The sequence below is a fragment of the Pempheris klunzingeri genome, chromosome 1 (assembly GCF_042242105.1).
Source record: "Pempheris klunzingeri isolate RE-2024b chromosome 1, fPemKlu1.hap1, whole genome shotgun sequence".
In the NCBI taxonomy this organism is placed as follows: Eukaryota; Metazoa; Chordata; class Actinopteri; order Acropomatiformes; family Pempheridae; genus Pempheris; species Pempheris klunzingeri.
Window position 1 is genome coordinate 17697935 of NC_092012.1, and position 144179 is coordinate 17842113.

The 144179-nt window shown below is 41.4% G+C and overlaps 1 protein-coding gene across 1 annotated transcript; it reads right to left on the reverse strand.

Annotated features, from left to right (window-relative positions):
* Positions 1-11416: 11416 nt before the first annotated feature.
* On the reverse strand, positions 11417-83125 carry mafa (MAF bZIP transcription factor a). The gene is made up of 3 exons (XM_070834080.1): positions 81699-83125; positions 73279-73344; positions 11417-11541 (listed from the first exon to the last, which is right to left on the reverse strand). Exons 1-2 carry the CDS (start codon positions 82664-82666, stop codon positions 73317-73319), a joined length of 996 nt encoding a protein of 331 aa, XP_070690181.1. The 5' UTR covers positions 82667-83125; the 3' UTR covers positions 11417-11541; positions 73279-73316.
* Between the last annotated feature and the right edge of the window lie 61054 nt (positions 83126-144179).

Here is a 144179-nt window from a genome sequence, read left to right on the forward strand (position 1 = left end):
AACAAATGAACAGAGGTGCACACGCTCTCATTGTTCTGGGTAAAATGTGCCACAGACGTAATCATCTCCCCCTGCACTTCGTGTATTAGATAATGAGAAGATGCTGATAAGTTCCTCAATACAATCTGCTCCCCACTGGCTAATCCACATCATTCAGTATTGTGAGGATCACAATGACGGTTTATTATTGCTCATTCAGAGCTCAACGAAGATTTAAACATTTACAATATAGGAACAAACACTCTGTCTTAGATCACTCATCCATTTAAGAGGATGCCAGTTCTGCTTAGTGGCAGCTGCGTGTTGCTTGGAGGGTGTAGACCATTGTTAGTCTCAAGACTCTACAGTAGACACCTACCTTTGAAAATGGTGTTTTGTGAAAAGAAAATACGCCGAGCATTTCTGATATACAGTAGGCTGTGAAATGGGATGCAGCTGAGTTTAATTATACACTTGAATACATATAGGTTTACAGTGAAACACAGAAAATGAGTTGAGAAACTTGGACATGATGTGGCCGCAATAAATGTTCCCATTTCCCCAGGAACTTTTAAAGAGTGAACATCATCTGTTTAGCTCATCTATCCTTCCTCTGTCAGGCACCTGGGGTATTGGATTCCACTGACACTCAGACCCCTTAATGAGAAGCAGAACGACACCTTCATATTATAGCTTGTGCCCTACCTCTCTACATTTCTATGACTTGCTTTAATAAATTACTGTCCAATAAGAACTTTTATGATCTTGGCATATGTTGCCTTTTATAGGTGAAAATAATTGCGTTCCCAGATCACCCTGCCCATTCTGAACATGAGAATGAGACTAGCGGAGCCTACAAAATGAGATAGTTTCACAGTGTCTGCACAAGTCCTTCTCATTTGAGTCGTTACGCCTCCCCCTCCTTCTTTCTCAGTTTCCTGGTATACCTTCACAAGCACCATCCCCCCCCCCTCTTTGCCACTCTCAACTCCACTCATGCCTACAGAGGCCTGCACTTGCATGCCAACAGGCACTCTTAAACCCACAATACCATCCCCCCAGTCGACTTCACACGCACATGCATACACACACACACACACACACACAGTCTTGTTTTTGAGTTCCCACTGAAGTGTGACAGAAGCCACTTGACAGGTGACACACACACTTGATGTTATCGGGTCAGGGCCAGAGATTCAGCCTCTTGAGTGATGAGAGACTGTCACTCGCATTGTTTATCTGCGCTACAGGGGGGGAGAGAGGGGAATGACAGAGAGAAAGTGAGTGCTTCTTTCTTTCTTTGCCATATATCACTCAAGGGGAAAGGGGGAAGCAAAGAAAAAGGCAAAACCCTGCTTCTCACAGAAGCCTACATGTGGAATATCTGGTGGCTCAAACAAGCTTTGAACACTAAAGAAGAAGAAAGAAAAAATTCTTATGGTGTACATGACGATATGGTTCATTGTATAGGTTTCTGCTGAAATGCCAGAACAAACAGGAACTCACAAGGGCCCAAAATAGAGGTGCTCTTCAATCATTTAGAGAAATGTGCTTGAGTCGGCTCAGAAATTGATGTGGCTTTGTTATCGGCATTGTCAATTGATTATACCTAGGGCGATAATGAAATAACTAATTGAATGTGTCCTCTTGTAAACAATTTGTTGAAACGCACCAAACACAAAAACAGCCATGTCTTGCCTGGATCTGTGCGAGTGTGAGTGACTTTTAATTAATTGAAGACTGAGTCTGATAACCTTCACAAAACTATTAGTCATGCCTTTAGTTGCAGGCATGGAGTACCCTCATTGATAAACACAGCAAATATCGCAAAAATCATTATTGGTATCTGACAGATTATCTGCAGCGTGCTGTTGTATTTGATGGTTGAGCAGCAAACGTGAGAGATGATAACCAACCAAGGTGAAATGAAATTTAAGCTCATTGCTTCATCTTTCACAGCTGGGAGCCACAGGTCAAAGGTCACTGTTTCTGAGACTGTGTGTTCTTTGTATTTCAGCATGGAAATAATGAGTGAGAAGACCAAGCACTTAAATTCCCTTATAGAAGAGAGCTCTACACCTTTATAACTAAACTCTTTCATTCCCTTTAGTTTCTCCTTGGCTCTCTTATTCAATTTATCCTCCTGTCCTCATCTGTACCATATCTTCACGGGAAATATGCACAGGTAAAGAAGATAGTCCACAACATGACAAATGTTTTCTTGTTACAATAATTATTTATTAAATTTAAAATATCTTTAGCACAGGTTAAAAATTAGACACTTCCATCTACCATGAGCGCCTTGGGATTTAACATGGTTCTAACATGGTTGAAAATAAACACTCTTAGGAACCAAAAAGATTCTCCCCACTTCCTCCATCGCTATCGTCATAAAATGTCACATTAGTGTTGCTAGGGCAGAGGCAAATTTGGCATATGGACAATCATCATTTTCACTGGACATAGTATTAGAAAAAAAACTGTCAACGTTTTCAAAATCTCTTTCCCTTGCAAATCATGATTTGGAGAATTTGGAATGAGTCAAAATTGCTTGTTGTACCAGCATAGGATTAATGGTTTTGCATTTATCTGAAACAAATTCATGCCATTTAAAAATAACAGCACACTTTAAAGCTGGTGATTTGTCTTTTTGGTGTGATAACTCATATGGCAGCCCAGTTTCTACTGCTTTTAAGCAATGGTTTTGCCATGGCATTTTATTGGCTGTGTTAGACACTAAGGATATGTAATTAATTATTAAGTTTATGCCTGTGAACGTGCAGTGGCAATGAAAAATCTACAAAGAGTATGGTCAGACAGCCATTCTTCCCCTCATCTTCTTATTCCCCAACCCAGCTATTCCACAAACCAGTGATTTATGGTCCTTTTTGCCTCAGCCCTACCTTATGAAACATAAAAAAAGATAACAAGTAACATGAGCAGAGCACTGTAGTAAATGGCAGGCCAATGCATTAGTTATCAGTAAGAAAACATTAACAGCAAAGACATATATTTTCCAGTTTTGAAGTTGTCTACAAACCATATCCGTGTTCACAATTTATTATGTTTTTCCATGTTTGATTTTTTTCATCATCACATGCCATATGAGAAGTCTGGATTACAAAAGTACCTGAACAAATTGCTTGTATATTAGCATGCATAGCTGTTTGGTATTTACATCCTATTTACAGACTTGAACTAAGAAGAGAAGGATCTACAATACATTTTCTTTCATGTGATTCATTTACATTTCTAGGATGGAGAACAAAAAGCAGCCTCATACGAGTTTGCAGAGTACACAGGACATGCACATAAAATAGAATGTTTGCTTGACTGAACAAAGTGTGTTGTTTTATTCCCTATCACTGAAAAAGGAATAGCTCAATTTTGTAACAGGCTACATCTCTGACCGGTGCTACTGCATTGCATAACACAGATTTATTTTTTTTTTCCCTTTGTCTGTATTGCGCACCAGTCTCTGAGCACAGGGGGCTTAGAAAGGTTAATTTACGATGTTAACCGTGCCGTGAAGGGAAAAGCAAATAGGAAAGAGCATGCACAGCACCAGAGAAGGACATTAAGCTGCAGCTACATCTTTCTCTTTCTCACTCCCTCTATCTGTCCAGTGACAACAGTAGGGCCCCCTGATGTGTACAAAGACACAGGGCTATCACCATCCATCATTGCAGACATAGGCTACTGAAAGGATCCTTCACCAGTGATCTGGCTGTAAGCAGGTGCACACTACTGACACCTCAGTATTTATTTATCCTCATCCTGGTGTTGCTCATAGCCACAGGAAAATGCCCATATCAACGCAACACATGTGAAGAAAATAAAGAAGAGATCCATTGGACAATGTAGTTAATTGCATCAGTGTAACACAAAGGAGAAGACAGCAAAGGAACCTACAGTATACAGTGTAACAAATACAATAAATAATGACAAAATATAGTGCTATATCATACCTTTATGCACATTTTACTTCTCTTATGTTATTGTAGCGTCAGTTTTAGTAAAAAAAATGGAAGACATGGATATATTTAGACTGAGACAATATTTGTAATCCAGAGGCTAGTAAGCTGCTCATGGGGTGTTGCAGTCATTAACAGTATTGCTCAATTAGTGAGAATAACATCAGTGTCACATCCTTAATTCTCCCCTCTACCACACGTCCCGTGTCCACCTCCAGCTCATTTACACTCAACCTCTAATATAGGCAATCAGCAGCACCGTACCCTCGCTGGGGGTCCATAAACACTTGATTTCACAGAACTGCCTTTGATGAAGGAGGGAGGTGACTGCAGGAGCATGTTAATGTGCTTTCCCATAAAGCTTATCTCTGACTGGGGTCATGGAGGCCAAGTGGCAAGGGGCTGATCGCCATAGCAATAAGACCCTAGAAGCCGTTACTGCAGCTTACGACCCCTCTGACAATAACGGAGCAAACCGAGGCCTACATCTGGATAATCAAGCCCCTCATCCAGGCCCATGTGGGAAATAATGTGGACATTTACTACAGTACAATTGAAATGAGGGGCGAGCACAAATTAACCTCTGGTAACAGAGAAGGGGGCTCATTGTGATAGGAAGCATACATTTTTAATTGTCCACCAGCAGCAGTATTTTAAAAGCATGTAAATACAAAATCACAGATGTGACCCACACTACTGGGGACATTGCTACTTTTAAAACAAAGTTTAAACAAAGTCATTCCAGAAAATAAATCAAAATATGTCCCCTCACTTTCAAAGGTAACACATTTCATAAAACATGTTTTTAAGGTATGTGTTGTTTTTGTCTGTTAGTATGTTGAGCTGCATAATTATGTTTTCTTCTGTCTCTGTCAGGTATATGTGATGATACTGTATAATTTAGTGGACTAAAGACGGAAGCTTTGAAGAACACTTTGATAGCATATGGTTATCCCCTGCTGTCTCACACTCTCTGCTCTGTAGGGGGCCCAGAAGGGATGTATGTGTAACTTTCTGGACTCTACAAACTTTTCACTTCTCTAAAACTGAAGGATTACACCCTGTTCACAGCAGGGAGGACAGCATGCATCCTAGCATCTCCCCTTGAGCCATTTTAATCTTCATTCTACATCCTAAAGACAAAGCCTAACGTCCCCCCAAAACACAAGCAGGCTCTGATGGCAAAGTAAGGGTAAATCAAATCAACTTCCCTGCGTACCGGACCCTGACGGAGTGCACACGATCTTTGCATGATCACAGTAAGCTCTGTACGGCTACCAGAAAGTCCATTCTGTTTTTTCCATATACATTAGCTTCATCAATTGTGTTTCAAAGCAGGCAAATTGGAATCTAGTTAAGCTGTTTTTCCTGCCGTTAATTTTCTTTCTTTTCTGGCTCAGGTGCAGGAGACTAAATCAAGCTGTCAGAAACCAGACTGCACAGCTAAACGGTGCAGGCTGAAATGCCACCTGTCCACAGCTTCTGGCGATTTATTGTTTCCCTATTTATTTATTTCTATAGTGGCAACTTGGGTATTTGTAAAAGTCCCTCATGTCTTACCCTTACTGCTTATGACAAACTGAGCTTGTTTGTGTTTTGATACATTCACAAACAACCATTATGTGAATGTTTGGGCTACTTTACCGCAGCTAATCGTTGCTAAAAGGATGTGTTTTCCTCCATTACTTAATCAGATGCCAAAGATTTGGTTTGCAGTAGTTATCAGTGGTATTACACTGAGGCCAGCCCAGAGCATTTACTCCAATTGAGGCATTTTGGTTAATCCGATTCTCTCCATTCCCCCCCAAATCTTCTTGGGAGCCCATCTCATCTCAGCGAGGGGCTTGATGGCTAACTGCTCACCCATCTCACAAGCTTATGTGCAGACCAGAATGAGGTGGGAGTAAGGGCTTTAATCATCCCTGTCATTAGCTTTGTGACATAAGGAGGTCTGCTCTGTCTTTGCTGTTATCTGGCTATTAGAGCAACCCTCATCCGCCGTATCTCTACATCCAAATCCATGTGGCTTTATACCCTACGTTTCTAGCTTTTTCAGTTCTTTTTCAGCCAAAACACCCAAACGAGTCAGTAGCTCTGTGAGTAATGTGAGGATGTACACACACGATGTTAAGCTCATACATGTGAATCATTTTTCCAGAGTCAGCTTGGAGGTCAGGATTAAAGCAGGCAGTGGACACAGGTTGCCTCACTATAATCCTTTCACCTCTGAACCCACTCCCACTACCCCAATGTCTGGCTTGAGGTCACTGTTAATCATGACACCCCACCAGAAACAGAGACACACAGGGACAAAGTGTGTGTGTGTGTGTGTGTGTGTGTGTGTGTGTGTGTGTGTGTGTGTGTGTGTGTGTGTTTGTGCGTGTGTGTTTGTGCGTGTGTGCGTGCGTGCGTGTGTGTGTGTGTGTGTGTGCGTGTGTGTGCGAGAGAGAAAGAGGAGAGCATGGACGCGTGTGCTCCTACAGAGAGTTGTTGAGTGGAAGGAATGTCTGGTTCCACAGGTGCTTTATCTTTTTCAGACAATGCATTCCCTTTTATTTTTACAATATCCTACTATGTAAGGCATGTCATTGCCCTTAGTTTTAATTATTTCAACTTTGATTGTGAGAAGTCATGTCTTTTTGGCTTGGTGGATGGCTCTACGCTCTGTGGTACCCATCAGCCTCGACCACTGCTGTCAGCCAGTATGGCAGCAAATTCAAAACCCTTTGTCTTCGCAGTTGAAAATAAAACATGATGCCAAAGTTGCTGAATTTATTCAAAATGTATCTGAAAGTGAATTAATTTAGGCTGCAGATTGTATTTTCAGTTTTCTCAACACTGCAATGCACGCAACAGAATTTTAAGTTGATTGGTGTCATGCTGAAATGTACTTTGGGAGTTGTACTTAGCTTCTCCTTTAACATTTTGATGTATCCAGGCTTCTACCTATAGACTTTGTATCAAATAACCTGATATGTATTTCCTAACATAGTTGTTAAATTTGTGTACCGATGATTTAAACGGTGTGTTAAAAAGTGTTGTGTCCATCTAAGCCACAGAAGCCCTCTAACTATAAGTCATGTGACATTGTCTGTGGGGAAACAAATGAAAATAACCTCCCCTTGACACCCAGGGGCGCCCAGGCAGCTCCTTCCACTTCGTAACTCTGTTATGCAATGCAAGGTGAAGGCCAAAAGCCCTAAACCACAGTGTAAACCAAACATCCATGAGTCACAGTCTTGACTATCACTGCCATCATCAGACTGGCCACCTTTGTACCTATTGTCTGTCTTACAGGTTGTTTTTCTCCCCAGTGTTCTGCCTCTCTGTTTACTCTGTCACTTGGCCCCAATGTGTATCTGCCTCAGTGGTCCGCAGACGTACAGAGCACACACACACATATCCAGTCAGTGATGACACTAATGGAGTGTTTAGTCAGGAAGACATAGACTCATTAACCAGTTAGAGAATGGGCTAGATGGTAATCAAATAAAGCGAAGATAAGTTAATAAGCTGTATGTGCAACAGAGTAAGCTTCACAGGATTTATGTTGACTGACATAGCACTTGTATGCTGCTAGTCATTGAGACACATGAGCGTGGTACTTCCAACATGGTTAAGTGGAAATAAATAGGCACGGTTGTGTAGATTTATCTCTATCAATTATCCAGCTGTTTTATTTATCACATTGTTCATAGAAATATAAACACGTATATGAATATCTCTAATGTGATTCTCTCTGTCTCAGAGCTTGCTCTTTCCCTGTACTTGTTTATGTACGTTAGTGGCCCAGTATCACAGAGACCCCTCTTTGCTTAATCCAGAAACAAGATTGTGGAGCTGCTTTATCCTGCTCTCACACTGACCACAGAGATGGATGGACTGCTCCGCTGAATGAGATTATATCTATCCACAAGACGAGGGAAATGGGAGGAGGGCAGAGGGAATGAAGATAGAAAAAGACAGGGGTAAGGTAAAGAAAGCTAGGAGAGGTGGGCGAATGGTGGACGGAGCAAGAGGGCTGATTAAGTGGGGCCCATATGAGCGAGATAGAGGAGAGAAAGGCAGCGGTCGGGGCCCAATAGGGGGTAAATCTGAATCAGTAGCACTCTATATCCTTCGTATCCCTGCCCCCCTCCTCTCTCCCACATATCCATCATGTTAATATACCTACAGCGTGGCCCTCTGGGTAATATATCTTTGACCTGTGATTACGCTAACAGCTTATTGTTTGCACACTGAACAATCCCATTATGTTGACGATCTGTTTACATACAGCCTTGCTGTTCAGATTAGCATGGTGTGTGTGTATGTGTGAGAGAGAAAAAGAGCAAGGATGTGCCTCTATGCATTTGTGTGCACTTTCACACATTCTCTATACGAATATGTACATGTGTGCATGTTTATGCACATGTGCTGACCCTGGTCAGGGTCACTGCCAGATAAAAGCACAAATCCTGCCTGACTATCAGGGCGGAACAATATGGTACTTGTATTCAAAAGCATAAAAAAGCAAATCAACCTGTCACACATTGCTCACAGCTGCGCAGAAATGGGGCTTTGTTTGACTTCTAAGAAAGTGGAAAGCCTTGAAGCTCAGGGAACATCAACACTTGCTGCACAGTGTCTTGTTTCCTACCACATATGACGTCTCATGTTTGAGTGACATCTTCATCCTTCCTGTATTTTAAATCTTCTTTAACTAATCACTGCTAAGTCATAAATCCTAATTTCAAGTTAGTTTGTATGTTGACTGTAAACACGCTCATGTGATTCTGTGTGCTTTGACAGTATTTGAATTTAGAAGATTTATTCATATGAATTGGCTGCACAAGTAATCTAGTAATCTAGTAATCTATAGCGCCTGCATTCTGCTAAGATTACTATTTTTCTTGGTATAGGTTATAGGGTGCACTGATGAGATTTTGTTCAGTTTGATTATTTTCAGCGAAAAAGGAAACGCACGTCACACAGAGTTTAAATCGAATTTCTCCCTACTTAACAAGATCTTTTGCGCGTGATGTTGTTAGTGGAGCTGTGTCCACAAAGAGTGCGGCTGGGCAGGCATTGAAGACTCATCGGGACAGAATGGTAACAAGTATTTAACCACAAGGCTGAACATCTGGTTGAGCCGAGGGCAATACTCATTAACACAAAGTTAACCTCAGACAGGACTTGAGGTCATGACGGCCCAGAGAGCTGCATGACGGTGTAACAGTTTGAGGTCAAGGGGTTATTGAACTCTTCAAGGTGGCTGCCGGTCAGAAAAGAATATCCTATATGTAGACAGACCAGGACAATACCTGAACGTAAGCTCAGTACGACAGTACATTTCTGTCAAAATCGCCTTTTTCTTCCCCTTTCTTTTCTCCTGAGCCTTGCTTCCTCTCTCTGCTCTCCTTTGCTCTGCTCTCGGACTTCTCTGGCAGTGCGTAGACTCATTGAGATGTGCAAATCCCTTTGACATAGGATGAATAGACAGTTGCTGGCAGGATGCCCCATGCCATTTTGTGTGCTGCCAGTTAATTGGAGCGCCCCAGTTTGCCATCCCTCTTCTCCTCTCCTACCCACGCTTTCTGTGGCCAGGTTCTATCTGACACCAGAGACAAGGTTATCTGTCCTATCGAAGAGTTTAAAACCTTAAAATCAGCACTGCTGTTTAGTCGAAGAGGACCTTTTCACTATAGGAGCTGGAGCAGTAAAACTATTTCTGTCCTGTTACTATACATTTTCTCAAATCAAAGTAAGGAAATGTAAAGCTGACAAAGAGCTTGCATTGGTTTAAGAGAGTCAATCCAGTGACTAGGTCAACCTGCACAACCTCTTCTATGAATAATGGCCACGTTCCATCTACAAGTCAACATGCAAAGAACAGCATCTGAGACTATACATAGTGGGTATACTGTACATATATACAGCAACATATTTGAGTGGCGCTGTGTATGATTGTGCATCTGTATGCATGCGCTCATATGTAGGAGTGTGTTTGTCTGAAAGTGTTTGCTTTATTTTCCCCGTTGCCCTGTGCGTCCATCAGTAGCATTCAACGCTGGGCAACACTCTCCTCATGAGGCTCTAGGGACATGCGGCAGAGAAGTTGAATGTGGGGACATTGTGGGGGTGGTGGAGGTGGGGGTCATGATTTTCTTGTCAACACACACTGAGAGGTAGAGGATGCACGGTGGTGGAGATGAGGTGTTCAATCCAGTACTTTCCCTGTTGTCCATGCAAAGGTTGTCCGTCTTCACCAGTGCTGGGGAAACCTTTGAGGTTGTCTGTTCATTGGCTGGGCATATTATCCATTTGTCAGTCCATTTGGTTATCTTCATAGTCCATAGAAGACGGAAGTCAGAGTCCTCATGTCGACTTTGCAATCAATGAGGTGTTCTTCTCCCTCGTGTGGAGGCTCAGGATCAGAGCACCGTTTCAAACCATGCAAAGAAAAAAAGTAGCCCTCTCATGCTGACAGCAGCTTTGCTGCAGCAGTTACAACCCACACATGGGGAGGGAGAGGGCAATTATTGCGATGAGAAAGAATAAGTAGGTAGATATTGAGAGAAAATTGTAAACAATAATATAAATAAGATATTAAATAAGAAAATATATATAAGTGCCAAGTTAGACTCGTGGCTTGGGTGAATTGCCTGCTTTTCCTCTTCAGTTTGACCGTTTCATGGTGGAACTGATTGATGATACCAAAGAAATTGCTGCCTGATAATCTTTGTAAGGTGGTCATATAATAAAATTACCTATAGCTAATGCCTCTATGCATCTATTCAAATACATAGGAAAAGTATCCAGATACCTGGGACTATGTCTTTAACTATCACAAAACCAAAACAAATGTTATAACTTTTAAAAAGGTTGTTGAAATATCCACTTTGAGATTTGTGATCTACTAGGGGAGTGGTAAATATACACTATAGTCTGTTCCATGCTGTTGTCTTCATTCATCTCTATTTACATGTACTAGCGTGGATATTGGAGAGGAAGTCTAGGCTGTTATGTAAAGAGAATAAGAAGAATAGGAAGTACAATTTTTACAGTCCAAATAACTCCAAAGAGTAGGGAAATGATATTGGAAATTATAATTACATGGTCTCTGAGGAGGTAAGAAGAATGCTGACTTTATATGGAAAATATTGAACCATGATCTATCCACAGTCATGGAGATGTATGAAGTTGGTGAGAGCGACTTGGTATGTTTCCTATATTAGGAATAAGAGTAGGGTTTATTATGATCTATTTACAGAAGCATGCATCAATGATCTTCCCACCAAAGAGAAAATAGTCCTTCCAATGTATTTATCTGGAGTTGTCAACCATCTCATGAGGATGAGTCTGTCTGTTTGTTTTTTTTTCTTCTTTTTATCGTGTTTCTTAGAAAAAAGCTGGAGGTAAAATATCAGGGAGGGAAACAGGAGTAGTAAGAGGCTTTCAAGAATTTCACTGTAAGGATTTTGAGGGATTTCAGCGGGTCTTGTGTTTTGTTCTTCAGTGAAGTCATTTTTGAACGTTGTGCTTTGTAGGTGTCTTCGTTCGATTGGTCAGCCACTCTGATGTCATCACTGCTCAGTCGTTGGGTTATCTGTTAACAGAAAGAGAAAAACGGAGGGCAGAGGAAGAGGAGGGGTTGGAATAGAAGAAAAAAAAAGACAAAGAAGTTGTTAAAGTGTGACTCAGATCATAATTCTCTCACACAGTTTAGTGTAGTGCATTCACACGCATGCATGAAGTGCACCATGAGACAGAGAGTGAGGTCCACATTGTGAGCTACATAGGAACCTTGTCTGAGCTCTGTCCGCCCATACAGGGTTTATGGTGACACACACAGTGAGTCACAGTCACTGTATTTGGGGGTTGGGGTGGGCTCTGCTGTCACTGGTGCCAGTGTAAAACAAAGGCAGAGTGACCACCCTGTGAGTGTACATAGCAAGTCCACTTGGCTGAGATTCAGAGTGACAGTGGCGTCGGCATGGGGGGTGACTCTTTAATCAGCTTCAATTAAGGCCAAGATGAGATGAGCAATTTCAATGTGGATGAGTCTACTCCATGTCTACTTCCCTCTACATTAATGTGCTCATGCTTGAAATACAGTTCTTTGCTGTGTTTTTGTGTCTTTAAATGCACAAAGTTTAGTGCGACCCCTCAGCAGCTTGTGCACTATGTAAGGATGATTCATGTAGCCAGAAAGAACGCTTTGTGGGTGGGCCATTAGACACCCAAACTATAGTGGAATTCAGCTACTTCTGTATCTACCAGAGATCCAATTACATGACCCTACTGTAAAGGTGCCGAGCCTGCACCCATTATTTAAATCACCATAAACAAAGCAAGTATTGACAATGCATTGCACACCGTTACAGCTCCAATCACGGATGTAAAATTATCTTAGTCGTACACACCCAATTTGTCCAGAGATGGTGTTATTTATTAGTCAAGCTGCTTAATTTTTTTATTTACCTAACAGGGTTTTAGTGTTCCCAGAGACATGGAATAGAGCCAGAGAGAACTTCTAGTGATAAACAATACAGTCAAGACTATAATTTTGTTCCAACTCTTATAACAATATTATGAACATTTATTTCCAGTATCACAGGATAAAATACGGTGGCCCCCTTCCCTGTTTGCCTTCCACCGCTTTCAGCACAAATCACTGCAAGCTATATGTCTCTGTTTTGTCTACGTTTTATGCAGCAGTGAGCTACGTTCTACGAGCTAATATCCTCACAACTGAGATCACAGCCACCCCCCAGGGCATGCTACATCCACTCTTAGAAAACAGCAACAGTCAAGACTCAAGCCCTTCAAAACTGAATGTGCTCCCAGGGTGTGTGATAACAGTGTATGTGATGGGAATGCAGGGCCATTTGGACCTCCAAAGCCAGGTGTTAGCACTTCAGCTCACTGCCTCATCAATAATTGACAGAGGCAAACCAATCAGAACAATTTGCTCCCCACAGCGAAGTGCTAGAGCAGCCTAACACCGGTGAATCATTAATGAGGCAATTAGCTGAAATGGTTAGACGGTTAGCCCTCACTGGCAGCGCTCCTGTGACGCTACTGCGACGGATCTCCTTATACAGGGGCTGCACATGATGGAGTGATGTACAGGCCAACACAAGCTGGGGGAGGGAGAGAGTGGAACCACACGACAGGACTTGGAGACGGAGCTGAGCTTCCTCAAGGTTGTGTCAGTGATGCCAGCTCTCCATCTGTTGACCACTGCTCAGAGGGCCAATAATGGGAACAGACCCAGTTGGCCATTACCATGGGAGATTGACCTTTATTGGTTGTTGTTACCATTGCACAGACCAACAGAAGCTGTCTCCCGGGTGATTCAAGTGTGGGAGAGCCTTTATGGACATGGATAAAATCGACCTCAGTGACATCACTCAAACATGGGGGAAGCAACAACAACAATAACAGCAAAGATGGAGTTTGCCTTTGAAGAGCAGAGATCCTGGATTGTTGTTTGAGAGGAAAATCAAAGCCCCAAGGGAGCTGCTCACAAAGCCTCATCGATTGACCATATTGGAACCATTTCATAGTTTATCGATGCTCCTCTGCCTGCTCTCTCAGCCCTGGGTCCAGTACAGGCTCAATTAAACCAGCAACCTTGATGTCAGGAACTAAGCGTGCAAACACTACACGCTGCACGGATTATTCCCAAACACACTCTCCTACACACTGCACACTCCGATCTAAATGAAAATAAATTTTACACACTGTCCATTTTGTTCAGGCCAGATGACATTTAAATCATGTTGTTACGCATTTACAGCTTTCCCCTGCAAAAAAAAAGACTATTTCCCTTCAAATTTCTCAGCTTCCCAATCATCCTAATGCATTCTCAGTTTCAATATATCTTTGTGATGGAAGGATTTGGAATGAGAGTGAAAAAGCAACAGCAATAGAAAGGGAGGGAGCAGGACTGGAGGAGAGGAGGGGGGGAGCGATGCATACTAAACTCTTAAGGTTCATCGCTGTAAAACAACCCTACAATCGTGTCTGCAGACGTCCATGAGTCTGCAAGTTTTCACTCTAACTGTAACGTCAAAGACTTTAAAGTTAGATTTCAATAACAATACTTACAACACAACACACACACTATGATATTCCTTATATTATGCTTTCACTGATAATATACAATAGACCAGGGTACATTGTACCAGCCAAAATAGTCCTTGCTTATTTGTTTGTTGGTTTTTTTGTTTATTCCACCCTATCACAGGAGCTATTTCACCTTTTGAACAAGTTTGTTGTCATTTTTATACATGTAATTTTTGTACATTTGAACATACTAAAGGTGGTTTGAACAAGTGTAAATTGAAGTATGTGATTGGGGCAAAGAGGTGATGAAGACAACTTCTGTTGTCCTGTCTGTGACATGATTGCCTGCTACGAAGAGATCACCAAAAACTCCTTTGGCCTTCTGCGGTGTATGGTTACCTATCCACACATGAGAGGGTTCACTGTGGAACATTTATTACAGGTTAAATGTCAAGCCCAGGTGTGCAGAACAGAAAGAAAAAAAAAAAAAAACTTTTTCCAGTCACCTAAAGCTAATAACCAGATTCAACAGTAAGTAATTGTATGATTGTTCATTAATCCACTGTTGTCAAATTAGTTATGATGGCATATTTTAATACCAGTGGGAGATAAAGCAATTTGCAGAAAGAAGAAAATAGCTCCAGTGATCTGCTCCATTATTTGGCCCCATTTTAACACTCTTGGGCTCGATTTCCTGCAAAGTCTAAAAAAATTCCCTCCAGTGTATTGGTAAGTAACACTTCGCAGTTTGGGAAATAATTTAGTTCAGGCATAGCAAACAGTTCGCAAGAGCTACAGAACATGGATAATGGTTGTTATCTAATTTAATTTGATAATCATACATTTAGATGTGTTTTATACCAAATGGGAGAATTCAAGTTCTCACCTCAACCAGAGAAAAAACTGCAGTCATTCCATCCTTCTGGCAACTTTTTCCATTAAATCTTTGAATCTCTAGTCTTTTTTCATTACAAGTCGTACTAGAACTGTAATATTTCTAGCTTCCTCCAAAGTCTGTGCTTTCACCACCATTTTTCTCAAACCAAATGTGCGATGATTCCTCGGATTCTAATTGATAAAATGGATTGGTTTAATAGCTTGTCAAAAAACAACATAATTGTGTGAGTTTTGCTCTTTTCCAGCAACAGTGAAATGGGCACAAGATGAATGAAATGATACTCTTTTGAAGAAAACCCTTTACTATTGTTGAAAATGAAAATTTTTGAAATTCTATGAATTGCTTTTTTGTGTGTGTGTGCTCGGATAAGTATTTCAATTGGACAAAAAAGAATACAAGTAATTGATTAGCTGGGTCAACCTGTGTTGCTGATATTGACACTTGTGCAGATATTGTAGACAGATAGCCTCTGTTTAATGATTGCCATTCACTTTTATAGCCCTCCCAGGATGCCATCCTCAATAAATATTTGCAAACAGGAAATTTGCAGTATGACTTGAGAGAGTCATAACCCTGGCACCTATGTGTTTTGAGATTAACATGTAATTAAAATAGTAAATCAATATTTAATAAGCAGTAGTACAAAGCAAATAAGAAACATAATCAGGTCATATAATGAGTCACTAGACAGAGGAGGGTCTTTTAAAGTATCATTCTGAAAGATTTATATGTACAGGCAACCTAAATATCTACAAAATTACTTTAAATAATCCGTTAGACATACTGTAAATCACATGGCGCACACACACACACACACGCGCACACACACACACACACACACACACACACACACACGCACACACACACACACACACAAATAAACAAACTACACTCACATAAGCACATTCACAATTGCAGGTACAGAAACCTCACCTCACCCTGGGACCCCCTTCCTTTCCAAACCACACTTTTTAAATGTGGAGTCTACACTTCTTCATTTACTCACCACAGCTTTTCCCACAGTTATCATTTTAAGACTTTCATGTTTACAGTATAGCTACAGTACGAGTGCCGAGAGAAAACACCTGAAAGCACCCCCAGCCTCTCACATTACTGAGCACAAAGCACAAAGAGTGACGCCAGGCCCCACTGTCCATACTTTCCAGCATCTACTGGAGTATGAAAAAGAGAAGATGTTAAAAGCTTAATGGACTGCTCCTCTTATTGTTTAAAAATTGCTCAACATATAAATGGCTGAAGAAAACATTGGTTGGCCTCAATTATGCATTGAAAATAAAGTTATGAGCTAGTGGCTGAATTATTGATGCTGGCACCGGGAACAAGAGCGTGTTGGCAATGTGTCACTGCTTTTTTGCTGATGCTTCATCTTGTATTGATAATTTTTCATCTAAAAAGCCCATGAAGTCTTGATCTGTGAAAGATGGAAAAACACACCATGAGTATTGGAAATCTAATGCAATATTACTGGAAGAGGAAAACAGATAACATAACATCGAGTAACGTCATGGAAAAATAAAAATAATAAAAGGAAAAATGTAGCTTTGGGACAGGACTGTTGTTTTAACAATGTTATATTTCCTCCATTCACAGAATTGAGACATTTTCTTACTACCTTATTCCATAAAATTGGCATTAACATAAGAACCCATAGAAGTGTTCCATTAATGCCGCTATTTCTCAGTGTCCGTATGTCCGTATGCTGTTAGTGTTTATGCAAAATAGGTCATAAAATCAACTAAGGCTCTCAGTCTTGGGACTTTCCCTTATGGCTGACACACTTCCTGAAATGCAAATGCGTGTGGTTCATCTGCCGATAGCCTTTCTCTGTTCTATCTGTCTGACTAACTATGTGTCAGTTAACTAGCTCACACACACACTCACACACACACACAGTGCACACGTGCACAACCACTAGCATGTAGAGGGCAAGACAAAAAGAAAACTTGCTTGTTGTAATATTAATAATATTTTTGTGACAGTGACCAACAACGTAAAAAAGAGAGAAAAAGACAGAAACCAAGTAAAAAAAAAAAAGATTTGTTGTGTATGAACTGCCTTCCTTTTTTTCTGCAAAGTGAACAAAACACTCCAGCAAGGTTAGTTGAGCAGATGATTTGATTTGTGGAGAAGTCTAGATGACCTCCCACTGATCCTCTCATAAACAAAAGACTGTCGGTGTTGAAGTTTAGTATCTGATGCCAATTAAACGGACGGCTTATTTATCCACATGGATGCATGTTTTTCCATTTTATATCGCCATTTCCACTGTTTTCTTTCTTTTTCTGCAGTTTTTGTTTATTCTCTGTCTAGATCACCACTATCACACATAGATGTACAGTATTCACATATTATGTTATTATATTATGTTATTATGTTGTCCTATTAATTTTCTCTGTGACTGAGAGGTGAAAAATGTCCCTGTTTTGGAGTCAAGTGTGACTCTGCGACACTACAGGGAGCAGTTGTAATAGTTCAACTGACTCACCATCCTTTAAGGTCACTATCCCTCTATTCACCACAGAGTGAAGCGCATTGTGGCAGAAATTCTAATCAAACACACCCATACTCTAAGCACGCACGACCCCAAATAATCAGTAATTGTCAGAGATAATAACTACTTGGACTTCAGTGGTCTACCTATGTGAGTGCTAAGGAAAGTCCCCATTCGTGTTGGTAGTGAGTCAAGGACTACTCAGCTCTTATCTCTGTGGATTTTTTGAGAGTTATTCTGGAGAGCTCTTTCCAGTTCAAAGTACTGTTAAAGAGACCATGGTGGAGACACCGATTACCCAATCAGATCCTGTGTTTATAGACCAAGCCACAATGAGAGCGCCACTGCGCTCATTTAGTGTTTCGCAATCTGCGGCCGTTTAGCAGTCTGTGCACAGCCAAACACACTGCACTGTGAATGTCTTTCAGCAATTGTTGAAGAGCTTGAATGACTGAAATGTTTTTCTATCTTTTTCCTCTTTTGGTAGTTTTGCAAACTGAGCCGCCACTTCATCTCTGCTGAGATTTTTTTATGTAGTACCATAAAAACTTGTTTAATTAAATTTCACACATATACATACTTCAAACAACTTGTGTAAAAAAAGCTGTGTCTCAGATAAAAATGCTTTCATCACTTTTCTTTCCCTCCGCTTAGTTCCTTTAAAAATATATTATTATGGAGATGAATATGCTGTCAAAACCCTGAAGTTGCTTCTAAAGGACACGAAATCTAACTTTTTTGCAAATTAGAGTATGCTTACATTTTCTCATTGTTTTATTGTATATTGTTCTGAATGCTGCCAAAATGGGGATTCATTTTTCATTGTTTTCTAGTTGAAGTTTTTGAGCAGATGCTCTTGATTTAATAGAAATGTATCACTCTATACCATTTTCATTATAAATGGAAATTGTTTTTAATTAGTTAATTAATTGTTATGTATAAAGTAATACAAATCTAAATGTAAATGCCTTTTCTCAACGCACTTTCTTTTAAATAAAAAAGTGAACAGCGGTTTCTTTCTCTCTATATATATATATATATATATTCTTGATCGATCAAAAGAAAATACATAAGTGAAACTGAGCTTAAAAATGAGTGCCTGTGATGTTTCTCACGACACATTATGACTGGCCCCGGCCTGCGGCCAAGTTAAGGCCACTCACAGTCAAACGCTGAGAATATCTCCTCGCATGATTCACTGAGCTGCACTCACAGTTAATGTGGTGCTACAGGGAAGAGGATGTTGCAGTGCATGTTTGAGTCAAACAACCACAGGTAACGGCTACGTGTCAGTTTTACATGCCCATACCTCTCCTGCCTACTCATGTGTGCCTTTGGATGTGCAGCACAGCCTTAAAAACCAGCATGTGGATATATTTTCTGCTCTCTGTCAGTTTCATGCTGCCGTGACTCAACTTCTGTCATGCTTTGGTCTTTCATCTCCGTAACGGTGACTGCTGAGATGCTATTACTTTTATTTCCGATAAATGACTGATTTTATGTTTAACTGGCAGTCAGAGGCCACTGTTAACCTTTCCACACCTCTGCAACGGTGTGTTTTTCACCTCATTTGTGAGGTGTGAGTTGTGTATGATGGTAGAGAGCCGCCCACTCTCTTCCCATCCAGGCTCCCATATTGTTGGCCTGTGGAGGAGCGGCTGAGGAGATCAATACCCATCACACTTCTAAAATAAATACATTTATCACGCTGATACACCACACCGCTACAGCATGTTACAGCTGACTGAGGGCAGATATGGAGGCTCACCTACTTGCTGTAGAAGCTGCCGTCAAACAATTTCAGCGGTGTTGAGCAAGATGACAAAGTTATAGCTCTCTCCACTCAAAAAGAACAATGCTATAGACTGTGTGCTTCGTCTTTTGCTGTGGCTTGAGCAAAGCTCTCTGGGTTTTAATATCTCAACTGAGGAAAATGTTCCTTCTGTCCTCCCTCTGCTGCAGATAAAGAACAGGCGTTTGAGTAATTATGGTGCATTATCGCCAAGGAACGTTTCATTGCTACATTTTAAGCTGTGTAGTGAGCGGTGACAAACGAACGACCATTTTAATTTCTGTCAGGAGGAAAAACACATGGCTGGAGCCAATGAAGTCAGCTCTCATTCTGCCACTGACTGAGACCATCTGGAGCAAATAAAGTTTTTCCCTTTGAATCAACAGCTGTTGAAAATTACACGCGAAAACTCCCTCTCCATATATCGGTCCTTTTTTTTGTTTTTGCACTCCTTTTAAAACCAACCATGTTTGTTTTATGGTTTTAGTTCAGTGCCAGATTTGATCAGTGCTCACAGAACAAAACAAAGAAAGCATGACTTTCTAAATGCACCTGTTTTGCCTCATTTTACCTCTCTGTGCATGTCTCTCACACTGTAGCTTTCTCCTTCCACCCCTGCCCTCTCTCTGTGGTGGTGATCGAAGGGTTGACTATGTCAGTCAATCTGTCAGTGGATGACAGTTTTACAACACATGCACTACACTGATGGGTATCATCACTCATGTAACGATTGCCCTCTACACTGAAATCAAAAGACAAGACAGAGCGAGAGGGGTGGAGAGGGTTGAAGGAACGGAAGTAAAAGCAGTTGAGTTAAAAAAAACAACAAAAACAGTCGTGTGTCTAACAGAGACGTACAACGGGAGGAAAACAGAGTCGATTTTATATCAGTTTCATCTATGAATCTTCTTTCAAGATTTTCATATGGTTTTGAACTGAGAGGTAGATTTTCCCCTCTGTGCTGCAGAGATGGAATCACTTTGTTTTCCACTGGCCAGACAAGAGTTTGTTCCACTCTGCTGGCTGGTACGATTTTTAACACTTTTTGTCCTGCATAATTATCAAGTCACTTTTGACAATGATTTTTTTTTTCTTTTCTTAACTTAACGATATCATGTGTTATAAGCAGTATTGTAAATGTTAAAATATTAACTGTAACAAACAGTTTCTGTCCACATATACACATCTTAGCAGTTATTTTCATTGGCGTTTTCTCCACAGCAGACAGTGACGGGAAACACAGAGAAAAGGTTCCTGACGGACCTGACGGAACATGTCCTAGACAGCTGGGTCAGCAGGAAGCCACAAGTATGCACATTTGAGCCTGGAGTTTTACTTACATTTCAGCCAATTTGAGGATATAAATGACCTGATGGTTTGAGGAAAATCTAGTTAGAGCTGCCAAAAACTGAACAAGTTTTTTTTTTTTTATTACCTTTTATTTCATCGAGTAAAAAAAAAAAAAAAAAAATCAACATTTAGACTGCACCATGAGGAGATACACTGAAGTGATACACTGCAGTTTGCTAGTTCGCTCATGTAGCAGTAGTATTTTTTAGCAGTAGTAGAAGTCTTATAGGCTACAAAAAATGCAGCATAGCTTGCTCCCCTGAGGAAAATGTAAGAAATGAGAGCGACTAAGAGGCAACAAAGTGTTCTTTGAGTAAAACACTTTTAAATTAACGTTTTGATCAGTGAATGTTTTAATTAAAACAGTTCAATTTTGAAACACAGCTACTTAAAGACTAAATGAGTTGAGATCTGCTTTCAACATTAGTTTGACAATTGACAGTGGTGTAGATTAATTAAAAGAAGGTATCAATAGAAATACTGCACAAGCAGTAGTCTCTCCGCAGACCCAGGGGAGGAGCGTCCTAAGCGTTCCCCTGAAAGCGGGAGGCAAAAGCTGCCCAGAGGAGACAGGCAAACGAGCCAATCTGTTTGTCTGTTTACGGGGGAACAGCAGCAGAAGCATCCTGCCACCCCGTGCTGTCATATGGGAGCCAGGCTCCCACAAAAACGTGCTTAATGACTCGATTTATTCACCCCGTCACTATATCTTCATCCCCTCTTCTCTGCTTTCTCTAATGGCCTTGCCCATATGCACTTTCAAGTTATGGACACAAGGCTAACAGCTTACCTAGTGTCTGTGCAGTGTGGAGGGGCATGCATGAGGATGGTGACATTTAAGGCAGAACTCTGGCCGCTCAAAAGAGTGCCGTGTCCCACTACAAACTTGGAGCAGGGGTGTCCGGTAGTTCCCAGTGATGCGGTCATGAAGGGGTCGCTTGTGTTTTGCGTCGCCGTGTGATGCGTGTCAGTGACATCTGGGCCAACATCGCCAGAGCATCGATCAGACTGTAGCTCTGGAAGGTCTCTCAAAAGCTTTATTCTTAAATCTATGCTGACAGGCGATGACATGATGGAGACGGGGCAGCTGAATTGATTGTGTCCTCTCTCTCCTTTCACTCTCCCGCGCACACTCCCACTTCCCTCGGCATATCTCTTCTCCCTCGCCCCTTTGTCCCATCACTCTCTGCTTTCTATCTCTTCTTCCCCCCTCCGCCTCCTTTTTTTTTTTTTCTTTTCTCCCTCCTTCTCTACTCATCGCCTGGATGTGTCGAGCACAAGATGTCAGATTATTTCCCAGCAGACACTGCGCTGTGTGACAGAGGACTGGAGCTGTATATCACTGGTTGACACTTCTTCTGCCTCCCCCCTCTCTCCTCAAACAACATCAAATATCGCCAGGCCTTTTTGATCACTTAAAAGGCTTGTATTAGGAGAGGAGCCGGTGCTTAAACAAAAGCAAACAAAGTGTTTCATCTGTCATGTTTGTCAGTGGGCCATATGTGCGGCGTAACAGCTTTTCTATCAGAGAGGTGGCAAACCACATGATATCACACATTATGTTACTCTGAAAACAACTCGGCTCAGACACCATGAGATGTCAAAAGAGGCAACATGGCCGCTCTATAGTAACTTATATTTTATGTTTCTGTGTTAATCTCTACCTGTTTTATTTATACGTTATACGTAAGCAGACAAATCTTTTGAAAACCTAAATTTAAACTTAACTCGTAATGAGAAAACATAAACTCCCTTCAGCTTTCTGATGGTTTATGTTCACTAAAACTGGGCCTCAGTCCATTTCTTGTAATTCTAATTGAATGCACTGAGAGCTTTGGCACGGGTGGGGTCGGCCCAGCATTCAGGCCAACCGCTCAGCATATTGTTTCTATGGCACCTGTCCCCCCAGATTAATAACTCCAGGGTCTGCACTGGCAAAGCATGCATGGATACCAGAAATTACAATACTAATTCAGGACTAGGGATTTATACACCAGCCTCTCCCAGGATTTATGGCAAAGTGAGTGAGAGAGCAGGAGAGAGAGAGAGAGACTAATAATGCTAGGAAAAGTGATTAGTTCAATGGGAGAAATTGTGCGTTTGTAGTCCTGCGATTATTATTGTGTTTCTCATCACATAATGAGTTTGAACAATGCAGTTAATGGTATTATTGGCGGGCCACCAGAAACGGGGTGTATATAAGCTTGATAGCACTTTTTCATCAATAAATCACTCCAGTGCACATGGCAATATTTAAATCTATGTTATTAAAATTGTTGGAACAACACTATCAGATTTATGTTTTGTTATTTTATTATGGATTGATTATCATCATCACAGGCATATCTGATTTGCATGGAGGCAGCTGGAGCGTGGTAGGTTTAATCCATTTTGATTGCTCTGCAGAGGAATGCCACTGCTTTGCTTCAATGGACAGCTCCTTACAGTGTACCTCTGATGATTGGCTGGGGGAGGAAACAAACCAAAGGGTTTTTCTTTCTTTCTTTTGTTCCCCCATATTTGTTGTTGTATCCTAAATATCTTACCTATAAGAATTTTAAATATCTTCATGCTCCTCTCAAAAGAAAATAAATTACACCTGAAAAAACACATTACTGAAAACAGTACATCTGCCCTTATTACCACCTCTTTTACTATACTCTAGGTCATTTATCTCAGTAAGACTTGAGACATAAGGAGTCTTTATAATCATTATTAGTTTGATGAAAGCATTATGAATCATTTAAAAAAAAAAATCCAAAAGCCAATATTATTCAGTGGAAGAAGACAAATGAAAAGGAGCTGCAGAGAAGGCGCACTAGATTGTCCAAGTAATTTCAGTTGCATTACAACGGAGACAGAGGGAAGAAAATGTGTTAAAGCAGAGAAACACAACAACAAAACAGAAGGAACAGGAGTGTGACCACTATATAGACGCACATTCTGCTCTCTGTTCACAAAGTAGTCTGCTCTGAGTCTAATTATAATCAGTTTGTTTATTCTCGTTCATGATGAATGTATACGTTTAGATAGTCTGGACAATGAGGGAAGAGATCAGCCTCGCAGAGAGGCATTCAAGTACGTCCGCTCACCGATAGGGAGCGGAATTACCGATTCTCAGAACTGTGACAGCCTTGAAATTACAATTGAGTTTCACTCTTTCCCGCTTTCACACCTGCCTCCTTCTCTCTTCCATGTTCTCTCTCCCTCCCCAACGCTCTTTTTCTCATTCTCTCTCTTTCTGACGGCTCAATAACAGGTGCCATGCTAAGAGAGCTGTTACAGCCGTCCCTGAGTGGTTGTGTCAGCAGCAATGTTAAGGTTGAGCTTTCCAACCTGCTCACCATGCAGGAAAAGGGAAAGAGAGAAGGAGGAAAAAAAAGTCTCTCTGGTCCCCAAATGATGCCCGCTGGGAGCCATCGTGCGCTAAATTTCGCCGGGTGGTTCTCCCCTGTTTTCTGTCTTGTGGCCCCCGGACTCCGATTTACAGACAGAGCCATATTGGGCCTTTCTGCATGGTGGGGCCTGAGCAGCTGTGTTCAGCAGAAAAAAATGACAACAACAAAATAAAGAAATAAATAAACAAATCAACAAACGCATAAGAAAAGCTTATTTCTTTGCAAATGCTCGAATAAGGACTTTTTGTGTGCCATCTGCAGAAAATGAACCGTGTAGTCGGACCTTGATTGCAGTTTGGCCTGACTATTCAAAAAAGCCCTAACTGTTGTGGAAAATCCACTAAAATGTTGGAAATCCTCCCATCCGCATCAAAATAAATTCATAAAGTTTTTGTGTACCTTCTTTGACTTGAAGAGCCAATTTAACTGCATGCGCCTCAGCTGATAGATATTCCCTGCCTTTAACACAAACAAGGCGATCTGTCGTTATGATTGCTCATCTTTAACTCGTCTTTAAGCACACTCCTTAAGATTTGAGAGGTTCTTGGCGAAATCTATGCAAATTAAGCAGCTTTGTGAAAAGACGCATCACTGTGCATGAAGCCTGAAGCGGGCAATAATCACAGACGGATTGTGTGCAAACAAGAGATGCTAAGCACCTCAAACCTCTGCAAGCGACAGAAACACGCAGAGAGAAACACACCACGGGGTGAAAGAGATAAGTCAGTCAGGTGATTGCTTAATTTTTTTCGCTGATGAGCAACAAAGCAACATTTCACATTATGTTTGCCTTTAAAAGTTTCTGATTCTGTGCTGATTCTGATTGATTTCTCTTGAAGAAATGTTGTGCATACTTAGCAGAATGACAAAAATGTAGATACACTGCTATAAACACTGTGACTGGGGACAAAAGAAGGAGAGAAAGTCAAATGGCCAAGTTCAAGCTTTTGCTGTTACCTGTCATGAGTACACCAACATATGGACTCAGCATCTCAGCATAATTCATAAACCTTTTTTTTTTGTCTGGCTGTTCGAGGGGAGGAGGGGTAGAGATATGTTAGCATATAGGTAATCTAAATTTAGCTTCCATACCATCATGGGGCGTTTCATTTTACGCACACAAAAAAAATGATAAATTTCAAAGGTGACCTGATGGGTTTCATTACAGCTGATTGATCGGCTTATGTGAGGGTGTCACGAAATGGACAGAGGAGACATAGTACACCTTCAGGATCCCACATAGGACATATAGGCCATCTAACCATGGCACTTATACACAGTAAGCCAGCGATGTGTGGTAAATCTGAATGCATGTCTGCAGGTTTCTTGCTGCTTGCTCATCTGAAATATTAGATATGAAACATCGACACTTTGCAGTTAGAATCCACTACAGATGCTCTTGTTTTGCTACTTGCAATTCAAGCAATAGTTAAGAAAGATCCCCGAGAATGTAACTCAATTTAAAGCAATCTGAAAAAATTGACTGTCGGTGGCAAAGCAATGGCTCACAAGGAGAAACACACGGTACACACATACTAAAACATTTACGCTAAAAGTATTAAGACATCATACGGTCACTCAACTGCTGATGGGCTTCACTGTCATGCCCACAGACAGCTCATTGAAATTATTTTAACCAAACCACGACACACTGGCTTCATTTCTAAATGTTATGTACAGTGTCTAACTTAATAAAAGTGACATGCACTTATATAGATAGAAATTGATATGCTGAAGTTTTTATATAATTCTAAAATGTTATTTGTATAGTGTCAGACAGCAAAGTAATCTGAGGTTCTTTAGAGAGGATGCATCACTTCTAACTAACATTCCAGTTTATGAAAGAAATGAACTCAGAGAGAAACATTTCCTCTTTAACAATTAGGAATGGCAGTGAGAGATCCAGAGCAGTTATTTTTACGGATGTCTCTGCATATTTTGTGAGTGTTTGGGAACAAAGCAAGGATCTGTGAATCTCTCCTATGAACTAGTAAATAACCCCTGCAATTCATCATAAGCACGAGAAGGAAATGTCAAGGGCACAGGAGTCCCTTTTTTTGTCGAGGTCACACACAAAACATAAACAGTAACACGCATGCAAAAACATACACGCACACACATTTGCATGCTGCATTGTGACCACACTGCGCTACATAGAAGTTGAGGCATTGACAAATCACTGAGACCTGAAAGTGGGGCCGAGGTGGGACTAATTGAAATGAACTTTAGAAAAGGGGGGACACCTAATTAAACATGAACTTTCTATCCTGTGTTTGTGTTGACATCATGGGGCCTAAATTTAAGCTCATCTTTGTTTGGCCAAACCTGGCGATGCAGGCAAAAGAATACTGCATAAGAACACGGAGAAGGAATAAGGTCATTGCTTTTCCTCAGTGAAAACATATTTTTCCTTGTCTCAAGTCACTTGCGACACTTTTCTGGAGTGTGTGAGGGGCCCATTCATTATCTGCCGCTTTTCCTTAGAGAGACCGTGGCGCATCTGGCATTTTTCATTGTGCGTGTTTTTGTGTTTATCTGTGCCAGTTTGAGACGGCCATCGTAAGCGGTGCACTTATTGACATACATAGAGCATGTGCTTATGTACCTGTGTACGTGTGAGTGAGGGTGGGTGGGGGATAGATGGGTGTGTGCATACGTGCATTTGTTTGTTGCTGTTTATTGCCTGTTCTATTTTCTGTATTACTTAGTCGGGGACATGGCCCAGTGCAGGAGCTGTGAAGTTTCCCAGTAACAGGCTAATTCCTCAGTGGCTGTTTAGAGTGTCTCCAGCAGTGCTAAGTGTTCTCCTCTCTGTGCCTGATCAGAAAACAGGACCACTTTAGTCAGTTTGTTTAAGGTCCCCCGAGAAGGCTCTCATATCCTCCCTCTACTCACCTCTCCCTTTTCCCTGCTCTATCTTGCGCTAATACACACAAACATACTTTCATTTTCACTCTCCCTAGCTCGCATGGCGTGTTACATAGGTAGAACTTCTCATGTGTAGATGACTCAATTGATCATTTGTTTTTATTTTAGTTTTGAAAACTTTTATTTCTAAAATCCTTTTTTATATTATGTTTTGTTTTCATCTCAAATAAATTCAAGGGTAGTGATGAAGATGGGTGAATTATTTCTCTGTTTGGAATTCTTGACACCGTTACAGAAGCTTGTTTTCCTTCTAAACTAAGCATGGAGTTTAGAGCTATACAGATGGTGCTGCATCAACAGAGAAATATTCAGATGTGTGTAGTGTGCATCGTCAAAAAGCAACTATTTGGCACTACATTTGATGCAAAGCTTTGAGTAAGCACTGTGTGTTTGTGAATATGAGAAATCTTGGTATGAGCTTTGGTTTTAAACAGATGTTTGTTTGCAGCTAAAATTTATGCCGAGAATAAATGTTTATTTGAGGCAAACAATATAACAATACATAAAACATTGCATAAACTTTTTTAGTCAGTAAATGATACTCAATGCGGGTTTCTTGTCCATGAATTGACAATCAAAACCAGTAACTGTGTACAAACCCTTGTTTGGGTGTCACATGTGTGTGAATCAGATTCATCGATGCCCCAGGATTACTGATGAAAAATAGTTCACATGAGGGCATCATGAAAATCATCAAGGTAGTAAAGGTACCGTGTAAGAGTTAAAAGCGAGGTTTCACGAATGACGTGTCTTTATACTTCACGTCTCCACTTAGATTTAATTAGATACCACATGCATATGATACCTTCAACCTATTTCACCCTCTTTCTATAGAGAGGTGATATAGTGTCCCCATTACAGCTCCCCCTGCACAGCTCCCTTACACGCATTCACACACTTGCTTAAATGTGCACAAACCTTCTCACTCATACAATAATTGCATGTGATTTAGACACACTGCAGTAATACTAGAACTTTACATTATTTCATTAGTTTATGATACTTGCAATACATGCTGAATATTTATCAAAATACATTTTAATGATTGGCAAGTAAGGTACTATGTTATTAGCCTGCAGTATTTCAATGCAAATTCTGCATTCTTTTAGTAGAATTGAGAATAGGATACATTTGCAAGGGAAATTCTTTGCATAGAGAATTTATTCCACAACATGAAGACATATTCTTACTGTTTTCTATGGCCAGGCCTGCTCTGCTATCCTTGTGTAAAGGTGAAGTTTCCTCACAAAAGCTGACAAGTGTGAAATTACGATAGGAAGTGCTTCATACCCTGCCATTTACCTTCATTCATTACCACGCCGTTTACACACACACACACACATACCTACACCCTCCCTACAGTCCACAGCTGACTGGCTGATATTGCAGTCATTTTCTTAACCAGGAGTCAAGGAAAATACCACACATGGCAGTTTTGCCTTCAGAATCTCTCAAACTTTGGTGGAGTCCTCAAAGGCATTGGCTTGGCTTTGGAGTTGTATTGAATAAAGAGGTACAAAGGTATTGAAAAGGAGTTTGGAAGTAGAGATAGACCTACATGGATTATAGCTCATCTATACCACTAGTCTCCAGCCCAGGAACTAGATCCATATGACGTTCAAAGGAGTGCTGGACCGCAGAGATTTTCTACCAAGAGGTGAGGCAGGTCACAGGGCAAGACATTGTCCTCCGAGGAAACTCTCTAGCATTCTCTGTCTTTCAATTTAAATGATTTCATTTCAAAAAGCACAAAATTAGGTGTACACTTAATGTGTAGTATTATTACAGATTATATTATGAAACAGACCTGAAAAATAAACCAGGCATTGTATACAGTGTAATTACTGCTAAAATATATCATTACAAGTTATACATACATTGTCATTTTGCTCACCAAATATAGAGGCAAGTTTCTTAGAATCATGAAATAAAAAAAAACTGTCGTCCCGTGTCTTTCTCGTCCCTAGTTAGTGTGTGTTGTCTGAAGGTTATCCAGCTGACTCTGTGGCCAGAGGAACTGAGGAGATGCTGGGCGGTCATAAGTCTTTGTCTTTGAAGACTGCACGCTGTGTCCGTATCGCTGTTGCAGCGTAATTGATACAGGCTCACGCTGTTGAGCTTAACAGAGCCCCATCATGGCCTTACACTCAGATCTCTCACAGCTGTAGGGCTCAGTGTCTGAGCTCTCACAGAATCACACAAGCATGTGCAGGCACACACACTCACACACACATAACACCCAGCTGGCTTCTGGCGAGATCACAGCTAAAGAGATCCAGAGCGGCGCTGGTTAGACTAACACTAATGGAGATGAGCTGCCTGGTTAGCTGAATGGAAAATTGAGCAGAGTTGATGCTTATTTCATCCCAGCAGCAGTCCGTTCCCCGGGGACTACACAGTCAACTTACGCTGATTTTAAATCTCTCTGAAATGTAGAAAAAATATATATTGTGGTGTTTGTGAGGGAGCTGGTTCGGCCCTCTACAGAGAATACTTCATAATCTGAAGTGTTATAGTGTATCAAACTGCATGTGATGTATGATTTTCTTCAAAGTAGCACGCACGAAGGATACATTTGTAAGTGCATACTGTGTTCAATCAGTGTTCTACCACTGACAAGGAGCTCTTCTCACTTGGCTCCTTAGTAGCAAAAGCATTAAATCATGTCACCAGCACGTCCGGTGAAATCTGGGCCACACCTGAGTACATATGTCCTGCCCGGCAGCACTGTAGCGTAGTAAAAACTACCAAGGATCGCTGGCAAGCAGGAGGAGGTCCTCTGCTTTTATCCCTTCGCCTGACATTCTGTGACATTTAAGAAGTCGTTAAAGGTGTGAGCATGTGGAGTGGGAGAGCGTAGCTCCTCAGGCAGAGAGAGACCCTCTGAGCTGTCACCAAATAAAACCTTGTTGGATGAACTGATTATGCTGTCAGAAAAATCATCGCATTACATTACACTCTCCTCGAAAGTATTTACTGTGTTGACAAATCATGTGCTGTGGCGTGCGCTGTAAAGACGCCTGTGGCAGTGCGGCGTTATAATTCCGCCCTGTGCCTATGTAGATAGGAGGATTCACTGCAATTATCAGATAGAGCACAGTCTCCATCTCTGGCCTGGACTGCTCTGTTCTGTGTTTCATTGTGGTCGGTCTTGGCTGTGACACAAACACACAGGGTCCACAGAAGATAAGAGTCTCCTCTTTTATGAGCCTCTTCCTCTCCACCAACAAACAGCCATTAAAGTGCGGCCAGATCTGGCTCCTGCTGGTGCTGCTGACAGCTAATGTCCTGCTATTTGTCCATCTCTGGCATCCGTCTCCATAAAGGCCTTGCTGTAAAAAGCCCTGCTGACCTACATCGTTAGGGGACGACCCTCTCTTTACAGCAGTAAATGTTTGTTTAGGGGCAGTCCCGTGTTCTGAAGTAGCGATTAGCCTTTGGTAGAGAGAGGAGCCCTCAGGTTCAAAGCCCTTCCTCCACTGACGGGCTGTCAGCTCCAATACTAACAGAAAACACAGACGGAGAAATGCAGAGGCAGAGACAGGACAGTGATTACAAAGCCTCCCTCAGCTCTCTGCTCTGAGCCCTGTACTGCTTCTCTAGAGGAAAAAAAACACCACCCTCCTCAACCCAATGAACTGACAACTAGATGTGTACAGGCGCTGTAGTGGGGAAGTGGAAAGAATTCCTCTACTAGAAAAGGTAGGTTAACATAGTTTACCCAGGCAGTACACCACAATACACACCCCCACATAGTTTACCCAGGCAGTACACCATAATACACACCCCCTTAGCAGGTCCTGTGCTCGTGCTGTTGAATATTCATAATAATCTCTACTGAAAAGTAATTACAGCCCACAATTGCGACATATTTTCTCCCACCAACATCCCAATTTTTGTGTCCCTATGTGAAGAGCATTACCAATTAATAACATTGTAGTTAGTGCAGATGTTAATTATGTGAGTGTTACATCCTCCCCTGATAATTATCAGTATAACAATATAGCAAACCTCTTCCTCCACCATACTGCATCCTTTTAAAGCACCCCAAGAGATCTAACATGGCACAACTGTTGGTTTTGGGTTGAGTGAAACACACTTCTGACTAGCCAGAAGTGAAACTGGGTTGAAACGTTAGGCTCGTTCATGTTGAGGCATGTGTATACAGCCACCCACCACCTTACAAAAACACCTACTACAAAATTCTTTTTCTTTCAATCACACTATTTGATATTTGTCACGGTGCTCATTTCAAGAAATGTCAGGATCTCAGGCTCATAAATCAGTCATCTAAGCCCTTTTTACAACTTGTATCCAGGGACCTCTCCTCTCCCATAATGCACAAAAGCCCCATGCCTGTTCCATGTAAATCTGTCTATGTGGTGAGAGTGAAAGTCAGCCAGGTCACAGTTAGACCTCTGCCCATCAATCTGAGACACACGCTCTCCACCCAGGGAGGTCCTGACATTCACACAATACACGCAAAGGTAATGGAGTCCCAAAGACGCCTGAGGGGACATAAGTCACAGAGAAAAGAGATGGTGACAGAGTGACAAAAGCTTGCTACAGTTGGGTGCCTCCAGCCTCAGGTACAGGCCCAGAGAGGTAGCTCCAGTCCCAAATCCTTTGTGGTAACCAGCTCAGGTCTGTCCTCAGCCACATCCCTCATTGCATGGGCAGCGCAGGAGGGCTTTATGATGGATGTTTAAAAGTTGACGGCTAGAGGTTTGTTGGTTTAAATAGGGAGCACATCTGTAATATCCTATGTGGCCTCTCAACAGCTACAGCATACATCTAAAATCTCTCTCTCTCTGTCTCTCCCCTGTCTCCAGTATGACAGCCACAGGCCTACATGCTGCTCTGCGAGATCAGTCTTAGCTGCTTTTCCCCACAAGACAGAAGCGTTAGACAGAAACCCACGGAGGACTTCAGCTGCACATAAACCTTCACTACCTGTGCCTGTAAATGAACATGTACAGATTTAATAGCATCTTTCGACATCATAAGCAGATGCGCACTACCCTACGCTGTGTAAGCACAACATGTAGACATAGTGGCAACACCACTAAGCCCTTATTGGCTCGCAGAAGACTGTGTACATTCACATTATGCATCAACAAAGCAGTGCAGTGATGTCTTTTACAATAAATACAGTAAAGAACACTAAAAAATGGATAATTCCACATTGAGAGCTACCTTGGCTTTATAGCCACTTTTGATGAATTATTCAGGTAACACTTTAAATTATTTACATAAAGGTTATAGTGTAATGTTATGCAAAAAACTAGCTTGCCTGTTAGTGTAGCACTGTCTTGAAGTTATGGGGTGATTTTCTAACCCTCCATGATAACATATGCTGTACTACATGCCTTAGCTGTTGTTATGATATGGTTTTCATTACTGTAACTATGAGCACCTGGGAACACCATGGCCTGTAATAGAGCAAGATGCACAATTTTCAGGAACATTTTTTACTCACCCCTACCAGTCTGACCCGAACCCGTCTGGGCTAAAGCCAAAACTAAACACACAGACATCTGGTCCCTGTAATCCTCTTACAACTGCCCCCCATACATAGTCCTCAATGGCGAGTCTGTGGTGTATGTGACATTGTGACATGGCAATTAACTTATGTCCATTGATTATCCAAAAGCAGCTTACCGTAGCAAGGGTCAAGGAAGAGACTTAGACTCTAAGCATTGAACAAGACAAGAGAAGAAAGGTCAAGGGGCTGTCACACCCATCTGACCATGAGTGTGTGAGCATGTGCTGTATGTACAGAACGGAAAAAGACCTAATTATTTATTTAGATTTCAGAATTCAGGTGTCAGGTGATGAAGGCCGTAATTGTTTCAGCGACAGAATATACATGAACATTTGTACTAATTCTGAACAATATAATAAGGCTTGTTTCTAACTGCTCAAACATGATAGTAGTCAGATACGAAGCAATGATTATACTCTTTCATTATCGTTCTGACTGATGAAAGCACTTTAATAAGTTCTCTGAAACAACAGTCTACATCATCTTCACGATGTATTTACCGTCTGTCCATTAGACCCATGTCTAGCTGGATATTGCAAAAGTGAGCAAGAGAGTGATAAGGGTCTTAAGGATTATTTCTTTTGGCATTTCATCCACTCCTACTCTTCTGTACAGACATTCAGGCTTCTGCACTTTACTTATAAGCCCATCAATGTTTGTATCTGACTGAGCCAGCTGACACATATGAATGACGTTGAAATATAGTAACTAAATTAATGTGTTAAATGCTCAGTAAATGTTCTATATTGTTTTACATCTGTATTTTTTTTATTGCTGTGTGTGGTTTGACAAATAGTGTTACTGGGCTATGGGACACTATGCCAGAAAGTTGCATAGCTCATCACTGTGTCTGAGGTTTTGGCAAGTGATTTGTAGCATGCAGTTGGCGGAGTCAAGGCAATTGTTTTATATTGGGTTCAGTGATTATGTTACCTATAACAGTGCTGTGCTACATATAAGAGTTCCAAGTGTGAACACAATGACACTGACCCCAATAATGCATGTATATCCCCCTAGTATCTACAAAGAAAAAGCACAGTTGTTTCCACTCAGGAGAAGAAAAGAAAGGCGAGTTTGAGAAGTTTGAGAGCAACAGGAAAGCTCGAGTGAGGGCTCTGAGATAACAAAGAGGAAACTGCAGTGTCCCTGCCACGGTACACGACCCCGCCGTCATCACTCACAGGAACATCCTCCATCATCCACGTTTGCATCTCAGCGTTCTTAATTTATTGCATGTTTCACATGTTAAGTGTGTGAACCTCCAGGGTGCAATTTTAGCAGCAGCAAACTATCAACAAATCTTTGTCTCTCCCCTGGCAGAGCGCTTAGTAGAAGCAATAAAAGCTTTTTGAGAGAAACAGACTGGAACAATGGTGGGGACTATACTCTAAACGGCCTCCTGTTGCGCTGCAGCTCAAGATTGAGCGCCGCTTCAGAAGAGCAGAGAGAGAGAGAGAGAGGGAGAGAGGGAGAAAGGCGTCTCATATCTTGGGCAAAGAGAGCTAAGAAAGGGATACACAGAGTGAATGAAAGTGAGAGAGACACTTAAAACAAACAGTTTATTGACTCTGCCGGGGAGAGCCCCCGTGTGAAGTGAGAGCAGTGCAAAGATGCATGCGTGTTTACAGAGGCATGTCTTTAGTCTTCTACACAAGCCTTTCCCAGTCCTCTCAGCCACTTAGCACCCTGCCCGAGGGAACACAAGTGGCTGTTGTTGCTACGTCTCTGGGGTAAAAATACTAAAGAGCCAGACACTTTGAGAATAAAGAACAGAAGTGTGTTTAAGATGCATCTGTATCCTTAAATGATAAAGGACAATACATACAGCTCCATTAATGAAGCAGTGTTCAGTACAGTCATTTAACATATTCATAGAGGTTAAGACTTGCTGAGACTATGTTCTCCGATGAAAAGATGAGAGGCAGATACAGATCTTCCTTAGAAGATATGCAAACACTGTTTCCAATGAACAAGCAACTTTCTGCTTTTTGCTTTTTCAGTCAGGCAATTTTGAAACCTCAAAAGTAGCTCAGGATTCACATGGGACCTCAGAGATCACACATCTTGGATGCAGATTTGTATCCCTGTCTGCTAAAGATAATGTTCATATTCAACTAATTTTACACAGAGTTCTTGTTGGATTTTCAATTCATCATTATCATCAATACGTACCCTATAACAAATTGTTTACTGTAAGCGTTTTCAGCTTTCAGCTATTTTTTTTATCATGTTTTTAATTTGCACATAAAAATGTACAGGAATTGCCAGAAGTTAAATATCGATAAAATCAAAATGCAACAAAGTAAACAGAATAAATTATGACTTACATGAAGCCTTTGACCTGAATATCAGTCAAACGTAAATGCCATACAGTATTTCTGTTACATTTTCCACTTTTTTGTATAATGGTGTGAGGGTTGACTGGCACTCTTTTACTTACTTACTCTGGCATGGCTTATTAGTTCCCAAATGGAGAATTAACATTCGCAAAACAGCAGTGGACAGAATCACACATTTTCCTTCGCCACTTTTGTGGACATTGGATTAAAATTTGTGCTACATTTAGAAGTACAACTAATTTATTTTATTTGTTATCCCTCCATTACTTGCTCACAGCAATGATTAACACTTTATTTATGAGAAGGCACTTGGTTGAGGTTGCGGAAAGATTGTGGTGACTCGATACTGACTTAAGGGACAAAATTGGCAGCATGTTACATTTTTAAGAAAAACTGCTATGTTTCCTCATCCCTGACAAGGTGTTTTAGTGGCCTAACCCTAATAACATGTAGCAAGCAGGATGTGAATCCCAGTTTCCTGTGCTTTGTATGCCCAATCACTATCCCCAACCTCCTCTTTATAGTTTATGTGCAGTATAAGGATGTCAGACATCCAGAAATAGGAAAGCAATGTCAGTGGACCAAATCCAAACTGAAATTATGATTTCTCCAAAATGCATTTGGTAAAGCAAATTAGTAGAACAAAAAGTACAAGTCTGTTTTGTGGGGGAGACAAGTTTGAGAGTTGACATGTATAGTGTAAAAATATGTCACTAAGCTCTGACTGCAGTCTAGACCCATGTAGCTATACAGTACCCCACCTAATTATAGGTAGCAACAGTTAATAACTGATGGAATGATATATTCTAACCCCCATCTCTCATCCCAAAGTGGAGTGTCACCATATAGGCACCCATAGCTAGGAAGCAGAGTCCTTGTCACGGCCTCACCCAGCATAATTCGGGTGTTCCTTATTAGCGCAGTACCCAAGATAGGACCGTGAAGGCTGGATAGGTGAGAACTCCCTCAGGGGAAATAGGAAGGATAGATGACACTTGGGCCTTGACTCAGACCTATTTGGGTTTAGTAGCACTTTGTCACTGTCTTGACTTGCAGACATAAAAATGGAGCTGCCACGAGGGCTCTGTGCCACACATCTGGTTAAGGAGAAAAGAGCATGCATACACAGACTCAAAAAAAGAAGAAAAGAAAATATCAATGTAACTTTAATCACATCCAGGCCTATAAATGTAACTCTGAGCTGTGGTAATGGTAATCAGAAACAGAGTGGTCCCGTCAGGAGCCAATCTGCTCTCTGTTTTTCATTAAAATGCTGGCCACTACTTCTCACATCTCTGTGTGCATTTAAATAGTTAATGGACTGCCCATCCGCTTGGCTACTGTAAGTCGGGGGGCTGGAGGAGGCAGAGTGGAGCTCTTCAAAAGTTTCTCTTTCAGATCAGAAAGAGTGACTTTACAATCTTGCAATATTCATGATGTGTTTAGGAACTCTATACCCTTTCCTGGCTTTGAAGTTAAAGCAATACCAGATTTCATCCGTTTCTGAAAAACCCGTAGTCTGTTTGACAGGTCAGTAATTGGGCTCCAACATAAATGCATACAGTACATATTTTTTATTTCATTACTTGTTGTTTTTCTTAACACGTTCGGTGAAAGAGACCTTCACGCGCTAATGCCAGTCTTTCTTCGCTAAGTTCATGAGTTGTGAAAAATCCGCTTCTTGGTACACTCATCATGCCAATTTGACATAGACATTTTCAATGCGCTGACCAAGTCCTTTTTTCACTTTCCTTTATCTAAGCCAGCTGAAAATATGTCTCGCCATACGTTTACTGACTGCTTTGAGAGGAAATACTGTTCATGGGTTCAGGTGAAGTGCTCAGTCACTGTTCTGCAGAGATAAAGTGTGCAAGGAAGGAGATCAGTAAAGGAGGGAAGGGTAACTCTATACAGATTCAGGATACCAGGTAGGAAGTCTGAATTCTTGCAGTGAACCCATACAGAGACTTTGTATGGGCAGCAGGACCTCTTTGAAGGAAACTATAAAATATTAAGGGGAAGTGGATACCTCACTTGGCTTAATGCAGACACGAGTCAGGCCACACATAGGCTCATAAGATAAATCCTCATTTTCTGTCTTTTTATCTCTTTCTCGCTCACTCCTCCCCTCTATCTCTCTCTCTTTGGGTGTCTCGCTCAGTCTGTGTGGTAAGAAAAGGGTCATGGAGCTTTGAGCTACACAGACTTCGAGCATGTCTGTCTGCTGTTGGCAGTCTTCCCACAGGCAGAGAGTCAAGTTCCTCAGCCACTCCACCCTACAAACACCAGCTCCACCTCTAGTTAGTTCTCTTCATCTTATTCTTAATGTCATAGTAACCAAATTAAACTCTGTTCTGGTTACTTAAAGGTTAACACTGGTTTTTTTACACGTTTTAGGTTCCAAATGACAGGTAGACACAATAACTTAGTACAGTAGATCGTCTCCACCGGTAGCTGACAACAGGCGGCAAATGGGCTGTAATGGCTACAATATAATCCTACAGGGCAATTGCGCCTGATCAAAGTACGTTCATTAAAAGTGTTTGTTTTTCCACGGACAGGCTCCAACTGTTATTCAAAGTGTCCAATAACATTATGGAAAAGATCTCTACAGAGATGGTCCTGTAAGATTCCGTTTGTTTAGCCAGAAACACCCATTGTATTGCGTTATTCAAACCCACCAGACTCTGTTCACAAATACAGTAATTTTACCTCACAGAATGCAAAAGTGGCTGGTCGACTGCTGCCTTGGCCAGTTAGTTTGTTTGTGTCATGGTGTGTTACATAAATACTGTGTTGGATACAAACTTTTATTGCTTTAAAACACCAAAGCAACACAATAACACAAACAATATAACTGACCAGACAGTCGTAGACCAGCAGCTATCGTGTAAAATGACTATTTTTGTCAATGGAGTGTGGCAGTTTTGAAATGAGTGCTTTAACAGCTATTTCTGGTTAACAGGTCTATCTCTGTAGGGATCCTTTCTGTAATGTTGTCAGACCCTTTGAATACCATTCTTAGCCTGTCAGTGGCAAAAACAAGCACTTATAGTAGACATACTTTGATCTCGCGCAGTTTCCCCAAAGGACTACATTACAGCCATTGGAGCACGTCCGTTCTCGGCTGCCAAGAGAGGAGATCTACTGGACCAATTCTAAAGGCTTTTGTACCTACCAGTCATTCCCAACCTAGAAAATGCAAAATAGGGCCTAGGTGTAAAAATAATGAAGTTACTCTTAAGTACAGTTTGTCTGATTAAAAAGTTATTTCCATCTTTCAGAAGCCACAAATCGAGTTTTGTTACAGATTTGTAACATTCTCTTCTCTCTTTTTAGAAGAAATGCAAAGAAAATAATTCAATTATTAAAAATTCTAAAGATATTGCTAATGCTGCACAATTAAGTAATAATACTGCTTCGAGCTGAAACAATCAGTTGATTAATCTATTAGATCAATTAGATCATTAATCTAACAATTTTGGTCGGACAAAACAAGCAATATGAAGACATTGGACTGTGGGCTCTGGGAAACTGTGATGGGCTTTCTTCAGTGTTTTGTAACATATTATAGATTAACAATTAATTGAGAAAATAATAAAAATCATCTTTAGTTGCCGCCCTAATACCATATATGACAACCAGAGATATTAGAGATGGTTTATCGTCATCTTCGAAACAATCATATTTATTGAAAACACAACAAACTAATTCACAAACGATGACAGTAGAATATAGTTCAGCGTAGGCTACAACTTGATTCTGGGGCCCTGGGTAAAATATAATTTGCATACAGGATTGTTATAGATTGCGTGCCAGTTTCAAAACAGAGATGACTTCCTCAACACACTGAGCAGAGAGAAAGATAGACTGAGAGAGAGAGAGAGAAAGAGAGAGAGAGAATACTTTACAGAATACATCCATCACATTGGTGCCACTGAGCTCTAGCTGCTTTTAACCCTACAGCTATCTACCCCTCTGTCTCCATCCATCCATCTCCCCTCCTCCTCTCTCTTGTAGGACTGCTCAAAGTTACTGATACACAGTATGCCAAGCCAGATGGTCAGCCACACGGTCGAAGCATGTACCACTCGGTTTCAACACCCCTCTAACAAACCCTCCTCCCAATTCCAGATGGCATGCCATGCCTGGTTCTAGTGCCACAGGGGGACTGCGACGGTATCAGTGTGACTCAAGTCCCTTGGGGCATGGTCCATGGCCACGTGTGTTTGGGTGTGTGTGTGTGTGTGTGTATGTGAGAGTGTGCACTTGTCCCTTAAGTGCTCTTGTTTGGTTGTGTGTTTTAGAGATTCCCAACAATCAAATGCCTCTGTCTCGTGGGCTGCTGATTTCTCCCCTTTGGCCAAATTTGGCTGCTGTGGTTCAATATGGAGTTCCTTGACTAATAATCCTCCCCGCTGTGCCTCACTCTTTAAGTGAGTGATTTCAAAGGGGAAAATAAGTCCTGTAAAAACTTATACATAGAGTTCCAAACACATCATATGTGGCACATATTTTAAATGACATTTCCATTACTGTAGCTTCCCCCACACTAGCCTGTCTGGAGTGGAGTGGCCACTTTTGCAAATAGCATAGTGACTGAAATTTGTTTCATTATTAATGCCATAGAACTGCTGTAAACTTAAAGGATATGTGGTATTTTCAAACATAGACCCTATTTTTTTTTTTTTTTTTTTTTACATATTTTGGATTTAAAATTACTGGTAAGTACATAAACTTTTAGAATTGGTCCAACAAGCCACAGTGGCTATAATGTAATCCTTTGGGGCAATTGCATCTGATCAAAGTACGTCCACTAAAAGGCTTGCTTTTCCCAGTGACAGGCTCAGCTTGTTATTTGAAGAGTCTGACAACATTATGCAAAGGATCCCTACAGAGATAGACCTGTAAAAACCTTTTAATTTAACCAGAATAAGCTGGTGAATCATGCTATCCAAACCCATCAAACTCCATCGGCACCAAACACAGCACAGAAGCAGCTGATCTACTGCTGCCCTGTTCATGTTAATGTATGTTAGACTAATATTGTGTTGGATTCGACCCACCCCTTTAAAGCACCACACTTACACAATAGCACAATACCATTTAGAGTGACTGTTTTGGTCAGTGGAGTCTGGTGGCTTTGAACTGAGTGATATAATGTTTGTGGTTCAGCAGGTCTATCTCTGTAGGGATTCTTTCAATAATGTTGTCAGACACTTAAAATAACAGTCTGAGCCTGTCACAAATAAGCCCTTTTAGCAGACGTACTTTGATCTGGTGCAATTGCCCCAAAGGATAACATTACAGCCATTGGAGCTCATTCGCTGCTGGTCCTTGGCTGCTGGCAGATGTGATCAATTCCAATGGACCAATTCCAAAAGTTTTTGTACCTACCAGTCATGTCGAACCCAAAATATGTAATATATGTGATTTGAGCACTGTGCTCAAATCAGCTGTCTGTGCTTAGCCATCAGTGGCTTATTGGGACATCAGTTGACCAGTGTCATCTAGTCTTATTTATAAGGTTGACCTTTATAACTCAGCTATAACATAGTACCCACTGTTACGCTGCTGATTTCTTCATGCCGACACCACTTTCTTATGTGTTGAAGCTTTTCTGGTACTGTTGATTTTGCAACAATCAAAGGTCCATAATTAAGGTGACATGAATTCTCTGTACTATTATGCAGTTGTACAATAGGCTTGTGTATTACTTCTCCCAGTAGAACATTATTGTCATATCATAATTTTTGTTATTGATATTTATGTGGAAAATATGTCAAAACAATCATATCTGTTTAAAAGACAACTCATTTACAAAAGGTGACAGTAGAATCTAGTTCAGCATGGACTATTGTTTGATGCTGGTGCCCTGGGAAAAATATAATTTACTGGGGCATAATAGATTTTTGTCCCATGTCAACCCAGTGTTTAATTTGGCTCTGTGTGCAGAACACACATGGTGCGGAAACATATGATCTTTAGCATCACATGAAAAGGAAACACACACCACAGGAGCTGCACTGTAGTAATTGTATTTATTGTTAAAATAACAGGAATGACTCCCTTTTGCTCTGTGTAGCTTTACCCTGCAAATGACAAGGGCCTTAGAAAAGCAGTGAAAGGAGAAACCAGAGGAGGAACTTTTCACTCTGATGTGGGGAATATTTCTACTGATCACCCTTCTAAATTAAAAAGCAGTTATGAATAATCCTCACTGGAGACTCTACTTAAATTAATGCCTCAATTAGATTGGGAACATTAAAGGTAGTAATGATTCCACTCCTCTGTATTGTAATTTAAGGCCTGCTTGCTCTTCCCTGGGAAAGCAGCTCTTTGCAGTGAATGTGTTAGAGTAGATTAATGAGGGGAGGATATGGAGGTGACTAGCAGTGAAAGCCAGGCCACTCTGCATCCTCTCTTCTCTCACACCCTTAATGGCGTGGAAAGGGGAGGTTTATCAATCATGCGGTCTTTGTCAATCAGAGATTGCAGGATACCTTTGCCAAAAGTTTTGTAGATAACTCTTCTATGTAACTTAACATAAACTGCCCAAAACACCAAGTGGATCTGATTACATTGTGTAATAAAAAATGTTTTAAGCTGCCATCTGGGAAAGGGCACAAGTGAGTCAGGACCATCACCTCTCTGTGCTGCTGTGAGTCAGTCCATGGCTCCACCTGAGAGCTGGGGTGGGGTTGTAACGATCGCTGAGTGTAAGTGATCCATCCCTAATCGATCCAGACTGTCAGCATGGACTAGACATTCACCTCTGCCTGTTATCTCTATCTGTAAGGAAGCCTGCCTCAGTCACGGCAGCGACCACAGCCTAACCTAGCTGGTCAGCTCCAGTCACAACCTACTATAGCGGAAATGACTCACCTATGTCTTCCAGTCAGGCTGTCGTGGGCTCGGATCTGGGTCTAAAGTCAGCTTTAACTTGGGTGAAATTAACAGCAGAGAGATGTTGGCTGGCTTATATCGCATTAATAGGTTAAATCTATGGTGACCTTATTTTTGGTGAGGCAGCGTGATAATTGGAAGTCCTGCACAACATTGGGGATTACCATGTTTATCCTCCCATAATCCCCATAAACATTAAGACACAACAAGCTACATGCTGATTAGCTTCAGGCTGGAGCAATCAATCAGTGAGAGATAAATAGCCCCCTGGCTATCTATCCACATGAAAGACAGGTAAGTAAACAGCTAATATCTCGCTGCTCTCGACTTTCTGTGGCCTTACCAGCTCTACAGGCACCATCAGAAATCACTAAACCAGTTAACGTCTACAACAGAGCCAAATCACACTTACGACAATAACACTGCATTTTTCTGTGAAATTTTGGATGGAGTTTAACTGCAAATTAAAGTGGATTTTTTATGCAAGTAATTCAAATAAATAGCCAATTCTTTCCCTAACTCCTGGTTGACAATCAAAAGTGTAAACATTTATCACATGCCCCAGGCCTGTGGGTAGGATGGCAGACAGGAGGCCATTTTGCCATGCTGCATATTTGCCTTTTCAGACGGGGAATGGGCAGAACCCCTCAAGCAGAACATATTCAGGGGTGCGTTTTGAGGACTTCATGTTTGCAAATGACTTGCAGGTACACACATAAAACCCCCTACCTGCTCTCGATAAAGAGACTTGTTGAAACCCAGACAAGCGCGGCTGCTCAGCGACTCTAACCAGATGCAGGATGGAGGAGACAGGTTGTGTGGGGAGATGGAAGAAGGAAAGGGGGGGTGGGTGGGGGCAGGCATACGCTCTTTCCTTGTCCGTGCGACGCCATGATAAGGAGACACTAGAGCTTGTTTACATGCGGCAATGGGAAAACAAATTGAAAATTCCTGCCGGGACGCAGATGCATATCAAAACAGGATTATTTTAGAAATAATCGCCCATGCCACAAACTGTCACCAGCTAATCTCCACTTTGTTAGAATTCAAATTACTTTCCCATGTTTACATTGCCATTACTGCAAGGGCAGGGACTAGGGACTCTATGGGGGCCTATTTGCACAAGAGTAGCAATAAAAAAAAAACAGATAAAATAAACTTTCCATAAATATTCCAGACCAGAGAGAATGCTCAGGTCCTGTTGGTGCAATAGGAATATTGAATAGGAGAAGCTTTTGGAATAATGGAGACTGAAAGGCCCAGCTATAAAGCAGAGGCAGCAGACAGATTTAAATTGTGATGGTCCGTCAGACTGGGGAGGAGATAGACTGGCAAAGGGAAGAGCCAATCAGATGTGGAAAAGAAACTGCTGGAATAGCCTCTGCTGACCTCCACCTGGCCAGGCCATGTCAGCCTCAGCGGGACTGAGCCAAGCAAATCTGGATTTGGCTAAGAAGAATAGAAGTGCATTAAGTTTGAACTCTGTCGGAGGCAGAGGCGTCTCTTGTCTCTGGATCATGTTGCTAGTGTTTATCACTTCTAGCTGTGCTGGCACTGAGGGCAGACACACTATCCCTTATCCAGGGCTGTCAGTCAGCGGGCCGAGCCGTCTCACACATAGCAGCCCAGAGCATCAGCCTGCTTCAGCACTGGAGGGAGCCATGGAAAAACACACAAGGCTTATTGCCCCATATCCAACCGATCAATGGGGCTTGTCCTTAAGTGAGAACGGAAGTGCAAACCTGTGCAAAGCAGTTCTCATGTATCAGAAACCTTGCCAAGTCATTAGGATGTTAATTCTGAAAATGCAGGGAAAAAAAAACAACCAAATGTACACTTCTCAAAGTTAATTGAATTTAAAGAAGTCTAACTTTGCATTGTGAATGTCATAAATCTGATTTCAAGAGAGCAAGAGAGTAAGCTTCTGTGCATGTAGAGACAAGTAGTCCCTCCTTAGCAGAATTAAAGATACAGTCAGTCTGCATGTTTCTCTAAAACTCCTTTCTCGCGGTCAGAGTCTCCGCGCTAGCCTATTTGTTGCTTTGCCTTGCTGTCATAGAGGTTGGCCTTATGGTTCCCAGAAGGATAGGGGATGTGTCTTGTGGTGAAAACCACACTGTGTGACAGACACAGAGGAGACATGAGGAAGGCAGTTCTCATCCATGTTCGCTGCAGCAGTGGTCACATCAAAGACGATTAACTTGTTTTCCTTTTGTTCTCCGACATTCTTATTCCAAAATTCTCTACAAATTCGCAAACAAATTAATTCCCGAATTCCGCACTCATGATGTACTTCGAAAAGAAAAATATTGTCATTTTTGAGGCCTAAATATTGCGATGGGTGACCAAGTACACATTGATGGCGTTAACCCAGAGTGTTCCGTTCACAATGTGGGCCCGTTCCTGTGAAGCATGCAGTCTGAGAGGAGACGCTGTGGTGGTGACTCGAATCTACGGCTCTGCTGTGACTTTGCTCTTGTGTTCCCAGCCCTTGCCTGAGGCGGCAAACGGCTTTGCTCACTTAGGGAGAGAGGAGAAGGGGTGCAGTGTGGGATGGGAGGGGAGAGCAGACAGAGGTAGGTTAGATTAGGTTTGACAGGGTAATGCTTTGAAAAGGGGCCTGTTAGATGATTTATTCTCAAACACCTCTCCATAATGGGCTGGTGCGTGTTTCTGTTAAGGCTGATGGAGACGGCGCTACGCTCACTTTTTTAGACACTCAGTGGTCTGCCGTTCTGTCTGTCCCTCCTTTATATATTCAGTCTCTTCATCTTTTTTTCATATCTCGACTACTCTCCTTTATTCACTCCCACAGAGGTGCATACATGCAAGTTATCGCCACTCCTCTTCTTCCGCTTTCCTTTTTTTTTTTCAACATTACTCACTCATCAAAGATTCCCAACAGATATTTTGTCAGTGCATTCGGCTTTGGATCTGTAACAGCAGAAGAGACACGCAACATCATAGCTCCGGAGACAGAGCGTTGCTGGATCTCACGTCTTCTGTCCTCAGACTCAGCGTGACTCTTAGCGCCTACTAGCTGTGTGTGACTGCTGCTGTAACTAAGCCAAAAGAGGCCTGTCTTTTTAAATTTTTTACTTGTCGACTCACCCTTTCAGCTGCTGGGCTGCAGCGCTCCGTGTGGGAGTGTAGCGGTTTAGAGTACACCAGAAATGGAGGAGGATGGAAGGCACAGTCAAATAGAAAACATCTCTGAAAGGGTGAATGAAAGATGACGTTTACAGCCCAGATAACCTCCTGAAGCGATCGAAACCTTAAGCTGTTCGTTTAATCTAAATGGGAGGAGGACTACAATACAAAGCATGCAAACACATACTGCACAACATAAATTATAGATAACTCAGTGAAACCAACATCAGCTGTCTTCTAATATCACTGCTTTGCGTTCTGTTTTTAGTTTTACTTAAGTATGCAAGCGAAAGTATTACTAGTAAGTACTGAAAGTATTTACAAAGTGACTGCATTACAGTGCATGTTATTGCTCTGTAAATTTTCACTCTTTTTACCTGCTTTTGTAACCTTCTCTCAGGCCATAAGTTCAGAGCATGACTTCCTGTGACTGGGGCAAACCAGGCTGATAGCAGTGGTTTCAGTTAAGTAGGGTCAAAGTTGACATAGGAACATTAGAGCAGCCAGTAAGAGAGAGCTGGCATTGGTTGGACAAACCAAACAGGAAGCAGTGTTTCACTCTGTGAGGCTGACAGAGATATGGGTCTAGAGAGAACTACGATTGGGTTATGGTAAGATATGGATGCCTGCTCTAAGCCATGGCAGGAAGGAACAGAAATAGATACCATTCTTTCCGCAATGCTGGGAAGGTGCAGCTCGTATCGGACAATCACGTTACTTAGGAAAACAAACATAACTGTAAGACAAGAAATTAGACATTCTAGACTCGCAGTGAGTAAGTAATCCTACTACTTCTTTAAATAAAAAGTGGATATAAATACACTTCTGTTGAAGGTGATCACAGATTTCCTTTTCTCTGCAACCTGTGATCAAGATCAAGTCCACCACCAGAAAAATTCAGTCAATATTGAGCATCTGCTGTAATCTGAGGATTAGAGAAACAGAGCAGAGAAAATCCCGTGGTCATACATTATTAAAGTGGTAAAGTGGTGATTATTCTGTTTTTTTTTTCCATGTGATTTTAAGTTTTATTTTGCAGCCACTTGGCTTGGACTTCACTTTATCAATTGTTTTCTTCCCACTTCTGCTTTTATTTACACACACTTGTGCGTCCCCTAATCTCAGACAGACATTCTTATTAATGTTGACTTAACTGCACTGTGTGCTAAAACGAACAGGATGTTTTATTTCCATTTGTGGTTTGCTCTCTTGCGTGTGTCCTGATAGCGTTGGTGTAAGTGCTACTACGCTCCATCCTAATTTTCAAGTATCAACGTTTGTTATAGGGCCCGAAAAACAGTACCTCTGAGGCAATTCAATACAATACATTTTTAACAATGTCAGACAATATAACTATAAATAAAACACCCTCCGACAACCCTCACAGATGCACATGACAACAAAGGGAGCACACCTACATAACTGGAAGTGTTAGTGTTTTGTCTCTAACAGCAGAAAGCCTGGGTCACTATGTACTATTGCAATAAATCCAGTTAATTCATTGTCAAGACAGTTTGCTGAAAACCAGCATTCATTATGTAAGCTCGCTCAGCGGAACATGTCAGTGGGCATTTTAGATGTTCGCAGTCTGTTAGTATTTTCGTTTGCGCAGCAGCAGCAGCAGTAGCTGCAATCTCGCATTCTGGTGACTTTTCAGGTGGTGAGAAATGATACGATATCTGTAACAACAGGAACTTCACTCCCTACCTCCCTCTGCCATCTCTTGGCCCCCCGCATATGTATGGTTCGTGCATGCAGGTGCGCACAAGCACGCATACACAAACACAACTGAGCAGTCACACACATCTGTGAACCTCAGTGTGAAACTCAGTCAGCGGTTGCTCTTGTTAAATGTTATCTTGAGAGGAACATTTCAAACCACTTAGCACTGCCCCACGTGGTCATTTGGTTAACACGTCCAGTACAAATGCTTGTTGAGGGGACACTTTGAAGTCTGTAATAATGTAAGTTAAATATCACTGAACAATAAACACAGATTGATTTCTCTTAAACACACTTGAAAATGAAGCTGCACTACTTTCTTCTTGTTTAAACATGCTTAGCAGGGACTCCGAGTAGCGTGGCTGAGACCGAGAAGGGGGTGGGGGTGATCTGAGAGAGCGCAGAGAAAGGAGGATAAAGCGTGTGTCTTGGTTGGCTCACACATTACTAGAAAACAAGGCTGGAGCGGTCACAACCCACATACTGTGTTCCTGAGGGAGGCAGCGTGTGATGGTGATGAAACAACTGATGATTCACACTTTACTGTCAGAGGTTGTAAAGGGAACGCTCTCTCACATGCCTAGAAAAACAGCGTGCGATTGCACCACCGTGGCTGGCATTGACTCATATCTCCTCTGCCGTGTCGCTCGGCCCGTTGCATTTAATCATGAAAACAGGGATACACAGTGTTGTTGTCCCTAAAAGTCTCTTAACACCCATTCCTCTTGTTTTAATCTGCATTTAAACCATGTGACTTTGCATATCTACTGTATGTATAGGTGTGTGTGTGTGTGTGTGTGTGTGTGTCTCTGCACCTGTGAGTGTGCGTCTGTGTATCTCAGTGCCTTCCAGTTGCAGATGGTGGAGTCTCTGTTCTCCATCAGTGGGATCTCAGTAGAAACAGATGCCCATGCAGCCCCGTGTGTGTGTTCCCATTGTGTCTAAACCTGTCTGTGCTCCTCGCGGTGTCTCTGTCTCCTCCTCAACCTGGTCCCATTAACTCCTTACAATGAGGAGGTTGGGACAATGAGGATAACTCTATAAAACGCCGTTAAACTTCCTGCCAAGTGGGCCACCTCCAGTCACAATGAAAGCTTGGAAAACAAGGGCAAACACACACAGTAAAAAATCATTGGCCATCTTAAAACAGTGCTTTGCTTAATGGTGTTCGTTAGCGATGAAATGGGCAGGGTTTACCAACAGTCCATGCAATAAGTCATGATAAGCTATGGAAATTACAGTTTAATTTGATACTAACTTAAATGATTCTGGCACAGTAAAACTACCCATCTGGTACATCATGCAGGGTAAATAATTTCCAAATCATCGTGGCCTTTGCCTTGCTCTATGAGCAGTGTCCTGATGGCCGGAGGATAGCGTGTGTCTTCCATGCCCAGCAGTATCTGTCTAAACATTGATACGGCTCTCCCAGAGCTTCCTCCTGTCATCCAAAGACCTGGCTGCTAAAACAAACACTGAGCCATCCATCTGTCAGCGACATGCCACAGGTATGTGAAAAGCAGGAAATAATCTTTTCTTCCAGTGTGTGCATGCATATGACCACTTGTTTGTATTAGATTGTAGCAGCTTCTCTGTGTGACTGTGTGTGCACAGGTACAGCTTAATGTTTAGGGCAGTATGTGTAACTGCATTTATCAACATTCATGAATTCAAGCTTTAGTTGGTTATAGAAGTAACCTGCTTTCACTCACGCTTCTGTGATTGGGAAGACACTCAGATAAGAATGAACTCCGAACAAACAGGCATCCTGTCCCCTATGCTTTTCTAACCCTAGCCCAGGGAGCAGCTGCAGGCCTGGAAGCCTGTGTCTTTATGGTCCCTGTGGGCTCATAAAGCTGCCAGGCCCAGGATGCAGCGTACTCTCACTCCACCAGCCATGCTGCTGCCAGCTCCTTCCACATCAGTAGAGCCTGCTCATGTCAAGTGAGGAGCTGGATGTTTGATGATTGTCACTTGCATGCCGCTTGGTGTTAAGATAACAAAAGCAGGTAGTTTCTCACCCCTTCACTATGCAGCACCCCTCTGGAAAGCCATTTACTATTTGTCATTTCTGTGACAGAGAGGGAGGGAGGAGTGGAAAGGATGAGGAGGCAGAATAAACAGCACCATAAAAAGTTTTAAAAGTAGGTACACAATAAAAGAGTAATGCCCTTCTTAAGTGTCTTTCAGTTTCTCACATGCAAGCCTTCCAGTAGACATCACTTGCAATGATTCCTACTTCCTGTAAGCCTGTCTTAGCGACCTGACTCTTGATTATTATTATTATTATGATTGTGTTTTAACTTTCTCAAGGAGGAAACAGGAGAAACTTTAGTCTTCTTAGGGAACTATCTCAGTTTGAAGGTGTTGGCCATGCGAAGCACTCAAAAACCCCTTATAAACTCCTCCTCAGATGAAGTGCTGAATGTTGAAGGCCACAAGAGTAGAGCCAAGAGCCCAGAACAGACTCCCATGGACCAGGTTAAGTTACAGCACAACTGGGGACAGGCCTATACACTTTCATCACATACACACACACACACACACACACACACACACACACACACACACACACACACACACACACACACACACACACATGCAGTGATGAATTGCACGCAAGCCTGACAACCGCAAACCAAATACTTGGGTTTGGTTTTAACGAGTGTAGCAGGTTTAAGCTTAAGCTGGAATGCTGTTGACTGACCAACTGAGTAGAAGATCATATTGATAGAGACTTGGGTTGGGTTGCTCTCTAATTAGCAAGCAGGCGGATATGACCCTAAACAGGTATTGTGTGTGTGTCCTGGCTCTTGCCTGGTTATCAAATTTACAGTATATATTCAACATTTTGCATCAGCGGTACTTGTAGACAATCCAAGTAGAGTAAAATTAACCATGTGTGTATTTATATGGGTATCTGTGTGAGTCACTGAGCCACAATCAAAGGCCTGATTTCTACTTCAGTGTTGAGTGTATGGCATAGGTACAGTGTAGACACCTCCACTACGCCATGGCCCTACACCATAGCCCGACATGCTCCCCCCCAAAAATGTAACTACACGATGTTCACCGCAACAATCGTGATAAGTCCGCTCATCCATGTCGCTCGGTGGCCAAAGAGGCACAGAAAATTCATCCCCCTTAAACCTCGATTTGTCAATGGTCGTACACACCATCTCCTCTGACATCCCATCTCTTTTCTGCGTTGCAGTTATTTTAAGTACTTGTTGTTCAACATTTAATAGCTCCAACTCCAACATGAGCCGCTCAGTTTCATTCGCCATTGTTGAAAGTACACAAAGAAACTGAAAGAAACTGAAACCACAAAAGAAACCACTTTTGGTGGTGTAATTGTAGAGTGACACAGACAGAGTACAGAAGTATAAATGCTCACAATGGTGTAGACCATTTGCGTAGTCTACGGCGTAGGCTCTGTGTAGATTCGACGCACAAGTATAAATTACGCTTAAAACTTCCCCTTGGCCATCCTTGCACCTTCTAAAGCAGCACGTGATGACACACCACAGTGAAGGGATTCTGTATCAATGTAAAAAACGTGAAGGAGTCAAGCTTGTGTAAGGAAAGCAGATGCAGAGAGAGAAAGACAGAGTGAAATTCAGGAAAAGCCTGTATTCTGAGCCTGTGCTTGGCAGCCTGTGTGATCAATATAAACAGCACCAAATGGGCTGTTATAAAATTGTCTCGAGTTGTAAATGATCCCCAAAGACAAAACTGGAACATGAAAGAGCTCAAACTTCTATGCAGAAGCACAAACATGCAGCCAAACATACATTTCCAGTATGTTCCACCACTTTCACTCTCAAACATACCCACACAGCTGATTTGTGATTGGCTGAGCAATCAGAAATACTACTGACTATTACTACTGACTTCCGTGTGAAAAGAGAAAGTGAAGTCAACAAAATATGCTTTTCTTAAGCAAATTACTTTTTTCAGGCACACACCCAAGTGAACATGTATTTTTAAGAATGCATGCATGCACGCACACAACACTGCTTAAAGCTGACCCAAGGCAATACTTTCCCTTCAATAATGCAAACAAACATCTTTATTGCTTTGTTTGGTGGATGGCATGATTTATGAGAAAAACTTCGGATCAGCAGTATTTCAGTTGCCGTATACCAGGGGACAGTGAAAGGGCTGACTATAGGGGAGAGGAGATGGAGACACTGCAGCCTGGTACCTGAGACAGACGTCCGGTACACACTGCCCCTTGTGGTTATAAGTAGCGCACTCAATTTTAAAACTCATTAATCACAATGATATTTTACTATTGTTTATTTTATAATGATTCATTCTAAGTTTGCATCATTTTGCTTTTCCCTTTTTCCTCTACCTCCCTGTTTAAACCCATTCATTTATCCCAGGTAAGTCGAGAGAAGGAGATCCAGTGATTATAGGGACTTATTGTATTATAACTCAGCCAAAGATTAAAGCGAGAAATGGGGGTGGAAGGATGAGGGAAGGCTAAAGTGCTGCGCTGGCATTTTACACACACAAAGACTTTTTAATGCATATGCATCCCCCAATTCTTCTTCACAAATGGATGCACCTTGAGCGAATATATTCCAAGATATCTTTCCAACTAACTTTTGAGGTAAAACAAAAAAGGAAAAAAAAAAAAAGAAAAAAAGCCTGAGTTGGATTCCGGCTGACAACAGAGGAGCGTGTGCGTAACCAGTGGATGCACTCACTTCGCCAGAGTGCTCCCGGTGACGGTCGCTAACAGTAGCCGTGATTCGGCGGATATCACACAGACTGGCTAATGAGCATTAGCATTATAGCTAAGAGACGCACAGGTAAAAACACAGAGGAAGGAACCTCCTGAGGATATGTCTAACTTTTTAAATTCCCCTTTTTTCCTCTCCTTTATTTTCCCCCTACGGACCATTAGCCAGTAGATCCCTCCCACCTCCCCACTCCGCCTCCCTCCCTTTTTTCTTTCTTTCAGCATGGTGCAATTAGCGCTCTCATTGAATATTGAAGGTATGAAGAAGAATGGGGCTTTTTAGCCGTTTCTCTTCCGCTAAGACCATAGCTCCGCTGAGGGATGGCTGAAGGCTTCGACTAAATCAGGATGCTGAGCTACAGCAACAGCACTTAGAGCCAAACAATCACTGATCATTTATTTAGTCAGCCTTATTTATTCATCCCCGTTTGCTGTTGCTCAGAGCTGTGATTATTTCACTTACAATTATTCTCATGTGATTCTCTTTCCTGGAAGCAGACAACTGGTCTGAGCACCCCAGACTAATGAGAATCCTTAAGCTTAGTTTTATCAGTTTAGATGATTTTGTGTGTGTGATCTGATTGTGTGTGATCTGATCTGATTGTTATCAGTTACATCAATTGAGGGAAATTTTCTGCAATCACAACCTTTTTAATCGCATTTGTATTTGAACTGTATCATTATGATCTTATTTTCTAAAGTGTGTTGCTCTTGCGTTACAGAGAGCTTTGCAGGATGGATCATATTGCCGCTTTGTGTAATTCAGAACAGAGAGAAAAGCCCCACTGTACTCAGTTGTGTTGCATGGAAGTTTGCCTGAGGGCTGTATGGCAGGTTACTGGCAGAGGGGCCAGTGTAGATCTGCCAGTTGACATTCTCAGGACCCAACACACCAGTCTGCCAGCACAAAACACAAGCATTGTCTATAAACCCTCCATGCCCTGTGGCCACATAATCAGACATGATCCTGATTAACACAAGGCTGCTTCAGCCATGTATAAACATCCACACATGCAAACACGCTGTGTGAACACACAGACACACACGCACACGAAAACACACACTGCTTTCTCCTGGATTTCACACATTCACTTGCACATACACAGACATCAGTTCTCACAAATGTAAGATTACAACTTCTCATTCTCTCACAGTCTAATACCCATACCCAGCTCACATTGCACTCTATAAATACATGTCCAGTCTTAACAGGACTCAGTATCGGGTCTGGTATGCTGCTGAACTCCACCACTTGTTGGTTGTGGGGCAGGTCTCCGAGGGCAAAACTCAGATAAGGATGGATGAAGTAGGGTGGAGGGAAAATACATCTTTCTTGGGTCGTAAGTGGATCGTAGGTGGACTTGTCACTATGAGCAATTTTGCTGGTCCTGTGGATATTTGTGGCATCCACTGAACAAATATAACATATCATAATGAATGTGTTATTAAGTATTTACTCCATGCTGACTTATTTTGATTCTATTTCAAAACCAGTTAATTATATGAAGGTTTTATGTTGTGTAAATTGAGCCAGTGTGTCTTTAAATTTTGAGAAAATTAAGTAAGGAAGGCGTTAAGGTCATGCTCTAATGTTACGAAGTAGCACTGGAACACACACACATGCATGCACACACGCACACACACACACACACACACAGAGTCTGATAAAGGAAGCCGTCTTGTGTCTCCTACCACTTCCTTTTATATAGCTGTACTCTGTGGTGAGAGTCATAATGCATAACATAAATGCACCACACATAGACAGAGATGCAAAAACAGGAATCAAATACACACCCAGAGTCATTTCCAGGAAGTCACGTCTCAGTGTTATGCAGCTGGCCACAGCCAGCAGCAGACACTTATCACTCTCATTTCTTGAGATTTGATGTGTCTCCTTATACTGAGCAGAACTTGCTGCTGACAGCTTCATTCGACCACATTCAAATAACCACAGCAGTAGCAAAGATATAAATCGCAAAAGGAGGGAAAGAAATTGAAAGGAGCCTGTTCGCAGTCAGAGAAGAGACATGCTATAGGCAAGGGCCAGACCACAGGAGGAGACAGGCTCCAGCCTTCCCTTACAGCTCCATCAATGTTTAATGCTGTGGGGCAGAGAAGGGGCCGAGCCTGGGCTGCCACCCTCATAGAGGAGGTCAGCACTGGAGTCGTCAGGCTGGAGGGAGACCACAGCGATCTTACAGGAGTGTGACAGGAAACATTCATCTGTCACACAAAGAGTCTAGTGGGAGAATCTCCATCTCAGCGATCACAATCTTTACTAAAGTGCAGGTTACCATAACTAATTTACCATAAGGAAAATGTGTTTTGGATGTTTATAGTGAATGTATCTGCAAAACATTGACTGTTAACACATTTTCCATACAAAACTGACTCCTGGCAACTATCACATGAGTGATATTTTTATGTTTTTGCTTGATGGATCTGTTTTTAAGCAACTCTAACCACTTAGTTAAAAGGTAGGTCCACATTTTTTCAAGTCTATCCAAATGCAATTATCACATGCTCATATGCATATTGAAAGCTTTACTGGTCACTGTCTTGCTCCTTCATTCCAAACTGGCCACAAAGAAATCTCTCAAGGGACTGTATCATAAGTGATGGAGAGCAAATTTGCAACCAAAAAAATGCATCTTAAGGTTCAGCTGAAGATAATATAAGGTTCCATCAGTCTGAGTGAGACAAATCGTACAAAATCCCGTCTATATACAACCACGTACTTTTTTGCTTGCTGAGCCGCTTTCGCTGCATATACTGTACTGTACATACTGTACGGGCATGTGGGTTTGTTTTTCCAGAGACTTAAAAATATGAATCCATCCTTTAAGGTTAGGAAATGTTTGAAATTGTTAAATATTTAATAAGGCATGTTGACTTGAAGCACGAGATGGGACATGGTAACTTTTTTAATACCACTAAACAACACTTATATTCCCCTAAACATAACTCGTAGTATTATTATAAACTTAACATGGCATGAGACACAGGACACACAGGTCTCATGTGTCAAAGCCGACCCTGATGGGTCCACTGCCTGGACTGAAAAAACAGAGGCAGGGAATGGAATTCTTGCAGCAATTACCTTTTTTCAAAACAGATTTGGCAAAGCAAATTAGTAGCATATAGATGTATTTTGTGGGAGACAGGGTTGAGCAGAGACTCTCATAATGGGTCAAATCAAATGATGATGATTCCCAGTGACTCAAAATCATACGTGACTGCTGTAATGAGTATGAAATTGTGTCCCATCAACCTTAACTGCCATGGAATCGAGCACAGACTTCCAGCATTTGCCCTTTGGCAGGAAGAGGAGAACGCAGAGGATGATAGTTTGTGAGAATGAGTTAACGTCAGGCTCACAAAGTTTGAGCCTGTTTGTGAGAGGACATCCTGCAATGATAAACACACAGTACCAGGCTGTGGCCAGCCAGACACATACTCTGTGATCAGAGCTGGAAAAGGCCTGCTTTCTTCAGGTCCACTCCAACTCAGTGGGATACACTTCATAGTCATCTCCTCTCGCAGTGTGAAAAGCAAACGCGCACACGGAGGACGCATACCTGCACACACTTTAGGGCACAGACACCTACAAGCTGTGATTACCTGGACTAGAGTCTACCTTCCCTGTCATTGGGGCCGTCAGCTGAAGGAGGGTCGGTGTGTGTTTGGGGAGGGGAGGGGCGACATAAACACAGTGACCTTCATCTGCTCTGCCCGTGGAGTGGGCTGTGGCTGTGGGTTGAGACAGATACAAAGGACAGGAGAGGACAATGACAGACAAGATTGCAGGTATAGATGGATGGATAAGCGGCCCAGAAGACACCGGGAAACACACTGAGTAAGAGGCACGTCTCCTAGGAGAGTTGAAAGAGTTAAGTGTTCATCTTGCTGCTTCCCTTGGTTTGTAGAAAAATGATTTCTACATTTTGCTACATTTCTAAAAATAGTTATTTTGCAGTAGTTTGTATTTATGTATTTATCTGAACTGGTAGCGGACAGCGACGCACCCAAATCATCTGTCAACACACAAGCATCCAGCAATGTACATATTAGCTCAGGCGTGTGTCCTGAAGGGATGTCAAACCTGCGGCATCTGTGGTTGGCAGGGAGGGAGGGATGGAGAAAAGGAAAAGGAGAGGGAACATGGGAAGAGGGAGGGAAAGTGCTGACTCTGACAGCGTCTCTGTGTGCCGCTAACACAGGAACCAATTAGCTAGGAGCCAGCTTCCGTTGCCTGCGCTGTTATAGGACCTCCTCTCTGAGTCCCCAGGGCAGACTGCAGCTTCAGGGCTACCGTGGCACATATACTGTATACAGTAGACAAGCTATAGGAGAGGCACAGATACTCAGCAGACATGCTATGGACAGGGATGTGGTGTGGCCTTCCAGACAGAAAGGGACAAACTGGAGAGCAGACGGATGCAGCAGGTCAAAGAGGGCAGCGTGTAGAGTAGCAGATCTGGAGTTACAGCACAAATTAAAACAACGCGGGGGAGCCGGATTAAATTCAACAACACACTGCGACTGACACAGGTCACCCCATTTTTTTATCTTATGTTATTACACATCTGAAAGCACGTCACAACCCCGCATACCACACCGCCTGAAAATCATTTCCTTTCACATATATCACAATTTCCACTCTCTGACATGGTCCTTTAAAATAAACCACTAGCACTTCTTGTCAACTCACACCTCATCCTCCCACAAAATCGAAACAGAAGCATGTGCATCCAAATAGACCCTAATTCTTCCTTAACGCTAATTCATTCTCGCATGCTCACACGTCTAAATACAGCCAAAAATTCCCCCTTTGCATATGTACACACACATACACACTCGTCCATAACCTACACACACCACCTCGCTGTCCTGCTCAAAGAGGGCAACGGGTGACGCAGTCTTTTTATGACAATTATTGATCCTCTGGAGCGCAGTAAAAACTATCCCCAGACAGACAACAAAAATAACTGTAACCATATAACAGCTTCCTGCCAGGGGAACAGATCCCACAGAGCGGCCACGTGACTGGACTATTCCTGGAGCATACTGTAGACCCCTAGCAGGCCCAGGGCACTGACCAGGCATGCACTCACATACAGGGAGAGGAGAGGAGAGGAGAGGAGAGGAGAGGAGAGGAGAGGAGAGGAGAGGAGAGGAGAGGAGAGGAGAGGAGAGGAGAGGAGAAGGTTATATCAAAGCGTATGTTCAGACTTTGTCAGTTCTTCTGGCTGAAAAATGAGCATTTCATGTATTTCTGTTCACTGAGAGGCTTTCAATTTGATTGTTTTTGTGCGGCTCCTCTCCCTCACCATATGGTGCTGCTCACTTTTAATTATGATAATATCAAAGTCTTTGTCTTGCATAGTCCATTTATGTAATAACATTTTCTCAATGCAGTACTCACGAGATACACCCCTTTCATACCCATATGCACACACTCCGCACATTTCCTCCAGTAGAGACGTAACTTATCAAATCTATCCTTTTGGAAAACCTAAATAACTGTGGAGTATTACACTGCCAAAACACAAAAGGCAAGGAAGCTGAATACAAGCCTTATTTCAAGTGTAAAAATGTGCTATTGTATTCATTGCTTTGTGGTTGAATTTGTACCGCCGGAACAATGGACGAGATAAGTCAATATTTTTTCCTCAGAACAATTTGGCTGTCGGTAGGTAGGAATTACTGTTATAAAGCTGTCTTTGATTCTGTCACCCTGTCATTAACAGAGCCAGCTAAAACACAGCTCCCGGACGGACGGTGACTACCTGAGATGAATGAGCCGATGACAGAGGCAGACAGAGAAAGTGGGAGCCCAACAATGGGATGTTAGACTAAATACTGTAGCCTGTAGGCTGTGGCAGCGGTTCCCAACGTTTTTTTTTTGTCTTTGATGCATTTCCCTATCAGATGGGGTCGAGTACTCCTTCATCCCTCCCATATTTGGGATGGCTTCGTGTAGTTGTTTGAAAACACTTCACAGCAGAGAAAACACCGTAGCTGTTGGGTGCCTGTGGCTTCACTTGCGTGCATCCATACAAGACATAGATCCTGGAATCGTCGGAGTTTGCATATTTTCATATTTTCCTAAGGTGTTGCCACAGATTCAGGTTGGTGGGAAACCCATGGTCAGGAATCACTGGAATGAACGAGAAATAGAGGACACTGCCTTTTAAGACTTTTTATAAATCATGTTTGGCAGGCAGAGCTCATGAAGAGAAGAGAAGAAAAGAGAAAAACTCAAACTGTATTAGAAAAAAAAGAGAAAGAAAGACGTGGAAGCAGAAGAGGTCTGGATATGATCTGGTCTCAGATACAGAGCAGTAAGCTGGCTGTCAGACAAACAGCATTCAGTCTTGTCAAACTCTAACACTCCACAGTCCACATTAGGTTCTGGCTCCCAGCCAGCCCAGTGACAGAAACCTCTCATCAATGCCATTCCTCATCTGTCCTCAGAGTCCCATTGTCTGCTGTGTTTAGACCACTTCAGCTCTGCTCTCAGTACAGACTTACATGTAATAAAGCCGTTGACATACTGACGGCATATTTACTTTTTACATACTGTACACAGAGCATTTTCTTCTGAAAGATGCCATTAAATACCATACAACAGCACACAGAGAGAACAAAATGAGGTGCCATAAGTGATCCTGTTCTTTTTTCCTAGTAACTTATCGTCTGTCCGTGTTATCACCTCGTTAGCGGTTGCGGCGGTGCCTCTACTAAATGAGACATACACTGAGCAGTGCTTTGCAGCCCTCCTGCCCCACGAGGGGAGCTTTCGACGGGGGAAGGTCTGTTTGATCTCAACACTTATCTGCTTCATTTCTGTTCTCTTATGTGGTACTCACCAGTCATCACTTTGATTTGTGGTCATGCTCAAGTCAAGTGCATTAACCACGCAACATACAGACATGTACATTTAGCTGCATAAACACACCATCAAACAGAAATGCTCCTGTTGCAAACCTCAGGTGTATGAGGTAATGTAATGAATGTGCTTGCCTGCAGGGTGTTTAGTACCATTTCAGAAAGTGTTTAGACTTTATTCATGTACTGCTGAAGAAAATACCAGCATACTGTTGGCACTGCCTTATGAATTTCAACAGGTCCAGAGCCCAATAATCTTTTCTTTCGCCAACGTGACTCATTTTCTCAGTATTCAAGCTGAAACAAATCTGTAAATTGCTCCTTTTCTTGCATCCAGATGTCCAATCCCATAATTATTCCAAATTAGAGAAAAGTTCTATACTAAAACAGAATGATTCACAACTCTTTTAACTATTCTTGACGAATCAAAAATAATTCACTTTCACCCGAACAGAGAGGCAAAGCTGTAATCTGTGCATCAAAGGCAATGGTTACAGTAAGGGTTGCGCCTTTAATAATGTACCAGACACAGGCTTTTTTGTGTTAACTGTATTCTTTCATGTTCAAATTAGTTTTGTGTTGGAAAATGCACCCATAGCCTTGCACATTACAGACATTACTGACCATGTCACCATTTGTCCAGTTAAGAATCAGCTTTAGGATCTCTGTCTTATGCTGCGTTCACAAAATGTTGGCAGAAAACTCCCTTTATTCCTACTGGGGACAAGTCTCCAAGATGGTTGCCCTCACAGCTTGCCCTGTAGGAACACCATGTAAACAACCTGAAGTAGCTGCTTTTGTTGTCTTATGTGTCTGTGGTAGTGCATTAAGTAGTTAAAGCAGGTAAAAGTGAGCATCGTAGTTCTTCTTAAATTAGCAGATTTTTTTGCATTTTACGTAGATGTCCATTAACTGCCAATGATTTAGCCTTTGCTGCCCTTTTGCCAGTAGTCTTATGTATTTCTTTTGACCGAATGGGAGGTATTTTAGGAATATTTTAGGACTTTTAGGAATTCCTGATTTGTATAAATTGAAATTATAGCTAGGTTACATGAAATGTGTATCAGATCAGCCTGCTTCTAACAGCAGAGTGAACAATTTGGCGTTAATGCGGCATTAGGACTAAGTTTAGGAAAGATAATCTTATTTTTAAATCAAACTTGAGCATTTAAAACAACCTATTCTGCTTCATTGAAGGAGGAAAGATTAATATATATATTTTTTAATTCCGTCTAGCACACTTGCTCAGTATGCTGCCTTCTGAGGAAACCCAGGAAAAGTCATCATAGTGATCAAAAATAAAATCTACCTTCAAGCTAAACCCATCAGACAGTGAAGAAACACTCAAATAAATAGAATCAGACAACGGATAACCATTGTACAATACAAAAGAGGGTCAGTGAAACTGAAAACAGTTTTCCTGCTCTATATCCCATTTCTGTACGCTAACCCTGTGCATCTACATGTGAAATAGATTCGAATGCCATCCAGAGTCCTTCACGCTGCTTGGTAGTGACATCCCTAAATATAAGGAAGGTAAGTATGCATGTAGATTAGGTCGAGCACGGGAGACGCACCCCTAGAAGGAGTTGGCCTGTTTTAGTGGAGTAAAGTATTTTCTGTTGGAGAAAGAGAAGCACTGCAGGGTAGGTTTTTCTGCAGTGTCTGCAATACGAGAGTTAATTTCTGGAGGTGTCTCCTTTCGATGGGGTTTTTTTGTAAAAGACTAGGAGGCAAGAAGAGGAGTTAGGCGGTTTCGGGGACGCTGGGGGCTTCTAGTAGCAGGTTATCTGTTTAAATAAAGCCCTGCAAAGCTGTGTGATCGGGGAAGAAAAACACACATGCAGAATCCCTTTTTTTTTTTTTTTTTTTTTAAAGGTGTCCATGTAGACACACTCTGGTGCACATGCATAAAAAGCAACACATTTCAGACGTTAACATGCAAGCAAGAGCTCACATGCAAGCAAACAGTATGCCTCTTTTTTTTTTTTCTAAAGCTATATGACTTGTTGTTTCCACCCTTTGCTGTGTTCTGTTTGTCTGTTGTGTGTTTTATAGAGTTGAACAAAAATAAAGGACTGAGTTTGTATGAGAATAGAGGGAGGCTGGATTTCTTTTTGTGGTTTTTACATCTGGATTTTTTTGTTTTTTGTTCAGCAAAATTACGGCAATAAGCAAAAGTTTATCATTATAAATGAAAGACAAAATGCTCATTTCACTGGTCCGAAACAAAAGAGCAAAAATCATGAGATCTCCTGCTGCTTCTTTGAATTCTCTGTGTGTATGGGGCCATGAAATAAATGCGTTTGCTTGTCTTTACTCCACTCATATCTACAACTCACTATCTTTATGTCTGCAAGAAACCCAGCAAGAGCAAGAACGAGAGATAGTGAGAGAGAAAGGGAGGAAGAGCCACTGACAGTCGCACAGAGAATGAGTGTGAAAGTACTGTAGATAAAAAGTGGAGATTTCAGATATAGCCGTTAGCAGTTCAGCCATGATGGTGGCTGAACACAGCTGTCAGACCCAGATGGTGAGGTGCTAATAACATTCAGAGTTTTGCAGCGCACCGTTTATTTTCTAATAATAAAACTGTTAGCGCTTGCTAATAGCATAGCCACTGCCTGCCAAGCACACGTTCCGGCTGACACTCACACCACTCTGCTGCCATTTACGTGCCGTACTGCCGAGCCGAATGGGTCTATAGTAGGCCCTAACACAGCAAGACAGACAGACAGACACACACACAGACTGACCAGCAAGCTGTTATGTGCAACCAAGCGGCGCAGAATGACTTAAGGTAATGAACAAGTGGATGTGAGTGTTATAAACGCAAAGATAGAAATATACATGTAGCTGTGAATGTAAACACACACGTATATACACACATTGGGGAAAACTTGTCGGTAGAATGTGATGTCTAGTAAGTAAGTGGTTCTCGGTAATGTGTTTCCAGCATAAGGAGATGCCCTGTGGTTCTGAGAGTACATCACATTTTTGCATATTACTTCCAAGGTGATACATGATATATCAGTTAATTCAAATTGGCAGCGTCCAGATTTCGCAAAATGTCAATGCAACTGCAGAGGCAGCCAGTTTAATTAGTTAAGTTTATCTAAGTTTAAGGCCTGTGACCTATGTTGAAATCCTTTATTAACATTACCTGTGAAAAGTGAGACTGCTCACTTTGAAACCTTTCAAAGCTGCAACTAGGGAACCCTTGAGCAAGTCAGCTAAATCCACTGCAACAGATATTAAATCAGTCACCAACTGTGACCATATGTAATATTTCCTAGACTAAAGAGTATGTTTTGAAGGCTGTTAAAACGTGGGCGTTTTGAAGGTATGGTTTTGCTTTTAAGGTTAGTCATAAAGATTTCTGCAAATGAATAAATATACTGGTAGCTGGTAACTGAATCTGAACCCTTTAATGTAAAAGGGTACCACTAAGAAAATTAATACAATTATTGAACAAATAATACAGGAAAATAATTACAAAAAAAATAAAATCCATGAGCAGGTTGTATGTGGACAGTAGTTCTGGGCAGAACACCCAGGCTCCCGGGGACAGAAACAAAAGGTGAAAGTGCTTACTCATCAGAGTGCGCCCTACAATAGAGAGCTACTGTGGCGTGACACAGTATGTCACTGACCCTAAAAGACCGTTTCCTTTTATAGATACATTTTAGGTTAGATCAATAGTGTGTACCCATACCCAATGTAGAAATACTTCATCTGCCTATTTTATCATGCCATTTTTGAGGGTGACATGCAACAAATGTCCACAGCTGGAATTGAGCCTCTTGTTTACATGCACTGCATCTTAAGCTATGGCTAATGTGTCACTGCTCACTTTTTTCTAACTCCTTATAGAGTAGTTTATTGAAATGAAATGGAGCTGTGTGTGTGTGTATGCATGTGTGTGTGTGTGTGTGTGTGTGTGTGTATGTGCATGTAAAAAACAGACAGAACAAGCTACGTTTGTCAGTATCATACAAGGCTGTCTCACCTCGCAACTTATTTATTAAATATTTCAACAGGAGCCAATTTCCTGTTAAGTGTCATTACAGTGTTTCTGCACACACATACGCCTGCAAAGTGCCACAATTAATTGGATTTCATTTCCGGGAGATAATTTCCGACTGTTAGGCAGGCTGTAAAAGCACATCACCATGCACATAATTACATAGGAAGGCAGGAGCAGCCTGCAGAATTTATCTTCCACCCCAAATATGAGAGGCTGGTGAGTGGGACTCCACTACAGCCTTTGAAGAGGCGTTTATGTCTGTATGCGCATGGTCTCTAAATGAGCTAGCACTGTCATGTCACTGAGATGCAGCTTCATTTAGGTAGAATCTCACTGAGTCAGGGCTTCCGTATCTCTGACTTCCTCAAAATATTTAGTGAATGAATAAATGCCAAAGATGCTGAATTAAATAACATAAGTTAATAACAATAAAAAAAAAAAACAAATACTGAACGGTACAGAAACAATAAACCAGAATGACAAAAAACTAACAAGAATTAACTCCAAATTAACTCTGTATATGGCACCAGGTCTCCAGCTGTCTCGTGTAGCTGAAAGCAGAAACCTGTGTCTTGGGTAATTGAGCTCCCCTCTGCCAGAGTTATCGCTTTGCTTATTATGCAGGGATATGTAACACAGCAAAGCAGCTAGATTCTCGCTACTTGGCTCAGAAGTGAAATCATCCCTGCACTACGTGGTTTGAAATGTGCAATACTAAAGACAAGATGTGGAGGATAGGGGGGGCCCGCCAAGTGACACAGCAGGGGGCTTTTGTTAAAGGTCTTTCCAGTCGGGGTTTGTGGAAAACTGGAATAGAACAGAGGGATGAGAGAATGAGTGTTGACTTAAAAAGGAAATTAAATGATTCGTGGAATTCTATGAGGTGGATGAAGCACTGGTAGGTTGTTAACATGGAAAAATCTGGTCTGTCTGTGTGTTTGCCTGCATGTCTGAGTGTGTGTGCACACATGCACGTGTATGTATGTGTGTGCGACAGAAGGTTCCGGGGCTGCTGTGTGCAGTACCGGCTGGCAGGGTGGCTGTCAGAATGGCCCTGTTTCCTGTGTCAGCTCTAAAATAGGTCCAAACACAGCAGAGATGCACGACACACTCTGGCTATTTACAGCACTCACACAGTGTGTGCGCAGGATGCTGCCAAGTGTAGGGAACCAGACGCACTTTGTGTTGCACTGTATCTGCTCACAGACTGAAAAAAGATGTATTCACTCTGAAAAAAATACAATATGACAGGCAAAGAAAGAAAAAATAGTTCTAAAATGTAAGACACGGATCGTTAATATCCTTTTCTGGACTGTTTTATGCATCATGATAAAACGTGTGTGTGAGCAAGTGTGCGCACGCCCTTGACCCCTCCATATGTAGGTGTTGGGAGAGTATCGTGTACGGTAAGGGCACCGCGCCCTGCTTATGTCACTGCACCCACCTCCTGTTCACTGGAACGTCGCCCTCTGTGTGTCCGTGACAACCAGCAAACCTCCCAAGTGACGCAGACATGCTGCCACCATGCCCCCTCATTCCCGGCATGCCCATTAAAGCTTTTCATGTGCACACACAGGTAAACAGACTCTGTACACAAGTCTTACAGCTCAGAACATAGGAGCAGGTTCTTCCAAAATAATTCTTATCAACTGATCACACCGTATACTGGCTTTTAACCCTTCAGAGTCTCGGACCGCCCGTCGGCGTCAAAGACACAAACACAAAGAAAGGCAAGCTAAACAGTTTTAATGGGAAACACAAAGGTAAAATGAAAAGTAGTAAAAAACAGCCATTTTACCCCAACACACTGAATGTTAGCTAATTTTAGCATATTAGTCTTGGAACAGCACAAGTTCCCTATATGATTTTCTTTTTTTTTTTCTTCTTATCTATGTCTCATTTCTTACACAGACACACACATGCTGATGGTGGCAGTTTGGAGCCATGTGTGAAAAACAGTAGCAGACCACTGGGTCACACTATCCAATGCTCTGTAAACAGGCTACCAGACACACTGTGTCATAACCCAACACACACAAACGAATCCACAACTGTCACTGACCATTTTCTGCCATAATTGTTTATGTAAAGCAGCAGAAAGTCTGTAGTCAGTTGTCACGTCAACCGCTAAAAACAGTGTTAACAGTTTGACCTCAACGGTTCTACTACAGACTACACATGAGGAACTGAGCGATTGTGTCAAGGGAGATGCTCAGTTTATCTGTCTATTTTGAAGCATCACTATAATGTTGGAATGCTTAGCTGCTGCTTCCCCAAAGACCTACCTTGTTAAGGGAGGCACCAATTCACAAACGAGGCTGATTAAAGGGTTGACAGAGGCTCAAGTCAAATAGTCAGGATACACAAGTGACGGTGCCTTGTTGCCGCTCTGTTTTGAGAACGTCCGCCCCCGCTGTTCCCACATACGCACCCGAGACATGACCATGTCCCATCCACGCCGAACACGTTTAAATCTTTGCAAGATGCCTCATCTCACTCCGGCAAGTGAAATTTTAAATGTGTTTGTTGTTGCATACAGGCCGACTACCTGAGTGTTGTCAATCTGCTGCTAGTGATAGCTTAGCAAGTAACCCCCATAAATACAACATAACATTAGTTATAAGTTTCAGTCCCCGTTGAGTTTTGTTTCGCTGCTCGCCTACACTTTCTCTAGTGTCTAGTCGTCTCCCTCTTTCTGTTAGTGTTTTTTTTTTTTTTAATCAAAATTTCCATCACTAGTTTCAATTAGGAAGCCTAATGTTTAACGTTTGGTGGAGGTGAGAAATAGAGAGACAGAGAGACGCCAAAAAACCAAAACATATGTGATGTTATCTTATATGGTACAAAAAGGAGAGAGAGAGAGAGAGAGAGAATGCTTCTCTAAGTATTTGTGCCGGAGCAAGTGGAAGGAACTGAGTAGAGAGGGGGCAGCCATATGGTAGCAGCTATCAGTGTACACTGTGTCAGTTTTGAGTCATGCGGGCCTCTCATGTATTCTGGTTGAGGGAGAGGAAGAGGAGGAGGAGGAGGAGGAGGAGGAGGAGGAGTAGGAGACTTATCTGGAAACTGATAAGACGGCTCAGGCCTTTCTCAAATTATACCGAAATTATTTTAATTGCTAGTGAGAGCAGCTGAGCTTTGAATTTTATCTCCCCGTTTCTCTTTGCCTGCTTCAATTTCTTTGTCTCTCGCTATCCCGCCCCGTGGAGCTCCCCTCCTCTTCCCTCCTGACTCGCCTCACCTCATAGTCTATCAAGTTTTCCTCCAAATATTGTTTTTTTTATACACATGCAACTGTCAGCCTCCATCTGGGGCCTCTGGTAGGCAAGTGTGAGTGCTTATTTCTGTCTACGTTTTGGGTGTATGTGTGTGTGTGTGTGTGTGTGTGTGTGTGTGTGTGTGTGTGTGTGTCTGTGAGCCGGTGTGTGCTTGGAGCGTGTTAATATACGGAGGTCACAGGGTCAGTGTTTAACACCCAGGCACTGTATGACCAAGCTTTGAACCAGAAAAGTGAACCAAGAATTCTCGTCTTAGTTGATTTGTGTGTGCGTATGCATGCATGTGTGTGTGTGTTTGTGTGTGTGTGTGTGTGTGTGTGCATTCCTATGTGTGTGCATGCATGTCTTGTGTGCACTTGTGCTCCATGAACCAGAGAGCTCGGGTCAGATGCCTCCAGTGTTGGGCTTAAAGCTGCTTTGAATGGGCCAGGCTGTGCTCATCTTCTGTCTAATCTTCCTGCTCTGGTGAGTTTAGGGAGGAGGAGAAAAAATCCATAGTCTTTTCATCCTCCTGTGACCACTGTGCCTGTGAGACAACAGCCGTGGGAATGGAGATGGATACAGGCAGCCCTGCCTCTGACCTCCCTCTACTCCAACACAAGGGTGGAGATAAACAGGGCCACAAGGATCGCTAACATCTTTCTTTCTCAGGCACACACAGACACATGCACACACACTCATACCGACACACACATACGCACAACGGCACAGACATCTCATTAAAGCAATAGTAGGTGAATGTTGCAACAGCAGTGTGCCACTGGGAGAGAGTTCTATTAGGGATACTATCAAGAGACAGGAGGAGGAAATGAGAGTCAGTGTGCTTGTCCTGCGTGCATCTAATTCTGCTGTGGCATATGTGTTTGACGTATGTCTAATTTTGACCCGGGGATCCAACCAAGGAGCCAGTATTATTACTTATTGGCTGAATCATTATGATGCAGAGTTAACAAAAAAAAAAAGAAAAAGAATTCCTACCATGAATATCTATTACCTAGCGTGAGTGTGAGTGTATGTCAGAGATTAAAGAGACTTGTTCGCATGCGATTCTGTGTGCATGTCCAGAAAGTGAGAAAGACAACAGAAACAGACGGCAGGCGCTTCATCCTAAATTACTCTTCTCTCCTCTCTGTTTCCTGGGGATTTTGGAGTGATACTCCCCTCTTGCTCCCTCGCTCCCTCAGCTGTCACAACCCGTCACCACAACTATTCCACTTCAGCCGCAGGGATGGAGGAAAAGCTTTGTCCCTCTCCATCACCCTCCTTTCACATCCCTCTCTCTAATGGTAGTTGTGGCATACTGGGTTGTGTATTGAGAACGCATTTACTTGTCTCCCTTTTTTCTCCCACCATGACCTATCGGTTTAAGGACACAGCAGAAAACTAATGATCTTTTAGTTTTTGCTAACAAGAGTCTCATACTTCAGAATGTCAAATTGGAAAGTAAACACAGAACCATTCCTTTGGTCATGGCTAGTGTCCATAGAGATGCATGTGTCTTATTATGGTTTGTCAGGGGTCATTATTGTAATCTAAGCAGACAGAAGTTTATACTGAGAGAAGTGCGCCATAGTATTCTCTTTCTGTTTGTGTCTTTTTTTTTTTCTTTTTTTTTTTAGTATCTATATGCAGCCGCTTCCGATAATGTCATCCTACACTGCTCTCCGCTCCTCGCAACCAGAGACTATCAGCTGTGAACTCATCGCTCTCCTTTAATGGCCAGGTCGCAGAGAGGAAAAAAAAAAAACCTAAGAGCATTGCAAAGCAATGAAGATGTTGTGTATGTTGAATAAAGAGGCTGTGCGAGTGTGTGTGTGAGAGAGAGGAGACGGTTTCCTTAGTTCTCAGAAAGAGTGAGCAAACCAGGACGGATTTCTGTTTTTGTCTCGGCCACAGCATTCTTTCCCAGGGGTCACACACCCTCATGAGCAAACAACAAGACGACAGCGAGGTGACCAACTGAGTTCACAGCTCGGTCTGGCCTGTGTTACAGTAGTGACATGCAGAAGTGTGCCGCTCCTCAGCCTCCACACTTTAAGGCCCACTCACTACATTGTGTCAACAGAAAGCCCTCCTCTGTCAGGTCTCTGAGGCCATGTACTCTCCAAGGGTGACACTACCCAAACTCTGTAATTATAAAACGCAAAGAGCATTCCTCAGCCTGGTTAGCCAGAACTATGAGAGAGAGGGACAAATATTTACTACCCCACCAACCCCTTCCCTTACCCCCCCCGGTTCCTCCTCCTCCTTTAACCCCCACCCCAATAATTTAACAGTAAGAGCAACTCAGCCTTGTAAACACAATAGTTATGTCTGCGCTCACAGAGCCATGAAGCAGACATACAGGCTCCACTACCCCTGCAGCCACTACTAATACAGGCTCCTCTCCTCTCCTCTCTTTCCTCACCTCATCCTTTAAATGTACGTTAACACTCCATAAGGCAAAAGGTTGGATGTCTTGACATTCGACTTTCAGAATATTTTTTTATTTATAGATTTAATGAGGACATGACAGAAACTCAATAGGATATTTACAGCAGTGCACATTTCATGTCAGTGTATGATTTAAATATTTCTTCGTCACTGGATACAGCGACTGGATACAGTGACAAAGGTCTGGAAGTAAAGTAAAGTAAAATAAAAACCAACTAACTTTGTTTTTCTCTTTCTATCATTATGTATTCTCACATGCACCATATTCAGTCTATGGAGGCTGCAGCAGATGCTCTGGGAATCCATTAGAGTTGTCAGACCACAACACTTGGCACAAATAACACTTGAGATTCTGAAATACATTGCAGTAAAAAAATAAAATGAAACACATTACATCTCTCTATGAAATCCTTCTTTCTTGTCCACCTGAACTAAGGACCCAGACTTTTTCAGACTTAAAAGTGCCGGGGCAGTGCTTTAAATTTCACACTACACCCAGCGTGAGGAGCAGGACAGCAGCTGAAATCAATGAATCAGAAGGGTGTCAGGAAAATATCAGCAAACTAAGGAAGTATTGGCCTTAATAAAAATCTGTATGTTTATGACAACGATGCCAAACATTGTTTTAATTGTGTGAGCCAAGGGAAACATAAGCCTTGTCGCTGCAGAGCTCAGCCCACACAATTGAGGACGTGTGTGTGTCTGAGACGTGTATTAATAGGATACTCCACCACACTGTTTGTCTTAACACTTTGTAAACAGAGTGATGATATCTCTGGCTTTAATTTCTGTGTCTGCATGCATTATGACGATCCTGTTTTGATTAAATATACATTTTAATTAAGTACATAATATAGATAACAACAATACTCGGTGCAAGCGTTCCTGTCTGACAGTAAGAAACTGAGAGAATCATATTATCTCAGAGGCTAGTTGATGTTAACGGGCAAGCACAAAGCATTAAGAATGTAAGTAATGTGCACTTAGACATAGAGCCCCGGCCACACTGTGTGGACAGCAAACATTTAACGTGCAGCAATAACTCTGTCCGGCTGCTGTTTCTCATTGGCTGTCTTTCACCCTGCATCTTCTCTATCTCTCCTCCCTATGTCGCTCTCTGTATACATTTCTTAAATGGTGCACTATTGTGAAAGATGAAAGATGAGAGAGGACACTGCAGGTCACTTCAGAGCTATTTACTTTGTGTCTTTCTGTCTCCCTCTGGTCCTCTTTGTCTGAGTGAAGTGAGAAACTGAAAATACTCCAGAAACATTTGATATGATGCAGTGGTTCCGCGCAACTTTTATTCTTGCTTTCAAAAACACTGAAGCATGTTGTGATTCAAGAGAGGAGCTGAACTCTATCAGTATAAATGCAGGCCTGGCCTCCACAGAGGACCCGCATCCTGGGTGAATGACTGCGAGAGCTGCTGTATGGCAGGATGAAGTGTGTTCATTTCCTTATTTATTGACTCACTTGCTTTTCTCTGAGTGTTTGAAATTAATAACAGCCAGCAGAAATCAGACAGAGGGATGAAAATCAGCACTTTCCCTGCAGTGAAGCCATTCATCAAGCTAACGAGGGGGAGAATAGGAGTGGAGGAGGAGGGGAGGGGAAAAGTGACGTTTGGAGAGGGAGCAGAGAGCAGGAGGGAAGCAGGTGCAGCGTGAGGGGGGGGAGGATGGAGGGAGGGGGGGAGGAGGGAAAGTGACGTTGGAAACAGAGGCGAGGGGAAGGAAGCTAAGTTTGTTTGGGAGGAGGAGGAGAGTCATTTGGAGGATAGCAGGGCAGACAGAGGAGGAGGAGCTGTGTGTCACTCTAAAAAGAAGGGTTGAGATAGAAAGAAAGACAAGTTTGACATTGGAGTATAAATAGAGAGGGAGGAGATAAATGCAGACAGTTTATTCTGGACTGAATGACTGAGGGATTGGCACAGAGATCAAGGCAGTGTGGGAAATAATGCTGATGTGTTTATATGTTTTCAAGCCCGTGCCTTTGCTAATTGCAAGTGCATCCTGGGGATTAGTAGACTTTTATAACAGCTACGTCCGAATGGCTGTTCTCTGCACGTGGCATCCCAGTCTCCACAATCTGTCGGCAAACTACCAGCGCTGATAGAGATATTGCCTCACGATGATGAGAATTGAGACAGATACAATGCAGAGCTCTCATTCACTGCCCCCAACAGTATTATTTTACTCCCCTTCCTTTCACTGATGGGTGATGATGGGCCTGCCCTCTCCTCAAAGCCTTCGCCCTTGCGATGGCTTGGTCCCATGCTGCTCCGCCTCCCCAACAGTCCACCAGAGACCCAACAGTATCTCACACCCAGAGTAGGGCTGACTAAGCACTTACCGCTGAGCCTCTCTTCTCAGAGCGAGAGAGGAGCGCCATGCTGAGAACTCTGCCACAGGAAAATAATTAGCAAAGTGGAGCTCTGCCCAAACACACTGGGCTAAATCTAGTACCACTTCACAGACAAATGCAGCCATAAATCTTTTTGTTTTTTTCTTTCTTTCTTTGCTAAGAAAATATCACTCTCACAATTAGCTGTGAAATGTGAGTTTCTTGTTTAAGTTTAATGTTTGTCCTTGCGTTTGAATGTAATTCTTTACAGCACTAATGCAGAATATAAGTGTAGGATAACTCCAGTGCCCAGTGAAGGCTACAAGCTGCTTTGCACTCCTCCCTCAGTCTGAGTCAGTTCAATCTGACAAACTTGTTCTTGGTGTCTTGTGGTGACGCAAACTATGCCCATCTCGCTGTACATGGATATCTGTATTTTTAACTTTAAAGTTGGACCACAGTGTCTTTGGTCACCAAGGCTAAATATAGTCAGCTCCTGAGCAGTCTCCAGTTTCTCACTCCTTTCCGAGGGGCAGGTGGAGCAGAGAGAAGGAGGGGAGGAAGGAGGATAACATCCAGTCTTGAATAAATCATCCCTCGACTTTTGACCCATATGGAGCAGGAGGTTGTTTTTGTACTTCTGCGCTGCCCCCCTTCTCTCTTTGGCCTCTGCACCCCTCCTCTATCTCATTCATTTTCTCCTCCACATGACAGGTCAATCTGGATCGATTTCATCTGCCCTCGACGACTGAGACCAACATCCTGGCACCCAGAAATAGAGCTCTCTGTGATAGAAGAGCCTCCGACCAGCCGTTACTGTTAGCACGTTGCTCTGAAAAGGGTTGAGCGAGAGAGGATGGGGGAACAAAACTATTTAGAAAACATTCATGAGAAGTAATTTACTGCACAGATGAGCTATACTAGTATAAGGAAGCAAAAGACACTTAGGACATGGATCACCGTGGCTAGATGTCGTGTGCGGGTGACACTGTTTCAGCAGGTTTCACCCAAACCACTGTGCCATACACTGGCCACATGGTTGGTGGCCTTGCCTACCTGTTACAGTATGCTCACACATGCATGCACATATTCAGACACACAGACAAACACACACAAGCCAGCTTCCCCAATCTATATTTGCACTCAGCTCTCTTTCTCACAGCCTCTTTCACACACTTACAGTACATATGCACACACCTGGTGTTTTATCTCTGTCAGCATATTCTGGGTCCTTCAACTCCCTGCTGGGCTCTGAACTCCAGTCTCTCTTTGCATGGCGAGCCCACGAGGTGCGCCTTGCTTCATAACACACGCACCAGTCACAGGTGAGATACACTGGCAGTCTGATACCAATGTTAACCTCCCTTGATCGCCTCGCCAACTCGACATCTCACAGTGTAAATACATTTGAGCCTGGAAACATCTTTTTATCTTGCATTAGTGGGGTAGAGGTGCAGTGACACACTGTCCTGGTGGTGTTTAGGCAGTCCTGGCCGGAGTCAGGACACTCTTTCCCCAGGCAAGGACGCCGAGACCTGGCTCTCCGTCTCCATCACTCAGCCTGTCCTCCTGGAGCTACGTGGCCAGACTGCTCATCGCCCTCCCCCCCTCCTAATATGCATGGATTTGCATAAAACAAAGACATGGCTGTGCCTGCAATGTCTGCCATAGTTGAAACCGCTAAGAACAGGATCGACCAGACCACACCGCACACAGCCCCTCTAAGCTCGGCTGGCAGGTTGTCAGAGCGCAACATCAGTATAGCGCAGCGGCACGGCAAGGCAGCTGAGATTTACGAGGCTGACTAAGATAGACACCCTCATGGTTTTCCACTTTCATTCGTTTAACATCCGTTCCTTTGGCATTGTTTATATTCCACACCCCTTAGCAGTGAACAGAGGGCACCTAATTCACGGTGGTGACGTGGGAGGAGAATCAGAGCACTTAAAACACTTCATCTAAAGATGATTTGTCCTTGTCTTCCCTGATGGCTTTTTGTCCTGCTTCCCCTCCTGAAGTTAAGTGGAGCTGGAGAAAGGCCAGCTTCTGATCCCGCGCCCCACTTAGACACAATCAAGTAAATAACACTGGACACATATAAGCGTACACACAGACACACGCACATGCATGTATTCGACTTCAGCAAGGTGGGAAGTCACGAATACGAGCTCAAACCTTCTCTCATCCTTATGTGTCATGACCAAGCACATCATGAGGGTTTGCCATGGAACAATCAGTGAAACCATTACAGGAACAATTGGCTTTGCAATATACATTTGCCCAGGTTCCTCTCTGTCTCTGGGAATTGATTTCAGGACTAGGTGCTTATTCTTCACTCTGCCTCTCTCCTGCTATCCACGACTTTCTGCGTTTTCTCTCTGCCTTTTTCACACAAAATCTGAACATGTAATTTACATTTCAATGAGTGGCTATAATCTGCTGGTTCTGCTGTTGATCTGGGACGACTGCAAACGTCATATCTGTGTTGTGTTGTCTGGGTTTAAATAAGGTGGGAAAATGCATACAGTACTCTGCAAAGTTATGGCGTTGGTGAGATAGTGAGAGATGTGATGGAGAGAGATACTGCCAGCACAAAGAAGGTGTGTGCGCTTTAGCATATGAATAGGAATTTACAAACTATAGTACATTATCTATCCATTATGGAAGCCTTACAAACACCTGCAATATGCTATAAAACACTCAATACGATATGTGGTGACTGTATCCATTCTCTATTTAATATGGGAGGCTAATATTAATGAATAATTAATATAGATTTCATTGTGTAGGAACATAATCTGGAAACAGAAACACCATGATTAGTAATGATGATATATATGATAATTATGTTGGCTATTATTTGTTCATTTGGGATGATTTTTTAAGCACCAGTATTTTGTGGACTTGTTTTACAAATCTGACTCCACTCTGACTGTTATTAGTTGAAATTAGTATAAAAACAAAACAAAAAAAGCTTAGAGTGATCAAGAAAGAAGTGTATTACCTCAGAGAGCCGAGGGCACGGAGGAATGGGGCTTGAAATCACAGATGGAGGAATTTTCTCGATGACCTAAAGGAGCAGATGAGATTCAACAAATCATGTAAGAAGAAATAAATGAATATCAAGGCAAATATACATGCTGTCTCTTTCTCCTGTGTTTCTCCCACTGTGTGTGTCACTCTCCCTGTCAGACACACACACACACACACACGCAGACACGGACAAACAATCACAAAGAAACAAGTAGATCCATTCCGAGCGAGATTCACTCTCACCTTGTCTGTCTGCTGGAACACAGTACATGTATCATAGTAAGCGTTTGATGCGAAGGGAAATGTAAAAATTTGCATGCAAATAGATTCTACAGGCAGAACCCATGCATCAAAACACTGTAACCACAAGAGACAAAACTAAAATATCTTAGCATACACTGTGAAGTCGTATAGAAAAGGCAAAATAGTTTTATGCTGAGGCCTTAACTCCTGCTCATGTCATTAAATTACATAATTAATTGTTCTAAAAGGGAGGGAATTCATCTCTGCCTTCCCTACCACCTCACGACAGTTTCATGAACAAAACACCTCGGAAAACACGCACAAGTAAGCATGTAGCTCCAGTTCAAATGCTCTTATTCATATTCCCTATAAATGCTGCTACACAAGTGAAAACATTAGCCTAGCTCGTAGCTCGCTGTGCACTGATGCCAAGCAGGATCCCTTTAAAACGCAGTGGAAAATGACAGTTGTGGAAATACTTTGCCCATACACTGCAGTGGAGGAAGTTTTAAATCACAGAGTTTTCAAATAAATGCCTCATAACTCTGACCTACAGGTTACAAAGAACCTGCAGGAAAATGGCAATGATGCAGCATCATCATATTAGTGCCTCAGCAGAAAAAAAGTCTAAATCACAAAGTGATAGACAAACTGTAGAGGGACGTTTGATTTTGAAGAAATTTGAAAACAAGGTCAACAGTGCGGAAAAGGCAAGAACTTCTGTTTAAAAAAAAAAGGCCTCCTCAAACCTCTTCTGTCTCTGTCATTTTTTCCGCCACATGACAGGTCAACCTGGATCGATTTCATCTGCCCTCGATGACTGGGACCAACATCCTGGCACCCGCTCTGCACTAGCAAATACCAAAGAGCTGAAAAAAGGGGCCATGTTGGTACACGTCACCTGTTACAAATGGATGGAAACGTCTCATATATGCTGTAAGTCATGCTTTATTTCTTCATGTTGTTGTTGTCGTTCTCTACTACGTCGCTGCACAGTTGAGTACACTGTAGATGCTGAAGAGAGAAACATAATGTTCTCTCTAAAGCCTCACTGAATGTGTTTCTCTGCTGCAGCTCTACGTTTCATAAAAAAAACACATGCTTTAAAAGTTAGAACTGTGGAAAAAATGCCAATAAAACCTAACATTTATGGATTTAAACTGTGATTTTGGTCACATATCTGGGGTTTTTTTATCTGTAGAAATCTGAAAAGCGTGTGCCACAATGAAAGACTATAATCCCTCTCACATTTTTTTTTAACTCTGTCACCTTTTGTGCAATGGGGCTGCTGAGAGATGGTGTTGCATTTATTTAAGTCACAGGCTCTTGGTTTGGGTCCATTTACAGACATATAAAATTACCCCAGCAAGTCCCGACCACCTCATTACCAACATAACCTGCAGCCAGTCTTTCAAGGACAACTCTCTAATGACACCACGCGTATCCGCTTAATGTCTATTTGAAGCACGCTGTGACTTTCTACCACAACGAAAGAAAGAAATGTATAGAAAGAGAAAAGCGCACTCTGATAAAATAAGCATCTTAATTGATCCCTGATGTCAATTCTAAAGGAGTGAGTGCTTCTCTACTGCACCGCTCGTATACACTGTAAAGTGAGAGGAGTTTTTTATTTTCTGTATCTGCTGTGAATCTGAGCAGACCATTCACAGATGTGGCTGCCACCTGGCTGTGCCCAGACACCTGACTACTGATACTGTTAACTCTCTGCACATCCACTTTGGTCTCTGTCTGCGTTGCTGTTTTTCAGAACCAAACTCATAAATGATCAAATAATTAACAAAAATAATGATAAAGTATAATACATACACTCACACATTTAGACTTTTAGAGAGGGGCAACATTGGCCCTGTCATGGGCTTTGGGCTTCATCTTTGACAACTATCAAAAGGATAAAAAAGAGATAGAAAGACAGAAAGAGAGATAGAAAGATAGAAAGAAACTTTACATGATAGATGCACACTGCTTTGATTGTAACACTGTGCAGGACCTGAACTTAAATTTAAAATTTAAATTTTCAGATGTTTGAAATGACATCATGAAATTCACCTTTACTTTTCCAGCATCTTTTTGTGTAGAGGAACAAGCCAGTGGCAAAAATCTTCAAATTATTTGGGATTCTTTGAACTATGAGACAAAGGGTAAATAAATCTTTCACTGTGGATACACAATTGGAATTGCTTACTATTTTTCAGATGTAAACCGAAGACTGACAGTGAAAATGAGGTTAGCAGAGCCAATCTGACTCTGAGTGTATATCTAACAGGAGGAACAATGAATTTTGTCTCACTGGTGGTTATTTGTTGTGTCTTTGGAGCTCAATTCAATCACTGAGTGATGTGGGTGTGAGAGTTAAATGAACTGCTGTCTGGGATCATCTCAGGTGCCTTGAACATTAGGCTACCGGACAATGCTCATCACACTGCTGTGATGATTTAAACCAGTACAAAGGCTGCCTTATTTTTCTCATTACCGTTTCCACTTGACAGGACCTCAGTCGCTTTTTCTGTTTAGCTGAGTGGAATGAAAAAAGAAAAATATTTGGCAGCATGAAACTAATCATGCCAGGCTTCGGCCGCACGCCATGTCTACCTTGCTCTACACGGTTTTGGGTAACACTTGTGCTGCAGACTGCGTGCAAGTACATCAAGACCTTATGTGTATTTAAGCCCACTGTATATGAGTCATCTACTGTGAGCTGAGTCATTTTAACACATTACCTAATAATGTAGTTTTTGCACGTGTGAAAAAAAACACTTGTTACACTTCAGTTGTTTTTGCATTAAAGCGACTAGACTTTGGTTAAATCCTCGGGAACGTACATATGTAACAAAAACAAGTTTGCTGTGACAGTATAACTCTTTATGACGGTGCTAAAATACAGGAAATGGATGAAAAAAAATGGCAGTGAGTAGTCTTGAATTTACTGTGTACTGTACCACGTCGGATGTGCGTGTGCATCTTATTCAGTGGGTTCTGGACAGAGGAAATGAGCATGAGCTCCCCAGGGCAGGGATTACTCTAATGACTTTGAGAGCAGCCTTGTGCGCTGTAACTTTTGACCTCTGCTCATCCTCTTCTCCAAAAGATGACAAGACACACACACTCACTCACACACACATTTGCACATAAAAGCACACATATTATCTACACAGGCATTTATCGACCTTGCACGCAGGCCGGCTTGAGTTAAGAGATGCAGAATCACACACAAACAGCAACACCGCAGATCCTCTCCAGCCCTTCCTGTGGCACCATCTAAAGCCCGGAAGAACACAGACCCCAACCGACTCTTAGTTTTGGGTCTGTCAGCCAGCGCACTGCTACTCAGGTGAGCATCGTGCTGCATCTTCTGCTGTCAGCCCGCATAACACCAATGTTCCATATGAGTGCATCATTGGAAAATCGATAGGCTTATGACTTATGTAACCATTGTGCACTGGTGCCACAGATATAAAAGGAAACTTCTTTTGCAAATCAGATTCATCTTCACACAAATGTTATTTAGCTTGAATACTGAACTACTTGAGTTATATAAAAGCCAGAGTACAGACAAACACAAGGAACATCATGCTGTGAAACAAAAGGCTGGGACGGATCTGTGCAGGGCCATTTATTATTTGTCTGTGTATTTGCATTTGTGCTGGTGTGTGTTTTCATTTCTAGACCCTGTGTGGTGAGTGTGTTTTCGGTTTTAGTGCATGGACATTAGAGGTCTAACTGATCTGTCCCAATAAGGAAACAATGAAAATAAACAAGCTAAAGAGTCTAACAGGGCAGCCTTAAACACAAACCAAATTTTCATTTCTTACATGCCACTTTAAACACATCAAAAAAACCCACCACACAAATGCACGGCCTGTAGAGAAGCAAAGTAAAGGAAAAAAAATGTTTTCTCTTTGAAATGGCAGTCACATGTTCTTTAAAGAGGGGATAGAAAACAATTATCCTCCCTGATTTCATTCAATCCATTGTTGTGGTTAATATGAAATATCAAAATATAGCAGTGCTACTGCTCAGATCAAATAGATGTAATTAGATAAATTGAGGAAGAAGGAGAGCGGCTTGGCTGTAAATTGCATGGTGTGTGCATGCTAAGACCCAACACTGGCACAGCTGCACGGAGCTGCACTCACGATTTATCATCTCTACATCGCAGGAGCCAGTGGCCCACACCACTATTAATCATCAGCAAAATCATTTAATTCAGCCCGAGCCCGACTATTGTCTTAGTCTCTCCCCTCACTCTGAGCAAATCAGCCACCACAGCAGCCGCGAGCACCTCAGAGTGGGCTACAAAACAGAGTGGGATACATGTGCTGGCTTTTTTTTTTGACAAGCTGTGTAACACATCTTTACTGGCACATACTGCAGAAGATGACTTTTTTTTTGTAAATTTAACAAGTAGGAAATTTATAGGTGCAAAAGCTACTTTTCAGTGCACAGAATAGCAGCTGATCTCGCAGTGCTTTGTTAACACAGTGTCAGTTTTTTTATGAAAGGTGTCCCTTGTATATATCTCCATGCACACACAAACTGTAGCTAAGAGCTGACAATTCCAGACCGAAGCTGTCCTCAGAAACCTTAGCGTTTCTTCAGAGTGTACTTTGGCATATTGGTCCTCCTGTTTCAACAAACCAATTGTTCTGGAGCAGTGAAACAAGATGCCCACAAGGCTATTCCTTATCCCAGAACTTAGAGAAGAACTTTTCCTCTTGCGTTTCACAGAAGTGGCCTTTTCAGTGCTGAGAAAAAGCTATGCTCAAAGACGTCAAAATGAGATTTCTAAACACCAACAGAGATGCAAGATTGGGTAGAGCAGCGCGGAGCCTCCTCTGCCCATCGCAGCGGCTGACTTACGTTGGCACCTTCTCCAGCGCCCCCTCACATGCCTGACATGACTGTGCCCTCACTGCACCCCCTCTCTCTGAGAGCATGCCTGCTCCAGGCCAACATCCAAGCCCACTGATAAACAGGATAAAGCGAGGTGAAATTGGGAAAGCCAAAACGATGACAGGCTAATGACAAGTGAGCACACAGCGTCCGAAAAACACACACGCAGCAGGCACACACACACACACACACACACACACACAGACACACACACAGACACACAGATCAGGAAGCAAGAGACAAGGAGCAGGGCAAATGGAGGGTGCAAATATAGAACATGCATAGCCACAAGAAATTCACATAGAGATGTCATCCTTACATACTGACATTCAAGGTAACACACACACACACACACACACACACAAACAGACAGACAGAGACATATTCACATTCTCACCTATGTAAGTTCACAGACATGCATGCACACATCCACACACACACTTACACACACACACACACACACACACACAGGAAGGTACAATCACAGAGAGAGAGAGTCTGACCCACACACACACTAATCACATGTCACATTTTACAATAAGGATGTAATTATCATATATAAATCATATTGGACTTCCATATTCACAAATGAGGATGGAATTAATGAACCAAAATATTTTGAATATTATGCAAAGATAATATGTCACTGCACATGGTAATTTGATCGTAAAGATGATTTAGGGTGGAGTTGACAAAGTGAAACACAAATGGCAACAGTGAGATTTCAGTTTGATTTGAGGTTTCAGAGTCTACGTTTAGGAATTATTCTATATTAAAAAGGATTTTTCACTCACAGGTAATTTGGGGATTTGAAGGAACACATATGAAACGTGAACCAGGCAAAAGCGTGAGATCAAAAGTACATTCAAATGTAGGCCATCGCGTGTCTTAATCTTCGTTTGTGGTCTCATCAACTTGTCGTTAACACCGGACTCCACCTCTTTACAAGCAGCACTCAAGCGTCAAAACGGAAAATGACTTTCCAAATATTTCTTCACGATAAATCTGTAAATAGCTGTTCTAAGAATAATGCTTCTGATCCGTTCAGGGTGGCCCCGTTATTAAATTAGTGTTGGAAGGAAACATTTTTTTTTTTTTTTTTTTAAAAGGGCGACAGCAGCAATTATAAACAGTGTCAAAATGTCGTGCAGTCATCTTCACCATGTTCTGAGTCTAGTTTCACTGTTTCAATCACAAAAGCAAAAAAAAAATATCTCAGGACAAGTCAAAAGAAAAGGGAGAAACGCATTGCAGACAATTACATACATTTATTGCATATCATTTAATTGTATGAAATGAAAAAAACGAGCACATATGAACATCACATATGGTTAGTGAGTGAAATAATTTTGCACAGCAAAATATATATATACTATATATAAGATGAAAGATTAACATATTTTCAAGATTTATTGGCGAATGGTACTCCCTCATTTTGCACATGCAGGGTGTCAATCCCTGACGATCTAACAATGTCCAGACATTATTGATTAGGCTATAATAATTGTTATTGCTTTGCAAATATTGAGTTCGTTTAAGACAAAACAACAGTCTCTCCTGAACTGATGGTAAAATAATAAAATGTTACGATTAGGTCGTAACAGCATGTCGAACTTATCTTCTTGAGATGAGGAGAATACTAACTTTTCCTTGAACTTCCATGTGGTCACAGGCGAGATTTCTTTTCTTTTTTCTTTTTTTTTTTTTTAGTGCATTTCAGTCCAAAATACCTCAGTTCGTTGAAAGACACACATTTCCAAAAAGCATGGCGATTTACTGAGAGAATTCTCTTCTCCAGCAATACTTTTTTCTCTCTCTTTTCTTTTTAAATACAATAGTTAAATGTGTGGCGGAGACCAGTCGAGCTCTCTCACTTCTGTTTGAAGCACATGCTGCAAAAGCGCTGTTTATGCACTGCACAATACTGCTCTTTGTATAAATTGGAGCCGAGCCAATTTCTCCACACCAATGATGAAAATACTTTAGTGCAGCAAACTCCTCATTAATTATCTTAGAAATCTGTATGCTTCAACCTGTGGCATGTTATCTCTTGCAACTTAGATTATAAAACTTTATACTTAAATTACTTTCAAAATTATTCGAATGTTGTCAAATGCATAATGGAAAATCCTTAAATAACAATATAGGCTTTAAGCAACAGACTAAACTTCCAGGGAAGGAACTGGTGATTTCCTTAATAGTGAAGTCTTTTCTTTTCCCCCTCGCACCAGGATCCCCGCCGATCAACTTCCATCAGGAATGCATAGCGCATTCACTGCAGCCTAATGACAGCCGGTGGTGGTGCACTTCAACACAGCTGAAATGCACTTGTATAGATTACAAGGAGGGGGGGGGTGGGGGAGTCCTGTCACTTTTTTGTTGCTGTCCCAAAAAAGTGAGGAGGCCATAAATGAAGTATGAATGCCATGCTGGAGTCATCCGACAAAAAGGACATCTTCAAGCACAGAAAGGAAAAAACCATACATGTCCAGCATGCAGGGCAGTTCAATAACACATCTCTTTTAAAAACAATGAATAGTTTGTAATGAATATAGTCTTTTGTTGCTCAACACAATAACAAGCAAACGCATGAGATGAGGTGGCGTCAAACGGCAGGCTCGCAATCCTCCGAGTTTGGCAGACAAAAAAAAAGATTAAAAAAAAAAAAAAAAGACCAAAAACATACTGTCGATGGATGCAGTTTTGACAGGAATCTGTACACTGAATTCAAAGTAAAATGATGAAAAACGGCAAGTTGATGAACTTCAGAGGAGTATACTCAGTGCTTGCATGCACACTTCGTATACTGCGGCATAAAGTTGGATCAACTTTCAAAAATCATATTTTACTCAAACACCGCAAATCTAATGAACAACGGTGAAAAAGTCTTGACAAACAGGCTATGCAGAATATACTGAATATGATAGCAAAAAGTAGATGAAAGTGTTCTGAATATGCCTCTCCAAAATAAAAAAATAAAAAAAAAAACATGACAAAGCCCTCCGAATCTAGAAACAGCCGCAGAGTTGAGCAAACTCTTGTTTTTCAAAAAAAAAAAAAAATGTATAAAATGAAAAAAAAAAAAAATCAAAAAGTTGACAAATTAGTTCTTGGTCTAGTCGGCTTTTGCGCCAAATGAAAAAAAAAAAAGTGTTTCATAATGAAAACTTTTGTAAGCGGGGGTGAGTAACTCTGATATTCTTTTTTTTTTTTTTTCACGATAATGTCGAGACTCACATGAAAAACTCCGGGGATGAAGGGTTGTTGTCGCTGCTGGATCCATTTTCTCTGAAGCCGTTGCTGATGAGCTTCTCATACTTTTCTTTGTACGCGTCCCTCTCCCGGACCAGCCTGGAGATCTCCTGCTTTAGGTGATCGACCTGCTGTATGAGCTGCGTCTTCTCTCCCTCCAGGACGTGCCGCTGCTGGACCCGCTTGTACCGGCAGGACTGAGCGTAGCCTCTGTTCTTTAGGGTCCTCCTCTTCTGTTTCAATCTGATCACTTCTTCCTTGCTGACCCCCCGTAGCTGCCGGTTGAGCTCCCGCACTGACATGGTGACCAGCTGCTCGTCTGAAAAGCGGTCATCCAAGCGCATGTGTGGGTGAATTGTCCCAGAAGTGCCATTGGACTGGGCGCCGGGTGCCTGGTGGTGGCTGCTGCTGTGGTGGTGATGGTGGTGGTGGTGGTGTTGCCCTCCGTTCTGAGCGGCTGCAGCAGCGATGACCGCCGACACCACCGCCGCGGCGGACCCCATCTCCTCCCCGGCCATGGTGCCTCCTGCTCCGGCTGCGCCAGCAAACTGCTGGCCCCTGGCGTAGCCATCGAATGACTGGAGCTGGTGACTGCTGTTGATCAGCGCCTCGACTGCGTCTTCGGGGCTGAAGCCCAGCGCCTCTGGATTCAACTGCTGTTGATAACTGGACATCCAGTAGAAATCCTCTATGTGTGTCTTCTGCTCGCTCCCCGAGCCTGGACTGGGCGCCGAGAAGCTTGGGGAAGGGGGCACCGAGCTGCACGGCGTGCTCATCGGGGTGGAAGACAAGGATCCCCCGGCGATAAGGCGACTGCACTGGCTGATGTTGCGATCGGGCTCCACCGGCTCCTTTTTCACTTCAAACTTCATCAGATCGAAGTCATTAACATATTCCATGGCCAGGGGACTGGTGGGCAGGTCGGAGTTGCTCATTGCCAGCTCTGATGCCATCCTCTTGCTGCTGACAGTCCTCCAAACGGGGTGAAGCGCAGCTGTCAAACTGGGTTGGTTGGGAAGAACGTGAGCCAGTTTGATTTTTAAACGTTTGTCTTGAAACTGAAAAATGAGCTTTTCAGCGTCGCTTTTTGCAGCCACGGACTTGCAGGCGTGAGAGAGTAGTTTTTCTTTGCAGAGTCTATTGCACAGACACAGCAGTGCCGCGCGCACGAGTAGCGGAGTCCTTTTTCAGCATGTGAAATTCGGCGGTTTTGTATTTCAAACATTTAACACTTTACGGTTTCCTCATGAATACATTGCGCAAGCGGAGAGGGAGAAAAGCCGAAAGTAAGGGAGTGAGTGCAGCCTCGCACGTTACAAGCCGCTGACTGGTGGGGCGATTTTTTAGAGGGATCACACAGCAGATGAGTTTAAGAGCATTGTAGCGGCCCTGACGTCAGGCTGGAAATGGGAAATTGACTCGGACGAAGAGCCAATAGGGTCGCACACTCAGAGAGCTAATTAACATATTAGTAGCCCACAGAAACAAAACTTTTCTCAACTGTCAAAGGCCATCAGCTGACTGTCAGCTGGGACACAGACTCTTAACTCTTTGGCTACTGTGGCCGCACTTATAATCTCTCATTTTTATACGGAGCAACAATTTAAATCCAGTTTTTGATTTCAGTGGAAGGAAGTGGAGCGTGCATGCTTTGAATTCATTAACATGGGGCTCCTGCTGCAGAGCATTTAGAGGAAAGAAAGAAAACAGATAGATAGATAGATAGATAGATAGATAGATAGATAGATAGATAGATAGATAGATAGATAGATTTTTACATATATCCAAAATCTACAAAATGCAGCCTATCACATCTGCTCAGCTTTTATTGACTAGAGAGAATTCATGTATTTGCTTTTGTGAGCTGCTTATTTTTATAATTTAAGATATTTTTGCTGTTTTTAACGCACAATATCAAACTTAATCTGTCCCTCTTAGACAATCCATTTATTACTTATTCGCTTATTACCTTATTTATGGCAATATCTAATATCTGTGTTATAGTAAAACACAAGTAACTACATAAAATGTGTCAAAGGCTGTATGGGCGATGCTGAGAGGTAGTTTCATAGAAAAGTGGCCAAAATCATGAACAGTGGATTGAGGAGATTTGTCATGCCATGTCTGCGCACCATTATAAAACTCAACACTGCCACCTTTTGGACACGCCAATGCATGGGGCTCCCCTTTCAATCACTGCAACAGTCCACACACACTTCAAAGAAAAGAATAAAAGATGTTATTGAGGGGTGAAAAATACGCTTTTTGCACAACACACACACTCATATATATTAAGTGTGTCTTTCATTTCTTTATTTCATTAAGCATAAGACACCGATGCGCCCCGTGGATTTCAAAGGAGTTATGTAAGAAAGACAAACCTGTGTGGAAAAAGTCATGCTAGTGGAGGCTAATGCCAGTGAACCCAGTGTTCCATCCAAAGTGAAATTATGTCCCACAGCCATAAAAAATGACTTTATCTAAGCACTGGCACAGGCGTAGCTATGGTGCCATATAAGCCACTGGTGTACATTGCTCTTTATCTCAGTTCAGAGGTCTCCTACTTTTAATTGACTCATGCACAACGGTCACATTGGGTGATGTGGGCAGTCCTACACTAGTTCCCATATCACTGTGTGTACTGTGCAGCTTTGGGATCATATGAGACTCAACCGTATGATCACACATGTGAAGAACGTGTGTCCAACTGAATATTTTAGCAGGAACATACAGGGATCCTTGTGATGACTTTTTATTTATTTATTTATTTTTTGCTTCATACATTTACAGAACAGATAACTTAGTACGTTGCAGGTGTGAAATCATACTGACACGTACAGGTTTGGCGGACTGACTTGTGAGTGTAACTTATCAGGAAGTTCCTGATATAGAACCACCTACTGCTAATTTATTCAGCTTGATTCCTTTGCATTAACCTGAATTCATCAACAAGGAGGACGTTACTTTAGCATGGGATTTGTACCCTTAAGTTTGAGTTCCACATTGCAGCCGCATTAATGGCAAAATACAATTAACTGATGACACATGGCAATTTAGTCATTCAATAATAATGCAATTTGTTTTGGAAAAGACTGATGTAAGCTATACTGAGGCTCGGTCGCAGTCAGAGTGTTGATTTCTTTTGTGGCCTCTTTTGACATGGTGCTGACAAATAACCATTTCTTTCCTGTGACAAAAGCCTATAATCATACTCTCTCTCTCCCTCCTTCTCTCTCCCTCTCCCTCTCTCTCTCTCTCTCTCTCTCTCTCTCTCTCTCCACCAAGTGTATGATCTCATCATTGTGCCGATGTGTATTTTTAGATTTCTGGGTGCACGCTATTTAATGATAGGCCAAATCAGTCACGTCCCTGCTGCCAAAAGCTGTGGAAGATGATCCTGCCAATCAGCCAGATATTTTCATAGCCATAAGGAGTTCAACACGTGGTTGTCCGGGACTGTAACTATGATAGCGTGTTTTGGTTTTCTCTGTTTTAAATCTAGTGGAAACACACTGTTTTTGTATCTGTCTCTGTTTTGTGTGGCCATGTGATGTTATCACCGCTGTAGTAAGCACACAGACATACTCACAATTGCTGCATGGAAGTATCCTAACCATGGAATTTGTATCAGAATTGTATGTATTAAGTGTGTGTTTGCTGCTGTTACTTCTTGCGTAGAAGAAAGGAAAGCAGACTAGTTGTGAACGACACTAAAATGAGGTCAGCCAAACACACAAGTATCATTGCGAGTTGCTGAATGTTCTAGTAAAGGGCTAAATGGATGCATCTGCTTGAAAGTTAATACAACACTTCGTGTGTGGCTCAAACAAAACTCAAATAGATCCCTATTGTTTCTATTTCCATTCTGTTGCCTTGTCATCTGTTTGGGCTTACCTGTTCATGGGAAGGCACAGCAGTGGCCCGTTCCCTGGGGTACAGCCACAGCAGAGCGAGACTAATACACAAACGAAGGGAGAGCTCATTAGTCATGACAGAAGAAAGTGGCGGACCTAATTTAGCTGCTTTTGTGCCTTTGAAGTTATTGATGATGCAGAGCTGAGAGAGATCTACACGGAGAGGATTGGCCCGCTGTGAGGAGAACTTATGAAACCATGGAAGGAGGAAGTTCATGAGAGGATGTGGAAGAGCAACACAAGCTGATGGACAAAGATGTGAAACATTATAATATAATTTAAAGGGCGAATCCCATTTTGCAGACTTTTTCGTGTAATTGTAAAACCGGAGAATGTTTGAAACCACAGCAGCCACATGAAACAGAACAGCATGGTCGTTTGAGCAACAAATACGGCGTTCTCATCAATAACGCTGATGAGGTTTGGTGGCGTCACTGTTGCAAAGTTCAGAATTACTAAGTCAGAGTCAACGCAAATCCTTTACAACATTATACAGATATTTTCTGTGCTGTCGTGTCAAGTATTGGACTGATTAATATCAACGTATTACTGTTGACTGAATATTTCAGTTTGCAAATCTGAAATCTTAAGAACATCCTCAAGAGTTTTCAAGGAATATCTTATTGTTATTAAAGCCTCTTTCAAATAGGCCATGAACCTACTTATTACTGTATTTCACAATGACATATAATGTGTCATAAAGATTACAGAATGCATTATATACAATCCTTTGCAATGCGATTTTGCATTGATACTACATAATGACTTTGGTTTTGTTTTGGAGTAGTGAAGGCTCAGTCTAAAGTCCCAGATTCTGACCTTTTCCCACCAGCCTCTTGTCAGTTTATTGACACAGTCAGTATACTGGTGGTAGATTAAGTCTTTCTTTTCTCTAATATTCCCCTTTGCACACTTAGAAAGGCTACAAAGGCTCCCTCACTGTGATATTTACAGTTGTTTGAAGGCTTTTCTCTTAACTCTCATGCACAGTTTCCATAACTCTGTAGACTTTGCTTAAAGAAAAAACCCACAGTGCATAGTGTTGAGGCATTTAAATAGCACAGACAGCAGAATTTGTGCATCATTATTATAGAAAACGAAAAAGAAAGCAAACATGGACGGAGTCGGCAAGATGATATTTCCTTTTAATTATAAACACACATGCTGATAACCAGCACTATGTACTGTACGTGAATGTGTTTGTCATATGATGGCAGGATGGTGACTTCCAAATATTTCATTAATCTACATCATCTGAAACATCAGCCTCACCCTCCACTGCCCTTGTCCAGGTGACGTGATTTCACAGGATGCTGTCTCACTCCTCGTGCAGAGTTTGGAGCCCTCACACACTCTTGCACTCAGACACTAATGGTGATGTCACCATTGCTTAGGGTTTATATTGAAACTGAATCCACGTTTAAGTCTGAAATGATTTCCCAATACACACACTATGATAGGCCTATTCTTTGAGCAACAGACCAGGCAAATCAAGATCACTGAAGTTTTAAAAATCAACCTTGTTAGAAATAAACATCCGGGCACAGTCCCTGAAATGTCAGGAAATATAAAATATCAAATTTACAATTTACAATTCCACATCCTGGACAACTTTCATTGTACGGGCTGCTTGCCTATAGTGACATTTAACTTCTTTTAAGTTTGTGGAGATATGCACGACATCTGTCAATAGCCTGCAATAATCTTCTCAGAAAAATATTTGAAATGTAAATAAACTCTACCCTTTAACCTAAACTCAGCAAAAACATGAGCGGTGTCATTTAGATTAGAGTATTAGTGGTGGTATCAGTCAGAACTCTTCTCATGCTGGCGAGTGATAGAGGCGACTGAGTGGAAAGAGCAGAGGTCAGTGAGTTGTTTGCTTTATGTCAGTTGGACCGTGTGTGTGTGTGTGTGTGTGTGTGTGTGTGTGTGTGTGTGTGTGTGTGTGTGTGTGTGTGTGTGTGTGTGTGTGTGTGTGTGTGTGTGTGCAGTGGTTGCTCAGCTCCAGACAGGGCTGGATAAGGCCATCTAATCAGCCTCTTTCCACTCCAACACATTTTTTAAACCGCCCCTAACCTGAGCCTATTACTGTAACCACGTCTGCATTGGTGAATACCTGAAAGCTGATAGCACCTGTAAACACACAGGCAGCGTAGGTGAAAGAATGGAGTCACATAGCTTTAACTTTTACAAAAACACATTGTTGGAGCCCTGCTTTTAACTTTACATTGGAGAAGACAGAAACACTACCCATGCTTTACATCTCTACTAATGTGAAGAGCTGGTACTGCTCTAGGGCAATGCAAGCTCATCAACAGTTTAGTGAGAACAACAAAGCTGGAATATCAATTTTCACCCCACCAACAGAATGTGGGCACAGCCATGTCATAATTACCTTAATCCATTAGTCAGAAGGAGGGTGAGGCTGAGAAGGGTGCGACAGAGGACAGAGCAGACAAAACAAGGTCAGGGGGAGAGCAGATCTGTAGTCTGAGGTGGATTTTGGATGGCCTCTCTGACACTGGTGGAAAGTATTTGGTAGCCTACAGCTAGCGACGGGAGAGCTGCAGCGTATGACCCCGTGCTCGTATCAGTTCTGTGGCTTGATGGCAAGGGACCAGCAGCAGCGCAGCGAATGTGTTACAGTGCTGCGAACAACCGAGTCACACATGTTTTCTAGACTGTCTCAGTGTCACGTGACCAGGGGTGACGTAGAGTTTTGAGGTTTAATCTGTCATATTTATTCCACTTCCCCCGTCCAACTGAATATTTGTCAAGTTAAACAACATGGTTGCTAATTAATACTGTGTGGCCTATACATGTTAACTACTCTGTTCACCACATGTAGAGTAATCGAAGGCAACTGGTCAATATTGCACAAGGGTTGGCAGAGTGGCTTGCATATTAGCCATAATTACATTCACATGAAGATAATGTATTGGTTTACTGTCATGTGTAAAGTTAATGTGTATAGCAATTTGACGGTTTATTAACTGTAGGGTAGCTTTCCAGTGTTATCTCCTTCAGATGTCCTCGATGCTTTCACGCAACTTAGACTTTAATCTCACATTTCTAACTAAATGTGTGTGTGTGTGTGTGTGTGTGTGTGTGCGCGCGCATGTTTGTTGTTGTTCAACAAATATTTACAGTATAATTATAGTTTTCTACTAGACTAAACAAAGTTATACTTTGCATGGTCACAACTGTAATTCTGTGAAGATTTTGTGAGAGCTTTGTTTTTTAAGATTTCATTTCATTGTTGTTTCTGCATCATGGATTTATTGTTTTAGAGGTGAATGGTATAAAGAAAAAAACAAAATATTTAATTCAACAACACAAATCAACATATATGCTACCAAATATGGCCACAAACATTACCATAAAGTTACCAACACCTCTCCCTGACCCTTGCTAAATATGATATACAGTAGAATTTGTATCAGAGATGTTGCATTGGCTTGCATTAGGTTGAATATATATTCATTCATAATATTGTATCCACCATCTTTAAGTTATCCATACAGGGCCAACAGGAATTGCAGCCAAGTACGCATGAGTTGTCGCCTCCTACATGAACCTCTGGCAAGTCTCTAGCCTCCGACCCCCAGCTGCTCCTGTGCCCTTGAGCTACTATAGCCTGCAAGTGACACTAACAAGACTCTTTAGCCACCCGGAATGATGTGTCACGTAAAGCTCTTTGCCCTGTCATCTATTGTTGATCCGATAAAATGTGTAGAGAAAGGAAAAAAAGAAATGTGTGGAAAGTTTGTGAGTGTGTGTGACGAGTGGTAGTGTTGGAAGACACTTACCGTACACAAGCTTAAATATGGGGTTTCCGATTCATTCCTCATCTCTTACTTGGTTCATTACACTGAACTTAATGAGACAATCTCTTCATTGTGTTCAACACAGTGTTTGTCAAATATGCCAATACAGGCCATTGACCTAGTGAAGATGTACAGGAGCAAGGGCTGTCTGGCCTAAACCACACTTTGATCATTTCTAGAAGGGTAACTGTACACAACCTTTCAAATTCTCACTCACCTCTTATACACAGAAAACGTAGAAGCAGATAATTCTATATTTTTCAGAAAAGCAGTAACTTTCTTTTTTTCAGTTTGAAGAGGCATATTTGTGGATGGCTGATTGGATGGATGATGCTGTTGATCCCGGTCTTGTCTTGTGCTCTCCTGATATGAAAGATATTTCCAGTCACGGTACACATGACCCCCAAACAAACGTGTAAATACAAACACACAAGCAGACACAATGACAGAAATCTACTCCCAAATGCATGCACACTTACACAAATGCATGTATGGGGACACATATGCGCATGCTCATAGCCTAATGAGAGATTTTCTGACCTTTCTTCATGTACCCCTGGAGAATATTGATGAATCCCCTTTTAAAAATAACTCCCGCCTTGTAGGGTCATTAAATGATTTACTGTTATTTCACCATCACATAATTATTACATTTATTATGTTGGACTGTACAGGGTTGGACCATTGTAGTAGGAGGTGGACCTTTTAACACAACAGAAGCGATTAAAACTTTATCTTACATGAATACAGTTTACTTATGTTCCACTCAGAAGTTAACATAAAAAAAAACTGTATAAAACCAAACCTGTAGCTTTTACAGTAGATTGCCTGATCAGGAAAGAATATTTTACAGGAGAAGTTTTAGTGTAGGCTCGTGCTAATCATATTTAACTTTCCTGTAATATCCTTCCCAACTTTAAAACTCTTAATTTCAGCCATTTCTTATTGTAGGATTTACAGTGACATTTAAGTCTTTTATTGTCCTACAATCTAAACCTTTATGAGGAAAACCTTTGTCACAATGAAACGTGAGTGTGAGTTTTGTCCCCTCTCAGATCATTCCTATTACCCATGTCAAATTGGACATAATCTAATACAGTGGGCTAAGTAATCATAGGTAATGTCACATTTGGTCTTATGGCAAAAAGACTAACCGCCACATTCAAATTGCAAGGTTATGGAATTACGCTAATCGCCGCCATCACTGACCTGCAAATGTGCGTCACTTGCTTCACTGTGCCACCAATATCATTGCCAGTATTATTAAGGCCTTTGTGTGTTTGAATCCCGCAGTCTGTATCTGGTTCTAATAATGATATCTGTTCAATTGTTCCGCTGCTAAGCTGGTTAAAATGTCATCTGACTGTGATTGTGAGCATGGCCCTTCAAACACTCCCTGTGGGTGAGGCGCTTAATGTTCATTTGAGCCCTACATTGAGTACCCGGCATTAAAAACCCGACTCAAGCCCAAATGAAGATGATTTAAATGAACTCATTTGAGGAACATTTAATTACCATTGGAGCGTAATTGAATGTTTCTCTGAAGTGCTGAGTGATTCCTAATGAAATGAGAAAGACTGGGGAGATACTGACGCTGCTGTGCACAGATGCTGATAGTCAGGCCCATTCTCAGCCTACAGGATAGATAAAAAGATCAGAGAGACATTTACTGGATAAATAAATCCATCACCTCCTAAATTATCCTCAAAAGTAAAAAATACAACAAAGTCTACTTACCCGCCAAAGGTAGATTTTAGGCTATTTTGAAGTTATATTTTAATGATTGATTGTTGGGAGTGTGACCAAAAGTAATTCACATTATAGTGTAAAGTTAATGACTTCTAAAATGTAAGTAGCTGGTGAGGTTAAACAGAGATGTTAGTGTAGAATTAGATGGGTGGGGTGGAGTCACATGTAACAGTGGACTAGGTGAGTAAGGGACGGACAATATTTACAGGGCAGGTGTGCTGCTTGGCCAGTAAAAGCCCCTTCCTCTGGACACATGTTGTTAAGCGGAGGCTACTATTGGCCCTGCCATTATGGCCTGCGTATTTCACAGCCTTTGGAAATTCCCTCATCGCAACATCCTCACACCTGCACCATCCATTACAGGGAATCTCATTCTCCTGCTGCTCTCTAAGTTTTTGTTTTTTTTGTGCATATGTTTCAGAGGAAGAGAGAGAGAGAGAGAGAGACACTGAGTTCCTCCACATGTGTATGCAAGTAAATATGTGTCAGTCTTTACGAGTGGCAGAAACAGCAGCTGCTCTCCCTGTGGCCCTTTCAGTGTCAGGAAGCCCAAAGGCCTCAAGGCAGAAGATGCCAAACAAATCTACCTTTTACTTTCTTGTAGGCTTGAAGCAAACTGTCAAAACATGGATACAGATAGAATATATTTTCTTAAATTCTCACTCAGTGCTCTGTTTCTTCTCCACTTCCCATCTCATCTTCTGTCTCTGTTGAGCTTTTCTGAGAGAGCGTAGCTAGATCATCGTTTGTCAAAGTCTATTCTGTATTTGCAATGGGGCTTCAACATAAAGCAAGCGGAAGCTGGTTGGTTAAATGCTGGTAACGCTATTATAAGGTTAAATCTAGAGTATACAAGTCTGCAGTCTGTATGGTGAGAGCATTTCCTGCAGAACAATGAGTCTCCAAGCTTGTCTGACAGAGACAGAGACAGACACAGAGCGAGATAGGGAGAGAGAGTGAGTGAGAGAGAGACTGACAGAGCGAGATCATCATTGCACAATGTGTGCATTGGCATTTACACTATTTGGCAGCTAAAGTTCAGATTTCTTTAATAGCAACCATAACACATGATGATAATTCTGAGTCAATGTGATTAGTATTTCAGAACATCTTGATTCTTTTACCAGCTCAGAGTTACCCAAACTCACAAAGTAATAAAGCAAGCCTGTCACTGCTATTTAGCTCTGAACTTTCGTGAATGTAGCCACAACTTGCCAACTCACGACTCACATCTGTGAGTTGATTAGCAAGCACAAGCTCTGCAGTGCCTGGCCTCTGCTATACTCGGCATACATTAATGCAAAGGGGATACCACTAAATTGCAAACCATCTACCCAGTAATGTATGTTTGCATGCTTGCCAGCTTCATGAAAAAAAACTGACAAATAAATTGTCAGATTGTGAATTTATCACAAACTTTATCAAATTCCATCAAAAACACGTGGTGTAATTGTGAAGCAAATGGAAAAATCCAGTTGCAGAATTGTGCTCAAATGTTTGTGTCAATGTACAGACTTTTTTTATTTGACCACAGTGGTAAGCAAGAACATAGTGTTAGAATAGGCTAATTTACTATGATTGGAAATGACTGCTCAGCGTAATTCAAACATTAAAAGGGTTACAATTTAACCAGTTAGTTATCCCAGTGGATTGTCCCATCAAAAGTGAATCTAAAACTCTTTTATTCATATTCTCAGTGTAAAGTAGTTCCCCTGGGTGGTGCAGAGTGTTCTGTGGACACACACCTGACAAACATAACTTACATTAATGACTTAAGTGTCCTGAATTGTGGCCTATGCCTCTTACATCTGACGCAGCAAAGATTTTGTTTTTTTCACTGCTGAATTTGTTTTTCCTTCTACTGTAGTAGCACTTTGATATCCTCAGTACTGAAAAAAAAAACAATTCCTGTGCTCAACATAAAGTCTAAAGTCCTCAAGATGAATCAAAATCTTTATTATTGGGTAGAACAATATATTAATGTGTAAGATATATAGTTATATAGGATTGCAATCCACCGTACTTGTAGATAGATAAAATGACCACAGTTTTATGTGATAATACAGAATATTGCTCTGAAAATGTGTGGAACTACATCTCTTAATACAGAAAATGCTAGTGTTTTTGTTTTGTTATAGGAGGATTCCATAGTTGGTGACAGTGTGTTGCATGTCACAGACTTAAACCAAAAGCAGAGTAGTTTTTTTCAAAGATAAACGCCATACATTTGTAAAATGCTGTTTTTTCAGTGTGTAGAAGAGTGAAGAAATACTAGGTACTTGTTTGTGTGTGAAGCGTGGAGAATGTGTATATTACTATCCCAACAGCTTGGACACTTGCCAACCATTGATTCACAGAGCCCTACCTTCGTTTATGCAGAGTAAAGGGTGACAGAGGTTAAATTTGGTGTGTGTGTGACACGCAGTCATAGCAATATTAGTAATGCTTCTGTGTGCGAAGGCTTGATTCATCTTTGCGAATATGAGTTCAATAAGTGACCAAATCAGGGACGTTTTACTCTGATTTACACTGTTGAATGTTCAGCTGTAGTTAAGAAGCAGACAACTCACCAACATCATTCCTGCAATATTCGAAGTGTATCTAAGGCCAGTAGCTCTGTTGTAACTTTAAGTAAGTAAATCACAGAGGCTACATCACAACACACAGGCCTGGCTGTCACATGTACTGTAGGTGTATCAGGCATTGCTTCACTATAAGTATGTCAGATATTCAGCTTATCGTCAGCACACACATGAATCCATACTCTTCCCGTACTCACACACATGCACACACATATAGAAATTGACACTTAGACACAAGTATACTATGCATGTATACTATGAGAATTAGCTTAATTCTCAGCAGAGACATCACATGATTGTTGTACATTCAGACCAGTCAGACCAGTTAGTCAAATGACTCTCTGTGCTGGATGCACTTCCCATGGAGACACAAGGACTAAATTGGCTAATAAAAGCTCATAATCTTAATTGTGGTTCGTGACTCCGGAGTTCTTTCGTTGGAGTGCACATGGACAATGACACCCAGTTGTCGGAGCACATCCTCTAACCAGGCTGACATTCCAAACTGCAATTACAGAACCGGGCCCACCAATCCAGACCAAAACACCTACTCACAAATACAATGGGCAGCACTGTTCGCACACAAGGGCAACCCTCTTTGGACCCGCTTCATTCCTCTATCCCCTCTCCCCCTCTGCTCCTTTTCCAATCTTGTTATTAATCTTAACTCATTCATTAGAAGAACTCTCAGTCATTGCATGTTCTCACATTAATGTAATGGTCATGACAACAGGTCAGGTCCTGGCAGCGTGTCTGCTGACAAGGGAGACTCTATTGAGCCTCTATTGAGACTCTAATACAACTGATGTGAGTTTCAAATTTCTTTGTGTTTTCAAAGTTACTTAATGATAATTTGCTTACAGCTCCATCACATTTGCATAATTGGTTTTGTTTGCTTTTGGTTTTGTAAGTCCTATCACAGATATTAGACGGCGGAGGCCCTATTTGTTATAAGCACTACGTCTGTAGCAATACATGAAATATCAAAGTGTTCAAAATTAAAGTGTATATTTGCCAGCTCATAAGCATTTGGATGCTGTCTACCTTTTCCGACAACTCTCAAACTTATTCCGTTAATTTTCTCAGTTTCTTTAAGACACATGAAAGTAAAAAAGTCAATTCTGTCCAAATGCTTGTATTTCATACACATGGCCGTTATTCACACCACGTAATTATGTGTTAATGGCCTGCGCTGCAATTTTGTGAGCAAAATCTGGTTTGCAATTCAGTGTGAGATGAAATATCCCAGATGTAATGGAAATAGCATTAGTCCCACTGAAGTCTGTAGCAATGTTTTTATAAGTTTTCTTTGAAAACAGTGCATGTTGACCAGACACAGTGCAGCTAGCAGCCGTGTCTTATAGTCACTAATTGTATGGGCAGGATTTATTCGAAATGAATATATAGAACACGTAAAGCTCTGAGAGAATTCAACAACAGCTCTTACAATTGAGTTAAAGACGATGGTGATGAAATAACAAAATGAAATAATGACACTGTTTTCTTCATTATTCATTTGGCCATGTTGAAGCTATTCTGATCAATACCTATCAATGAGTAATATAAGTGCGGAGCCACAAACAAAGTGAAAAATGCAATAAATCAAACACGTTTTCCACTCTTCAAGTTGCGTTGCATCACAAATTGATGGAAGAAGTCATGTTTGCCATAAGTGTGTTTGTTGGTGGCTGCTTTTCAAACCATCTGCAGCAAAGCTAGCTCACTGCTGGGCCGTGCAAGAACCAAGTCTTGTGCAACGCTCCTTCAAAAGAACATTTGTTCACCATCTGTGACTGCTGCTCCCACTCCATGCAGAGTTGAAGCAAAGACGCAGTGCTGCTCACTTCCTCACAATGCAGAATATGTGGCCGCTGGATTTTTTTAACCTTCTCCTTCCCACGAATAATATAAAATGAAAACTGTAAATCAGCTCTATCTATGACAGAGAACCGCCAACCTTCTCTGGGATCATGAAAACATAATCACTGCATAAATAAAACCCCTTTTTTTATCGCTAAGACCCCTGGCCAGTAGAGTGTGTTTTGATGACAGCTATGTGTTTCCTGTTGCGCCCCATTCAGTCTGCAGCTGGCTGTTAAAGGCATTAGTCCAGGCTGGAAATATTGCAAGGGTGCCAGGTAGGCTCACATGTCCACGAACAGATTCCGAGGCTAACCTCAGCTACAGAATGGCAGGAGAACGGATCCATTAGAGACCACTACATTTGATCTAATTTAAGTATTTGTGATTAAATATCCAGTGGACAATATTGATTTTGCATGCTTACCCACAGGTGTTTCAGAAATTGTACACAGGAGGACACAGTAGGTTTTAACTCACTAGATATTATATTATAGATTATCTTCTAAGTTCTACTCCATTTAAACTTTGTCCTTGCAATATATTTCATCATCACTGAAAAAGGGCACAATCAAGGAGAGTAAGGTGTTAGTAAAGATAAGCTGACATTTTACCACTGTGACTTGTCAGAACTCCACTAACGTAGGTCAGAGGACGTGACTGACTCAGACTCATATGACGTCAACAGCAACATCAACACAGAGAGCTAATGCAGGCATGCCTCCTCTCTGTTAGCTCTTCTCTTTCAGCACACACAGATTCACACATGTCCAGTCCACACTGTGTCATTGTCCAGTGTTGTGGGATCTCTCAGCCCATTTTTTCCCTCTCCTCTTTTGTTTGGTTAAGCGGGGGCCAGAGGTTTGGCTTTGTCTATGTAGGCGGAGTTTTGGAAATCTGACGGGTTTAAACTGCCTAGTGACAGTTTGCTGTACACCAACTGAAGGCCGAGCTGGGACTGAACACATAACTCAGACTGTTGGACAGTGTACTGTATGTGCTAGAAGGTGTAAATCTTGCTTCTGCACATGAAGTTGGCTAAAAATTATGATCATCTGTCAGCACCAAACTTTTTGACTACCAAGAGGAAAATGTATGTATCCTGTGGTTTCTCCTGTGGATTGTACAAGAATAGAATTTTTTCATTGCTAAACCTATGTCCAATTACAGTCAGGCATGCTGATAACTGAATTAGCAAAGCAAACAACCAAAGTTCAGTCATACTTCAATGTATTGATTCTTTGATAGTGTGGGTTTAAATACATTGATTATTTTTTGGGAAAAAGTAACATCATCTGTCAACTTGGTTGTGTGAATGTGTGAAAGTCTTACCCCATGACGAACCCTTTTTGTTGCCGCAGACGTGTTGGCACATCTGAATTTCCTCAGTCAAAGACATTTTTCAGTTCTCATTATCCATAATTCCTCTTCATTACTCAGCCTCTAGATGATGAGCTCAATTACCCATGGCTGAAGCTAAATCACCGTGCGTTAATCAGAATTTGCTGAAGGATGAGTTACGGATGCTGAAGGGAAGGTTATTGTACCTATTTCACTGTATGGACTAGAGGTCCTAACAGGTCCAGAAATCTGAACTGATCTGAAACAGATCAGTGTAAAAACTTACCTGCACCCAATGTCCACAAAAAGGTTTTCAACAAATGACCCAATCCAAATAGGCTTAAGGTTAATTTTACTAGATCTAAAATCCAGTTGATCAAGACAAACCCAAATGTAGAAACTCCAACACTGGTAGAGGCATGAAAGAGCAGCTGCAGTGAAAAAGAGTAGAAATACTGTTTCAAAAAAACACAATGACACACAAAAGCAAGACTCGTGGCAATAGAGCAAGACCCGACCCAAACCAATTAGACAGAATATTCTTTGGATGTGGCTCAAAGGTCCCAGGTCATGTCTTGAACAGAAGGTAGTGAGTGACTGAGTGAACCTTTAGTTTGGGCCCCACTCTGCAACCTTTCTTGCCCCTGTATTTAACATTTGAGCTGACAAGATGGACTATATCATATCATACAGTGGTCAAGATTTAGATACATTTGTCTATTAAGTAAGAAATATGTGCAGCTGATCTTCGTATAAAACACTGTAATATCCTGATGTTATGCCCTATTAATTATCCACATTTAGATGCTATGAACTCAGAAACTGATGCACACATAAACACACTGACTACTGACAGACACACACTGTATATACTATGTCGTGTGGAGACATGTGGAGTTTTGCTCAAGGGCAAGGTTGTATTCAAAGGCAGCAAAGTCTGAAATTTGGGCCAAAGGAGCACAGCCAGGAAAGGAAATCCAAGCTGGTTTAATGAGAGGTCAAAGGCCATTCTGGGTCAAGTACCCTGCCTGGGGACTACATGTTAAACACACTCCCCAAGGGAAAAGAGGGACAGCACAGTGTCTGACAAGATCAACAACGTTGGCCTAATTAGAACAAACACAGATGCCGGGGACCAACCATATCTCTGAAGAACAAAAGGAACAAAGAGAATCTCCTTGCGTGTTGTTATTGTTTTGAAATAGAATTGAACTTATTTCCTTGAATTATTCTTTCCAGTTAGTGCAGTAGTCTTCACCACCAACAAGGATTTACCGTCTGGAGTGTAATTTGGAGAGGCTCCTTGAGGAAACAGCCTCCTCAGGGGAAAGACAATTAGTCCTTCAACAAACAGCACGGATCAGTCGCTTTAATTAAACACCCTCCCCCATCATTGCCTCATCCTCCCATTACCTCCCCTCTCTTTCTTCTCTACTTTTTCTCCTCTCTTTTTATGTGAACAAGCCTGGATTTTAATCCTGGGCCAGATGACACCCTAATAATTTGTTGTGTGGCTTGGTGAGCTCCTAACCAGTGGATTAGATGGATATCGGTCGGTGGGGTAGTTTGTGGAGTTAGCGCTAACAGGATTTACCATCTACTGAGTATATCAAAAGCAGAGTCCTGAACGAAGCACTAAGCACTTCACCAAATTAAAAAGTGACCCACAGGTGGGCTCGCTGCACTGTTTGTGCCGATGGGCCATGACGCTAATTGCTTTCTAACTCTGTTACGAGTGCCATCAAATTACACTCGTCAATTGGAGTGAAGAGGGGTGTATGGAAGGTCTGAGAGCTTATCCCACTGATCACTGCTGTGTGCTTTACCTCTGTCATTATTGCATACTGGGCATTGAGTCAGACACAGACAGAGCAAAACTGATCTCTTTCTCTGGATTAAGGTTTCCATTTTTCTATTTTTCATTAAATTCTGCAGGAGCCTTTTAAAAGCATTGTTTATTACAATGTATACAAATTAGCAACAACCCTGTCAAGAAATCTTTCAGCTTTTTCAGATAGATACTGAATAGAGGTCATGGTCTACATTATCCACATTTAATTCTAGCTGATCAGAAGGAGGTGCAAACAGACGACAAAGAAAAAAGCCTCGAAAGTAGGTGAAGTACAGTAGCAGAGAAAACAAAACTGAAATACCACTGAAAACTACTTTACACCCTTTGTGTGGGAATAAGCTCAAGTGTCTGTATATCTGATTGTTGTGTGTGTGTGTGTGTGTGTGTGTGTGTGCGCGCATGTGTGTGTTTTCCTCAATGTGTTGCGGTAAAGGAGTGAGAGGAAGGCAGGATGTGATGCAGCATGTTTGTATATAATATCCTGTGATGTTGGGGAACCCCACTGTTGTCTTTCACTTATACATCATGTTAGAACAGTATTTCCTGTGCTGGTGTAAAACAGTCATTTCTGGGCAGGAAAAAAAAAGTTTAGAGGCCTGTGATTGTACAGCATTACAACGTCACTGTACTGGCAGAGCTTACTCTACAATCCCATGCGTTGCGGGAAAATAAAACGTTGACTGTCCAAATTCAAAAATCACAACATCTAGAGTTTCCCTTCTGTGTATGTCCATCACATTGCTTGAATTATGTTTCTCTGGTACGCTGTGTCTTCTGTATTCTCTGTGGTAGTGCTGATCTGACCTAAAGACTTACAGGGATTTTTTTTTTTTGTAGCTCAGTGAACCCATAACCTAAAAGTTTAGTGAGTGGCATGAGCTGGGTCGACGAACGGGGGTGTGACATCTGTACATGATGCTTTACTGGCAGTGCAAGGCGTACCTTTCCTGGAAGAGCAGCAAAATAATGGGGGAAGAGAACAAAGAGAGAACTGACTCCCTCAGACAACTAGATCAGGCAACACACCTGTAGCAGGAGATGAGTGAGTAGAGTGGCATGGTCAGGGCGGTAATTCCACCAGTACTCTACCCCCTGTAGGCACAAAACGACTCCAACTGCCTCCTGCAAAGAGAGGCAATGAGTAGGAGTTACAAATACAAAGATTTATCATAGATGTGGTGAGAGATTTCACCTGCGGCAAACAATAATGTATTTAAATTAAATCCTTCATATTGATATTTTCAAATTTACCTTGTTGGAGGCCAGGGAACAACCCCCTGTCAGTTTCTCAGTTTCACTCCAACAAGGCGTGTGCACAACAGCTGTTTCTCTCCGCTGCTTTCAAGTGTTGGGATTTTCATTTACTCGACTGCTTCAGGGCACCGCACCTCTAGTGTGGCATACCGCGCGTCTGGTATGGCAGGTCTTAAATAAACAAAAGGCCCCTGTTATACACCATGCAACACTTCGTTCAGACTTGGGAAGTGGAAGACCGAGAGAGAGAGAGGAGGAGGGATGAAATCAATCTGTTGCCTGAATTAGTGGATTATCCAAGCTAACCAGTCATTTGACGCTTTTTTTTTTTTTTATACAAATACATCACCTGAACACTGGGCTAGGAGGTTTATCTATGGTTTTGATGGGTAAACATTCCATAATAATTTTTCAGCTTATTAATAAATTAATAAAAGTGTTCTGAGAGAAAACTAGAAAATCTAGCCTGTGACGGGAGACTTAGGCCAATGACAAAGAGAGAGCTTTCCTGAATGCAGATGCAGATATGCATGCATGACCCGTCAGATGTTGCTGAAAGCATGATTCAACTGAAGAAAGTCCTACAGAAAAAGTTGCTGTTCCAGCGTTGACAGCAGCTGTCTATACTGCAAAACAACCCAAACACGGGAAAATGCACTGATCTAAAAAGAGGGTCTAAAGGAGAGGATTAATATAAGTGCAATGAAACACAAGTCAATATCGGCGAAGCTTTTCAGAGATAGAGAGATTAAGACAGAGATAACTTCATTATCTCTTAATATCTAAATGCTTTCTAAATGTCTAAATGTCAGATTGTGTCCTGGATGTCACGTTTTATGCACACACACATACATACATACATACATACATACATACATACAGTACATACATTCTCATAGAACTGCTGCCTTACAGTATAATGGGATTTTTTTTCAATAGTGTAAGGGATTGCAATTTGAAATTCTGTTAGAACGTCACAGGTACTAATTCCAGTTGTGGAGAGAGTGGTTCATAGGACAGTCAGGCCCAATGCAAATAATGAAGGATATGTTCCTGCATCTTGGCGCAGTGAGAGAGCTGCAAGAAGGCAGCTTGCCTCTACCAAAAGAGGAGGAATACACTTTGATCACACTTTTCAAATATCTTTTTCAACACTACAGGTGCATGCTAACATTAGCTTTTGATCCTGACATAAAAAAAAAAAAACGAGGGAATAAGTAGCTTTCTGAAACACATTATGGGATAATTATTTGAAGAAGTAGATTGAAATACAAGCAGGTACTTAACTCGGCCACTTCAATCCCTCATCCAGCAAACACTACAGCAGTTTACTTTCTGTTTTCATGACAGGCAGAGTAGCTTCTCAAGTCTCTAATTTCACAGGACTTGACAGTTTGCAGAATGAAGGGTTGAGCATTCTAGCATCAGATATAAGTAGATGTGTCATGCTGTTATCCTCTCTTGAAATATAAGACAAGGCAAGCAAGAACGTAGAGGATTCATGCATTGTTTCTGCACATACAGTATTGGAAAATGTGTACATGTGTGTTAGTTTGTGCGTGTGTGTGTCAAAATGCTGCTACACAGATGTTTCGCAGTCTGCACCTCTACGTGCAGAGGCATGTCCTCGTCTGGGATTGCTGCCAGGACAGGAAGTCTTTGTGTTAACCCATTGTGTTCTGGAGGCACTGGGGGAGAGATACATCCAATAACACTTTAACGATGAGGGGTCAGGAGAATAATATTTCCAGTGGGAATGGGAAGGGTTAATTTTACAGTAACTACCGCAGCCACTGAGCTGATGTTCCTTCGCTTTTGGCAGCTGGTGACAAGAACCTGCCCCCACACTAGTATTCAAGAAGCAAGAATTAAAAATACACAGTGGTTGTGATAGTCTGGAGATGGACCTCTGTATAATTTACTAAAAGTAGCACTACAAAAATAGTATAACACTTGTGGAATGGACGAAAACATTGACTATGGTGTACACAAGTGTTCTCACTGACAAAAATGAATGGGACACACATGGAGTTGCCCACTATTGCATATGCTCCAGTTAAAGACTTTGGTTGGCTTTTCTTATCTAGGATCATTACTGCAATTAAGTAAAAAGCTGAAATGCAGTCAGTTTTTTCTGTGGCACCATTGTGGGAAAACCAGCTCGGCTGTCCAGCAGCTCCTGGTCTGTCAAAGGGAAATGAGGCTAGAATGGTATCTTACTGTAAAGTTCTAATGCTCAATGGTTTATCACTCTCAGCCATGCCCTCTTTGCACACTTTGTAATATTTTACCTATGCCTGCTCTCAAGAGGGCATGTCTGTCAGAGTGGAAGTTTCTTAAAATGCTCCATCCACTCTTATCAGTTTCTGTACTCCTCTTCACAACCTCAGCGATGTCCCAGTTTGAATCACCAAATGGTCTAAAAGTCAGTCTCAGAACATTCCCGAGCTCTTTCTGCTTTCACATTGAACACAGTCAGAAACCACTCAGGCCTACAATGTCTCCTTCTTCTGCTTTACGGCCTACAAATGCCACCATGACAAGTACAATTGTGTTCTGGCCACTGTCCCCTTCCAGCCTCCAAGTGAAGGGCAAATTCAACAGTAGTTTCAGAGTTAGAACTGTGATTATTTAGCTTATTTAGCCCTATGTGTGAACTGATCAGTTGCATATTTCCTACCATCCTGTCGGTGGTGGTGAAGGTTTAATAGTCAGATGCCAAATTATGAATGGATAAATGGACAAATGAAAGGATGGACAGATGAATGTCATCTTGCCTGTATAAATGTGTGTGTGTCTATGAGTTGACCCAGGACCTCACTCGTTGGTTTTTGGACATCCATAAGTAATTTTGTGAACATGTTTTGCCTCTGGAGTCTCATTTTTCCCCAGTCCTACAAACCATAGCAGAATTTGTCAATTTTCCTGAAGGAGAGGAAACTGGTACTTATTAACACTACATAATTACTAATAAAAATAAGTTTGAAATACAACAAAACAAAGAGGTTTGAGCCATATAAAAATCAATGCTGTATGGCTCTTTATGCAGCTGTAATTCTTTTGGCAGATGGACAAGTGATTTCATTTGCACCTCCATTGCAAGAAAAACATGGCCAGGGAAATGAAAACATTATATGGAGGCCGTGGATGTGAGTTGGACTTGAGACAAGAGAAAGTTCTGATTTACAAGGATATGCATTAAATTTGCAACCAGCCGTGCTACACACCACTGGGACACATTCATCTCACACCTACACCTGCTGCCAGGCAGAAACAGGAAAACAGCAGAAAAAGAGGGAGGACAGAAATATTGCCCAGAAAAGGTAATTGTGAGAAGACATTTGATTTTCATACAGTTATTCTAAAAATTCATGACTTGGCAGAACATGTTTGCTCATTTGAAATAGCTTAGAATTATCTAGCTGCCTTGTAGAATCCAAACATGGAATATTAACGGTCATAAACACTTCACAGATACAACAGTCAAACCATTAAGCCTGCTCATTTTCAAACCTCCAGACTTCAGACTACAAATTTCCACAAAAAGGTTCACTGGGGTAAAACATAACTCATAGTCAAAACTGAGTAAACACCTTGTCTGTCTTAAAAACCCCTGCTCCGTGTAGCCCCATGTTCTGCCTACCCAGAGAAAAGTGTGTCTAATTGAAAAAGACATGATGTTTGTCCTCACGATTTGGGCTGGGGCCAAATGCTGAGCATCAGGGGGCAGGGCCCCTCCAGGCCATGGAGGCTCTAAGATTACCTCCCTCTGCTAGCTTACATCTTCACTAGCTTTGCAGCCACCCCCCTGCCTCCCCCTTTTTCTCTCTCTCTACATGAGGCCAATTTGTTGTGGCAGGCGTGCGTCTCAAGGTCCAGATCTTGTTACACAAATTTAGGTTTTGCTGGAGGATTTTGGACCAAGTCCAGACCAGATAGACAAGGCAGCGTGTATCTCTGAGGAGCGTGAGGCAGAGAAGACATGATATGGGTTGTTATGTTTGATGAGATTTAATAGGGTGGCCTTGTGTGATGTACAAACAGCATAATCTGTGGGCTATTATGTTACAAATCACTTACTAAGTGCCATCTGAAGAAAATTATTCCACTGTGTTCCACTTTATGGATCAAATGACCAAAAAAAAAAGCTTTTATAATTGTGCACAAAATTACACATATTATGCAAAACCTGAAAATGATCAATCTAAATGAATAGTTATTCATGTTAACATTTCAGCTCTTTTCAATGGTGTTCCTTTGCCACATAGTTCATAGACCACAAAACTAGGGTTGGTTTAGAGAATACTCATCCTTTCCTGAATGAAATCCTGCTGCCATCTCTGACACGGGAAACAGTAGCCATGGGTTTTGTGCTCAAGAGGAAGAGAGGCTTCTGTGGTTTGCACAGCACTGCTTTTATCTCCCCTATTGTTGTTTTAGGGATTTGTTGGTTGATGAGGGTGAGCTGGGGGTGAAGTGTTGAACAGGGATGTCCGGCAGTGATAACCATCTCTAGGCAGTATATTGCAAGTTTAATGGTGGTACTGAGGCCATTACAGATGAGATAACACGTCTTTCATGGTTCAGTAGCAAACACATCATTCATGTAAGCTGCGCTGCCTTCTGATCTGCATTTCCATAACAAAAGAAGTACAGACTGAAAGAAATAAGTTACTTTATGAAGGCCAGCACAAAAAAAATCATGCTGCATCAAGGTAAAGTTTTAGATTGGGTGCATAAACTGTATTAAACAAACCATATTTGACATTTTGGGTTTGACTTTTTACAATACTTATATATATTTTTTTAAAGTTGTCCCATGCTCTTTGCCAAGTTATGTAGAATAGAATAGATATTTTTGAGAAACAAACAATTTTAAACAATATATATAAAGACAAAGTGGATGAAAGTGAATATTTAAGCGATGCAATTTTATCTAGATTATCTATCTATCTGTATTTTGCTAGATCAGTGCAATAACGCAGAGACAAATCTGCTTATATCTTGTACTTTCCATATTGTTATTAGTGAGGAGACTGATCTCAGTGCTTGATGAGTGAGATCTGGACATTGCACTCCCCTCATGTATCTATATGTTACACCATAGGCCTTAGTTTCAACAGGAAGTCCAGCAGCCAGTACTGTCTCCACTTCTCTTTTACAGCACAGTGGGCAGCAAGGCTGAGAACAGAGGGCAGAGAGAGCCCTTTAGAAAGTAAACAGACACAGAATTGAAGAAACAAGGAAGAAGGAGGCATCTGAAGCATGTGGGCATTATGGGAATGTCGGATTGGATGGACAAAGGCTAACTGTGATGGCTGCAAAGTATGGAATTGTCCCTCCTTGTTTGGAAAAGATTACAAGATTATGACCCGAGTCATTTTCCCATGGACCTTAGGTAAAGCATTGTGAGCCCATTTCCCTGACAGACCTTTCAATGTACAGGCAGAGAGTGGGAAGACATGTTGATAAACTGGGCGGCTATTGTGAATGAACTTGCTGTCTGAATAGTAATCAGTTCACAGTCATAGAAACACTTTTTCTTTCACTTCTCAGGCTTCTTCAGGCCCTATCAAACTCTTTCATGTACAGTAAATGCAGCCTTTGGCCTGACAGAACTATTCTGAGATGCAAAGTAAAAGAAGCATGAAAGTCTGCTGAAAACGTGACATATTACTGTCATTAACAGCATTATCATGCTGGACTGTAGTTATAATGCTGTTACGCTGGCTGACAAGCAGTGGATTTAAAGAGAGCTGTATTTCTCTGCCAGACTCTTAAACATCTCATTTTCCATTAACATGAGACCCAGAGCAGCGTGTGTCACAGAAGGACATAAATCTCCTGTTTCCCTTCCCCCTCCCTGGCCCCGCACAGTGTGGGGGAAGAGAATACAATCCAGCCGGAGCAGCTCTCCGCCTAACCCTGCAGTCTGCTGCTGAACAAGAAAGTAACAGTCACTAAAACTTCCAATCAGCTCACAAACACCAGGTCAACTTTTTCCACGCGTCCCCTCCAAATACTTTGCATTTAGTCATAGTTCCAATCACCCATTCGAAATTATGTCCAGTCCCCAAATCTCAGTCCAGCTGTACCCGAGTGCTTCATTCCCAGCCCTAGCAAACCAGTCATTAGCCGCTCATCCCCTTGCGAAAGGGCTTCACAAAGGCAGTGATGGATGACTCCTCTCACTCGTCTCTCCTGTGGCAGAAGGGAGCATGCTGCTCCACCAAAGACCCTGCTGCCTGCTGTCTAATCTGCTCCAGAGATGACATGCAATCAGCTAGGAAAGGGCCCATTTAAAGCCCTATCCTGTGCTCTTAAAGGGGTATTGGAGACTAGAAAATGGTCGTCCAGGGCCTTTTTAATGGGTGTCTAGTTCTATGCTCTCATGGGGACACCAAGCACTCTGAAGGGTAGGAGAAGGAGATACCTGGTGGTTTATTTAAGTTCTGGTCAAAGACCCACTTCCATGTTTCCAATTTTAAACAGGTCTAAAGAGATCCTCTGGGATGAGATAAAGATTGTGGAGTGATAAAGAGGGAGACTGAGATCAGAGAGTGATATCCTGCACCCTACTATTCACCTCTCTTCCTCTCACACACATATACAGACCTTTCAGTTCACTTCTCGCTATCATTTGTGTTTCAAAGCCATCTTAAGGTGAATATTTGAGAAATTTTCTTCATTATTTGACTATGGATTCAGTCCAATTTTGTTCATAAATCCCAAAATCACAATTTGGGCAGCACAGTGGTGCAGTTGCAGCCAGCTGACATCTTTCTGTGTGGAGTTTGCATGTTCTTCCTGTGCTTGTGTGGGTTCTCTCCGGGTTCTCCGGCTTCCTCCCACAGTCCCCCAGACATGCTTGTTGCTGACTCTTAATTGCAATTAGGTGTGAGTGTGAGTGTGAATGGTTGTCTGTCTCTATGTGTTGGCCCTGTGGTTGGCTGGCGGCCAGTCCAGGGTGTGCCCCGCCTCTCGCCAAATGTCAGCTGGGATTGTCTCCAGCCCCCCAAGACCCTTTAGGATAAGAGGTATAGACAATGGATGGATCGATGGATGGAAAATCACAACTGGGGGCTTCATAATCTACACAGTGTATATACACCTATACACCGTTTGACATTAGACCCTTGATTCTCATGAGGGGAAGAAAAAACTAAATCCTTTTAACCATGAAAAGAATGGTAGAAACATCAGGTAGAGCACCCAAGGAGGGATCCCCCTCCCAGGACAGACAGGTGTATGTCGCATTCACAGAACAGACCAACAAAATCACAGTGAATCAGTAAATTTCTGATTTTGGCAGCGTGTTGGTGTTGCTGTGGTGTGTTGAAGGTGGAGCTCCTGCTATGGAGGAGCAGAGTAAAGTCTTCAAACCACTTTATAAGTATACAGTCAGGTTTGCTGTGTACAATCACAGTAGTTGTTGCACCAAAAGTGTTGGTAGTACAGCCAACTTGTATCCGTGAGAGGAGGAGGAACCACTTTCCAATGAGGACTGGGCCCGCCAGTTGCTAATGTTGCCATGGCTAAGCTGTGCTGTTGGCACACTGAAAAAGTGATGTTTTTGTTTGCTTTACACTCACTTACACGAGGCCTAACGCCTCCTAGATAGACAGAAGTAAGTCAGCAGTTTGTCGGCTCGTGCTCGCCTTCCAGCTGCGCCTTTTCCTTTTTAAATTATTCACCAAGTGCACGACTGGGACAAGGACATGTCTGTGTGTACAGTGGTGCCTTTGATGTGAACATTTTCTATCTGTCTTCCCCTGCATTCACACTGACTGCAGTTACTGACACTTTTGTGGGCAGACTGTGACTATTGTTTCCCCACCACTATAGACTCTATCATGAACACATGACAGTGCAACTGTTTGTTACGTACATTGGTGCAATCTGGGACAGCTGTTAAGGTGCCATTTTCAGTTGTAACATATGTTGGGGATATTTTCAAGTGGAGCATATGGTACTTTCATCTGTATTCTTATTTGGTGTTTGTTGTCCTCGCATGCATTGTACACATTCAACTCTGGTGTGGCATTGCAGTAGGGGTAATAGATTATCTGTATCTCACCAGTAAGAGTTAGACTGAGAGAGACTCATTTGATTTGTTGATATTCCTATGTTAGTTAACTTGACCTTGTTTCACTGAGAATAGCTTAAAGCTAATGTTAGCCACAGTGACATTATTATTATTGTTACATTGATACTATAAATCCTAACTGGTTTACTAATCTAACTGGGAGTTGATGATGTTCTCAAGGTAATTCTCCAGACTAGTGGAGAACTGATTCCTACAACTTTCTGTTGGGATGAAGGGAAATGGTTGCACATACGCACAGGTACAGAGGTAACAGGTAACACCCGTGATACTGAAGACACCCGAGGCCCTATCTTTCCTACCCATAGGAGTAGGCCTGAGTTGAATTGTGCGGGAGGCTGGGGCCAGATCTGCCACCTGGAGATAATAGCAGGGTTCCCCTACTACACAGGTACAGCTCTACTTGTGACATATGCCACAAACTATATCATAAATAGATCATACATTGACATTTACAGTGGAAGCACCCAACTTTTTAACTTTTCATTCCTCAGCGTTTCCAGGTAGTGTTATTGCACCACTCTAACAAAGACAACAGATTGGCATCTTCAAATATTCAGCCATTCTTCTGCTTATTGACTCCTTTATCATAGCTAAATAACTTTCCCCACTGCTCATTTAAGAAAAGCCATTGTAAAAAAACATCTTCTTTGCTCATATTATCAAGTAAAACATCCAGTGGTATTAATGCTGCTAATGCTAGCACTAGCAACATGGCCCACACAATAACTAGCCTACCTCCATTTTCCCGTGAGATCGTACCTTGTGGCAGATAGAATCGCATTGTGAAAATGAGGCTTAAAGGAACATTGTTCTATAACCATTACACTGTGTAATGAACATTTAGTTCATAATGATTTCTTAAAACAAAAATTTACTACTTCCGCTTTAAACCGAACACTTCTTAAATTACTAGGAAAAAAATCATTAGTATTCATGCTACTAAGTTGAACACTATTTTGATGGTGTTGGGGTCAATTGTAACACAGCGTCACGGTTGCCCCTAACCGTGTCACCCATGACACAAGTTACCCCACAGGCTAGAAACAATGAAACTAACATTTTAATCAAGATATCAAATGCTAGATGGTTACAAATAATGTACTCAACACAAGACCATGTGCAGAATTCATGGTCCGCCTGTTTATTGGTAAAAGGTAATTTTGCAATAAAATCACATCAGATTTATTCAATGATGCAGAAATTCACTCAGTCCTCCAGATTTCTGGTCACCTTTATGTTAATGCTGTACCCTGTAAAAGAATAGGTACCCAATAGTTAGAACTTCCAGATTCCTGCTGACGAGGTCATACATACCCTGTAATAATAGAATAGGTAGACAGTAGTTAAAAGGTAGAGTAGATATAAATTCAAGTTTAGTATATGTTCTTTGTAAGATCCCGAATTGTTAACCCCATATTCCATAACTTCACATCTTGTTCCCTGGTACACACATATATGTCTTGGTGTAAACTATACTGATACTCTGTACAAAAGATAACATCATAATTCTGGAGGTATTATTACGCTGTACTTTCTGAAGTGACATTTTATACATGCATGCCCAAACATAACCTTTTTAATCAGTTTTACCATTCCTCCTCACTCATTCATTCACATTCATTCTACTACATACCAACTCCTGTGAGGTTTTGTTGGCTCAAGATGATCCATCACTATGAACAAGAAGCTAACAAACACATTTTCCAGCAACTTTTTTGTCAGTTCAGCCATGTGAGCTAATGCTGCTCATGCTAAGAATGGAGTTTAATTTGCCAAAACCACAGGTAGTAGGGTGCTAGATCAGATTTTACTTCAGTTTTAGTTATCAACAATTTCTCAGGCTTTTACCCGTTGGTTAATTTAGTTTAGTTGCATTTTTTTCAGGCCTCTTCTCCATCTGATGCTTTATGTGTCTCCTGCCTTACTGACACACTGACCTACGAATGCAGACACACACACACACACATTATTTGGTCATTAAGCGTATTCTCATTAGTGGTGAATGGGTCTTGATTAGGGGCAAGTTCACACAATCCATCTGATGGCTATCCACAGGGACTGGGGGAGGATAGAGGGAGGCAGGAGAGCACCAGCCAGTCAATTAGATAGCCTTTAGAGTTGGATGGTTCTGCTGAGGGGGTCACATTTGGACACTTCTGCCTCCCATTGCAGATTTCCTCCCTCCCACAGGCACACATATCCTTCACTCTCAGAGCATAAGCACCTACACTTCGACAGTCCTCTGTGGCACATTCTGTACTGTGGCAGAAAACACACAGTGTACAAGGTCAGAGAAGTCAGGCGTCATTAGCTGCCTTTGACACTTGTAATGTTTACTTGGTCAGGTACTACTGGAATATACTGTAATATTACTATAGTCTCTCACAGTGCTAACTCTATACAGTGTATTTTCATAACTCTACTAATTATGTTAGTTGGCCGAAAAAATGAAGATGCTTAAAGGATTAATATGTTTAGATTGACATAGGTTCGCAGTCCCAAAAATGTAACTTTTCTGAAGGAAGAAACTTCATACCTGACTTAGATATTTTTCCTGTATGACTTCAGACTATGGAAAAAACATTTTTTTACAACATGCAGAATAAACACTGTAAATTCTACTGTAAATAGAAACCAGGGTCCAAACTTATATGAGGTGTTTGAAGACAGCGATGTAGCGATGTAGTTGAAAGCACAGCGAAAGTTTGGAAAAACTTGACTCCAGCTTTATCCTGAGGTGACACCAGACTCAAACGGCATTCTCATATGTCTGGACTGGACGTGAGGCTTGGGGCCCAGCCAGTACCCATCACCAGACACTGCTGCTGAGGATGGAGCTAAAGGCTCCACTCTGAACTCACAGACAATCATAAGCAGGCTAGTTTTGGTGTCTGCCAGCTAAGCCTGTCCAGTGAAACCAGAGGCATGGAATGGATGAAGCAAAAACAGAGGGGTTGGTAGAAGAGCAGGTAGGTATAAAGTAGAGCAACAACTGTTACAGTTGTAATAGTGGTTGCATTCAGACTGATATTGCTATGAATGGCAGGTATGCAACTCACCCTCCAGGTATGCCAACAGTTGACCTACCTTAAATAAATAATGAAAAGACAGTAACTCAGTTGGAAAGAGCAGAACATGAGACACGGAAAGCTTCTGGCAGTCAAAATGAAATGAAGACAGACAGAGTGGGTGACTGAATTGAAAAATAGCCGTAGACGCAGCAGAGAAAAAGAAGCCGAGAACGACAGGGCGCTGGCTAGGCCATGTCCCACTGAGAAATCTCCAAACCGCCGCGTCTCCAGAGGAAAATGTTTTCACCATCCTCTAAGTGCCCATTAACTGTCTATTCCCATTCCAGCCGCGCTCTGCACCGTGCTTGGGCACAGTGGGAGCTGTGGCCGGAGCCGCCCACGGTATTCCATGGAGGCCAGGCCAAGCTGAGAGCCGAGGGAAACAGAGAAGTGTAGAAAGCTGTGCAATCTTCCTGGTGCGTGAAGTCATGTAGGTCAGTCCATATGCACACAATGCACAGGCAGAAACTGGGAACTTGGAGATGTAACAAACAGATGGTGTACCCCAACTAATATTCCCCTCTGCTCTTTTGGTTTTAAATTAGGATCTGAATGCATTCATCATCGGTTTGTTGTACATTTCTTTTCTTTCTCTTCTAAAAGAACTGAGGAATAAAAGGTCTGTTGGTTTTAGTGTCGTTAGGGGTGGCAAGGCGAGTTGCCAAAACTATTTACAAGTATTAGTAGCTTATTTACTCCCTGCCATTTCCATCATAGATTTGAACAACTGAGGTTTAGGAGATTGCACCCCAATTAGAGTCTGATAACTAATCGATAGCTGCATATTCTGCGAGCAGGAAGTAAACGATTAGGCCCCTGGGAAAAGCAGTTCAAATTACGCCGTTGTCAATGTTGAGAGTGGTGAGAGAGAAAGACAGAGGAAGAGAGCACAAGGATAGGATGGCGACAGAGATACAAACTAAGGATTATAGAGTGCTGAAGATTGCTACTAGTCTGCTTCTGTAAAAGAAAATGCACCAAGGCCTACTTAATGTTTATTGCCAATTTTCAAATGGTACAATTCAGAGCTTCATGACCCCCAAAACTTCCATCAAAAATAAAGGAAAGACACTTAAGTAGTGGTAGAGTGGAGAGAATGAGTAACGCCTTGTTGCAGAGGGTGATCTGTACCTTCCAGACTGAATTATGTGGTGCGCAGAGTGAATAACTGGTAGAAAGATGCTGTTCCTACAACAGCCAGCACAGCCAGAAGCAGACCACGGACAAGGACACCACAAGTGGAAACAGGAAGAACCACTGTAACCCCCCCCAACCCCATGCCTTTATTTATGTATTTGTTGTACCACGCTAAAACCACAAATATGAAGGAAAAAATGCAAACCGATGCCAGTATAGATCTATTTTTAAGTGCTATCCTTTACCATTAGTGTTGTGCTTTCTTAAATTTATTCATGTCATTATATTTTCAGTGCTCAGAACCATTCTTATTTGGCGCTTTGGAAAATTCTCTTAGGGCTTGATTAACTTGAGCCTATTCACACAAAAAAGGTCCAGATTTATAATTAAACACATTTCTATGGAAATTGAAGAAAATTCTGATATTCAAATGACTCTTAGAGGTAACAAGAAGAAAAACCCCCACATCCATAAACCTTTCCTTTACAGTATTATAAGTCGTAATCCCTTGATTTTATCTCTCTCTTTTGTCTTTTTTCTTTTGCTGTCAAATGTCATCTCCAAGCCAATCGATAGTTTAAGGAATCATTCAAAGCCACTCCTTATCAAAGCATGGTGCTCTGGAGCATGGTCTGGGCTCCCCTCTATATGTGGAAAGATTAGTCCTGTCTCCTTTAGCTCTCAATCAAACTGGTGAGACGGGGCCAGTCCAGTGTCAAACTGAGTGGATCAAAGAGGAACATTTCAAAGGAGAATGTTGAAAAAAATGTGCGAATTAGCATTTGAAAAGACATTTGTTTTGTACAATAATCAGAGTAAGAGGTTATGTTTAATCAACAGTTATACTATGTTGTCAGTTTATCATGTGAAAGGCTTAATATGATGATCATGATAATTTAATTGTAGAGTTCTTTTACAATATATTGTGCTTTTTTTTAAAAAAAAAAAAAAAAACTTTACTTCATTAAGTAACATATTTATAAAATATATTTAAACATACTTTAGCAACTTAAATTGCAATGAGAAAGTAGGAGGAATTTGAAGTTTAACTTTTGGTGGAAGAACTAAGATTAAAAAAAAAAAAAAGAAATCGATTGATTACAGTCTTTACCCTTTGATGTAACCTAATCCAAGTCTTAGTGTGAGGATGTTGGGAATAAAGCATCTGCATATCGAGAAGTTTTGGGCTCTAGGTGCTGCTTTTTGCTATTAGTAATGCATTCCATTAATCTCTGTTGCTGTCAGAGTTAATGAAATAGGGAGATAATTGTATGTGAGATCTTGGACGTACTTGTGTGTATATGCGTGTGCGCGTGCGTGTGTGTGTGTGTCTATGCCCATGCCTGGTGTCTGTGTGTGTGCGTGGCCTTAAACCTCTGGCTCAGTCTCATGGTGGGTTTGTGTGACGCCTATGGAGGAACTCAGTGAAAAGAAGCATTGTGCTGAGGGAGTGTTCTCCTGTTGGGTAAAGCTTGTAAGCCCCTCTCCTCCACATGGGGCCTGCAGTCGAGGCTTTGAGATGTGGTCTGGATGGCACCAGAGACTGCTCCCTCTGAGACAATACCAGTAATTGCCATGCTTGTTGCTCAGAGACATGATGAGGGACATAGAAATATGTGGTGCAAATATGAGGAATAAGAGGAAGATGGACAATGGAGACAGGCAGTGACAGAGACATATAGTCAACATGTATGTGGATAACGGGGATAATGGTCTGTTTAGATCAGTGTTGAACCAGAGAGAGAATACTTTTCCTCTCATACTTACATCACCGGGAAAGGCATTGGGCAGTAAAACATGTTTTTTCTTAAGCCAATGCATTTAAATAGTCAGGGTACCACAAAGGTCGTGCCATGCAAGGTCATGTTTTTTCCTCCAACCTCCTCACAAAGTCACAGGGTCAGAGAGAGGACATCTGTATGTTAGCTACGATGGTGTGGATGCTTTTTATATGTAGCTGAACAACTATATCTGGACACACTGTTATCTGGTCATACATCATCTTGTCACATCAGCAATCTAAATTTTATCTTTGGTGTAATCGCAAGTCCCCTGTAGATAGCGACGGGACTGTCAGGGATGGGTTGCTCTCTGCTAAGGGCAGATACAGTACACATGAATGAGTGTGTATTTGTTTGGACCTGTGTGAAAGTTTATTTCACACTGTAATAGTGCATCGCAGTCTTTGCCACATTTGTGGCTTGTATGATGATAAATTCAGTGCAGGTGTCACCCTGGTTACGGTAGGTGAGGATTGATGGTCTGCAGAGGCTGGCGATCCATCACCATCGCATCGGGATCTCAGGAATCTGTTCCTGATCACACCCCACGGCAGGGGCCATGTGGTAACGACCCCTCTCAGTGCGACACCACAGGAAATCGATACTAGGCACTCAAGGTCAATGTACTGTTGGAAAACTACTTAAGCCCTGACGGATGAAGGGCCCGCCTGCAGATGAGACAAGCCATTGACAGCTCCTCCTCCTCCCGTGCTCAAAAAATACACACACATCCAGACAGATTGCGTGTCCTTTAAGGTCAGAGGTTTCTTTTACTGTCTCCCTCAAGCTATCTCTATTTCTCTTTAATCCAAATTAATATTTTGTAATTTGAGGTACCAAACAATGGTGACCAACCAATTGGAAGCCATCATGTGAAATTCAAAGTGACTTATAGCTGTTGATACGTAACAAAGCCAGTGGTTTAGTATTAGTACTGTAACCAAAGATTATGGAAGATCTTCAATGCAGAATATCTTCTAACAAAATTCAAGTAATTCATTTTCACTATTCTTTAAATGCCTAGTGTATTTAAAGCTGGTAGTGGTTATCAGGGGCAGTTATCTTAACATTTATTATGTTGAAATATGCCAATTTAAGAGGTGTTATTTCTGTCAGTCGGCTAACAACAAACTATACAGCTGCAACAATCCCATCCACACACACACTGAGACTATTTTTCATGGATGCAGCTTAGTTGCTAGCTAACTATTAACAAAGATACACAGTATACACCACTACTTCAATCTTTAAAATAAGAAAGCACTCCAAAAAACATCTCCACAAGTATAATACAACCTTTTCTTTTCATTTTACTTCATGCATTTCTACTTTTAACTTACTTTTAACAAAGTTTGGTGAAACAGGTGAACTGCACCAGATTCATTCAATAAGCCTGGTTACCCATGTATGGTCAGCTTTTGTAGTATTAGTATTTACATATATACATATGTGTTTTGCTGAAATATTATATATAAAGTGAGGGGGGCAGATGGCCCATGTCCTACTCCTTACTCCTCTATTTCTGCTAAACTTGCTTGAACCACACCAACCTTAATTTCAGCCTTAATCGTAATCTCAACTACACACCTGTAAAATTTTGTGACTGCATCTTGCACAGTTGTGATGCTATCGCATTGACAAAATCTGTCCACAGACAATTGCTAAATTACTCAAAACTGCTCTTGTGGTAGTTTCCACTAAAATACATTTCTCCAGAACCACATTTTACCATGATGACACACACATATACACACACACTCAGAAGATGAAAACCATGACAGTCACATGCTGTCACGACTGGTAATGAATAAATTGTAACGGCACCCCTAACTCCAGATTGAGAAAGGTCCAAGATGGTACATTTGAATGACACATACTTTTATCATGGACTCAAAAGCCTTAAAACATCTGTCTTAGTTCTTTGTCCTCATACATTAGCATGTAATGTGCAAAATGTAGATTAAGACTTAAATGTACATTTGAGTAAATATCCATTCCATGAGGAGCTACCCTCTTTTCCCTCCTACACAAACGCTATTCTGCTCTGTAAGGATTGTACAAAGGAATCTGCTATTGCGTCTAAATCTCTTATATCAATATATGCCTGCGTGCATGCATGTGTGAATTTCTCTTAGTCTGCTTATGTGTGTCACAGCTATCAGTTATAGATACCATGAATTTAACAGACTAAAAATTGGGCGAATTACTGGGTTTGTCTCAGCCTTGGCAGCTACCTTGTAGCCACAAACCCAGAAGTGGTGTAACTATCCTTTCTTTTTCCAACCTCCTCTTTAGGTTGCCCTCTTTTGCGTCACATTTGCATTAGATTTCCAGCCACTGGCGTAACACAACTCCATCACTGGGCTATTCTGCACCAGCAGAACCAATGAGAAACCCATGCACTCCTCAGTACAGCTACATATACAGTGGTGTGAAAAAGTATTTGCCCCCTTACAGATTTCTTCTGTTTTTGCTTTTTTGTCACACTTACATGTTTCAGATCATCAAACCAATTTTAATATCAGACATAGATAACCTGAGTAAACACAAAAAGCAATTTTTAAATGATGATTTCATTTATTAAGGGAAAAAATCTATCCAAACCAACCTGGCCCTATGTGAAAAAGTAATTGCCTCCTCCTTGTTAAATCATGAATTAACTGTGATTAACCACATTTTTGAAAGCTGAGTTCAATTTCACTAGGCACACCCAGGCCTGATTACTGCCAGAGCTGTAGAATCACTTAAATAGACAACATTGAAGTAGGCTGAAAGATCTCAAAATGAAACACATCATGCCCCGATCTAAAGCAATTCAAGAACAGACAAGAAACAAAGTTATTGACATCTATCAGTCTGGAAAGGGTTACAAAGCCATTTCTAAGGCTTTGGGACTCCAGCGATCCACAGTGAGAGCCATTATCCCTGAATGGAGAAAACATGGAGCAGTGGTGAACCTTCCCAGGACTACCGGCCTACCAAAATTACTCCAAGAGTGCATCAACGTCTCATGCAGGAGGTCACAAAAGAACCCCAAACAACATCTAAAGCACTGCAGGCCTCACTTGCCTCAGTTAAGGTCAGTGTCCATGATTCAACAATAAGAAAGAGACTGGGCAAAAATGGCCTCCATGGGAGAGTTCCAAGGTGAAAACCACTGCTGACCAAAAGGAACACAAAGGCACATCTCACATTTGGTAGAAAACATGTTGATGATCCCCCACACTTTTGGAAAAATATTCTGTGGACTGACAAGACAAAAGTGGAACTTTTTGGAAGGTGTGCGTCCCGTTATATATGGCGTAAAACTAACACAGCATTTCGGAGAAAGAACATCATACCGACAGTCAAACATGGTGTTGGTAGTGTGATTGTCTGGGGCTGCTTTGCTGCTTCAGGACCTGGACAACTTGCCGTAATTGATGGCACCATGAATTCTGCTCTCTACCAGAAAATCCTGAAGGAGAATGTCCGGCCATCAGTTCGTGACCTTAAGCACATGCGCACTTGGGTTGTGCAGCAGGACAATGATCCGAAGCACACCAGCAAGTCCACCTCTGAATAGCTCAAAAAAAACTAAATGAAGGTTTTGGAGTGACCTAGTCAAAGTCCGGACTTAAATCCAATTGAGATGCTGTGGCATGACCTTAAACAGGCCGTTCATGCTCGAAAACCCTCCAATGTGGCTGAATTAAGACAATTCTGCAAAGAAGAGTGGGCCAAAATTCCCCCACAGCGATGTGAAAGACTCATCGCCAGTTATTGCAAACGCTTGATTGCAGTTGTTGCCGCCAAGGGTGGCACAATCAGTTATTAGGTTTAGGGGGCAATTACTTTTTCACATAGGGCCAGGTTGGTTTGGATAGCTTTTTACCCTTAATAAATGAAATCATCATTTAAAAACTGCTTTTTGTGTTTACTCAGGTCATCTTTGTCTGATATTAAAATTGGTTTGATGATCTGAAACACCTAAGTGTGACAAAAAAGCAAAAACAGAAGAAATCTGTAAGGTGGCAAATACTTTTTCACACCACTGTACATATCCATCTGAATTTCCAACATTTTTACAACCGCTGCTTGTTATATTTCTGTATAATACTCAATATTTGTTTATCATTAACAAGCTACATTAAATTGCCTGGTTTGATTCCTGAAGGGTGTCCTAGTCCCTGCATACACATAGTAGGGTGGCCCTGTGAGTACGGAGGCCAACTTTTACATGAAGAACACTGAATCTAAAAGCACCTGCCCCTCTCAAGTACACTTGAGCACTGCACTCTTTGCTTTCCATTCACTAACTTTGTTTCCTGAGGAGACAACATTCAAAGAACCAGGTCTCACATCAGAATGTGTAATAGCTTCATTGGTCCACAGCGCAAAACATACTAGTTTCACAATGCTGTTGTTGTTTTCTATTGGCCACATGATCCACATCACGTGACGTCATTTCTGGGTGAAAATCTATGTTTTTATTGAAAGACCATCATCAATTAATTACATGAAATAACACATTACACAAGTAATGTCAGCCATTTTGTTTGTGTTCACAGAAAGAAATGTGACAGTCACATTACAGGCGTCTCACAATTTTAGAGCTGCTATTGTGAAATTAGAGTTTAGCTCTGTGGACCATGTAGCTCTTGCACATTTTGACATGACACTGGGTTGACTTAAGCTATTTGATGTGGAGTGATACAAGAATGAAGATTTTCTCAAGTATTTTAGTTACAAAGAAATGAGTATGCTCTTCATTCACTCAGTGCCCGGCATTCACCGAGGCCACAAGGTACTTTCGCTGAGGTTATATCTGTTAAATTGTATGTGAACGTACCAAAGATCTACATCCTGTATAGCAGCAACAACAGGCTTTCATTAGAAGACCTCAAGAAAAAGTCCACGTTCATTGAGAAGCTGCAAACGTTTCTGTGTTCCTCACACAGGAAAGCCACAGAGAAGCATTTCGAGTAAGAGATAGAGGGCCACAGAAACACTGTGGTTTCTGTGCGGCAAAATCAAGTGTTTTTACACATACAATTGCTTGTGATGTATTTTATGAAGATGAAATCCAATATGTTGCTAATAGGAAAATTGTAATGGCAGATCACTATTACACAAAATGTACTGCTGACTTCATGTCTCTCTGATAGGAACTCTTACATGATGGTAGTTCTTTTGGGAAACTACTGCATCAGCATGATGAAGCAGATTTCCTAGCAATTAATTCATTGTCACTGTGAAGGCAGTTATCTACATCACCTTGATTTGTGTTATCATGCAACTTAGTTCTTTTATAAACGTGTGGGGGGAAAATAATGAATAATAACAATAATGAATGTCAAATCTTTTCAGTTTCAATCAATTAGTGAAACTAGTGCTCAAAGAAAACCTGAAATCTCACTGAGGATGTTTCAGATTGCATTGCCTTATCCTTCCAGAGCAAATAAAGGTACACTCTCTAAACACATTATATTTGGGTGGCAAACTAATTCTGCAGGCTACACACAAGAGCATCAACAAATGGTGCAAAGGTGATCACTCTTAATTATTAAGACATTAATCATTAACATTTTCTTGGGCAACAAGATATATTTGGTATACTGTATATACTGTATACATATAGTGGCAATCTTTCATCGTGGATTTATGTTCCACCCTGTGTTATTTTCACAATAGACTGCATGCATGAGGAAGTAAAGGGACAGTTGCACACAAACAGACACACACAGACTCACACAGGAAATGAATCTAGACAGTTGCATTGTGAGCTTCCCAAGAATCCACACACCACACATAGCAAATATTGCCTTCATCTACATAATGGATTATGTGGGTCACCATAGAGGTGGTCTATTTTTCTTACTCCTGCTCATCTGTGTGCCTTATTCTTTTTATACCTACAAATAATTAGTGTATCTAGACAGCACAACACATTTGTGTTAGCTGCACTCTTCCTGCTAACCTATTTAAAGTCTGAAGTCACCCACACCTAGTGAAGCCAACTCTGCATTTAGCAAACAATCAGCACGCACTGCCGTCCAAAACCATATTTCCCTTTCTCTGCCATACTGCACTGAGAAGGCTGTTGCTAATACATTTAGGATGTTTATCTTTCTGCCTGTTGGAAGCATGATTTGCGTGCAGTATGTTGGAGCAAAACCACACAGAATCAAGCCAACAGTAGCGTCACAAGGCTGGAAGGAGAGTGAAGAACTCAAGCGTTAGGCCTGCAGAGCTAGAGGCAGCTACTCTGTGGGGAGCTCAGGTCAGAGGACAATGTAGATAAACACCCAGTGGTGAACTAAAGTGAACAGGCCAAGATCCAGGGTAACAGCAGTGGGTGTGAGATTACATGGGCAAGGGTGCATGGACCACAAGAAGAGAGAGCATGAGGGGAAATAACATGGACTCACCTTTACGTAAAACTAATAGAGTTTCCACTGCTGCAGAGCTCTTGAAGATGAGATCAGCAGAGCTGCAAACAGGATAAGTGAATAAATGACATTACAGTTTTAACTGATAAAGCCACTGCTTTATCTTAATCAACACATTCCAGCTAACATAACACACAGTTGGTTGTTTAATAGCCCCTCAGTGGAACATGTATTAGTCACTAAGACAATGTGGAAGAAATCCTTGAATATTCAACCTTAGCTGTTTAGAAACCATGCTGGTGGGCTCAAAATACTTGTTTATGTATCAATAAGTTGTTTGGAAATTTTCGTTTTTCATTTTTATGTGAATTGGTAAATCTGTCACTGCATACAATTAAAGGCTATCACACAGTTCTTGGTGTAGATTGTGTAAAAGAGATCAGAAGCTTAGGCTGCCATGTTTTATGACCCCTGGAGGGCACTGACAAACCTACATTAGCCCCGGTCTGGGCCTAGGAGTCAGCCGCCTGTTTGAACATGAAAAATTAGCCAGGCCCTCAGACATCAGACACTGATCATTATGTGGTCGCCACTCGGCTTTTCCACCATAGCTGGGCCAAATGGGACGTGGTGCCGGGCCAAAGAGCCAACCTTCAAGGCTGGCTATTCATGGTAGAACCTCCCTCAGGAATGGTAATGGCACACAGGGAACCGTGCAATTAATGGAAGGAAGTGTGGAGGCTAGGGACGTTAGAGAAGACTGAAAGGAGGAAGAAAACTGAGGAAGAGAGGAAGAGGACAGAGACAGACTGGTGGTGCAAAGACAAAAAGATCTACAGGGGATGTGGAACAGAAGGACGAAGGATGGAGCAAGCTGCTGTCTGAACGCCAGCTCAGTGTCTGTGGTGGAGGCCAGCTCAGTGTCTCACTCTGGGATCGGCTGGCATTCAACATGGAGAAGCCATAAATGTGCTAACCAACATTATATTATATTTGAGCAGTTAAAGTACATTTAATGAATGAGTGGAACATTTAATTACAATACAACTTAATTTTTTCCATCCATACAATCCCTAAAAGAATAAGAGTTCTTATATGTACATCTTCATTTATGGTGTGATGATGAAATAAACGTTTTTATGTAAATTATGGACTGGCACGGAAAAAGGCCTCCACAGCAAAAAGGACATGAAGGCATGCAGTTTGTAGTAAATTGAAAGAAATGTGCTTTTCCCATATCAACATTTTCTCACTGCACTTATTCGAGCCAAGGTAGTAAATCATCTTCAGATTAATTCACGAGGTGCTGCTAAGTAACTTGAATAGTGTTGATGGTCTTGTGTTATCAAATGCATGCTATGTACTATATGTCTCTGTGTGTTTGTGTGTGTGTTTTAAATTTCATTTTAACCTACTTTAAAATATTTTTCCTTCACTCTGATAGAATTAGTACTTACATTGAGGTTATCTAGGGGGAGCTGACCTGCTTTTAAAAGAAGAGATAAGGAAACATGCAGTTCTTTCTACAGCTATTTACAATGTAATGTCAGTGTAACTGCAGAGGCTTGTATGAGGCCATTGTTTCCAAGCTGCAATAACAGACAGCCTTGTCATAGTTGTTTTGTGTAAAGCTCATCTTTCACCTCAACCTCACATGGCCTCTGATGATAATGTTCAGACTACCCAGAGCCTCAAGGGTTTCAGTGGGTGTTTCAGAGGAAGGAGACACCGAAAGACAAGAGAGACAGAGGAAGGAAAGAATATTAAGTGAGTAAGAGAACATATAATGGGAAAAACAATAAGGATAGTTACATGGGGAGGAATGGAGACCGAGGGGCGTTGTTTGTGGCCTACTCTTGTTACTGTAACCACAATGCTAAAATTCCTCATCATTGTGGCTTCCCTGTCATGACAGTGGTCAGAGGACATGGAAATGATGCCAGAAAGACCTCCTACTCCACAGTGTCCATGCCAACCTTGGCCCACGCTGTGCACAACAATACAACACACAGGCATCCATAAACATGTACATAGAGACAACCACACACAGACATAAATAGATATTCATAAATGTATAATTAAATCTATCTATCTATCTATCTATCTATCTATCTATCTATCTATCTATCTATCTATCTATCTATCTATCTATCTATCTATCTATCTATCAAAACTAAACATAGACATTGTGTAACTAAACTGTTGCAGTGACCGTTTCTAAGTAGGGAAGTGAGGTAAGGTGAGAAGCAAAATGGTTAGTCATCTTTGCTGGTTTGTAACACATTTTTAACTTTGAGTGCCAAGGTTTTCTGCCTCCCATTCACTTTCCATTCATGCTCAGGGAAAAGTCTCCTCAGTGCTGTTGCGCTGATGTGAGGACAAATTGAGATGGTGTATACATGTGCATGTGCATGTCATGTGTACCTGAACAGATGTACAGTGGGGCAAAAAAGTATTTAGTCAGCCACCAATTGTGCAAGTTCTCCCGCATAAAAAGATGAGAGAGGCCTGTAATTTTCATCATAGGTACACTTCAACTATGAGAGACAGAATGGGGGGAAAGAATCCAGGAAATCACATTGTAGGATTTTTAATGAATTAATTGGTAAATTCCTCTGTAAAATAAGTATTTGGTCACCTACAAACAAGCAAGATTTCTGGCTCTCACAGACCTGTAACTTCTTCTTTAAGAGGCTCCTCTGTCCTCCACTTGTTACCTGTATTAATGGCACCTGTTTGAACTCATTATCAGTATAAAAGACACCTGTCCACAACCTCAAACAGTCACACTCCAAACTCCACTATGGCCAAGACCAAAGAGCTGTCAAAGGACACCAGAAACAAAATTGTAGACCTGCACTAGGCTGGGAAGACTGAATCTGCAATAGGTAAGCAGCTTGGTGTAAAGAAATCAACTGTGGGAGCAATTATTAGAAAATGGAAGACATACAAGACCACTGATAATCTCCCTCGATCTGGGGCTCCAGGCAAGATCTCACCCCGTGGGGTCAAAATGATCACAAGAACGGTGAGCAAAAATCCCAGAACCACATGGGGGAACCTAGTGAATGACCTGCTGAGAGCTGGGACCAAAGTAACAAAGGCTACCATCAGTAACACACTACGCCGCCAGGGACTCAAATCCTGCAGTGCCAGACGTGTCCCCCTGCTTAAGCCAGTACATGTCCAGGCCCGTCTGAAGTTTGCTAGAGAGCATTTGGATGATCCAGAAGAGGATTGGGAGAATGTCATATGGTCAGATGAAACCAAAATAGAACTTTTTGGTAAAAACTCAACTTGTCATGTTTGGAGGAGAAAGAATGCTGAGTTGCATCCAAAGAACACCATACCTACTGTGAAGCATGGGGGTGGAAACATCATGCTTTAGGGCTGTTTTTCTGCAAAGGGACCAGGACGACTGATCCGTGTAAAGGAAAGAATGAATGGGGCCATGTATCATGAGATTTTGAGTGAAAACCTCCTTCCATCAGCAAGGGCATTGAAGATGAAACGTGGCTGGGTCTTTCAGCATGACAATGATCCCAAACACACCGCCCAGGCAACGAAGGAGTGGCTTCGTAAGAAGCATTTCAAGGTCCTGGAGTGGCCTAGCCAGTCTCCAGATCTCAACCCTATAGAAAATCTTTGGAGGGAGTTGAAAGTCCGTGTTGCCCAGCGACAGCCCCAAAACATCACTGCTCTAGAGGAGATCTGCATGGAGGAATGGGCCAAAATACCAGCAACAGTGTGTGAAAACCTTGTGAAGACTTACAGAAAACGTTTGACCTCTGTCATTGCCAACAAAGGGTATATAACAAAGTATTGAGATGAACTTTTGTTATTGACCAAATACGTATTTTCCACCATAATTTGCAAATAAATTCTTTAAAAATCAGACAATGTGATGTTCTGGATTTTTATTTTCTCATTTTGGCTCTCATAGTTGAGGTATACCTATGATGGAAATTACAGGCCTCTCTCATCTTTTTAAGTGGGAGAACTTGCACAAGTGGTGGCTGACTAAATACTTTTTTGCCCCACTGTATAACTTCTACAGCTGGTACAAATGTTGGGAAAGACATACCTACATGTATGCTTGGGTTGAACATTTCTCAACTTGCGATAAAATATATTGTATAATATAGAGTATAATAGCACTAGGTTGATGTGAGTACCTTAATGTACAGACACAGGAAAAACAGCAGAGGTCTGGGTGAATATAGAAAGAAACATTAATAGCCGAAGCTTATGGTAAGATTTGTAATCAGTCTGTCTGAGCCGTTTTACACACACACACACACACTGTTTACTCATAGACATACTCCACACTTGACAACCACAAAGACACTTTAGTAGTCAAATTTACATGAATAAAGAGAAATGAACACTTGCAACTCATGTTGCAGCTTAATTGCACAGTAATATGGAGAAAGAAAGAAAGAGAACAATACTACGATGTTTATTGTAAAAAAGCTCACACCACAAACCTTTAAAACAATAGGTGTATAGAAATCCAGTCATTATTGACGTGATACTTGATAACCATCTGTCTGCTTCACTTGAAGTTCTTGTGATTGCAGTGGTGCAGCAAACGGGGCTCACCCATACTGTAATTTTTGTGGCTTAAGGCCGTGAGAGCTGGCAAAAGACCACAGCACAGAAGCTCCTTCCTTATAGCTGTGCGACCCCACAGCTTCACACACCAGGGTGAGTTTTATATCATTAAATGAAGCCCTTTAAAGCCATCTTTTACAACCCCACGTGACCTCACTTCATGAAGGATCTCCTTTGTTTTTAGGTCTAATCGCAGCCTCTTAAAGTTTTAATGGCAGCCAGTAAAATATCGATAACTAATATCAGCTGGAGGCTGGGCTGGGTTTTTGGCAGGTAGCAGGAGGCCCCCTTCTGGGCTGTGTCCGCCCTAACTGGCACGTGTCCATGAGCTTGAGGGCGTGCAGATGTGTACAGGACCCAAATGTTCTGCCTCGCAAAGAAGAGACAGTGAGTGATGCCATTGTATAACACATGCAAAAAGTATCTTGTGCATGTTAGACTTCTTTTTTTTCTTTGAGAGAGTTTAATGTCGCAGTTTTTTTTTTTTGACTGACAGGTGAGGTAAACAGAAGTAAAGTCCATAGATCAGCAGTCGGCTACCTGCCCTGCAGGGTCAGTTACCTGACAAAGACACCATGCTGATTCTGACATCCCTGAGGAAGTATCTACCTCCACATGGTATACACTGAACTGGCATGACAGGCAAACACAGCATATTCGCTGGCATTTAGCCCAAAGGCACAGGAACACAGGTCACTCCTCAGTTAGAATTACCCTCATTAGGTGTCAAAACTGCAATGAGCTGCAGAATGCAGTCATGAGTGAATTAATAAAACCATTAGCATGTCTGCAAATATGTAAAAACTGCCTAGTCAATATTTGTGTGTCCATTTCTGCACAGTAAAACAAAAACCAGCAAACTTACACACAAGTTAACCATCAAAAGCAATTGGGATGGGAAAGGGGATGGTTGTGACATCAAAATGTGTTAAACCATTTCAAGATGAAGAGACCTTGTATGGTGAAAAGAAAAGATAAAAAGACCATGTTTACTCTCTTTGTAGATTCCAGGGAGATCTCTCATTTATCTCTCTCCTTAAACACAGTGGTTCACCCTGCTGCTAAAAGCCCACCTCAGCAGTTTCTCTCCCTCTCCTTACCCTTTAATATTGATGATTCTCACAGGATAAAATAAGTTAAGTGGAGATATGGTAATCCCTCCTCTGCTTGCTGAACTCGTTTGTTTACTCTGGGGTGACTCCGGTGATGTAGCTATGCCTTGATAGTCGCATATAATTTCACGTTTAGCAAATGCTCCCCTCTTTAATGTGCCCACTATCAAGGTCATGAATAGCTAAATTTTTTCAGTCTCTTGAATTAATTATTCACAGATAAAAAGCAAACGGGAGTTCTCTGTGAAACGTGTTGGCAGCACTTACCTCTTTGTCCAGAATATACTCGCCCACTTTCAAATACTTCATCTTTTGGATTATATTTTACTACTCTTTTTTCCCTCTCTTTACTGAGAATGATTAGAAATATGTATGTCTAGCTTGCGCAGAAAAAACATTGGAGTCTTATATGAGTAAACTGGGGATTCAGAAGGTTTTGGTTATGGCTGTGTGGATGTCAAGATCTGGAAAAAGCTTACATGGCACAGAAGTTTGAAATCCAATATTCTTCTCCAGCCTGCTGTTCAAAGAACACAATATTTTGTGCTCAGTCACTGTCAAACTAAAGAACAAACTAATTCAACATGTTCATGTGAGAGAAGTCTTCACCTGAGCATGAAATAAGTATAGGCCAGATTTATTTCTTGGTAATAAGAGCAATTATTGTGCATGGAATAGCTGGATTCCTACTCAAGGTTATAGCAGTGATAGGCCAGGACACCCCTGTGGATCCACTCTGTCCAAACATTGGAAATGGACTGTGAATTCCCCTAGATTAGGGCCTAGCTTCATTGTATAGTCTGTTTGATAAGGGATTAAACTCAGTAAATCCGTTACTTCATATGGGACCCGTGTTTGAGTTATCCTCTGCATTTTAGAGCTGTTATCCTCCTCATTCTCACTTTTCTCCTATTTTACTGTATATTGTCCTTGGCAGCAAGACATTGTACCACATGCCAGAATTTATATATATATATATATATATATACACATATAGTCCGAAATAGGACTATACTAAAGATTACTATGCTGTCTGTATGCAAAATAACAGAGGCACTGAGACACAAGTTATATCTGCACAAAGACAGTTGAAAAATGTTGAGCCATTAACTATTAACAATGGCATCTCCCAGGCCCTGGTCACAAGACTGTGGCTCTCTGGTTATAAACAGAATGAGTAGTCAACTTAATGATGTTAAGTCATTCTAGATCAAAGTTCAGTATGTCTCAAATCACACAGACTTAAGCCGTGTCATTGTAGCATTCAGACAGATATTCCTCCATAGGACTACCAGTTTTCAAAAATACACTGATATAGCTCTGCAGAACTTGCCCGCAGCACAACTGAAACTGAACTGTTTTCTTTATAAGCTTGTACAGAGAGAACAGCCCTACTTCAGCTCTGGACAGAATCCTTTAAGGCGAGCGTGGTCATTTATCTGATTTTCACCTTAAAAGTGAAATTTTTGCATCAGTGTTAATATTCTCCATGATCAGCTGTGCGCTTGGTTACAGTTTAACAGGTCTGTTATAAACAATAGTGAGGGTGTGTTATGGTGAGTGGAAATAAGGAGGGCTTCATCCTGTCGTATTTTATGATCTTATATCATCAAATTGGTCAATAAACAAATCTGATGAATATCAGATAAATCATTTTTATGTACTAATTGTATGACCCACCTTGAGGTCAAGGAAAGAGACAGATTTGTGCTCTGCATTGGCTCCCATTTCCTCTCTGTGCTGCTGGTACTGAGAGCATGAGGTAAATGATATTGACATTTCGTATTTACAAATGCACACACGCATAAAGTAAAGGCAGTAAAGGCACTCATAGACAAACTCATCCTCACAGCAAGGCCTCTGTTAAGACAGACACCCCAGTAAGAACAATCCATTTCAGCTGCAGCCAGCGTTTGCAATTAAGCTTCATCTTCACTGCTATGTTGTCAAATTCCCATGCACCGCCTTCTCTTTGAATGAATCACCTGTACAGTTTAATTACTGAGTCTCTTTCCCCAAGCCCACCCACCACTATCAGCCTTCCTCTTGCAGGACACATTATCAAACTAGGGCAATTTCCCCCCCAGCAACCCCATCTCTAATGCATGGTTGCTTTAAACAAGACTGATGATGGCCAATAAAAGTGTTAGAGTGAAGCTGTATAAATGCTCTGTGGGTGTTTTGAAATCCTAACAGGAAGCGAGGGTGACTCTGTGACAGCTTGAAGCCGTCACATGTATATTGGGTTCAGCTCTAGATGCTGAATCAGAGGTGGAATCCCCAATGCATGATTTATCAAAATCTGATGTTAATCAACTTTAGAATACCTCAGGTTTCTTACACTTACACATTGATTCTTGTCAGACTTGGTCTCAACTGAGGGCATGCCTTTGCTTACGCTGGGTTCATTCAGAATCCTGTTTTCTCACTGGTATGGTGCCACAACCTATGAAGGAAACAATGATTTTAAAAAAATAAAACATATTACATTTACAAATTATTGAACATTATTACTAATTTCTTCAAGTTAAAATCCAGACTTGTCATGTTGAGAGCTTCCTGGTGTCTATTAACTCACCCACACAACAGCACTGCACAGTGAGTCCTGAAAGTGCTTATGACTCAGCGATTTTAAAAGAATCCACTTGTGTTGATATGACACACGTTTTGCTTGATTTAGTAAAAATTGCATGTCATTGTGTGACTGAATTTTGTAATATTGATACTGAAATATTGAAAATGTACATTGTAACAATCAATTCAAGAAGAAATGCCCTTTCATTTTATAGCAGCTAGAAAATACATATTCATTTAGGTAAATATAAGAATCATACATGTGCATGTAGAGAGTTTGGTTGTAGGTCGACCCTGGCTACTGTAAAGCACGCTTACTGTGTTGTGGGAGCTTGTTGCAAATTGCCTGAATGTTGAACTTACAGTCAGTACTGCAGGATTACAGTGACTGCTACAGCTGCTGGTTGTTATGGCAAGCGTGTCTCACTTTTTCAAATTAACTGCACAAAATGAGGTAAAGGATGGGCTTTCTCCAAAATGCAAATTAGTGTGAGCATACTCCAAAGCCATAAGTATCAATATGTGTATTGTATAGACTAGACAGCTGTGTGCTACAGTGGCAAGGCATTCTTTAACTCCCCACAGTGTAAGTGACAAAGCCATAGATTTCTCAAAGAATCCTGCTGCTTATGTGAGGGATGACAGTTACATGTTGTTGAGAGAGTATGAGGAAGGGATTGCTAATAAGCTTTTCCAGATCAATAAATGAGTGTATGCTGCAAATTAAACTGTAAATCTCCTCAGAGATGGTGAATAATTCTTATGTCAAGCATAAGGTCTAACAAATGTGTTTGTTGCCTCTGGAGATGTACTGAAAGTCATAACCTCACATTTATTAAAATGGGCCAAAGCAGAGGCATTTGTTTTAATGTAACAAAATACAGTACAGCTTTATGTTGAGTATCCTTCACTTTAGGTCTTGGGGCAAACCGGAGCATGATAACAGGGCACGGCGTCTAATAGGTGGAGCATGAAAAACAGATTCCATGGCAAGCAAGAAAGCACGATGCACAAACAGAGTCTGATTAACCGAGCGTTACCCTCTGTGATATGAGTGGCCCTGAGAGTCCTGTATCAACTTACATTCAAAGTTCAGAACATGTTTTAACAAGGAGAGAGCCTTAAAATCACGCTGGAGTGCATACAGAGTCGCTGAAAACAGCTCTGACATTGTAGTTTTACTTGTTATGTAATGACTTAATTGTGGCCTAACTGGAAAGGAGGCTTTTTTTTTTCTTTCCACTGCACTTTTTAGTAATGTACGTTTTAATCTCATTGTGGCACATTAACATGTATAATGAAATAGCCCTGGTGTAATCCATTCTTCACTCTTTCTAGAAATACACATTATTTATTTATTTGGGGAAATTTGGAATGGCAAGCGTTATATTAAAAGAAGATCATGTTCTCAAACCAGTTCCAACCACTGGTACTCAGAGCTGTCCTACTTGGGAGTACCCCTCGGAGCTGTGGTCAAGAGGCCTCAGGAGAACATCTCTGCCCTGTGGCTTCGTACTAACCACGAATGTGAATTTGTCCGGGCAGCAACTGGACAGAACTGTGCCTTTTGGCAATGCTCGACGGTGCTCAGTCTGGAGAATAGAGAGGTTTGCACAATTAGATGAAGCTTACCATGGCTGTACATATGTCATGTGTTGTCCCACTTTCTTTTTGTGGTGCTTGTGATGAAACTTCTTTTGCCTTTCCGCTCTGCGGTGTAGGTCCTGGGTCCAGAGGCCAAATCTCTGGTGGGTAGCCATAAGTCACGTCTGGGTTTAGCACATTGCTGAGGCTGGCTGAGGTTCGCTGTGGAACCACAGCCTAATTCACCCAGCACTGTGAGGAGACGGTCCGTCTACAGCCCAGAGCCATGACCATCCAGTGGCTTTACTGTGGGGCAGCACGCCAGAGATATTATCCCCTTTCCCTTATTACTGTGTCACCCCCTCCCTTCTTTTGGCTCTTGTCTATTTAGTTTTTTTTAGTTTTTCATGTCTGTTGAGTCTTTTGGCTTTCCTTACATGTGTTTTCTACCATTTTCTCTCCAGTTAATATGTTATTTAATGTTGTATTTTTACATGCACTCTAGTATCACTTAGTAGCCTTCAGATCTCCTTGTTATCCAGACAGACTTGCTAAGTTGTGCTTTATCTACTGCTATAATAAACACATGTGACAAGGTTTCACTGCCAAATGACAAGTGAGATAAACGTGTGTGTGAACATTTCACTCAAGTGCTTTACAATACTCGAAAAGATAATCCATTCTCAAGGAGAGAGGAGTGGGTGGGAGAGTTTGGGGTTTAAACAGCACAATAATCTCCCCGTATCTCCTCCTCGACACGGCGCACTCTCTCCCCGCCACTTACTGGAGATGTGTGGATGTGATAACAGAGAGTAAACATACTCGGGCTGCATGTTCCAGCGCAACACACACACACACGCTCCTTTCAAATCGTTCCCTGTTGCCACCGCAGCTACTTTACAAATAATGGCCCCCATGTGTGTTCAGGGCTCCAAGGCTGTGTGAGGCAGGGGGACTGGGCTCTGTGCCCAGTCTGAAACCCTGTCAAGCTCACTGTAAATTTCTCCTCGTTTTCAGCAGCTGTAATTTAAGGGCCAGATGTGCAGGAGACTGAGGAGAGAGTCAGATAAACAGCTTGTTACATATTTCTTTACCATGCGTACTATGGTACTTGGATATGTATTCACCACACTATTTGGTCATAGAAAAGTCTTTCCTGTCCAAATATGAAATTGTTAAACACTGTATCGGGTAGTCTGGTGTACAATATAAGATATATTTACATTACATTTTATCAGTTCATGTCTGAATTAATGTCTTTCTCAAAAACAAAACACATAAATTGTCTGTTTTAACTAGTCATTGTATTTGTAGCCAATATGTGCATATATATTTTCATGTGGCTGTAAATAAACCAAAACATTATTTTTTAATGCATTGCTACACACATCTAAAGCACGCCCTTCTCATTTCAAAGAAAATGAAAAGCGCAAGCTTTCCGTAACTAATACTAACATACCTTATGTCATAAATAGTAGTATAGGAGAGAGGCTCCATTACTGCGTATATGACAGTATGTTCCCCTGCCAGTAATGGTCCAAGTTTCCCAGACTTGAAAAATTCACAGTGGCATCCATAGAGACACTGGCAGTGTAAACAATGGGTTGTACCAGGGAAAATGATGTTAAATCCTGACAATCCACGCTAATTGGAAATATAATGGAGGATGAAGGGACACTGCTGGACTAGGTGGGAGGTCTTATGAATGTGTGTGGACTTGATATGTTGAGGAATCTCTCGTGTTTTGGCAAGGAGGGGCAGCCTACTGCTCAGGCCTTGTGTGAAAAGTCACACTTTACAAGTTAGAGTGATTGGGGCAGGTCACAGTGCTGTAGGTCACAGCCGACTCTGGATCTGAGGACACGTTCTGATATGAAAACTGAATCATATATGAAATATAATCTTTGCAATCGAAACTTGATTATGCTTAAAGGACATGCCATACCTTAATTTTATCTAGAAAGGTGACCAAGGTTGATCGCTTGTGTATTTATTGTCTCAGAATGCAGATTATCATGAGTAGAGTGTTTGTGTATGTCTGCACAGTAGAGTGTATTCCTAATCACACCTTTGCCTGTGTGTTTTGAAGTGTGACCTATATATACCCGGCCCAACATGCTCATTCTAGTACACCCACCACCTCCTGCTTTTCATTTTATTTCATCCTGTGGTGCTGCCAGTTTCAGCTCACAGTCTCTACATGCACACAAGATTAATGCTGCTTAATTAAGAGTACAAAGTGACTAATTGGGGGCACATGTCAGAGTATATGTGTAATTTGCACATCAGTAATGATAGGTTTGGGGAGATCCCTTATGTCAAAACATATTTAATTGCAGCGGGGATTTATAGCATTGGTTGTTAATGCCAGGGTAATTACAAATGTAGTGAGACGAGTGAAGACTCACACACGTACATGCAAAGCACACATATAAATATATATATAAATACAGTAAGCATTTTAAAATCAGGTCTATGTCTTTAACCTTTGAGTATCCTACATAGTCCCATTAAATTTCATGAAATGAGCAGAAATTCGGACTAAATCAGACGTTGTTTTGTCTTGTAGACATGACTTATACATTATATTCTCTCACCACAAAGGGGATTATGACAATACCACAGATTAGACAGCCTATTTTGTCTCATGCAAATGCAAGTTCATAGCTAAGTCAAGTCATGTAAGCAAGTTACCACCATGTGTCACATCATGAAACATGACGAGATGTGTATACAACAGTTTAGGTTTTAAATATTGAAAGAATTAACTCAAATTTCTTTGGATTTGCGTAAACTGGGGTTTTGAGGTTAATGCAAATCATTGTCCTCATCTCATATTTCATCCACATTTCAAAGTCCACATTTGAATGGAATGATACAAAGCCTGTTTCACAAAGGTTGAGGACACCAGCGTTCATCTGTAACATAAAGCGGATGGTGGTCTTCCAGGTTTAATAATGTTATGGCAAACTTTTTCTAAACCACATTTATGCAAACAAAATCTGCATGGAAGGAAAAATAATCTAGTCTTTATTTGTTTTCCTAGTTTTGTGTAAGTGAATCAATATGATACTGTCTGAAGCAGTTAACTACAGTTTCTGTTAAAACAGAGAAGCATCATGCAGTCTAAATAAGACACACAATGCAGTACATGCACTTTTGCCTTTCTGCCCAATGTATATGCTGTGCATGATATATTGTGTACTTAAAAATGTGTGTGTGTGTGTCTGAGTGTGTGTCTGTGTTTGTGTGTGTGTGCATCCTGTAAAAATGGTTGCTACATTGGCCATGGCCAGACAGTCTGTGACCACACAGAGAGTAGCAGCAGGAGGTCGACACCTCCCTGGTTTACAGCCTTCTGAGGAGGGAGCCTCATTTTCTCCCGGTGTTGGCTTCACTCTTTATTTTTCTGCTTATAGTACGAGCACTAATATTAGATCAGCCGGGACTGCTGCTCGATAGAAAATGCTTTATGCTTGTTAAAATAATTGCTCTCAGTTTTCCAACTCATAAAATTGCCTTTGTAATTCGGTGGGGAATGTATCTTCTGAGACAATCACTCTCACGCCAGAGTGATGGCAACAGTTTTAATTAGTGGCATCGAATTTCCACAGAAATGAATCCTGGGTGCTGCGCAGAGCAGTAATTGTTGAGGTAATAGTCTTATTAATTCTGCCACACTTAAGGGGGCAAACAGCAATTCCAAACCCTCCACATACACCTCTTCAGGGGCAATTTCGGCTTTCCAACTTAATGGAATTCAGTTCACTGAATACATGGATAATCATTTTTGTACTCTCTTGCTGTAGTTCTTGCTATTTGGCCAGTATGGAAACATGCCGTCGGATGCCGGCAGAGACCTACTGTGCTGCTTACAAAGGCCACAGCTCCATTAGTCCTCCTGAAGAATTTCACCTAGAATTCCTTTGTGCCGTGGGGCTCCTAGCTGTACGGTGGTTGCTACAGAGGGCTTTCACAGGCATGGACCCTACTGGTGTAATCCCATAATCCTACTGCACAGGGGTCTCAGAACTGGGGTGGAAAGTGGGGTGGGGTAGTGTGCTTTAATTAAGATCTGAAAAGGGGGCAATAATGTTGATGAACAGAGGAGAGAAATTGAGGTAAACTTGAGAAAACGGATATGAAACGGAAAATAGAAAACTGAAGAAACATGCCAGTGCAAGCACACTTTTCCACAAGTCTACACAATATGGCTGCATTAAGCTTACTGTAGATGTAAAGCACACAGCTAAATTCTTAATGACTTGCTTATTTTGTTGAGGACAATAGCAATCATGAAATAGTGCTGATACAGAATGTTTTATTTATTGTTTGGATTAAAAAACAATTTCAAAATTAAATGTTGCAGGCCAACACTCACAGGCCTTGTGCTTAATGAAAAACCTACTCTTCAATACAAATCACCTTATTTACTTCTTCTGTCCCCTCTTGTTGTGTCTGATTTCATTTCCTTCAGCTGGTCTACATTATTGCCTCCTCTCCTGTGCTATTGATTTTTTGTGAATATGGTTATTACAACATAAAAACCTTTGAGTCTCCATCCATTCATTGTACTGTAGGAAGAGGGCTGAAAAGGAATAGTAACCAATCCCATCTCCAATTTACATTCACCTAAGCTGGAAAACATTCATTTTTATGTAGACAATCAATATCACTTACAGAATAATTGGAATGTTATTAATCTAGCAATACTCCTGTGTGGGTGTATATTATCCTACTATGGGTGTGTGGTGTTGGCAAAGAGGGAAAAATATTATTATTCATTTAAAAGGGCTTCCATTTTATATTTTTAGAATTCTCCATATAAAACATATTCAAATTATAAAACTTTTTGTTCAGTGTGTGCGTGCCCTCAACAGTGTCTAGGATTTCCTTCAACCCTCTATCCAACAGGCTTCTGAGGCCATGCAACAGGAAGCACCTGGGGCTCTCTATGAGCTGGCAGCAATGCCAGGCCAGCCGTAATCCAATCAGAGAACGACAGCTCAGCTCTGCCTGATGGATACTGCTCCTGTCAACACCAGACCACAGATCCATAGTTTCCTATGTTCATGTATCATTGGTTCACCAGACAGCATGGACCTCAGAACTGGAGGAAACGTGCGATTCGCGCATACACATTTCTTTGTTGTTTTGTGATTATGATCAATTTCAGGTATTTTGAAACAGCATGTCCCTTCAACTACAGCAAGACCTATTGAGAATCTTATACTGAAAGAATCATACAAGGCCAAAGGCCACATGTTCATTCATACTGAAATGCCTCCCTTATCGGAGTACAGTGTTGTAATCACATGACACACACAGTTGACCTGGACAAGAGGTTTTTTTTACTGACTGATAAAATCTAATTACATTTCAAAGGTTCCCAAAGGAGCACCAGCAGGAGGAAACACCCCTGTTACAATCATGATATGATAGTGTGCTGCTGTCTTCCTGCAGATCGTATGTAGCAGTTCATGCTATTTTATAAAAGGACCTGGGAAAAGGATTGACTGAAGGATTGGTTTCTCATACACTACATGCACTGTAATCCAGTACTGATATTTACAATGTATTTGTTTTGAATCAAACTGTTTCCAGGCATTACCCACCCACACTAGAACATGAGGCCAACACACTGAAATTCATTCACTCAAGAAAGCCTTATGTGGGTACAAGGCCAGAATAGACAAAAACATGTCATCTGCATAATGATGAACATGGCCTCTAATGAGATATATAGAAATCTTACTGAAATAGTTTGGCTCAGCTCGCCGTATAACACTGCATGACTAGTCTATGGGTTTAAAAACCTTTGACTCAGCCAGGAACCCTTGTAATTAGGTGTACTGCTGGATAGGCCTATTGTAATACAAAACTACATGACTACTTATTCTAAAGTCTTGAAAACCCACAGCTAAAAGGATAATAGCTTGGCCTTAGAATGAAACATAGCTGAGCCTTGGAATAAGAGATATTTAGTCTGATTGCTCTGCTGAATACAGAAACTAAATCAAATAGGTGTAAATTAAGAGATTGCTTAATTACACCAACTGTGAGTGCGAAACAGTTAATAAGAGCAAGTTGAAGACTAGATGATTCCCCGGTGGGCAAGTAGGATTACCTCTGTAATCTCTTCTGTCACATATAGTGATGCCCCAAATCTCCTCTTACTCTGAGGAGCATTCAACCCGTCAACTGAAATGAAAGAGGCGTTAACGAACACCTCTCTCCCACTCATGGAGCACTCGGCTGTGTAGCCCCTGCTGATGGTGTGTACACTAAAGTTAGATTAGAGCCCATTGAGGTGCAGGGTGAGCTTGACTCTCATATTCCTTTAAAGAAAAGAAAAACTCGCACACTTTCAGCTATGTGTGCATGTGTTTATCTGCGTTTGTGTGAGAGAGAGAGACAGCAAGCTCACTTTCATTGAACAGGCTTCCGTACATCATCAGTCTCGAATGGCTGCATTAAAACTACACTACCACATTGTGTGGAGTATGTAAAATGATTTAAACAGTTTCACCAAAAAAAAACAACAAATAACTAAAATAAAATATCACAGACAAGTCATGTTAACTGTGAATTGAAGAAATGTAATAGCACTGGCAATATGCTAATATTCCAATCCCCAGTTGGAGTTAAGGGACTGAGGGTAGGAGCCCTGTTTCTCTTATGCATTATCATAAATCATAGTAGGCCTATTTAGTCATTCAATACCACACTGTCCCCTAGGACCATAATCTGTTTACAGGAGCACTGCAGCTTTGCATAGTACTTTCAAATCCATACCAAATGCATTTTTAATTGGTAAATAAATGCAAAATGCATGCTAACAGGCAATTGTAGCAGTGCTCCTGAATGCTTAAATATGGTTCTAAGCATGATGTTCACATTATGGATTTTGCATCACCGTGCGTTTCCAAGGTGATTTATAATCAGCCAAGCATCCAGTCTCTGTTGTGGCATAATGGAAGGTCCTGAACCAGGCTATGACTTCATCACATTTCAACATGAATATTGAAGATTTCACAAAGTCTCTGAAGGAGAACCCTCATGAATTTTATGTAAGAATATACAGAATATCCAGCTCCTTATATTCCCTTTTTAAAGCCACTACCACAAACAAGGCATGACTTGTTCTGCACGTTATCAGCATTCACCAGGGGCCAATGTCATCCTTGCAACAGCAGATATAATATGATATAATAGCACGTACATAATGCTGTCAATACTCGTCCATTCTTCTGTGGAGCACTGTGATTACAGTGATGCATGTGCGATTGAATATATCAAATAACAGAGTTTCTATTTCATTGATGGCTAAATGATTTCATAATTTAAATGTAAGGAATTCATGAATTAAGTTAGAAATGAGAAACTCAAGAAGCGTACAGTTTTGTATGTTACCTGATCAAATAACATTACACATTATTGACAGACTTTATTGCTTTTGCTGCTTTTTTGCTTTTTTAATTTCCTGTTTAGGGAATTCAGTCCTTCATTTTGTTTTTTCTGCAGTGCAGTGGTTAATTATTTTTTAGCAGGACTAAGAGCATGCTTTAAACTGTGACTGCTGTTCCAGAGCCACCCAGAGATCAAAGGTGAAGGCACACGGCATGTGCCAGAGCACATGATTCTGTCACAGGTTAGGGCTTAAAGACCATAAATATCTGTTTTATTGCACAACAGTTATCACAGATGACGGTTAGATGATGTTTACAGAAGGAAAACTACATTTCTTTCTCTCGATTCTGGGGAAGAGAGACACTCGTCAGGCTTGATTAACAGAAACAACTTGGAGTTACATGTTCAGTTACTGACTTTAGCAATATTTAAATTTGTGACATTCACACCAGTCATCTGCACCATTCTCTGAACATTGCCTCATAGCATATTTAGTAAACAGTTAATTTGAAAATGTGTTGACTTTATTTTAGATCAGATTTGTCAAAAATCACTGTAAACTCATGTTGAAGCTACAGTGATCTCTGTGATTGTTTGATTTATGAATATAATGACTTTACAGCAGCCAGTTACTACTACGGTATCATAAGACTATCCTGTCAATAATGCTGGCAGTACTCCAAGAATATACAGTATCTGATAATTAGGTCCAAAGTTGAATCATTCCCTTTTATTACCTTAATTGGGGAAAAATGAAGATAAACGTTTATAGCAATGTCGGAACAGGCAGCAGTGACTTTATAGTTTAACATCTAGTTTTGTTTAAGTGACACTTGAGTGACACAGGTTTACAATGAAAAGCATGCTGTAAAAGTTATGAAACTTTGAGGGAAATTTGACATTAAGCTGGCAGGCATCACTCTGTATCTTTAGAGAATACATATTTGGCAAGGAACAAACAGGAACATTTTCATTTTAGAAAAAGTTAAAAATGTGAAAACATGCAGAAATGACATTACATTACACACAAATATTTTAGATTATGTAGAAGCTCCAAAGACAAAAAAAAAAAAAATGCCTCAGATGAGATGTCAGTGTTCTTTTTCTTTTTGATGATTCTATCAGTGTGATTTTGTATTGTGAATTTGGTGCAGATGCATCAGAATGGGTTTTAAAATCAGAGTGTGTTAAAATGGATGTGCTACCTACGGGCTACTTTGACATACATGCATGCAGATACCATATAAAGAACATATGCATATATCATATGTATAATGAGACTGAGCCTCCTTTGAATCTATCTAAGAAATGGTTTCGGAAGAAAGGAGGTGGTGGTGTGCCATTAGTATACACACCGGCAGTAAATCAATACAGGCAAAGATTTAAGATACTGTCCTTATCATGCTTTTATCACATCCTTATCAAAATATGAGCTCCCACAGCCTCATGGGTGATCAATGAACATTCCTACTGCTACTGAAACAAACACAAGGGCATCCTGTGCTCTACGCGTTCTTATCTAAACAAGTAATCACACGGTCATCATCCATTATTTCATCAGTGATCAAAATCAAATACTTTCTTTAAATCTGCTTCACCTCAGCCAGTGGATGGTAAAGCTTTTCCAAAATAATGAACACCACTCCCTTATAAGCAAGGAATCATGTGAGTCAACACAACTCTTCTGTGTTGATGAAAATGTGCAGGATCACAGTCGAACACGTTACTATGGTACAGTATACATGACTGCACTCTATGACACTGCTAAACCAAGAGGCTATCTGTGTCTTATCTAAAGATTTGTAAAGCTGCTGTCAAACATGAGATGCTGGTAAATGATAAACCTCAGGGATATGACAGTAACAGCGTGGTTAACCTGGTAAACACCCAGAGGAAAAAACAAGGACTCATGAACAATGATATTCTTTGAAAATAAACTTAAAACATATATTTATGTTTTGTATTCAGAAGTTGTATATTGAAGTTTTCTTAAACCCCCTTTGTTACTATCCACACATACTGTAGTGTATAGAGTACTATTGTATATGTAAACTGAAAGCAGTATATCGGATTTACTCTACTTCTCATACAGGTCTTTTCCCAAGTCAAACAACCTTAGCCCATAGATTAAGGTGCTGACATCCACTGTAGTTGTAACAGCAAAACTATAATAAATGCATTAATAGTTGGTATAAAATTCATTATTACTAATTGTCATTGTTTGTAGAGCAGAGAGACCAGGATCTGCACAATTATCTCTATTAATTAGCAAGTGATTTCTTTGACACAATATATCAGACTACATTTTTAGATTTATTTTCATTTCACCACAAGATAAAGAATAATAACACTTCAGAAAACATATTCTGGTAAATTATACTTGTTATTATAGATAAACTGTAACTGCCAGAGAGCCAAAGTCACATTAAGCAACAAAGACTGCATGTGTGTGTGTGCGCGCATGCGTGCGTGTGTGTGTGTGTGTGTGTGTGTGTGTGTGAGAGAGAGAGTATGTAGGAGAGAGACTGTGTGTTTGTGGCAGAAAGGGTGGCAGACCCAACAGCATATCACCTCATCTGTCAATCAAGCCACAGGGGAGGTGAAGGATAAGGAGGAGACAGGCACGCTGGCTAATCATTTTGTAATCAGGCGTCAAAACAAAACAAAAAAATGTTTATCTGATCAGTGCAGGCGGCTGCCAGAGTTGACATGGATGTTTTTTCCTCCTGTGTCATCATGTCAGGGCTAATGGACAGTGGTGAGGAGGGGAGTTAATTACTTTTGACGACGCTCCCTGCTAATTTCCCATTTATATGGAGACCCTTTTCTCCTCTGCCATCGGCCAGGCAGGAAAAATGCACGGCTGCTGTTTGCATTAGAGCCATCAGAATATCTACACCATGTCTGTGCATATCAAAACATTATGGATGCTACTGTTTCCTTTCTTCATTTTTTCCCCCCAAAGCTTTCAAAATGAGGTAGGGGAGGCAGCAAATAAATGTGTGGTTTGTGTCAAATACAGGAGCCAGTAGGATATAGATAAATTAGTAGAGGGTACCAAACCAAGAAAAATCAAATATATCTTCCTGTCTTTTGCCATTTATGGATATGGTCATTTTCCATTGTATCTTTCCCTTGCTAAAAAAAACAATAAAATCAAAGCCGTCACCTTTTAGCCTGCCCACTACTTTTAGCAGAAAGCCTTGAGGTCTTCCTCTCTATTCTCTTTCTCATACCCAACATTCAGAAACACACAGGGTCACAATGCTCATCCTCAAAAAGCCAAATTCAAAGGTTGAACATTATTTCTGGCCATGGATTCCCTCCGAGCGTGACCAACACAGTAACACCTCGGTTGTGACACCAGCTGTCTCACACCTAAGAGAAGCTCTTTGATTGGCAGACAGGCGCTGAAGAGGTTGCTCTGTAGAGAGGACTGTGTGTGAGTGACACTTTGTCATCTTGGACACAGTCACAACCTCTGTCACTTTTCTTGGCTTCAGCTGTACTCATGTTGATGTCACATCGTAAAAGACCCATGCCAAAGTTGGAGAATAAATGAAATGTAACTTTTTCTTGCCCCAGCCCCTTACTTTCACAGCTATTTGAAACTCTTGAACCCTGGCCTGCTCACTTTGTCCCCTTGTTAACCTTCCATTTTACCTTGCTCCAAACTTGTACAATGATGGACGAGCTAAATGATATTTGGTGAATTGAATAATAATAATAAAATAAAATATATTGATGACGGCGCTGCCTTGTACACCTCATATTTCTAAGACTGCAGCGATGATATTAACACCAGGGTTTCAGGGAAAATCTGATAATATCCTTTACAACAGCTGGCTGTGAGACCCAGAGAACCCCCCCTTAAACCCTTTTACATTATTATATGTTATCCTAATGGTAGCAGTCAGCATACTTAATACAAAAATTGGGCCTGATAAACGATGGGCCTCCTGGCTGATATGTGTGGAAGGGCCAACAGTGAAGAGGGACATTTTATTCTCGGCCATCAATCTGACTGGGATCTGTGGGCACTAGTGGACACGGTGGTAATTCATTTTAAAAGGGGCTCTGTGGGCTACAAGGGGCCCTAAGGGGTGGTGATGGGTCCTCGCCCCATGATTGAAATTCTGAAAGTGGTGCTGTTTTATGAGATTCTTAATTTAGAGGGACAGGCACTGCCATAGATGGCTTGTCAGTGAAGCAAAGGGGCAAAGGCGCTGACCTCTAAGAGGGACATTAATTAACCACAAGTTGAACAATTTCAGTTCTCTATGAACATACATGCGCACATATCTTCAGGGAGATGAGTGAAGGGTCCATTCTATATACATAGTAAGACTTTCTAGACAAAAGGAAATAATCTATTACTAGGTTTAGGAAGTGTGAGCGGTGTAGGTGTATTCACAGTCTTAAATGATTTATATTGGTCATCTATCTTTGATTGAATAGGAAGTGGTGTCATCCATATACCTTGTAGGTCATAGATATAAATGATGATACACATTCAAGCATGTCCCCAGTGTCTCCCCTCACAGTCCATATAGGGAATAATAATCAGTCTTTCTGCCCCAGACTCTCTGGAAAAGTAGCTGTTGTTGAAGTTAACAGCACTTCCCTGACGTTCGTTCCAAACAGTGGCTCCATGAGGCGTTGACTCTTTCAGGAATGGCTCTTAGAAATCAAGAGATTGATGAGCATTTAAGCATGACACCAATCAATCAGAAAGACAAATCCTCTGTGTCACTCTGTGCTGTGTGCTATTCTATGGGAGACAGGCATTCTCCTTGCATGCAAACAATGTCCCCAATTTGTCAGAGACACAATAACAGCTCTGGCAGAGCCCATTTGCATCACTGTGTGAACAACAAATGTAATTGATCACAATATTGATTATTGTATTTTGGAGAAAAGAGATGTCCTTAGAGAGAAGTTGAAGCAGTTGAACAATCAGATCCTTAGATTCATCTTATTTGACCTTTTTTGAAGATATCCAAATTTTCTTTAAGCAAGAATGAATAGCTGAGGGAATGAAAACGTAGGATAAGATTGTTCATGAAGAAATGGCAAGAGGTTGCAAATGACAATAACTATAATATTTCTTGTCATCATACGTGTCAAATCTTTTATCTTATCATACAAGTCCTAAACAAATGAGGAAATTAGATACCGATAAACATTTTGTATTATTTATAATTAACTTCCACAGCCATGTAGGGCTGTAATCAAGAATGAAACTACACCATGATCACAGAAAGATGGAAACCAAAGGTAGACCGTGAGATGGAGTCAGAGATGAGAGCAAGTCCAGACTCTGCCCTCCTGGCACCTTTAAATTTGAAGTCTTTTGGGTTGTTTTTTTAATCCCTTTTTTTTACAAATTAATGATCTGAATAATTTATTCAAGAATCTGAGAAAAGATTAACAGAATATTATAGCGTATAGTGTAAAAATACTGGCACATTTTACTCAAGTAAAAGTAAAAGTAAAAAGCAGGTCATTAAAATGTACTGGATAAAGAACAATAAATTATATATACTGAGGCAACAAAATTCAACTACACTGACTCAAGTGACTCAAGTGAACCGGATCACTTCAGTGAGTGACTCAGAGTAACCCAAGTCCATAAAATGAACCGAGTTTACCACCACTATAAGCAACTATAATGATCTTTCCAGGTTAGAAGATAGCCACCTTTGCGACATTTAAAACCCCGGCTTTTGGCTCAACATACCTCATACCCCATTAATCTAATCTAATCTAATCTTTGTAGTACACCTCTCTGGGCTTGTGGCTGTCGTGTGTACACGGCGTCTAAAGTCTGGTCCAGTAATAATGGAGGACTTTACCACATAAAACCTCAGACAGATCTCCTTCCATGTCGTTTGTTGGTGAGATTTCGAGTTATATCCAGTAAAATCCTCCAATTTTACTGGACTGGACTTCAGATGTGGTGTGTAAAAGCCCTGTTGTGTTTAGCCTGTGAGGCTAAAAACAAACATAAGCTCACGGTGCCTCTGCTCACCTCTCCACTGCGACACAACAGCTGTCTCCTTGTCGCCTGCCTCATCACCACATTGGACATGGTCTGTTAATCAAACCAGACCTGTCTTGCAACATCTAATGAGCTCTTTTGATCTTCTTTTATACAGACCACCAAACCATTTGGAACAAACATATGCTAATAATGATCGGTGGCACCCTCAGTACAAACCAACAATACATTTCATATCTAAAGAAATGGTAAATGGTCTGTATTTGTATAGCTCCTTTCTACTCATTTCGACCGCTCAAAGCGCTTTTACATTACATCCCAT

What these genes read in the sequence shown, in the direction of transcription:
- mafa (XM_070834080.1), bottom strand. Translation starts at nt 82,666, where the DNA reads ATGGCATCAGAGCTGGCAATGAGCAACTCCGACCTGCCCACCAGTCCC. An exon ending in TCATCCCCGGAGTTTTTCAT is followed by an intron (nt 73,345 to 81,698) that starts GTGAGTCTCGAC and finishes CTGCTCCTTTAG; the next exon opens with GTCATCGAGAAAATTCCTCC.